The sequence below is a fragment of the Pogonomyrmex barbatus genome, unplaced genomic scaffold, assembly GCF_055798465.1.
Source record: "Pogonomyrmex barbatus isolate J1 unplaced genomic scaffold, ASM5579846v1 scaffold8, whole genome shotgun sequence".
Lineage (NCBI taxonomy): Eukaryota > Metazoa > Arthropoda > Insecta > Hymenoptera > Formicidae > Pogonomyrmex > Pogonomyrmex barbatus.
In genome coordinates this window covers 4,191,223-4,330,127 of record NW_028297182.1, presented here as the reverse complement: position 1 = coordinate 4,330,127, position 138,905 = coordinate 4,191,223, and the positions used below count along the sequence as shown (strand labels likewise).

Below are 138,905 nucleotides of genomic sequence, written 5' to 3'. Positions count from 1 at the left end.
CACACCGAACCTGAGTCAAGCGACAGTCAAACTGCATCGATGAACGCAACCTCGCAACCATAAGCCTCCGTCACCGCCATCTATTATACGGTTTCTCATCACCCTCTCCCTGTCTCCCCCTCTCCCGACGTCGCAATTTCACAGTGAGTCAGCGAACGCGATTCACACTCGATACCGATATCCGTAAATCATTGCGCAAGCTTACCAAGCCAAAGCATCCTAGGACCGGTTTTCTTTTCATGGTGTCTCGTTACACGCGACTTTTTAAATCGATATAATCGAATGACACTTACTCTCATTCGAATCGTATTTGAATGAAAAGGGGAAAAAAATGATGGAAATCATCTTTATAGGAATTACGCGCGATCGCCGACAAATCGTCGAGTGTACAAATCATCGAGATAGGTAAGTTCCACTAATTTCACACTATTTTATTAATTATTTGCTAAATTCACGCTGGTAACGTGAGGAATTTAAAAATCGCTCCGCGAAAAAAATTTCATTATATTATCATTCTTATTGCGAATGATTTATCATTCTGATTAAATCTGATAAGACTTCTCGAAACTTCGATAACTTTCTCGTTGCATATATAAGCGGTTAAGAATGCGGGATTTTTTTAAGTACACAAGTCAAGGACACGTGTATATAACAAAATCGTTATATACTTTCGAATCAATATCATTTTTGAAATTCTAGTCTTGTATCAACGTTTAATGTTGAAAATTGATTATAATAAAATGTCTGGATATTTTTCTGTAAAAATTTATATTTACATATTTATATTTACATATTTATATTTATATTATTATACTTAAATAAAAAAATTTGATTTTAATATTTCATCTGTGAGTTATTTTGTATATAAAAAAATAAAAAAAAACGGAATTTACAGTACAATATTCAAATTGTATTTCGGATAAAATTTACATTTTTTTTTCATCATGAACTTACTTGAATCGTTATTGATCACAAACCGATTTTATATAATTAAAAAAAATTTATAAGAATTTTCTGATTTTTACAATGATTCGCATTATTTTCTAAACAATGCATCGAAAAAATATTTAAAATATTTAAAACAGACGCATAAATTAATTTAAAAAAAATACAACTGGTTTTTCTGGTTATAGCGCAAAGATAAAATAACAATGACACAAACAAAATTTCAACGGATTGACTTCAACATAAAAACTCGTTATGGTGATTCAATGATCGTATTATACAGTAAGAAAAAACGTTTAGATTCTCGATTGTACGAAAATGTTAATAGCTTACTTGTATATGATGCGGAAAGAATATTCTTTTCTTCTTGCTGGTTCTCCACATTATTATTCTCGAAATTGTTTTCCTCCGTCTTGTTTTCCGCTTTATTTTCTATACTACCGTCTGTCTGGTTCTCCACTTTATTCTCCATTTCATTAACAAAATCGCCCGTTTCGTTTTCCATCTTATTTTCAGCTTTGTCTACTTGATTCTCCAATTTATTTTCCACTTCATCCTTTATATTTACCTCCGCCATGTTCCTTGTTTTGTTTTCTACGCTGCCATCTATCTGATTTTCCATTTTGTTCTCCACTTTTTTCTCAACATTGTCCTTTGCTTCGTTTTCTATTTTATTCTCAGCCTTGTTTATATGATTCTCCATTTTGCTTTTCATCTTACCCTCGATCTTACCTTCCTTTGTTTCGGTCTCCAATTTATTCTCTATTTTGTCTATTTGATTTTCCATTTTGTTCTCCACTTCAACTTCGATATTGATCTGCGTTTTATTCCCTGTTTTATTTTCTACACTGCCATCTGTCTGATTTTTTACTTTGTTCTCCATTTCTTCCTCAACATTGCTCTTTGCTTCATTCTCCGTTTTATTTTCAGCCTTGTTTATAAGGTTTTCCATCTTATCCTCGACATCGTTCTTAGTCTCCAATTTATTCTCTACCTTGTCTATTTGGTTCTCCACTTTATCCTTCGTCTTGTTCCCCGTTTCATTTTCTGTCTTGCTATCTACCTGATTCTCCATTTCATTCTGAACGCCACACTCCACTTTGCTGCACCCCGCTTCCATCTCTTTCACCTGGTTTTTCACTTTGTTTTCCACTCTATTCTCAACCTCCGAACTGCTTCCTGCTTTACTCTCTACCTTATCTTCTATTTGATTTTTCACTTTATTCTGCGCCTTGTGATCCTCGGTTTCTCGATCACTCGAATCAGAGTCAACGGTTTTCGGTTTTTCGCAGCATATCAACCACGCTTTCTTGTTCACTTTACGCGATTTCATATTCACGAGCACTGAACAAAATAAAGAATAAAGAAAATAAAAAAAAATTAAGTCTAGACGCACACGATCAAAACGTCCAGTGCGAAAGACGTCCAGTCGCGAATATTCCTATTGTAGAAAAAAAAAAAACGCGGTTTGTCGAGCCTGTATTGATCGATATGTGCTATCTGATAACATCCAACTCTAAAGTTTTTTTCTACTTGAGAAACGTTAAAGATCAATCCTTTCTTACGCGTGATAAAGAAATCAATTTTCATTCTTTATCAGTGCGGTGTGACTATTTCTTAAAATATGCGATAATAATAATTATACGCTATTCAAAAAGTTCAATTTACGCATGACGTAGAGAAAAATATTTTTACTTTACATCTCGCATATGGTAGTTTGTCGCGATCGATGTAAAGTTCTTAAATAATAATAATTATTACTATAGAAGTCATATATTTTTCGCGCTAAAATAGAAAAAGATAGAAATAATAAAAAAAGAAATCTAATTCTATAAATTTCTTTAAATTTTCTCGTGTTTTATCTGTCGGAATCTATTATTCTTAACATTGCGCCAAGGTGTCCGATTATTACAACATGACTAGCGAGTTAAAGTCTTTGAAAACTTCGTTCTGTTATTGAACTTGTTTTTCATTACTTGCTTTCCTTGTCTGTAGATATTAAAGTGGTCTATAGATAAATTAGATAAACTAAAACTGTTATTGTTTCTTAGAAGAAACTTTTATCGGCATAAATCTGCCGCAAAAATATATTAAATTTCTTAAAAAGTAAAACGACGAATTTTTTTGAAAAAAATCTTCAAGATTGTAAATCTTTATTATCTTTAAGTATGGTTTACAGATTATGGTTACAGTCTACTATTATTATTTATAATTACTTGATATTAAATTGTGCTAATATTGAATTCTAATTAGAAATAAAATAAATCTTATTTCAAATCGAGTCAATGACTACAGCCTAGTCTACAATGACATAACATAAGGCTATAAGGCTGTAAAACGTGGTTGTAAGAACCTATTTAAATGAATTATTTTCATTTCTTATGCTTAACAACCTTACGTCACAATATACAGCACAGTTGTTAAGTATAAGAAATGAAAATAATTCATTTAAGTAGGTTCTTACAACCACACCTTACAGCCTTATAATCTTATGTTATGTCATTGTAGACTAGGCTTATCTTTTATGATTATATTATAATCTATTAAAGATATGAAATAATCCTAATAAGTGAATAAAGTAAATAAAGATACAAAATTATATCTGTAAAAAAAGCACTATTGTACTCTGATGAATGTTTGTGATATAATATGAAACTAGATTTACTGTGTGTAACGAAACTTGAACTACTTTTCGCGAACGTATATAAATTTAATAAAAAATTCTGACATCAATCGTTCGCGAAATAATTTTATGCTTCCTTTCCTCAGATTTGATGAATACGGATAATTATGAAGAGCTCGTGGAAATAGTCAGCAAAAAAGTAAAAGATGATGGTCTCAACGTTCTTTTCAATAACGCCGGTGTTTCCAGCAAATTCACGCGTCTTGGTCTTGTGAAAAAGCGGCAGATTATAGACACTTTCCTCGTAAACACCGTGGCACCGATTATGTTAACAAAGGTACGCCTACAATCATTCGTTACGTTCATGAATTGTCCATTAACGAATAGAGTCGGTTCATAACTGAGGTGTTTGTAACAATTGATTCAAGGCTTTCCTGCCATTGCTGAAGACGGCTGCGAAAAAGTCCGAAGATAAAACTCTAAGCGTAAAAAGAGCAGCGGTTATCAATATGACATCTGTCCTAGGCAGCATTACTAAAAATGACGACGGCGGCTTTTATCCTTATAGATGTAGCAAGGTAGAACTTCAAAATATATATAAAAATTAATTTTAATTTTGTAAATCTTACTAAAGTCGAAATATCATCACTATCTTATTGAAATACATAATTCCCATTTAATAAAGTTTGTAGAATTCCTATTATGTATAATAAAATAATGTAAAAATTTTCAGTCTATGAAATATTTGGGATATCTTACGATATCCCAGATCTCTACATTACGCTCTGAAATTAATCGATATATATCTTGTAACATTCAACATTTGAAATAACTTCGCAAAAGTCTTATCTAATCTCGTTTATAAAACAGGCGGCACTTAACGCAGCGACAAAATCAATGAGCATCGATTTAAAAGCAGATGGGATTTTGGTGGCGTGTTTGCATCCTGGATGGGTACGCACCGATCTGGGTGGCAGTAATGCTCCGATGGACGTCGATACCAGCGTTAGTCATATTCTCGATACCCTAAACTCATTAACGGAACAGCAAACCGGTTGTTTCATACAATATGATGGTAAAATATTGCCTTGGTAATAGTGACTGAATAAAATATTTAAACGAAACTTTTTATACATAATGTGTAACATATTTATATACAGACCTAAATATTTTAAATTAATATTAAATATACATAGTGTTTGTAAACAACCATAAATATACATATATTTTTATAAAAAAGAATGCAGAATGAAAGAAAGGTTTCTTACGCGATCAAATTTTGACTTGGTGTTGCACTAAATATTTGTCTTTTTTTAAGTGGAAATACATTTATAAATTAGATATTTCCACAAATTACACGTACTTTTTTTTTACATTTTGACTGAAATATTTGCTAGAACAATTCGTAAGAATATCTTTGTACAACATGCAAAGATATTCTTATTAATTTTTATATTTTTATACAAACATACTACAAATGTATCATAACGTTTTTCATAAGCGATGTATAATATGCACTGATTAAAAGACCATTTAAAACTATTTTATTTGTATGAATCCAAGCTTATTTTGTACATGTCACGGTGCTATAACGTAACGCAGAGGAATGCAAATTGTCCTATAATGGGTGCTTTCCATTTAGTAACACAAGTCGACACAAGTATCATTTTATCCTTGTTAATCATTGAAAGCCAAAAAAGATAGAACGATACTTGTGTCGACTTGTGTCACTATTGGAAAGCACTCAATATCAGTAGATGGGAAAATGATATTTGATATATACAATGATTTTAACGACTATTAGAAGTGTGAACGTGTTTAAAAATAAAATATAAGTTTATATATGTACGTTTTTTCAGCACTTGACTTATTGCGAAACTAATTATAATACCGTTTGAGTACTTTGCAAGGATATTCCTTGATATAGCAATATATAATCATAGCAAGAAAAATATATTTTTGAAAAAACATAATACTGCAACATTACTACGCAATCGCTGCGAATCCGCCGCTTTTTTGCTATCAAATCTTTCAATTTTTGAGATCTATTCAATATTTCGTATCCTAGAATTTTTGAAGGATTATATTTATTGTTCCCGAAACATATAGAGGTTACGATTACCTCATACTTTTTCATTTATAACTTAGCTCTTTATCTCAAATCTCTTATAAACGAGGTATATAGAGTCAAGGTTAAATTTAGAACCTGTAAAATATGAATCAACTGCTCCTATAAAGAGCCATACATCACCCATGAAAGTTATATAAAAATCATGATTTAATAAACGGATTGAACATTTGCCTGATTTCTATTCAATTAGCCAATCCTTGTTACTAGTTTTTAAATCCAGTTCATTGAGGAATTCGTAATAAATTCATATGTAAAAAAATAAACTTCATTTCACATAATTATTAAATAAAACGTTTTCATAAGATACTATTTGCAGTTATATAAGTATATATATATATACATTATATACATATATATATATATATATATATATATATATATGAATATGTATATATACATATGTATAAATATATTATCTATATCTCACTAAATATTTGGATGAAATAGAAAAGAACTTTTCTAATGATTCATCCATATAGAGAGGTATAATTTAACACAAAATTATTAAGTGCAAGTTCACAAAAGAGATAGTAATTCCTATGTATCGATCCCTATATGACATTGGCAATGATGTTGATTGTGAGTCGAATATTAGTCAGTCTTTAATCTCTTAGGTGCAGGTTCACTATTTTGTGAATTGGAGTCTTCTGAAAAGCCCAAATGTGCAGAGAAATCTGTCAATCCTTGAGAATCGCTAACAGTGGAAAAACCTAACAATATAAAAAAAATACATATTTTGTTAATTGGCAAAAATAACTGTTATGAATTGTCAAAACCAAACTCACACGTATTGGAATCTTCTGTCAGTCCAAAATTAGAATTTGATGATTCTATTCCTCCTTTCCTTGGTAAACCATTTTCTTTATCAGAAACGGTCTTTCCTTTTTTCTTCTATAAAATAAAATACTTATATCAAACTCTCATAATTATCTTTTAATAGTAATAAATTGCTTTGGTAAATTTCAATAAGCACAAATTATATTCTTATATGAAATACCTGATCAAGCGTTGAGATTGGAACCCATTTATATATTTTCATAGTTGTCTCTCCTATTGTAACCCATTTCTTTTCCCTGCAATTAAAACTTTTTCAAAATTCTATCCTTTACAAATGTTCAATAATTATAACAGAAAGTAAAGGTAAAAATATTCATTGCACGATAAACAATAACAGTACAATCTATCACAGTTCTATTTCATCTTCTATTTTTGTAGCAAAACTATAAGTAACTATGCACTCATCCTTGTCACTGTGACAGGCTTTATCATTCTATTGAAAACTCAGACGCAAATTCATTAACTGAACTGATAAATGTTATTATATGAAGTTTCTCGTTTTTAGTAAATTAAATCTTTTATTGATCTGTTCTTATATAATTTTGCACTCGAAATGAGTATCCCAACTGTGAACAACGCTCTCGCGTGAATTATTTTCAGGAGCACGCCTTTCTCAAAAATTGAACAAAACGGATGCACTCGCTTCATTTTTTCCCGTATTATACTCCGTGATCACTTTCCAGAGAACGACAAACGATGACACAAGAACCGGCTGATCTTTCCGTCACCGGACTGATCTTTTTCTTCTTCGATGCGATACATCAGAAGACTTACCAATGGCGAACTTTATCAACCACTTGCATAACACGTTTAATGTCATCCTTGGCACGACTACGAGTCTCCGCGCGCACTGACCGCGACATCATATTATTGTTTATGTGCGATTAAATCACCGGTAATTGATTATTTGCACCCGTCACACGGCACCAGAGATACCGGGACATCCGAGGCGCGGGCAGCGAAGAGGTTAGAAAAGTGATAGAGAGAGAGCTGAGAAAACCAACCTGACCCAATCGCTGAGCGTTATCGAGACATTTGGGCCTTTCAGTTTTCGCAATTGCCATCTCGGCCTACAAATCTAGAGACTTTAATGTTCTCCGTACTTTTGAACTGAATGATTCGTGACAACCAATAACAAATCGAACGAAACAGTTCGACCAATTAAAATATACTTAGGATTAATATTTCATTTGTCATACAACATTTTTGAATATGTTAATTGGTCATAAAATAGTGAAGTTTTTAAATCTTCAAAAATTCTCTATCTTGTAATCGATCGATAAAACATTTATTGTATGACAAATGAAATATTAATTTTACAGTGGCGACAGTACAATTCTCGATGTACATTTTTTTTATTTGAATTGTTGAACAATATTTCGCTTTGTATTAATAAGATATACAGTCTGAAATTAAATTGAAGCAAAATTGTCGAATATCGATATATTTTTGTCTTTCTTTTTCTTTAATTTTTCGTTTTTATTTTCGAAGAAACTTTTCGAAAAATTATTTAGGACACAATTCGACAGAAATTATAAATCGTAAACAAAGTTTATTCAGGACTTCTTTTCCGAAAATTTAAATGTCATTATAATAATCGAATAACATTTTATAATGCACATTTTATAAAACTTAGGCGCAAACGCGCACGCTTAATCTAGACCTAACCTATACCTAACCTATACCTAACTTATATACGATACATAACGATACCTAGAATCGTTTCTATATTTTCGACTTTAATCTAATACTTAGCTTATGACCTACCTCGCTTCTAGTTATAATATATTTAGGCTGTGTTCATTGCCAGTACTGAAATTGTATAATAGACAATTTTATTTATATTGTAAAAATCTTATTTATATTGAAAAGTCTTATGCAATTGATATACTTTAGTGAATATGGGCGAAGCTGATAAAGAAAAAGCATCACGCCAGTATGATTGGTCGGTATGTGAGTATATCTTTACATCGTTTTTTATAGAATAATTTATTATTTGTATTTGTACCTTCATTAGATAAGACCATGTATATTATATAAGGATGAATACGATGATTGTACCAGTATAAAAGCTCGTTTCCATCAGTACTTCATATTTGGCGAAAGTATCGATTGCAATCAATGGAAGATTGATTATGATAACTGTTATCAATGGCAAAAATACAAATCGGAAGAGGCATATGTATGCAGGTTGTTAAATATTTTAATAATGTAATCTGAACATATTACAAATATCAGAATAAAATCTTTACAGGCTAAGCTCATTCAAAGTGAAAAGCAACGTAGGATAAATCGATTACAAAGTCATTATCAGAATAATGTTTGGGAGAGACGAGAGAAACCACCAGAGAATTGGAACGCTCCACTGCCTGAATGGATGGAAAAAAATTTCGAAAACTCATACTTGCAAATAAGAAGCAAAGAAATGAAAGAAGGCACAGAGCAAGTATCTCCTCTCAACTCAAAATGCACTATATTGTAACAGTGCATAGCAAATTTGTTACTGTAAGATTTAGTATAGCCTGTACATACATGAATCTATTATTTAAATTGAGTCACATGTGTACAATAATATATACGGTAAATGTATGTGGAATTTTACAGTTTGTGAATAAATGTGTGATTATAATGTGACGTTAAATGTTTTATTGCGAGATACAGCCGATCAAAAACAATTTGGAATGATCATTCACGAAATGCTTGAATAATACTGACTATAAAAAAAAGTAATACTAAATTAAATATTAAATTAAAAAATAATAAATTAAAGACCAACAATCTTATGGAAGTTTGTATAGCTGTTAAAATTTAGAATTAGTTTGTTTACATGATGTTTTATGATTTATTAGTATTTTGATTTTTAAACATAAACATATTTACTTCGAAATTTAATTTTATTTAAAACTGCGTTTTTATTATTATTTTACATCCGCGTTTACTTGTTCGTACAAATGATATATATGATAATGAAAAGAATTTCGTGGTAATATACAGGATGTTTTAGACATATAAATATAATAAATCCCTATAAATATAATCCCTATAAATATAATAAAGACTTGAGATTATTTTGAGATGAAAATTTTGATATTAAAATGTCGAATTTAATATATATAAATTGAAATTTTTAAAATTGATTAATTGAGTTTGAAATTCGAATACTGTTACACACACACACACACACACACACACACACACATTGAAATTTTTTGTTCTAATCGATTAATTATATTCAAAATATTTATAGCGCAGAATAGATCGTAGTCCCATATTAATATTTATTACATTATATGATCTTAAGTTTACACTTTTTAACTAAATTTCTTGCACTGTTCATCTTTTTTCTTTTTTTCTGTTGGAGAGAAAAAGAAGAAAGATGAACAATGCAAGAATTTATTCAAAAAGAACAAATCTATAATCATAACACAATTTAAAATCCCCGCTAAATCAGCATCTTTAATCACACACAAAGTGTACGAATTACTGCGCATACGCCTCTTTTTTTTCATCTCTCCCTCTTTTATCATAAGCTAACTGCATGAAATCTATTACACGAATTCCATTATTAATGAGTTATTTGTACCGCTATTTATAATTTCTAAGAACTTTCAACAAGAAAAGTACAAAAATCTGTCACAATAACATCTTCAAATTATACTTCATTCGAAATCGGCTGGATAATATTTTGTATAAGAAGACTGGAGCAATATACGTGGGACAATACGTATTGTTTGACTTTTTCGATAATCAAGAAAAAGAAAATACAAAAAAAAGAAAAAGATAAAACTCAGAAATTCGGAAACTTGATTTCTCTGTTGCTTCTCTCTGTCAACATTTCCCGCAGGAGAAAGCAACGTTTCTTTGTCGTATGCAGAGCGCGCTTGGCGAGCGCGCATGCGCGAGATTTGTCCTCCTTGAATTGTTGGCCGCGAACGACGGCGTAGAACCTCACGAGTGACACGTCGCAAAATCGTCGGCGAGGCCGCGGTAAGAAAACTTGCATAATCGTTGACGAATACGTTGACCGACCGTCTAGTGCATTTTCCTTGTGAAGAGTCGAAGTGCGCCGCTGAGAAAAGGAAACCGCAAAATCGCGTGAGACACGAGCGTGCGATGTACGCCTGATGTATTTCGAACGCGGCGCGCACGTCCCTTCCACCCTTCTCTCTCAAGCGTTCTCACGTCCCCTCTCCGTCTCTCTTCGTAATCGGTACGTTTGCTCCTTCCGCGTACGCTCGCGTGTATACGTGCGTGCGTGCGGGCTAGCGTGCGTACGTTACGTATGTAACCGCGCGCGTCGGAAGTTTAACCGGACCGTGTCGCGCGTCCATAGTTGACTGTCGAGTGCGCGACGGTGTGCGACGCGGGACGTTCCGCTGAATGAATGACGTAACCTATATATACAAATATCGCGTATCGGTCGCGCGCTACGTGCCGCCTCTCGCGACTCCGCAGCTCGCGGAGAATAGTGTGGTGACAGCGTGACTTACTCACGCGTCCCGCGTTACGAGCCGTGAACACACCGTCCGGTGGCGTCGAACGCGGAGCGTAGTGTAGTGCGCGCGCGACGCGCACAGGCGGAAACGGGGGCAGAGCAGAGCGAAGCGGCGTGGTACGAAGCGGGAGCAAAAGCGAAGCAAGAGCGGCGTGGCGTGGCGTGGCGTCGCGCGTTGCTCCCCGCGGCACGTGCGTTTTACGAGCGTTTACGAGCGACATGGCCGCGGACTGCGTCGCGGACGGTGACTACCTCGGCGAGTACTCGCGGTTCTTCGCCGAGTTCGTCGCCAGGGTGAACCCCGAGGATCAGCTGCCGGTGAAGGTGAGCGTCTACGACGTCAACGAGAGCGAGCTCGTCGGTGAGATCATCAGCGTGACTCTACAGTACCTCAATCGAATGTAAGCACGTTTGTTATTTGGATTAATCATCTGTGGGAGTGGTGATGCGCGCTGTCACGTATCTCGTACGAGAGAGTATATATATATATATATATATATATATATATATATATGTGTGTGTGTGTGTGTGTGTGTGTGTGTGTGTGTGTGTGTGTGTGTGTGTGTGTATATGTATGTTTACACTTGACATTTCGTCACGATGCCGAAAGTTTGCATGTTTTCGCGCATGGCGAGACGCGATGCTTTAAAAATGTTGTGCCTACAAGGTTAAGATTATTAACTTGGACAACAAATTTGGAATGTCTAAGGAAAATATTAGTGAAGGAAACTAAATCTTTAACTCAATTTCGAGTCTTTTTCATAAATATTGATTGAATCGGATCGTGACTTAGTTGGTAGTTTGTTATTTTTACAAATAGAAGTAGAAAAACGCGAAAAATAATACCTCAGTCAATTTTAACTTTTATGTAGATTCCTAAAACATACTGTTACGCATATAATCCTTTTTTGCGTGTCCATTCATTCACTCGCGACACTTCCCTCGCGACACTTCCCTCGCGACAATGCTCCATAAATAAAATGAGAATTTCATGGAAATAATTTTACATTTGATCGTTTTGCAAGAGAAATATTTGCAAAAACATGATTTTTAATTCGACAATACCGATTACGATCGTGTTATTCCCGATCAAATTTTCTTCTTTTGCTGATTTTGCTGATTGTGATGGGATTTTTTTTTTCTTCTTTTTGCTGATTTGCCGTTATCTGAGAAATCACGTTTCTTGTATTAAATGTTCTCTTCAACAAGATTGATTTTGTACTACTTTAGATAACGAACTCGTTTTAATCATAGAATTACTCAAATATTTTAACAGATATAATATTAAGAAATATGAAAAAATTAATTAAAAAGATAAAAAAGTTAAGATTGTGTATCAATAATGTTAAATTTTTTATAGAATTATTGTGACAGTATAATTAATATTTTAAGAACGATTGAAAAAATAGAAGATTAAATGGAAGATTAAAAGATTCGATGCAGAGTGTCTCAAAAAATATATCGCATGCTTTGGTTATTAAATCTTTATTTATTTTATTTATATATATTCAGTAAAATTTGATAGTTTTGTATAAATAAAGAATAGTTTGTCAAAATACGAAAATTTTCATCTAAAAAAAAAACACATAGATTATACAGACAGATAAAAAGCATATTTTTGGATGGGACACCTTATATATATATATATATAGAATTGGCACTATTGCAATAGAACCTATTTTCATACGGGAGGAAATCCGAGAAAGTTACGAAAAATATTTTCTCCTGTAGGTCTCGATAAGCGCAATTTGTACCGTAGCGCAATTTGTATCTACAAAATGGTCGAGCGCTTTTAGAGCCGTGAGAATATCGCCGTGCGCGGCGTGGAAAAAAGGCAGGCGCGCAAAAAAGTTACGTATAGCTGCATGGTGCATCGCACGAAACGGGAAACGTGCTACGGTGGGATTACGTAAGAAATTTGCCCTCTCGCATCGCGAGTTCTGCGAAGATGCGAAACGGCCGAATCGTCGCGAGATGAAAGCCACTTCCGCGCTGCCGGCGCGTTTATCTGCTTTAACTGAAACCGTCACGAGACTATCACCGCCCATCGTCGTCGTTATCACGCGCCAAACGGAAAGGATAAACTATATACGATACGCTCAAAAAATACTCATGTACGTTACGAATGTTCAAATGTTTTTTTATTACACTTTGTGCATACCTTCTTTATGATTTTTCTTTTTCCCCTTTTCTTCTCCTATGGAAAATACGAAGTATCTATTTCTTTTATTTTAAAATGTATAAAGCATTTGAAAAGACAGTAGTAAGATTTTTTTATCAAACAATAAAACATCGGAAACACGTATGCGATAAGAAGATTTAATGTTAAATTTGACATTGCATTCCCCAAACGGACTATTCAAACTTTTTGTGTATTAATTGAATATAATATGGAGATATTAAATTAGCATGATTATAACACTAATACTATGTTAATACTTTCAACATAAAATGAATGCAATCTTCTAAAATTAAATTATATTTAGCGTGTGAAACTAATTATTTATTAATTTACTATTTATTTAATATTTAACTAATTGTGTTTATTTAATATTTTTTTTTAATTTTTTCAATAGCTGTGTTTATTTAATATTTTTTTTTAATTCTTTCAGTAGCTGTGTAGCTAAAAACAGAAAAATCATAAAAAACAATTCGCAAACAGTCATGACATATATTAAATTTACACACGAATGTTGGATATTTAAATAACACAGAAATTTTAACTGACACGTTTTTTAACACAAAGGAGTCATGTTATTTTATCATATATTGCTTTTGTAAATATAAAGTTTTTTTTCTATATTTAGTCTCTTTTTATCAAAAATTCAGTTTGCAAATTTGTTTCCAATCATTTAAAAGATATAAATTATGATTATTTAAAAAATTATCACTAAAAAGACATTAATGACACATGTCTTTTTTTAATTAAACATTGATATTTAATTTTTAATTAAACATTTTTTTTTTTATTTAACATTGCATCTAAATTAATCAAATGCTTATGAATTTAATCTAGCGTTTTCGTATCACATATTTCAAATCACATGGTTTCAAATATTTATAAATCAATCAAATATTTCTCGCAATTAACAATGACAAAGGTAATAAGAGTGCGATTGGTTTCAGATACTGTCCACCAAGCTTACAGTCTTACATCGCACGTCTCGTGATACAAGCGATCAAATCAACATGCAAGAAACAGCCGGAAATCTGCGGACTGAGGCAGCAAGAAAAGAGTAAGGTTTTGCAATCTCGTACATTTTTAGATAAATATTTGCAAAAACCACAAAATAACAAGCTATTTAAATATTATGATTTTAACATGATTAATAGATATAGTATATGTAAAATTTGAAAATGCATTTACGTTTAAAGTGAATGACTCATATGATGATCAAGATAATTATTTAATAATTTCGATGAATTGTTTTTTGCAGCGTACGCGCCTTTGAAGCTTATGCAAGCCGTCACGAACGAAGTGAACGAGATCTGCAGGCGGTATCTAGATAACAGCAGGCTAGCCCTCCTGCCACCGCCTTCGTCCACGCCACAAGTGACAGTAGGTGCTATTAGGAATGCTAGAAGAAAAATGGAAGATCGCCACATGATCCTACACGACTTAAATACCATGTTTAATATTCAGGTATAAATCTGACAATCCCATTCACAAACTGATACATAAAAAGAAAAAAATTTCCTGAGAAAAAATATATTAATTTTGAATTAAAGTTCATTGGCAATTACAGTCAAAATCGATTTGACAATGTCGATGCATTAACATACGAGTTGATATGAAATATCATATTTTACAGGATGATACAATTGTGGATTACTATGCCGTGTTCGATGGCCACGGCGGACAGGATGCCGCGGCGTATTGCGCGACTCATTTGCATCAGTATTTGGTCGAAAGTGTGCACTATCCCACAGATCCCGAAAGCGCGTTGCGCGATGCCTTCTTAACTACCGATGCGCAATTTATAGCAAAGTCAAGTACACAGGTAAATGTTATTTGCGTGAAATATCGTATATCCCAACTCGCTCTCTATGTTTTACCGATACTAACGATCGCATTTTATTACAGAAATTAAACGGTGGAACCACCGCGGTTTGCGTGTTGTTGATCAATAAAAAATTATACATCGCTTGGGTCGGCGACTCCATGGCTTCGTTGGTTACATTCGGCGGCAACGTAAAACAATTGGTGAATCCTCATCGACCCGCACGAGAAGTAAGTAATCAAGATTTCTTATTTTTTTTTTTTTTTTAATAAAACAAAATGAAAACGTATAATGTAATCTCATTTTTGATATAACATTTCTATATTTAATAAGTTTAAATATGTGCTTAATTGTCTTCAAAATATCCCGTTCTTGCGATGAACGATGAATTTTATATTTATAACCGTACGTCGATAATTCTTGGAGTAAAAATAATTTAGTCCGTCAATATTGACCAGCTTACATTACAAGTCTGACTTCAGCTAAGGAATGACGAGATATGAATAAATGATCTTTTTTATAAATTACTTTAAGATTATAATTTTAACTTTTATGTTTATTAAAACGTTCTTCGTTTGTTGCTGTATGTCCTTGAATGAGGAAATACATGCGCAGATTAATTTTATATTTAAAAATCTAGTCAACGTAGTAACATATTGACGTTCTAATTTTCTTGTATAATTTTGCTTCTGATCACGTGATCGTACAATATTACATGCTCGTAATGCGGACAAGGTATTCGAACTCGTGTCGTTTGTATACCGGGTGACGCAGCAGCTGGATCAACCGTGATCATTCGTCTATCGTGAATATTTTTAAACAATAGGCCACGTCTGGGATCTACGATCGGCACATAATTACGGGTTTCATTCAAACACGTTTTCCCCGATCTCCAGTGATAGTACGCGAGATCTCGCTTAAGAGGCGACAATTTTTTTTCTCCTCGATAATACGGCAGCCAATCTTCCAATTTGAGCCGGTCTTCAAAATCAATATAAGCTGATTCCTCGAATTTTGTTACGGAACAACGAACGAATATGATGGTTGACAGAATCCTTAATCTGTTGGCTCGTTCGCGCAGGGCGAGCTCCTCCATCAACCTACCGACGGACGACACAAATTCCGATGTGAGTTCGTAAGGCCGGTGAACAGGAAACAATAAATTTTTCACGATTTGTAAGCGACGATAAAAGCATTTTTCGCTCAAAGTCTCGCCAGTGCAGCGATAACCGAGCTCGGCTAATTGACGCGCGATTTTACTGCTTCTGAGGTAATAGATATCTACAGGCGTCACCAGCGAGTCTAAATATTCCTCATAATTTCGAAAATCCAGCAATCTTCTGTCGCTATCAATCTGCGTCCCGATGACAGTCATGTTCGGAAAGAAAGAGAGATTTTATTTTTAAACTAGCAATTTTACGTTGTCATCGATGCTCGGAGTCTTCTGTATTGTGAACAATCGAGACGCGTGAAACGTAACTCCAAGCGAGAGTATCGAAGTATCGACACGTTTGACATCTATATGTTATCACGCGAATATTATTCCCGACTCTTTATTATTGACAATGCCATGTGCAAGATCTATCGAGGCCAGGTACAATGTATCCTATTTACTATACGTCTCGATCTTTTTCCTGCTAGGACGAGAGCGAGCGGATTCGCAATATGGGAGGAGTCGTCGTCCATTGTATGGGTGTTTTGCGAGTAAACGGATTTCTCAGTATATCTCGAGCCATTGGTAAGTGACTGCAATACAAATCCTCCTTTTTGCAAAGAAATATGAAAATTCATTGACAAACATGACAAAACAAAATTTTTTCCGTGCAACGAAACGTTATATTTATTTATGTTAAACAATTGAATAGATCTAAGATTAACTTTGATCAAATTATAGTTAACTTAGTCAACAATTAACTCATCAAAAAATATTTATAGTATTTTATTAATATAAATAGAATCATTGATTGTTTACTGTTTGATATATAAAAACAGACGTAGAATAGAAATTTAGATTAGAAATGATGAATTATATAATCAGAGAATTTCTGTTTTAAATAATTGTATCTTTTGAATTAATCGCCAATTAAATTAATTGAAATTTGATCAAAGTCACTAAAGGTACAATCAGATTTTTCAATAAAGCTTTCATATCGCGTTTACCAGTCGGCCTTCGTCGCGTTGAAGACACGATATTAACGTACAGATGGAGACAGCGACACTGTAGTCAATCGTGATGATAGTACAGTAAACGATACGTCGTTTAAAGTCTCACTGAGAACTCAAAGTCGTCGGAAAAGTCAATATTAATCTCGGAATTTCATATCACTTTTTAAATATACCGATAAAAGATACCGATATAAATTTTCTTCACAAGTCGCAATCTCACTAAGATCTGATTTCTAAGAAGAACTTGAAGATAACAAAAATAAAAATTAATTTTTTCTAGCTTGAGAAATTAATTAATCTAGCTTACCGCGAAAATATACTCACGATTGCATCGAATGTTTTATACGGAAATGCTTTTTCGATTTTCATTTTCCTCCGCGATTGAGGAAACATTTTCACTCTTCACGCTTTGCGAAATCTCGATTCCGCGCATGTAGACGAAAGAAGACGGAGGTTTGGATTAATCGAGGATATTGCTTTCAATGGATTCTCGAAATTATCACATCAGAAATAATACGGAAATAATACTCATTTCCCAACGTTCGCCGGAAACGTTACTTTCCGACTGACGTAATCAGCGCGAGCAGCTTTCCCTGTATTGGAGAATTAGAGTTTATTATTGGTCGATATAATCGCGTATATTTCGCTACTCGTCGCAGATATTCGAAGACGTCGAGATGTCGAAACGCGAGTCGCGTTCGCGGGTGCAGCCAAGTAAGGAACGGGCGTCCAACTACGGGCTACGAGACGCGACCTGCAAAGGTGAAGAAGGAAAGGAAAAAAAAAAAAAATTCCGACCGCGTGTCGAGTATCCTGTTGGTTCCGTTCGCCCGCTGACACAATAGTACGTGCAGTTACGCTCCGGGAGCGCTCTGCCGAGTGTGGCTCGCACAATCGCATGTCCGGAATAATTAAAAGACTGTTTCTCTCATTCCCGCTTATCTTTAGACATGAAGGGCTCGCGAGCCGACATATCGAAGGTTCATCAGCGCGTTGAACTTCCAACGCGCCCCGGGGATCAAGATGACCGTGCGCGCGTTCGGTAAAAAAAAGGGGGGGAGGGGGGTTCTTATTGCGACATTTTTTTTCTCACATTTGTTTCACTCGTTTTTATATCTCTCTATTCCCCTTCAAATTATGTCGTATAAAAGTCCGATCGTATCATCGGACGTGAATTAAACAAGCCCGATTTAATGAGACTCGTTATTCTGGTGGATTTAATTAACTGAAATTAATTCTCGCAATAATGTTGCCGCAACGAGATGCTGTGAACGAAAACTGGAGAGTCTATTACGAATTTGTAAAAATTAATTTGGATCATCGTGAATGAGATAACTCGATTGCGTGACGCAAACGTTTTCTCGTGTATATTTATATATACATATATACAATGTGTGTGTGTGTGTGTGTGTGTGTGTGTGTGTGTGTGTGTGTGTGTGTGTGTGTGTGTGTGTGTGTGCGCACATGCTATGCATATATATTTGCATCAAGTGATTTCGCGAGGAAGGCATGGAAGAAAAAGCGGCGTTCGGATTCATAATAACCGGAAGCGCGGCGTTGTTGCAGTGGCGTCGTTATTTAAATTAGCCGCTCTATTCATTAAACAGTTAATTATACTTAATTGCGCGCCGCGTGGCGTGTTTTTCACGTGTAAAATATCTGAATTACGGCTTTACCAATGGGCAAACCGTAACAGTTGCCTCCGCTCCAATCTTAATCGCATACTTTCGGGGCTGAACATTCCTTTCCGCTTTTCGCGTTCGCGCCTAAGCCTCTCCGCAAGCGCGTGCCTCTTAACAGCGGAGCGGACGTTCCTTCCTTCTTTTTCTTACAGGCGATGTCCCGTATAAACCGTACATCAGCGGCGAGCCCGAGGTTCGATGCGTAACTCTAGACGGAACCGAGGATTTTCTCATAATCGCCTGCGACGGATTATGGGATTACGTGGATCAGAGGACCGCGGCGCTCCGCGTCTACCGGCAGGTGCTGCAAAACCCTTGTGAGTACAAAATATATATTTTTTATTTACCTTAAAAATAAATAACGATCTTTAAACTGTTAACCTCGTACACAATAAAGCTCGGCAGTATATCAATTTTAAATCCGCGACTCTCGAATAGGACTCGCTCCCATTTATCACTGGTAATTCTTCTTCTCGTTTCTATCGCGCTCGCGAAATGTTATTTAGCGAGCGCTCGTTTTATTTTCCGCTTCCCGTTCAATTTTAATGTAATGTGTCAATCGGAAGAAAGCTGCTTTATGCCGTAAATTAAAGATTTAAAAGGTGCTCGGACGCCTTAGACGTAATCTAATTTTTGAACGGTCTATTTAAGATGCTGTTCAACATTCAAGACGAAGAACATTCTTCAAAGTGCAACGGATAATTCTTTTTCATAATTTATGAAGAAATAATTAATTGTTTTCGCGTGAATCGCCATAACTTTTCATGAATAAATTCTTGGGATATCGCGAAGTACGAATGAAACTTCTTATTGAGGAATAACGAGGAGAAAATCCAATATCACCGTTCGATACGTACACGACGCGCACGTATTCGACGTACATCGATCGATACGAGATTTAATTTGAATGATAAGCGAAACTCTCGCAAAAAATTCAAGCCGAAATTATTTTTATTGCCGTATCACTGACGAGAAAGTAAAGGAAACGATGTCGTTTCGTCGAGGAATTTGTGCTAGAAAAGACGAATCTCTTTGTAATCCAGTCTCTCTCTCTCTCTCTCTCTCTCTCTCTCTCTCTCTCTCTCTCTCTCTCTATCTCTCTCTATTCGTGGCCTTTACTTGTCATGCTCTGTTTCTTGGATTTCCGGGACGAACGCGACACAAAATTTGCGTAGCGTTTTCGTTTTACGCGACACATTTCTCCTGCCGATTAGTCGACCTTTTCGTCTCTATTTCTGCGCGAAATCCGCAGATAATCTGGTTAAGATGAGATAGCGTACGTCGCCGGTTTCGACAAATCCATTGTTTAATTGTTCGACGTTTGATTCTTTTCTCGTGTAAGTTGAGCTACTTTTTTTTCCAACGAGAGATGAGAAAGCAGGAAGAGATAGGAACAGCTGAAGCAGCAGGTGAACGAGAAATTACTACAATTTCGTGCAGGGACGCAGCTGACACGTGCTGTCCCTTGTTTTTGTCTTTTGCAGAGAAATAATGCCGATAGATTCAACCGTGTAAAAATGAACGACATATTTGCAGCTAGATATTTTTTTAATTATACTTTAACGTAAATAATTATGATATACGAAGAATATCTTAAAATATATACGGGAAGAACGGTTTTGCTGAAGTATCTAAAAATTTGATCAAATCTGAAAATAATTTTGTTGAACTATTAAAACTATCATGTAGGATGCTTAAGCATAATAATATTACAAACTTTTTGATATTCTAACCAACGATTTGCATCATTCTATATAAATATTTTAATAGTTCAACAAAATTATTCTCACATTTATATTTGACCAAATTTTTAGATTCAGTAAAGCTATTCTTTTCGTGTATATTTAACAAAAACTATTTTAGTAAAAATATTTTATTTAAAAAACATTTTATTTTCGGTCTCCTTTGTAGCGTTTTTAGTTTAATTTAATTTTGAAAAATATCAACGATATTATGTATAATTACGTGTGATTAAAATGTCTTGACATTTTCGAAAAATTAAACTTATTTAAAATTAATTCATGAATTTTATAGCGAAAGGAAGTAATTCAGATAGGAATACTCGGTATATTTCAGATAATCGAGAGATACGAAATCACGTGAAATTAATACTTATTCCAAACGACATTTTACCAAGTATCAACTATTTACAGCCGGATGAAAGCGATAAAGTCGATAAGCCTTTTCTTGAATCTCGTGGATTTTATTTCAAGATGCGATCTCGTTATTATCGAATCATCGTTCTGAAATGCTTAAATGCAAGGCACTGTCTCGGAGATATCGTAAGCTTCTTCTTTCTGCCATCGGCCATTCGCTGTGTCTTGTCTGGCGTTTCTTTTTTTTTTTTTTGCCTCGCGATGTCGAAGGGAGGTCTGTCGAATGTAACGCGAACTCGATGCTCGCCTTTTCCTTCGTCCTCGGCGAAGAGGCTGATCTTGGCGGCTTCTCCGATCATTCTCTCACTCGCTCGTCATCCGTCTGCACGGTCGGCCGTCTCTCTCCCGTCGCCTGTTTCCCGAGACGTTTTCCCTTCGATTGATTTTTCGCCGTGGCTAAACTCCGCGTCTCTCTCGCGTCTCTCAGTTGGTGACTCAGTGATTCACAGTGATTCATAGTGCCTCTAAGGAGGAGGACCTCGTCGAGAATATTAGGAGTCCGGTCGATTGCCTTCTCCACGGTAAGTCGAGGATCATTCGCAATCAATTGATCAAGCATAGAATAAGGTGGGAAGTAGAGAGGAAAAGGAAAAGGAGAAAATTAAAAGATTTCAAAAACTATTTAATAGCAAAAATTCTACTTTCGTAAATTTAATTGCGAAATAATTAAATAAAATAATGAAATAGGTTTCTAATCATGTTTGTAATATTAATTAAGTTACAATTTTTTAATAATTTTGTTCAATCATCAAAATTATTATGTATGACATTTAAATATAATAATAATAATACTGCAAAGATATCTTCCAACATCCAATTTGAAAGTTGTATATAATAATTTTAAAGCCCCAACAAAATTATTCATTTATAATTTTGCGAAAATTATTTCGGAAACTTATTATTCTACTCGTCATTTCTTTCAATAATTTTATGATAAATATTAATCTTACTGTCGGAAAATTATCATATTGCCAAAATTTTCAATTAGCTCCTTTATTTAATCACAAAGTCAAACATCTCTCGCATCGTTGCGTCCAATGTCCAATTCTCTCGAAATTAGTACTCACTCATGTGTGTGCGATTGCATTCGATCCGTAATGCGTATAAAAATTGTAACTAAACGATATAAGGCGATGCAATTTGGAAAGAGCAAGACAGAGCAAGAACTCATGGTAATCGACTGATCGACGTTTTCTCGGCATTGTCATCGCGCGACGTTTTCTCAGCAGCAACGGTATTCTGGCACCGTGCACATTCATCGAAAGGAGTCCGGAAATCTCTCCCCCCTCGCAAAACTACCGTATTGTCCGCCATGTCCGCGAAAATATGCCCCTCCGTTAGGAAGTGCGCGATTATCGTCGCCATCCGCCGCGCCGACGTAATCTTTTTTTCGCGCTTTTCGCGCAAGGAATTTGAAAATTACGTAAATCCTATGTCAGTCCTTGACGTGATTTCCGTAGAGACCGTATTGCACCAAACCGCAATAAAAAGCGGAATATTGCGCTTATCCTCGCTGTGATGAAATTGTCAAAGCAATTCAAGCGTCAGTTTTTTCCAATGTACACGTATTGGAAATACGACAATTTCACCACAACAGTTTTGCTGAAATATTTAAAAATCTGGCTAAATATAAAAAGAATTTTATTGAGAATTCTGTCTCCTCTTTATTAATTAAATGTAATGTAAATGACGTTTCCTTTCCTTTTATGACAAATAAAATAAACCATTTTTCTTGAAGAAATAAAATGAGCATTGAGAATATAAGATTTAGAACCTTAAATTATAAATTCAATTATAAATTATATAATGTCTCGTTTTAAAAGACTCGCTTGTCCCAGACAGCCGGAATGATAGATTAAACGATTTCGAAGTTGATTTATCTGACTCAAATTCCTAATTTATTCAAATATTCAAGTATTCATTAGTTGTTACATATATCTTAATTAACAAATAATAAGGAACCTGTAATGTATGTGCGACAACATGTGTTGGAATGCCGAATCCCTTCTCGCGGATCTCAAAAGCGTAAAGGCCAACACAGCCGTACGGCGCGGTGAAAACTTCGGAGGAGAGAACGCAACATGCGTAGCGTTAAGGATCCTCTCTATCCGTCTCACGTTCCCATAATTGTTAATTCGGGAAAGCGAGTCCGCGGATAGCGCGCGCGCGCGCGCGCACGAGCGCGAGTCGGTTTCTCATCCTTACGTCGGTAATTTGTACGTGTCGCGCGACACGTTTAAAATTGATTTCAACGACGTTTCTCGGAAAGAAGAAAAACCGCGGCCTGCGAGGGGGAACGGACAGCAGTCGTGCAGCATCCCGGAGAAATACGTCGGAGATTCCGTCACGCTCTGACGCATCGTATTGACACGACCGCGCGCGGTCCGACACACACTCCGCTCCTCCGTATTTTAAATAACGTTCTGAATCAGACGGCGGCGCATACCGCTTAAATCTACGATGACGGCACGGCCGTCGGTACGTGAGTCGCATCTGCTTGGATACTGGGACGTACTTGCGCAATTTATCTCTCGACCAATATCGTAACGCATCCTGACGGACACGGACGGGCCTGTTACGTCACGGTAATTACATTATCCAATTTAAGCTTTAAAGGTCTCGGAATGTTAATTACGTGCTCGGAAAGAACATTTTTGACAAATTTGGCACAGACTTGAATAATTTTGTTAGGCCTTTAAAATTATTATATACAACTTTCAAATTGGATGTTGGAAGATATCTTTGCAATATTATTATTATATTTAAATGTTAAATTATTATATTTAAACTGCATAATAATTTTGATGATTCAACAAAATTGTTTTTAGATCTGTATCTGGCCAAATTTTTAGATTTGCTAGTAAAACTAGTCTGTAGATCATTGATTTTGATGTCTGAAACAGAAATTTTGGGGAAAAATCAGATAAGCAAATATAGATTTGCGGAACATTAATATGGAAATTCTTATCGAGATTCAGCATGTGTTAAAAATAACATAATAATTCTAAAAATTGCTTTCGATTTGTTAAAAACTTCACGATTCTTTCGCCGTCACATTTCCACGTGACATATTGAATTTCCAATCACTTTACAATTTCTCTCTAGTCATACGAAATTGCAAGTCGTCTCGAAAAATTCTCGGATATAAATTCTAAGAATTATCGAACGATTCTGACGTTAATTGTAATTTAAGATCTTAGATAATCTTATCACGAACTTCGCTAGATGCGAATTTCGGGACTTCACTTTTATCAGCGAATTACAACGTCGGATTTACAACTTTCTGAGGTACTAAACGGTTAACGAAACCGGTTTCGTTTAATTTCGGCTAATTGAAACCTCCGGAACGGACGCAGCGCGGCTCGGGTTCCTCTCGGCGCGGCGCATGGCAACAGTGCAACGGCGTTAAAAGATCGCAATAAGGCATTAAACAAAGGAATCCGGGAGGAGCTGAACCAAGACCACGGTTACTGAAGCGAAACACCTGGAGCGTTTCTTCGTCTCGAAAGGATTCGTCGGAGAAACGAGGCTTCGGAGGAAAGGGGAAGGATAAAGAGCAGGAAGGGACGCCCAAGTGGGGAGGAAAGGGGGGGGTATTCCATTCACAAGATATCGCGCGAAAGGTGAAATTTGGGTCATGATAGGTCCTTCGCCGTCATTACCGTGCTTTATTACTTGATCCATTAGCGATACCTTCCGAGACGTATCTTATCCCCTTTTTTTCCCCTCCGCTCCATCCTTGATTATTAAAAACGGATTGTTTAAGCTTATCACGGTTCAATTAACGTCAATTGCCCCTCCCCCCGTGAGATAGCGTAGCTTTTTACATTTCTTAACTATAAGATTTGTAATCGTTATAATTTCCGTGTGTCTTCTTTCGCCTTCGATGCTGCATCTTCGCGGGACGAGATATCTTATTATTTGGAAAGAGGTAGGAGAAGAGTTAATTACGAACGCGAGAATTCGAAGAACCGACGGCGAGAGAGATCGAGCGCCGAGCGCGCGAGAATCGTTATTGCACGTCGGCGCAGCGCGGCGCGCGAGGTCGAACGAAATATCGATGGTGATTATTTTCCCCACGCACACATCGGCGTACACGATACCGGTCTGGTCAGCGGTGAGCCTCGTCCTCAAAAAGCTCGGTCGAAGGCCAGAGAACCTCGTGGTACCTCGAACCCTCCTTCCAGCCTCTCGGAGGTCCAGCGTTGACGCTGGCAGCCGCGCGGCGAGACCGATCGGCATTTCTCTTTTTTCGCGGCCGAAAAAGCGTCGATCCGCCTCGTTGTTCCCGCGGGAGAGCGTCCGGAAATAGCCGTTACTCGCGTAACGAGTTTCTCGCGTTTCGTCGTATGAGAATCGCTGATTACGCCCGCAAGCGGTCGTCCTACGATCAGGCGGAGCGGCCTAACTGCTAGACCCGGTGAATCATCCGGAGGATCGTCCGTCTTAATCCCTCGATATCGCGGCGGCTCCTCTCCGCTCCTTTCGTCGCGCGTTCGAAAGCCGGTCTTTCTCGGTATCTCTTTCGCGGCGACTCTTTATTACGTCCGTTACACCGCTGGAAACGAGATTACCGCGCGCAAGAATCCTCGCGTGCTATCTTAATTCGAACAATAAATTTATTGACGAATTGATATCGATTTTTTTTCTCAGAAGAAACTCCCTCGGCGAGGAGCCGAGTCGTGTCTCGGCATCTTTAATCTTGGATCCTCTCGAAGCGTTTTATTTAGTCCGTTTAAATTTAAATGAGCGATGATATTTGATATCTTGTTATAGATATTTTGTTGCATCTTCGAGGATGTAATTGCGGATGTAATTTACTTGTGACGAAGTCGCGACACCGAATGCAAAGATTCCCGTTTGTTATTCCGAATTAATGTCTCGACATATTGAAAATTATATTGAAAATTATATTGAAAATCGATTTAATTGAATGAGATCTAAAGGTGAAAGAGAAACTCCAAAGTTCGATACAAATTTCGGTTGGATGGCTACCGAGCCAATTCGGAACCAATTTGAATTCCATTGCTTCGAGACGAAGATCGCGATGCGTCGTTAACGTTTTCATCGCCAAGACGTTAACCGAACCGGATATAATCGCACTCAACATCACGGTCGAAAAAAACGAAACCCAACCGCAGGGAGGCGAGGCATCTTCGTGCTTTTTACGCTTATGACGCCAGCGAGTTCCAATTTTAGTGTAGCGTGCGAGCATTTTCGCTCGCGGGACATTCGTATCTGACTCATGACGACATTCCTCGCGTCGTTCGCCAGATAAATTGATTTTTTTCTCAAACGATGCGTAGAGGACGAGCGAGTTTTGTTTTCGCTCGGAAGAGGAATCAGAAGAAGATAACCAAACGAAATTGCATCGAGGTTGATTCGCCATGGGAAGATGGAAACGGAACCCGCGGCGGAGACGACGCCCATGAAAATCGTCTCCCCGCGATGTCACCGGCGGGCGCTAAAAATACGAACGGCGGCTTCTCGCGTTTGGGCATAGTCTCTCGTTTGAAGGATTTTAACAGCTGAAAGGCATTTCTCGTCCTAGGATACGCCACACCCGAGGTTGACGACCTCATCTTTTCCGAGAGGGAACGCTCCAAGTATCGTAAACTCTCGGTTCCTCGAGAGGCACTGACCTGCGCAACCTGACGACGGGGCGCGACTTCCACGAATTGATCAGATATCAGGTGATAGCGATACACAATTTCCTCGTTTCTTATCCAAAGTGTTGCCTCATAAAAGTCGATAAAACGATACGAGCCACATTTGAGTGTCGATATTCTGAAAATTTTTTTATACACTAAAAACCCGGAAAATTTTATTTTGCAACGTTGAGAGAGAGATAAATAGAACATTCGAGAGAGAATAGTCAATTAAATATGCGTCATTTGCACAGAAATTGCTATACTGAATTTCTGTGTTGCGCGCACGGGAAGAATTGGCCTAAGAATGTCGGTATTAAAATTGGAATGTCATCGTCCAGTTGCTATAACTCGTATTCTTACGTCATGTTTATCGTTATATCACTCTAACTGCCATTGCCGAGCTTTATCGAAAATACTCTATTAACGACTTCCGTCTGCGACTCGGCGGCCGCGGATGTTTATTTAGAATGCGCTCGACATCCTGAATAATAATAGCCGTGCATTCCACGAGGAAAAGAGAGAAAGGAAGACAGAGAGAGAGAGAGAGAGAGAGAGAGAGATTTTCTCTTCTAATGTTTTCACCGAAGCAATGAGTAATTCGCTCGTGGCGCGAGCTTTCGTGCTTATGGCGATAATAAACGCGGTGATGTCACCCGCGAAAGCGTCCACCGGGAGTGGTTAATCATTACGAAGCGTGTAAAAATATATATTATGCGTGTGGCCGGCATACGTGATATGTGCCATCTGGTACACTTCCTCGTCGGGAAGTATCAACCTATCACTCTATAGAACGCACCACGCCCACCGTGCGTGAAACTTTTCGCCGGCGTAATTAGAAGGTTTTAAGCGGCGTACGTTTCTAACCGTAAACACGCAATTTTGTTTTATTTCTTTAATTATTACTAATGCAAGATAGTAGATCGTGGTTATGCCTCGTTCATCATAATACGTATAATGGTCTAAATATAAATTCTTTACGTTCCTCACAAAATGCGATTGTGTGCGCGAAATTATAATTTTACTTTGTTTCCATCTTTTTTGAATCAAATATATTATTTTATTTTATATTAAAATTCATATAAAATTTCATGTAAAATTTTTTTTTTATTTTATTGTTGTGAAGTCACATGACGGGTACAATTTGAATACGTACAATACTTTAAAATTTCTATACATTAATTAGCATCTTCATTGAATATAAAATGAAAAATATATAATTATTTTCAATAACATATGTTTTAAATAGAATTTTTATGATTATATTATTTCTAAATTAAAATAATTTTCCAATTTTTTTTTTAAATATTTATAATCAATGATCAATTTTTTCGGGATAGAAGAATTCCTAAAAAATAATTAATTAAAATCTTCTTGATATAATTTGATATGAAATTTGATATGAAACACAATATATCCTTTTTCATAATATGTTTTTAATAATTATGTATTTATAAGATTTTTTGGTATAATTTTTAATAATCGATTTCTGATTCCCGTCGAACCATGCATCGCAAAAAAAAAAAAAAGATATCATCGGACCGTCATGTCTGGGCGGCTTCTCATAAATGGAGAAAGCCAGAAATTGGTGAATTAAGACACGGAGTTTCCAGTTTCTCGCTACGAAAAATGCTTTCCAAGCACATAAATGCGCACCTCAATCACGGGATAATTACGCGGCCGTCGAGTAATATAAATGAGTTTGATAAACTCGAAATAAAGAATGTTCCCTTGCGAATAAACAGCCGCGCTGTAATTGTCTAAGTAAGCGCGATTTTAACACGCCGAGGCTGATAATTATACGGTAGATTATCGTCGAGAAAGTCACTTAAAGTCGAGCGCATCGGATTCACGAGCGTTCGTTACGCTTGTACGACCCCGTTCACGATCGTTCCACGCGGAGATCGAACAAGAATGATCCATATTCATTGTGGTTTAGGTCCGGATCGTTTCTTCAGCGAAGATAATATGGTACGTGGCATGTTTAGAGCCGCGGTAGATCAAGGTGTGTGGTCACGCATTTAAAATATATCCTCTCGTAATTCTAAATGCTTTTGAAAAAATGCCCCGAAGAAAAAAACGAGAAGATAATTTTCTAACACTATTCGTTTTTATTTTTTAGTCAGACTCCAAGACTTGTTAATCATAATATTAACTACAATTATAAATATAATTCAAGCCTAAAGTCAAACACATATCTTATTGTTAATACGTTTTAAGCTTTGTTCAAATCATATCTGTTTTTCGAGTATTTATATATTTGAAAATATTTTATGTTTAAACGTACAATTGTCAATACTTTTTCTAGAAAATTGCGATATTTTTTTTATTTACATTAAGAATTTATTTTTCAATTATACGCTTGCAAATTAGATTAATAAATAAAAATTTTTATTGCAATGTAATTAGGCAGCTATTCTATTCGATTTAGTTTATAGCAGAGTAAATTTTCTCGAAGAATTGATTTCACATGAATTTCACAAATTGAGGCGTATGATTGCTTCATGTATACGGGAAGTGTGAAGAGGTCATCTCACCTCAAACGTGATGCTATCGTTCGTTTCTCGATTACCGAATTCTAAAGTTCATTATTACGTTAAACTTATTTGGTGTCGGGGGAAAAAGCTAGACGAATAATAATATTGAAGCAAACAACCAGGAGAAAGGAGGCTAAACTCAGACAAGCTTATTCACTCGGCCATGAATGTACGGTGTTCTCGAATTCCTCACTAATGCGAAAAAGAAGAAGGAATTAGAGCTAGTTTTATAGACTCTTTAGTCGAAGCAGGGCCGTGAATAACGCATTAATATCTTGCTTGGTTAAATATCCAAGTACGCCAACAAATACTTTACTTGTTTCTTTCCTTCCTACTCTCATGAAAACCATTTTGTAAAACTTAAATTTGCGTTTAAAAAGAAAACGTTTGGATTATTTTTAAATATATAAAAATAGAGACGTATCGGAAACAAAGATGTATATGAAAAATTACAATAAACTTCGTTCGCTATAAGAATACAAATAATAAATAAACACTAGTGCATCTTTTATTAAATAAATTAATTTAAATATGTTATATAAAATATTTGTTGTCTTATTATTGTTTATTTTTGCTAAACAAATTTATTACATCAGTATTATATATTTATATGACATTGATTGCTGAAAGATAAAAGGAGAAAGTTAAATACAGACTTCATATGATATGAAAAAATATTTGAAAAAAAAGAAGAAAAAGTGAATAAATATTTTTCGATTTTCTTCTCTGCTTTCGCTTATATTCTATAAATAAATATTATATTGTTATTATGTATTATATAAATATTATATAAAGTTTTGTTTTTTTCTTTATCAACTATGACGTATAAATATCACAAAAGAAAGAAAATTTAATAAAAATTTTATAGTTCAGGAATGTTAGTGTTTTAATTTTTGCATAATAATAAGCTTTATTTTGTGCATGAATTCTATATGTGTATTCTTCTCTGCACAATGGATTGATTCATAAACAGTTATAATAATCTAGAGTTAAATATTTATCTTCATTAATTATCTCTAATCATTAATTCATGCGTGTCAAGGTAAGCGATCTATGAGAAAAGTTACATCTACGCAATATATTTACATGAATTCATTATCTCAGATTAAAATAAAAAAGGAGTTAGTATTCACCGATATAACATCTGATATTTCAAAGAGTAATAATAAGAAATATAATAACAAGAATAATTCTTATAAAATTAAATTCGCATAAAATTAAATTTATTCATTTTTTTTCCAATGTTAATTTTGTTATAATTACATTTATTTTAAAATTTTATAAAATTTCGTAAATGATATGTTTTTTTTCTCTAATTTTTATTTTATTGAAATGAAAATAGACGTAATTCGACAAATAAATAAATAAATAATAAATTACTTACCTCATGATTATCCTATCGTTATTCGATATTTTCGCTTCCATTTCGAGCTATTCCTCCTCACTTGTTCTGTTGTTTATTCGTGACAATTACACAATGCTTACTCGTAAAAACACTGTTAATTACATGTTCACACTAATCACTAAAATACGATAATAGCAAGGCACTTAGCACGGCACACTCGACGTTAGTCACACGCGACGTGCAGTTTCTATCTCGCGATAGAAAAAAATGCGAAAAAAAATACGATTATATCGAGCGATACATTCAACATTTTCAGAATCTCGCAAATTAGCAGACATACATCAAATGACGAAGAAAGCTTTAATTAACGATGTACAAATATCGAATTTATGCTACATGATTGAGTAATACAGATTTAATTATAGCAGCAATTAAACGCATCACGATGCCGTTCAATGCAAAATCAGTAATTTCGATTCAAATATTTGCGACGTAAATAATGAAAAATTCAGAAACTTTATCTTGATGTAATAAAATCAAGTAATGGCTAATTAAAGTGTGATGAATCGTTTAAAAATATACACTCGAATACACATGAATCACATGAGTGAAATATACACATCATTAATAAATGATCAGGATGTATTGCCTTCTATAACTTTTATTATTTAATTTAGCAATTTATATAATCGTGTTATACCGTTAATTTATAATACCGCGCTCTTACGTGAAAATACAAAAATGGTAGGCAAATTATATGTCAGTCTAAATTAGCGAGCTTCAATGTAATGCGAGAAATAATTGCACTCGAATGTCGCTAAGAAAACAATTATTAATATTGATAAAACAGTAATAATTTTTAATTTAGTATTGTCTGGATTTTTAAAACGAATAAATCATGAGAAAAGGTTTTTTGATAAATAGCCACCACGTACACTTGCAAATCGCTAACCACGCAGAGTAATTAATCATACGAAGTAATTCGAATAAATAATTAGATAAAAATTATAAGTTGTAATTGTTCGGAAGGAATGATCAAGTAAAAAAATACGACATATACAGCGCTTCACAGCATTGCTTGCCGATTAAGTATTTTGTCATGCAGATGGCCGTCTGTAAACGATATGTACACGGCGAAGAACGCGCTAAGTAATTTTACGAAATATTAATAGCAAATAATGGAATAAAGGTATTTCAAATATTCCTTCTTTCGTCAAGCCGTGAAATTTTTTATTGAAAATTACGCGAATGTCTCCAATCCAGGTTGCTCTTGCGCCATTTGTGCAACGCACTCGAATCAAACAAGTCGCTCCGTGTCTTGTAGTATTCTTATTCTTTGAAATGATCTGATGATATTCCTTTTGAACAATTCAACAAACAACAATTGCCTCGCGTGATTAATTAATTTTTATTATTACTAATTCGTTGAAGCAACGGCTATTTAATTGTATCGAAGTTCTCTCTCGCGATTTATTTGTTCGAAGAATCAAGAATTATTATTGTTTTATTGCGATATTTATGGATAATTATTTTCTTAGAAACATTTGGCTCCAATTATTTCATGCTGATGCTTATCGATTCAAATAGAAACGTAATTTTCCAACATTTTTGTATTGTTTGCAAATTAATGATATTACGCAATTATACGAACGGCTGGATCAAGTAATAAAACTCACTGAAAACAATACAAAATAGATTACTTAGTAATAATAAGTATATATTACGCAGAATTTACGTATTCGAAACATATTGGCCGGTGATATTAAATTTCTATAAAATATTTTAAATAATCCGTTGCATTTAAATTAGCGATTAACTTGATTTTATTGTATAATATCAGATTAAGGTTATTATTTATTATAAATCTCTTAATCACTTATGTAGCAAATGCGAAACTGATAAACTTCGAGCGGCGCTCCGATGTATTTAATTGATAAATACAGCTGTAGTTAAGCGTATTATTTTATATTTCTCCTCTCTCATTGCATGGCATATATATATATATGTCGGCGATCAAAACTCTTTGATGTTCGTCCGCTAATTTGCGACACCTTGCGTGCACGGGATATGTCGTAGCTCGATGCAATCGTGATGTTTTCGCGTCTTTCCTCTGTTGCCAGGTAGTAAAGTGCACATCGAGTGTGATTAACGTCGGGAATGCCGTGTAAAGTGCTCTGCAATTATTATATTTTGGTGATTGGAGTGTGAACAAGTAATTAATTAGTATTTTCCCGAATACTGCGTGAGAAAAAAAGAGCAATCGAAAGAGAGAATAAGAGAGAAGGAAGCCCTGAAAACGAATGACGATCGAGCAATTGCAGGTGAGTAATTCGTTATTTATGTAATTTTTTTTTCATCATTTGCTGAATTAATCGTCTATTTCTCTACATTTAAATAATTTAAATAAAAATTTGAGATATGAGTTTATATTTAGAGTCTTATGAAAGTCTATATTTAAAACAGACGTTTTCTTTAAAAATTACATAATTATTTTAGTGAATATTTGCGCTTGAAAATGAGAAAAAGATTTAGTAAAATTATATTACAATATATATAATTATCCCTTTAAATATTAGATATTTTTAACGTTATTATAATTTGTAGATTTAAATCTACCTTTGTAAACTTATCTATTACAAATCAATGGAATGTTGTGATAACTTTGCTATGATCTGTGAATTGTATCACGGATATCTCTCACGTAGATCTAAATTAGTCATTAGCTAATTTTGCTCGTTTGATCATAATTATTAGGATCTCAATGTTTTCATAAATTTTTAAAAAGTCTTTTCATCCCGATTAATTTCTAAAATACAATCTTAAATATTGCACAGAGATTATGACGCAATCCATATCAACGCGGTGTTTTTAGATTTGTACGTGCTGTGAAAGAAAATTACCTTGCTACTGTGCATGGATTTCTAAAGAGAAATTAGAGGGCCGAACCCAATGCGAACGATAGATTGCGATAAAGCGCATTGCAACCCGGTGTTGTCGAGTCGCAAAATTAAATGGTTTCCGTGCAACGCTGCAGCCAATTGCAGCTGCCATTAAATCACGCGAAAATTTAGAATTCCACGCTTCGATTCCGAAGCCCAATTCGCGTTTGCAGCTTGTCGCCTAATTAAGATTCGATTCGATCTCTCGTTAACGGGCTAATAATGTTTGCGGTCGCGTTCCGAGTACGAACCGCAATTTTTGCGATCGAAAACTACTGCAACCGATGCCCTGCATGCCCAGAACAAAGTTTGCAGCTGGCATACCGGTATTGACGTGCACCCATAATTCGCCAATTATGCCCGACTGCGTGAGTCATTCGCACCGATCGATCGGTTGGCGCTTGAAATATTTTTAAAACGAACGTTGCTAAAAATACAACTTTACCGCTTTAAATTGTTCTATTATCTTCGATTAAAAAATTATAAGTATCACGTTATTGTTTGATAAAAATATATTTTTTAATAAGAAGAAATTTTCTCTATTGTTAAACCATTAAGTTTAAAATTTATTAGTAAAAGTGCAGATGTTCATTATACATCTCGATTTGCCATAATGATCAAATTCGTAATATTTAAGAAATTAGATATCTCGACGATTATAAATATTTAATTGGTTCTTTACAATGTAAATTACGTGCACATTTGCATAGCAAGATCATCGCGTTTAATCGGCATGCGAAGACTCCGCTCGCGAAGTTTTCCGATGAGTTGCAACTCGGTGCTCTTCGATCGAGAAGAAAAGAAAAAAAAAACATCGGCTCCGAGTCAAAGAGTGTCTCTTGCGAAACTTCACGGTAGACGGTTCCAGGACACCCAGTACATTTTGGCGTTACGATTAAAAGCGACGGGCTTCTGCGACGAGAACGGCGAGAGGACGGAGTCCGCTAGACGGACAGGTAACTAATGCATCCAGGATACGCGCCGTTTTACTTCGTCGCGGTAATATCGCGATTATGCGAGATCGGCCGGCGCTGATCGGCCGGGTTATCGTCGCGTGGCGACGTGTACCGTACGCGGCGTATCGCGCATTTTCATGTACGGACCACGTTAGGTACTTAGGTGATTCATGCCGGCCGGAATGCCGCGATGTGGCAACGCTCACGCTCCGTACGGGCGAACAGTTTTAAGGTGAATCCAGACCGAGCTAGCGAGAACGAACGAGGGGATCACGAGGGGAGCAGTTTTGCGAGCGAGTTTCAGGGAACGCTTCTCCTTTCGACGTGCCGACAGGAAGCGAAGCGTACGCGTCGACTTAAATCTGGACTCGTTCCCACGCGAAAATCTGCACGTTTGCTGGCAAATCTGAAAAAGTTTCACCGGACGCGGAACTGAAAATAATAATTTCGTTGAGCTTCCAAAATTCATCATACATGACATTCAAAATGATTGCAAGATCGAAAATTTTTACAGGATTATTATTATAACTTAAACGTCCTAATTTTGATGGTGCAACAAAATTATTTTTAGATCTGTATTTGGTCAAATTTTTTTTTAGATTTTTTTCCAGCAAAACTGTTCTCTCCGTGCGCATCCTCGAGTCCGGGCTTGTTCATTCGTGTTCTAGTTCGCTCTCCTCGGCCCGTTTTGGATCCACCTTTACACCACTCGCGACGGTGCGAGCTCCTTCGTGCTTCGCTTCGTGGTAAGGTAAGGGCGCGCGGGGCGACGCCGTGGCACGTCCGCAGCACCACGCTTCGCTGGTTTTCTCTCTCTCTCTCTCTCTCTCTCTCTCTCTCTCTCTCTCTCTCTCTCCTTCCTTCCATTCTCTTCTTCCTTCCATCCGTCGTTTCCACCTCCTTGGAAGTCGCCCGGATGCGTGCCGCGCGCGACGTGCGGTTGCGTCACGTTCGATTCCCGGTGCGATCCGCCAGGACCGAAATGGAACCTCCAATTGACAATGTGTTTTTCCTCTCATTTTCTTAAAATCTTCAACGCATCCATCAATCGATCGTCTACATTGTCTTTTCAAGCATTTGTCTTTTCGAGTATTTTTCTTCCAGTTTTATGATTAGCTCCAAGTGTAAGTATCATTATCAGTGTACTTTCTACGGAAATCTTCGAGAATTTATTTTATACACGTAAACGTGCTTTTCCACTGCGATGGGAATTAAGGAAATTTTTTACGAGGAAACATTCGAACTCGTTCTTTTTTTTTAAAGGCATTGCAAAAGTCGTTGCAAGATCGTTGCAAGACATCTGTAAGATAAGATTTTTACGACAGTTAGGAAATGCGCCTCGGAACACCGTGTCGCCTTGTGCTCAATCTTGTGTGAAAACTTATTGCTTCCTGTTTTGAATTCGCCCGTAAAAAAGTGCTGCCGTGAACGGCGGTCGCGACGTTACGCAATATAAGAACGTGAAGAGGGAGTTCCCGTCTGGTGGGAGTGTTGGAGCTATGATTCATCACGTCACGTAGAAAATATTAAAATCCATGCAAACGCTTTTAATACGCGGCCTTGGTCCGACTATTTGCCAGCGGTCCGTGATCCTCTTGTCCATTAGACTCGAACGACCCCGTTCTACGTCTCGCGGCTAATTCTCCAAAATAGCATATCGCGTTTATTACGCTAATTAACGCTGTCGTTACTCCCGGCGATATAGCCCAACCCAGGAAGGGAAAGATTGTAAAATCGGGTACCATTTAAAACACATCCTTTGCAGCGACATCGGTGGGACGAATACTTCCTATTCTCGTACCACACAGATAAATGCACGATGGATATTTTTAGATATCTGAGCATGTCTTTCTCACTCGATATATCATATATAAAATAATCTCTCTCTCTCTCTCTCTCTCTCTCTCTCTCTCTCTCTCTCTCTCTCTCTCTCTCTCTCTTCCATCCTCCCCCTTTCTCTATTTCTATCTCTTCCTTTCGATATCTTCGCGGAAAGAACAGTTTTGCTGGATATAGATCTGAAAAATAATGTTGTTAGATCATTGAAATAATAATATGTAACATTAAAATTAATTGCTAGAATATAAAAAGATTTTGCAGTATCATCTTGTTTAAACGTCCTACATAATAATTTTGATATCTCAACAAAATAATTAATGCATTCGTTGCATCGTGTTTATTACATGCTTGAAATTCTTGAAATCTGACGGACTTATCTTATCTTATCAATCTTATCAATCATATAATTCCGAAGAGAAGAAGAAGACTGTTTACCATACACAATTATAAACAAAATTGAGACGTTTGAATATTTCACACCCCTCACGTTTCTCCGTGTGCTTGCACTAAATAAACTGCTCTCTCGTCGATGTAAAAGCGATCGCGCTCGTTAAAAAGGAAACTTTCTACATTGGTGAAAGCAAGAATAATCTCGATGTGTTCAATCTTCGAAGCCGCAGATATAGAAAAATGTACCGATCGGTCACGATAAACGTAGCGATCATTTGCATATACGTGCGTCGCGAACTAAGCTGTCTGAAATTTTCTTCGATATCCAAACGAAACTATAATGCCAATGGCTTTTTTCTCGTTATAAACATACAAGACAGGGATTGCGAACGTAGGCGAGGGTGGCGTGAGTCATATTGCGCGTCCTCAATAATATTCCACGACGGAAAAATTTTCACATAAACGTGCATATTCCGACTTCGCGCGGAGAGAGGAAGAGAGGGGGAAGGCAATTGTGTGGGAGAGTTTAGAGAGTGCAGACGCGGAGATAAAACGAATCTCATGTAAGAGATAATCAAATCTATCTCTTTCGGGCAAGAAAGAAAAAGGAAAAAAAAAATCCGTTTCCGAAGGAGTCGTTTATTGAGAGTTTAAGCAACATGCGTATATACGCTAAAGTAAAATCATCGAATCCTCGAAGGATAAAACGAGACCGAGATATATTTTTCATCAAAAAAACCACTTCGGAGAGTTTGAAAATTTCGCACGCGATCGCGGTTTACCGGATCGGACACTCCGTATAGATAAAGAGAAGGAGGACGGAGCGGCGGGGAGGAGGGAGGGAGGGAGGGAGGAACCGGCTGGCCGGCGCACGAGGGTGGCGTGAGTCATCGCCTCGGTGTTGGCCGGCCGGCCGGTCGGCAGTGGCGACATCCGGCGGATCGCGACGCGCGGGGTGACGCGAGCGAGAGGGAGCAGCGTGCGTCCGGTGAAAATCCAGTCGTGATCCGCCACGCCCGGTGTAACGTTGGGACGAGTAGCTCGTGTACGTAAACTTCGTCCGCGTGCGACGTCCGCGGTCAAGGGAGCAGAACGCATCGGGACACTCGTACCGCGTCGATTATACCGAGAGAAAGATCGCCCCGTTTGCGTTTCGTGCGTTTCGATAGCGTTTACGTGCCTCGCGAGAGGAAAGCCGGTCCCGAGTCTGCGCGCCCGCTAACGCCGGTGAGAGAGATAGAGAGATAGAGAGAGAGAGTGAGATCTCGCCGCCAGCGAAGCAGTCTCTCTCGCGACAGGCCCGTCGGCCGATCGAGTCACCGGCGATTCCAAGTGGTGTTTGCAGATTCTGCTTGTCCGCGATCGGCCTGAGTCGGCCGGGATCGCTCGTCGCTACTACGGCAGAGTGAGTCATTGCCTTTATTGCAACTTTTCTTTCGCACGCTCTCCCTTCTCGTCGCTCGGGTTCTCGGCCGTTCGCGTTCCGTTCGTTTCGTCTCTCTGTCTCCTGAGAGTCTTCGAATTATTTTTATTTTTCTCCCTTGCGAGAACGGAGAGGAGCGGCGAGAGGATATTTAAGACGAGATTTTTAGAGATGTATTCGCAAAAAGGACGAGTATTGGAAGATAGAATATATTAAAGATTTGAGTCAACAGTTCAGGCTATATTCTCTCATATTTAGGATTAAGATTGAAATGACCTTTGTTATGTGAATAGGATCTTTGTGTTTGAAGTATAACGAACGTTCCGTTAAACTGTTTGAATTTTGTGACAATATTTATTTTGGAGATTGTGCCTTGATATTCACATTATCTGTATATATATGTATATATGTATGCATACAGAGACGTTTTAAATTGTTATTTCATGTGCCATACGATAATTATGTTGTATTTATTAGTTAAAGAATAATGAAATTTTCAAGTCTCCAATATAAATATGAAAAGAACATTTTTCAATGAAGTATCTAAAAATTTAGTCAAAGTTAGAAAATAATTTTGTTCGATAACATTCAAGTTGTTATTGAAATATTCAAAATTTTTATAATATTATCATTAAGCGTCCTGCATAATTATTTCAATGGTTCAACAAAAATAATTTTTAGATCTGAACCAGATCAAATTTTTAAATATTTCAGTAAAACCATTCTTTCCAAGGACCCGAAAACGTTATTATCTTTTAACTAACCGTTCGATAAATTTATCGTGCAAAACTAGTTTTAAGTCTAAAAAATGTAAATCATTCTCGTTTTTGCTCGCTTGAGGAAATCCTACTTGAAAAAAGATTTTATTATATGCTATCGAGATATTTTGCGACGATAATCAACGATGTTAACATTTGTCTCGTATATTCATGAAACGACCATTTCGATGTAATCGAGACATCTCGGACATTTCGGAGAAGTGAGCAATTTGGTCGCCGAGCTCGATGAAAAGTAGAAACGCGCAGCAAACGAGAATATTTTCTCCCTTGGTAACAGCGCAAGATGGATAAACTAGGGATCCTCCTTTCACGATTGAAACTCGTGAAACAATCGAAAGCACGATGCAAAAGAAAAAAGAAATGGAAAATCCTCTTCGCTCTCGCCGACGATAAATTTCTTATTTTTTCGTATATTTATCTAATTTATTTTAATTTAGCGCAGTACTTTTTGAAAACTTACATTACGAAATCGAAATCGGGAATTGAGATCGCTTACACACAGAATTTGAAAGTTGTATTTTGTACTATTTGTACTTTTTGTACTATTTTTTTATACTATTTTCAAAAACTACATTACATTATAAACCCGGTTATATTTTAGAATATATTGTATATTCGCCAAACACGCGCGAGGTGAAAAAAACTGGAAAAGAAGTGAAAAAACGCAGGAGGGGGAGGAGGGGGTCCGTCTGTCCTCGTTCACATACCATCTTCAGATTATGGATTCGATTCCGATCGGAATTATTCTGGTTTTCCTAGAAAAGAATAGAAATCAATAGAAATCTAGGAAATAAAACAATTTCGATCGGAATCCATTCCGAAGAATTCCATAATGCATATTCGATGGCAAACAAATAATGCACATAAATTCCTTGGAATGGATTCTCCGATCTCGCGTCGCGGCGTACATTCTTAAGACTCTCTTCTCTCCTGGATGTGGCGCCGTTACGAAAATAATTCGCAGAGATTTATTCACATTCGCCGCGAGCATTCGGCTTCGAGTGTTGGTGAATCGAAGCATTAGATCGACACGGGAGGCCCGAAACGCGCGCGCGGGCGAGCGGGCGGACGGGCGCCGCGAGGCCGACGAGAGTTAGAAATATGCGAGTCGTCGGAGTCGCAGTCGCGCCTCGCCGCATGCCGAGATTCCCCGCGATCGTTTTTAAATCACCGGATACGTGATAACGGGGCAAAATGTTGATTTACTCCGTACTTGCGCGAGGCAGACCTTAGACAGGCGCAGGCAGGCAGACAGGCAGTCGGCTCCGATGAACATTGGTTCAACGATCGTTCCGCGAGCGAACCTGGATACCTATGTGTGTGCCACCTACATAATTCATATCGGTGTGGAGCAACCGTTTTGACGGAGGAGAGAAGAGAAGAGCGGAGGAGAGAGAGAAAGAGAGGGGAAAAAAAAAAGGAAACTGCGGACGGTGTTTTGCGGAGAATTCGTGACCGAGACGAGGGAATCGTCGTGCGAATTCCTATCGGTCGGCCGAACGAGACAGGCCCGACGATGTAAGGGAAATAGCCGCGAGTCTCCCTTCTTCCCTCCTCGCGGTCGCATGAATTACAGACACGCGTAATTCAATATTTCCGTGTAATTCATATCGCCGTCGGCTGCAAAGAGTCCGCACGCGTCGGATCCCGGCTTCGCAGGCTTCGTGACCGATCATATGAAAGGCACTTTGTGCCTCCGGTAACGTGAAACGTAACGTGGATGCCACCATGATGTCTTGAAATCACTCGTCTCAAATCGTCGACGTCGTGCGATTCCCCCGCGGCCATTTCGATCCTCGAACTTGAGACCTGCGGTATTGGTAGGCTATTAATTCAAGATTCAAACGGCGTATAACACTTAGCATTGAAGCCAATTGCGCCTTCGGACCGTTATGGTCGTGGGTTCGTACGGCTGAATTATAATCGCGGAGAGAAACGTCGAATCGACGAGTGACGTTATGATTTTAGAAATTATTTTAGGATTTGCTCGACGTTCGACTTTTCAGTTCTACATTATCGTCGCTGTTTTATGTCGCTACATACTTGACACGGAGTATTACAGATTCGTCACACTTTCTTTTATTCATGGATTTTTTAATCTGTGAAATCGACTTTGCTTCAGCAGAAAATTGTGCGAAGGCTTTATTTTCTTCCAAGAATCGTTAACATTAATTGTTACTTGTCTCTGTATTTTTAAATAATACAATTAATCTAATATAACTTCCATAATTATATTTTCAACTCTTACATTAAAATTCTGTTCCATTATCAGCATATATCCCTCTATAACTACGCCATGTAATTTTGAAAAGTTACATACGTGTATCTACATTTCCAAATCTAAATTTCATCTTCATCATAATTTAGTAATATTTTACTATTTCGTTTTTTAGTGAGCAATCTAATTTTATAACAAAAGAAATCAGAAGTTTGATTTTTATAAAATATTTCATATAAAAAAATTATTATATATATTATATAAAAATTGAAATGTTTATATTCCAAGATTATGTTTGCACGTTATGTAAATTTTTTTCAATCACGAAAAAAGTGAGTCGTAGACAATTAATAAAAAAAATCACTGTTTTAAGGATAGATACTTTCGGTATTGTTTCGGGGGTAACTTTATTTAATCGTTAACGTGATATAAAATATAAACATCCGCGATTTAATTATCGCATTGCGTGTTAATGATATCCGTACAAATTGCTTAGGGCTATGAGGACTATTCTTCAATTCACCACCATGTGGGATCTCTGCGATATGTTACGTGTTCGAGCACAGCCCATCGAGCTGGGGGCACGAAGTGGCGTGCCGCTATCTCCGCACGAGACTTTCATTCATGGTGTTATCGTAGCTTCGCTATCAATGTGGTGGATTGCTATAAGTAACCTTGGATAGCCACAACTGTCGTCACGTCGTCACTGCGTTGAATGCACGGGAAAAAAGACACGATTAGACTTCATTAACTCTCTAACAGCGAGATTATTTGACGTTCAAAGGACATTCAGGCTCGTTCATAGTAATTCCTTTCTTCCTCTGTCAGAATAAGCTGTCTTTATTAAACTTTGATTTTATCGTAGTCACGTGTTTTTTTTTTTTTTCTCGAAACATTTACATAAAAAAATGATAAAAGTGAAAAAATAAAAATGAATACATAGAACCTACCGAATGGCAAGGGTAAAGAAGGGGATAAAGATGTATTTTAACATGCAAACGAGCAGTATTTATCTTGTTTCTTTGCGATTTATGTAGGAACATTGAAAACCTGTGTTCATAAGGACTCGGTCGCTCTTCGCCAAGGCGAGGGTTAAACAGGATAATCATTATCCCGCGGCGATAACAGACATTATTTGCGCGCGTTCCCGCCTACGTTTTTCTCTCTCGCTTACCCTCCCTCCCTTTTCGCGTTAATGATGTGACACGCGCTCGTTGAATCCTCGAGTACGAACAATCGATCGGCGCGTAATTGAGTTCCCCCCCTCTCCCCTCGCTCCTTTTCCCAATGATACCCTCTTGCCCGAAAATCGCAACTCTCGTAGAAATATCGCGGGCCGCAATGATTTGATGATGAACACGTGGGCTCGTTGAGAGTAGATACCTGCCAATTATCGCACCTGCCATTATCGGCTCGTATATATTCATTGTGGATACATCCGATTATCGATCGATGCGACGTCGGCCTCCATGATCGACGAATGCGTCACCCAGCGTATCCCATATCCGGATGTCTCCGATGACCTCTGGCCCCAATGTTCGCCCCATTGGTTGCTAACGTTCGTGAATTTTCCAGTCGAGTCTCATGGGATTCTCATGGGACCCCTCCCTCAACTTGTATCTGTTTTTCGCCCCTTGTTTCTCGTCGCTCGAAAAAATCTTACCTTTTCGGATAAGGGATTTTCCTCGCGATGGAATATTACATTTCAAGGATATATCATCCATGAGGAAAGGATAACAGCGAGTACGTGGAAAAACGAAAATGGAAAATTAATATTTCTCTCCCCCGCCCAGATGGGGAGCAAATGCTCCTGGGACGTAATAAAGTCACTAGAGCGCGAATCCAAGAGAATGAAAGAGAAGACGAGAGGTGAGCGCGCGCAGTGAGCGGTAAACGAGACAAGGGGAGAAACAAAATGAGTGAGAGAGAGAGAGAGGGGAGGGCGGAGGACGAGGGAGGGATGGATGAGAGGGAGGACTACGCAGGCGTCGATAGGCGGCGTAGCGCGTAGGTCAACGTACTTTCCACCAGGGCCGCACGATATATTACCGCAATGGTACCTTCCCTGATTCGGCAAATCTGTCGCGAAATTTCCAATATACATCGCATGCAATATCGCGCGATATTTCCTTCACTCTGCAAATCGCTGTCGCGTATGAGACTCGATATACAATGCTCTCTATTGATGTTTGAACATACGCGGAATTTTGAATATTTTCTGGTATTCGAGACAAAAAGCCTCGAGCATACAATCGACAATAATTCATAAGAAGAAAAATGATTTAATCTCTGCTCTAAAATGGAAAAAAAAATAGATTTGGTTGTCGTGATTGATAGATTGCAGGAATGCATTTTTTTGTTTTTAAACAAAAATTTGGACCGCTTCTCATCCGGAACGAAAATGTTTGAAAGATGAAAAATAAATATGGAAATCAAATATGGAAATTGAATCAAATATAGACCAAGCAAACGAGCACGAATAAATAAATGGATAGTTAATATGTGGCCATTAAAATTTTTGTTGTAAACTGAATTGTTTTTTTTTTGTGATTTCAACGTTTAACTAATTTAAAATGTAAAGTCATTAAAACAATTCTAACAAAATTTTAAATTAATAATTGATTAATTTAAATTACATTAATATTTTAATTTTACACAAGAACTTAATTTTATGATGAAAATTGCATTTATTTTGTGTTGAAATATTAATATGGCATAATTATGTTAATTTAACGTATTAACCCAGAAATTTGAACCGTTTAAGAATATTAAATTTAACACATTTTTTTTATCATGTAGTCATGGCGTCGTTCGCAGTCATTGCAACTTGTTCATTTAAGTTTGTTCGTGTTCGCTTGCCTGGAATTCCGATCTACGGCATTCTACTACTCTTCCTAGACTTCCTCCTTAATGATAATAAAAATAAGGGAAAATAAAAACAATAAAAGATATATAATTTATTCGTGACGGTACTGTATAAAACACATCTGTTTTCTAACAACAATAACAATGTACAGCAAAATCCGGATATTACGGTACATTCAAATGTACCTATTCAATGTACCTGTGAACACCCGCTTATAGAAACAGGAAGTGGTTATTCTCACTTGGAGGGTAAATGCAGTACTCGGCAAGAGTACCGTAAAATGAATATCGCCAGACATTTAAATATCCCTAGAGATATCCAAACACATTATGCTGCAAAAGCATTAATGCTGCAAAAGCATTTAATTTTCACATCGACTTATATCGAAAATGAAAATTACGACATTAATGACTCTTTACAGCCGTCTTCGTGGCAATCCTGGTGAATCATACGGCTATTCGTAATTGCATTTTGTAGGAAAATACTCGTGATAGTTACGCGACGCTACGGAGGTCTTGAGCGTGATCGCGTGATGATCTTCGAGCGTGATTTATTCACGAGCCATTGACTCCGCCGACTATAAACCGTATAGCCGCACTTTTATTGCGATGACTCATGCCGATAAGTTAATTGACAACGCATTAAAAAATACTTTTGCCGTATTTTTATCTCCTTCTATATTAAGTCTTTCCAATCCAGAGTGTTTTTCGCGAAATTTTGATAATGAAAAACTGAACGAGTCCATATGTAACAATTTCAAAATTAATATTGTAGCGAGAGACATCTACTAATTACAATTGACAAAATATCGTTAGAGAATTTTAACAAATGTTATTTTATTTTTACAGACGATCTCAAACACGTGCATCAAGCTCTGCTACAAAGTGCTAAACGCGCAGGATCTTTGGACAATATCACCATAATTGTAGTGTTCCTGAGGTCACCGTCCGAGATCGCTTCGCGGAATCAGCTCCTAACGCATCAAGCATCGAATGGTCTATTACTGAACAACATGGATCCGAATAATCCGCTCCCGTTGAATCACTTCGATGTAAAATCGAGCTATATCAAGCAACTGATCGACAACAATGCGGATGAACGTGATTATGATATGGATTTGCTTTTTGAAAATTCTGTCTGCGGAATGGCCAGAAATGGCAAACATCAGGATGACGACGATGACGAATATGATTACACGGATGTAGGTCCGGAGACCGACGTCGACGCCGGCGAGGACGTGCATGACAACAATTATCAGCCCCTCGCCGCATCGTCGTCGCCCGATCCATCCCCCGATCCATCCCCCGAGAGCGAGAAGTCGCCGATGGAGGCCGAGAAGCACAACGACGACGACAGGAACGACAACAACGATTATTCTAACCGCGAGAATGCGAACGTCTGTCCGGTGGACTCGGTAGTAGACGACGGTGACGTAGACAATCGTGTCCGACCGAGTGACAAAGACGTTCGCGACGCGGACAACGAAACGCCGCGCGATAACGGTGACGACGACAACGACGATGCGCGTGTCGAGACTGCTGGCACGCATACCGTCGTGGACGATGACGAGTCGCCACCCTCGCCGCGAGCTGCTAGTAAGTGTAACTTGTCCGTTGTAAGGACTCGATTGTGCGCCGCGCTGGTATACGGTTACGCTTATCACACGGTGAGCAATCTGTTCGTGTCGTTGGCTAACTACATCTCGAATTCGTTCGCCGCTCACATCTTCGGTCTACGCAAGAAGTGAAACTCTCCTCGTGCCGATCGACCTTTTTTTTTTTCGTGAGACGATTCGAAGATTTGAAGATTTTTTTCTCGTTTACTGAAATGAACGAATATACCATGGAGGACCGAAATGAACGAAGTCGAGAAATGTATGTGCCAGCGACATGTCAACAGATTACCCGGCGCACATCGCGATGTAAAAACGGAGTTTTGTCGCCCCGGTACACGGCCTCTCTGCGATAAAATCTTGCGCTAATTACTATGCGTACTGCAGTATGAAGTATTTTATAATTCCTCGAGGAAAAAGATGCAAAATATTTTGCGTAATTGTTTTGAACGTTGAGATCGTTGTGTCTCTAGCATTAGAAATTCCCTGTCAAGCAACAGAGACAATATCTTATTTTAAGAGTACGAAACGAGTTGTAGGATATGATGCTATGACATATTATAATATATTGAATCTCGCGTCATATTTCCTACATATCTTAACGCATAAAAGTAAAATTAACATACATACGAATGCACAATGCATTCTAGGTGATTTATATCATTGAAAATAGAGTAATGACTCGTTCTTCGTACTCGTGATCCATAAATGGGACTTACTCATTATTATTTTTCTTGATAACGGAAATACGATGATTTTTCTTATAGCATCGATCAGCCGTTATATTCATGATTTATTTAGATAACAGAGATGTTTTGAGATTGATGAAAATTAGTTTTTTCTCATTAGAGTATCACCGCGTTATATTAAAAGGTTATCGCGTTTTCTTTTTTTTCGCCTTACACAGACACGTTATCAATATTAATGGCCTATAAGTCGCCGTGTCAAACGTATAATCGATTACAGCTTTGAGAATGTTAATGGCACCAGCAGAATCATCATTTTTCTTAAAAAAATTTTGTTGACGTCACTTCAGCCTCGCTAAATGTGGGAAGTATTTGATTGGTGTGACTCATGTGCAATCTAATGGGTAATGAAATTCGAAAGATTGCAACTTGATGGTAATAGCAAATGTGTTAGCGAAGATACCGTACGAGAAAACCTGTTTCTCTAATTGACTTTGAAATTGATTCTATTTGACCCGCATCAGTAGTATCGCAAAAACGGAAATTGAAGCTCAATAAGGGTAAAGCAACATTTGCGACGTAAATTTATCATGCACTTTCTCGATAAGCGGAAATATCGGATGTCAAGTAAATGAGTCTCGTTAGCTGGGTGTCGTAAATTTTCATATTATTAGATATGTAAATTTGTAAAAGTTCATTATGTTCAGATATAACAAAAGTTATATTACAAGTTACATTAAGTACATTACAAGTATATTACATTGTGAAAAAATGGATAGACAATACTGTTTCAGAGCAGTAATTAATCATCTATATTTGAATAATCTATATTACAAATTATTAAAAAATAAATATAGAATTTTTACATTTAATTAATAAAAAGTAGCCAAATGATTGTGATATAATGATTGTAATATATCAGAAAATTATACTGTTCCAAATTTTATAAAATTGAAAAAAATCAAATTGGTAAAGATGTTAGTTCAGATTTGAATCTTGACTAAGATGATATTTTTTGCCATAAATTTCTTAGGAGGAATTAATATAATAGTATCACAAGAAACAGAAAAATTATTATTATATGAAAAAATATTTTTATTTGACAATCATGTGAATCCATTGTAATATTACAATATCATGTGACATGTGATATGATTATTAATTTCTGTTTTGTATATTATTATCTTTGTTAAAATAAACATTTTTGAAGCATCATTTTTCAAAAATGTTTATATTTATCAAAGTGAAAATATTTTTATGACGCCTGTTTTTAATATCTTAATCTTTTTTCTTGTGTTTATCTTTTCTATTACATTCGTATCAGTTTCATGTGCAAAAATGAATTTTCTTTAAAGATCTATTTTTATACGAAAAATTACTCTATTCTATCATTGAAATATGAAGAAATTCTTCAGAAATAATGCTTTCACGCGACAAAAACAATTTGATAATTTAGGATTCATTTTGAACAACTACGAGAGATAGCAGTACAGTAATTTGCCATTATCGTTATCGCCAACAATTTCAGATAATTAACGAGTTTCATCATGTGTCTCCGGCATGTCACGAAATACCGTTACGAATGTTCGAATCGAGCGCGCGACGGTCGAGATCGCGCCGCGGTATCGCGATTGGCCGTCGTGTCGCGTACGCGTCGCTGATTCGCCGTGGGACGGCCAATCGGGCAGCGTGCCGCCAATTGTTGCCGGTCATGTGGAAGGGGGCTCGTGGCAGTTCCTCTCGAGTCTCATACGGTTGTGAGTGCGCGTCTTTAAGGCTCTCTTGGGTGAATTTTCGCTTTATATCGCGGTGCTTGGCGACGAGTTTTTCCATCGGTACACTATTGCTTCGGGTGTCCTGTTACTGCCGGCGTTTCTCACGAGGACACACGATCCAGACGAAGAACATTCCGAGGTATGTTGCATGTGGCGCGCGCGCGAACGGCGGGCGGGCGGGCGAGCGGGCGAGCGCGCTCGTCCATCATCGGTTATTGCCGGGATCCCGGGGACCCTGAATTGCGTATTTAAATTTGGACATGACGCCGCATGCGGCGTCGTTTGCTACGTTTCGGAGTAGCCGATGACAACCGACCGGGCGTTGTTGCCGGCCGGCGGGCGAGCGGCGGTCGAGACCGGCGTGATCTTTCGCCGCGGCTCGAGTCTCGACGCAATAGGCACGAGAAGGGGAAAAAAAAAAGAAAAATGTATCCTACGCCGCGATAGACCGGCGCTGCCGTTATCACGAATAGGCGTAGAGCTCGTTTCCGTTTCTATAGCGAGGGGAAACCCGAACCTGATAATCGATTTCGAGGCCTGGATCACGCCAATGTTCTCCTTTCCGCTTATTCCTTTCTTTTTCAACGGATCTCGTAGATGAAACTTTATTCGATATTCTTTTCTCTCTTTCTCTCTCGTGATAAATCAATAGAGTCGATACTAAATCGGGGTCTGTTCTCCGATCTTTCTAAAACACTCTATAATCTTTCTTTGATTTCCGCCTTTCGTGCGAGAGAAAAAGGAAGCAACGGGCACGGCGAAGGGGGCGGAGAGAGAGAGAGAGAGAGAGAGAGAGGGAGGGAAGGAGAGGGAGAAAAAGATAGTGCGTCATGCGAAGCGTGTACAAAAATACCGTGTTGTGAAATCGCTGCATTGTGTATTATCCTGTCGTCATCGACTGCTGTCACTATCGCATTGAGAACGAAGTCGCGATTTATCAGATGTGATTCGTAACTTTCTGTCTCGTAATCAATTCATACATAATCCTGACGGTTTCAATGATTTTACATTGCTAATACGCAAAAATGTAATCTCTGCTCCCCTCCCCCCTCCCCAATTGTTTACTAGGCGAACTTTATGAATTTCGCAAAAATTCCAATATCAAAATTCAAAATATTGTACTTAAATTTAAGATTTTTAACGAGTTGTGTGTATATACACACACACACACACACACACACACACACAAAACTCGTTAAAAATCTTAAATTTAAGTACAATATTTTGAATTTTGATATTGGAATTATTGCGAAATTCATATATATATATATATATATATATTTCTCTATTTCATGAGAAAGAAAAGTGAAAGAATTTTGAAATTGAATTCTGAGAATAAAAATATTTTACGTGCAATTTTTCAGAAATTAAAAATGTTTTGATATTTAATTTTTTAGTTTTATGAGAAAAAACGCAAGAAAATTCGCAGAAAATAGAAGCTTGTATTAACTAAAATGAAGATTTTTAGTTTTATGTAAAAAATATATATATTCGTATATTTTTATTAATTGGATTTTAAATTCTTTGAGACAATGCCAATTGACAAGTCGTTTTGAATTAATTTTATTATCTTTGACTCTATATATTCTTGCATGCAAACAATGAATTAGTTTCGCAGACCATTTTAATTACGGACAACAGTTTTATGTTTTTTACAATTATTTTTTTAAAAATAACATTTTATATAATCGACTATTTTTTCGATTTTGTTTTTTTTTATTTACTTTTTTTTTATTTTATTTTTATCATCTCTATTATATTTAACCTTCAATATAATTTCTTCTGGATCTTACATTCTGTATTTTTATTTCAATTTTTTAATTCTATTATTTATATTTTTTTATATTATTTATATTTATATTTATATTATTTATATTTTTTATTTTTACATTTTCTTTATATTTTTTATTTAACAATTAACTTATTTAACAATTTCTTCACAATTGTTATGTAGACATTAATTGACATTTGCTGTACTTTACCGCAATAAGATCAGCTTAAAATTCTTTACATTCAATAAGAAGATAATAAATACTTTTACACTTTGAAATCGTTTTTATCAAGCGAGCGTATCAAAACAGGGGGAGTCGAGGCTCACGAAATTCGCTGACCAGAGAGATTATAATTCCGGCGCTTCTTTTGATCTCGGCTTGCGACACGGATGCAAGCGTAGGACCCTGTTGAGAAACAGTGGCGAGAAATTAATTGCGGAAAACGTGATGCGGATAGTGCGAAACGTGGCCGGCGACGCTCCCGCGAGAGACGTTCCTCGGCGGTCTTGTGATGTAATTAATTCGCCGATCGCGTGTCCCTCTTGTGTCGCGTATGTCGCCTCTACGTATTTATAGACTCGAAAATCCGCGTCCCTCTCGGCGTTCGTAACTAAACGTTAAGATGATCCCTGAACACGCCGCGAAGTAATCGGATCTATCGCTACGCTTGGAAGCATCGTTACCGATCTCATCTTACGCTGAATTTAAACGAATTATCGTTACACACGGACTACGTACGTACAGTATTCGTATGGTGATCATATTTTTTGAGGAAATAAAGGAGAAATCTGAAAATTTTAGAGCTTTGTTCCCACACGTTTGTCAACCAGTTTGTGGTTGACTGTTGGCGCTCAAACGTAGATGTATTCAAATATTAAACGACTTTTAACTACTACTAAACTTTACTTTAAAGTTGCATTTAAGAAGAATCAAAGTTTACCTGGAATTTTTTGAACAAAAAATATTTGGAAAATTCGAGAATATTCAAGGAACTTTTTTGCAAGATTTCAGTTTTTACAATTTTCCGCTTTTCGACGAGTGTTTGCATGATAAAACTTTGCGAACGCAGTTTGCGAGATGCTGGAAAAAATGCGCGGTTTTAAGATCGAAATGAGAGAGCTCAAATTCTGGCAAATGAAAAGATGACATAAAATAAGTATGATTGGTGGACCAAAAGAAAGAACAGACTTGCGATCAAATCTTATCGGGAAGTATCTGTGCATTTTTTTTTTTTCCTCAGATTCTTCCTTAGCGGCGAGAATTAGCGCCGCAAAAAGCATCACGAAGACGTGGGTTTTCAAGAAATAACGCTTATGTGGCGGATGCTGCGACGTTAATCCCGGCAACTGGTGCGATAATATTAATAAATCCTTAGGCGCAGCTGCACGGTTTTCTTGTAACTCGAAAGAACACGAGTAAATTTATATCGTAAGCACGTAACAGCGTCGGCGAGTTTCTGTACATAGAATTATAATAAGACAAGCGTGGCTTTCCGCAGGAATATTTTACCCGAGACTTTTAAATTAATTTTAACTATTTTCGATAAAAATTTAACGTAAGCGAAAGATTTCCGCAAGATTTCTATATATAGAGTTAAAATAAGGACGAGTGGCAATTTCTTCCAAGAATATTTTTTTCGAGATGATATTTTTTTAAAATTATTTTTTGCTACTTTAGAAGATACAGATTAAGATGAAGGTTGTAAAGATTTTAGATAGTTTCCGGCGCGCACTTTACGCAGGTTTGAAAAGCGACTGTGTAAAGTAGAAGTTGCCGCGCAGGAAACCACGCGGAAATGATGTTCAAAAAGGACATCTGAAGCGGCGGGTTTATCGCGATATTAGTTGCGGCAATCGCAGCAGCAACAACGTTAAAGCAGATAATAGACGTTTTTCTGGCTCCTAATAACCATAATTTAGCGCTATCCAAACGTCATATGCCATATGTTTGCGCCACGAGTTTCCGATGCGCTGCCCGTATCTAAGGAACGCTTTCCGCGTTTCTTTCTGCTCTTCTTTCTCCCGTCGAAGAGCGAGAGTAAAATCGCTTCACTAAGCACTGCAAAAGCACGCGCGGAGGAGCGCGATAGAGAGTAGGCTAGAGAAGATACTATTTGTAAGAGTAGTCGGCGGGCCGCGTACGTTTGCAAAAATGCGTCGCGACGAGGATGAAAAGGCACCTTGTGACTTCCGGGCGCCTAGACGGACGCGCCGAATGGCCCGATGAATTCGCGTACCCGTATGCATCGTTTGTTCTTAAATAACGCTCCGTCATTACGCGAGATAACTATTTACGTAACGAGCAACGTGTGTCGGCGGCTCTCTGTTGTCGAGGCGAACGAACGAACGAACAACCGCACCACCGGCATGACGCGTCCCGTGCCGGCCAGTTAAACTTGCCATTTATTATACTTACGGAATAACTACGAGGCACCTATCGCTCTTTTTAGCACAGTTGGGAATGTTCTCTTTCTGCCTTTCTCTCCTTCACTCTCTTTTTCTATGTTTTCTTGTCCCCTGTCTGTCTGTCGTGTCATTCCCTGGCGAGCTCGCGATATGCGAGTGCCATTTCGCGACTTAAAATAGAAAACTTCTCACGTGTCTCTCAAGCAACTTATCCGTCTTCCATATTCACGCGAATCCCAAGGTTAAGCTTCGGCTGCCTCGGCCCGAGATGGAGGATTGGAGAGAAGCCTTTGAACAAATTTTTGTGACACTTTTTGGATATAAAGTGACATGTAAAGCTTCTCTTTTTTAGAGAAGGAAACGTTTGTGAAGAATTATCCGTTCGAAAATTTTCTCATCTTTTGCATTTTTGCGAATATTAAGAATAATTATCGAAGGACTGTTCGTTGAAAAACAATTGTCAAGTTGACACTTGATTAAAATTCAGATTTTATCTTCTTGAAAGAATTCTCGTCAGAATTTCTTTTTTGGAAAGTATCAGAAATTTATGAATTGTATGAACATTCTAAATATATATATATATAAGGGATAATGTTTTGGAAGTGTTTCTAAAGGTCTTTTGCATAAGAGTTCTCTTAAATCGCAACAGAGATTTATTCTGTCGACGAACAACCGTCGATCGAGCGCAAGTATCCCATTTACTTTTCGCGATCGAAATTTCATTTATGCACTCGCGACTCGTGCAATTCCTTTTTAGGCTGCGTCTGGTTTCGCGGGCGTGAAATATGCGCCGTTGCGCCCCGACATTTTCGTATGTAAATCAGTAGGCCATTACGAGCAATCATTTCGTCGTCGATGTGCGATGCGAGTAAGGCATTGATAATTAAAGTTCACCCCTCCCCCATCCTTTCAGAGAAAGAAGAGTGCGCGAAGAGCGAAGAGCGAATAGCGAATTTACTATCACACCATTTCGTCTCCACGTTGTACTCGTTCTTGAATCGAATTCAAAATTCTTTACGATTTTCGTGCATTTTTAGTATATTTTATCTGCACTTTTTTTTCTCCGATCGAGAACTTTAAGCTCTCTGATATTCATTGTTATTATTGGTTAACTTTAACTTTCATTTAATTTATTTTGTCTTTTCTTTTTTAATTCGAAGAAAAAGAGGAAGAACAAATTGAATCAAGATTGAATAATCTGGTAAAAATAGAGATAGCAAGTCTAGTTTTCCCGGAACATTTTCCGTTCGCCGCTCTCTTAAACCTGTAGATTTTGCGATATGTCTAATCTACAAATATCTCTTCGTTCTATACTCTCGAATTCTGTATCCATATCTTTTGGAGCGTAATATTCCATCGGTTCCGTAATATATCCGAATCTCTTACATCTCGGGGATATAATCGAGAGAAACTGTGCTCTTTCTCTCTCTCTCTCTCTCTCTCTCTCTCTCTCCTTTCGTTTCATCTGCACGCGGTTCTCGTGTGTGACTTTGGTTTAAAATTAACTCTCCCTCTTACTCTTCGCGGCTCTCGCGCTGAGACGCAGCACTCGTGAAAATGAAAAAGAAAAACACCAGCGAAAGGAGGAAGAGGGGGGGGGGCGAGGGCGAGGGCGACACACGCACATGCATGCCCTTTTTTTCTCCTTTTCGTCCTCTCTCAGTTCTCAGGGCATGCCACGAGAATTCCATCGTGCTTTCCGACGAGAGTTGAAATTGCGCGACGCGACGGGCGACCAACGCCCGTCGCGACGTCTTTTCAATGGAAAACGTATATGCCTCGCGAAACGAAGCAATCGCATTTCCGAAGGTACTACTACAAATTCATTCACTTGGACTTTGAGATTTGATACGCCAACGTTGAAACGACATTGTAATATAACCGTTGTACTTTGTATTAAAATCTCCATGCGGAGATATTTTTTTACACGCAAACTTGTATTCGCAGAGGAAACGATAACCTTATCATTTTTTAAATAACACGCTTTTGTAAAATGTATAACTCGATTATCGAAGGCTTCTTTTCTGAGTTTGGAGATTTTAAGGCTTTTTTTAGTAATTTGTGTGAGGAGAGTTTAATTTCTTGCGACGATGGGCAGGAGGAGGATTTAGAGTAGTTTACAAGAATTCTACAGCTACTTTTCCAAAGCATAGAAGCATCCGAGAAAGAACTGTAGTTTGTAAGCTATATTTTTCTATTGTTCTGTATCGATAGATGGTTTCAATATAGCAGTCTAATAAAAAAAGAATTAATCTCTACGCGTATTCTTCGAAATTCATCAAAGCCAATATGTAGTTAGAACCGTAGGGGGTGGGGGAGAGGAGAGGAGGGGGAAGTGCACGATATCGACGAAAGCTGTCGGAAGAGGTGAATCCGCCTCTCGTGCGGATTTTACATATCGAGAATATCTCGCGCAAGGTCAACGTCCCGACAGACTCGGGGACACATGTCGGCGGGATATTATTACCCGAAATCGGGTGCAATATCGCCGGGTTATGAATCCGCACGGATCCGAAGAGCGTTTCGAAGCGGATCGAGCGCGTGGGAGAGAACCTCGCGAGTTGACACGAATTCGCGTTGGTGGGCAAAGGAAACTCGGGGACGAAATTAAGAACGGGTTGTTAAGAGAACGACCGTTCTCCGCGTGGGTTGCGTCTTTTTTTTTTTTTTTTTGTCCCTTAATCGGTTTCCACGTCAACATTTTCCCGGCTAGGTGGGTCGACATTTCTATTAGTCGTTCTTTATGATTTTTTTTCTTCTTGTTTTTGTTTTCTCTTGTTCTCATTTTTGTCTCAGTCCCCGCGGGAGTGGCACGCCAATGCTTTCGTGCGAGCGTCTCTCCAAACAACTTACCTTACCTTCGTAGTTTGAGGAAATATCTTTGCAAGATAGTTTTATTTATTTATTTTTTTATAGTGTTGGTCAACTTTCATTGTATCTTTTTTATAACTTTGCGATGGTCTAAATAATCTTTAACAAGTGGCCCTAACAAATCCAGACATTAATATATTGCTAAATGATATTAAATGTAATGTAAAAATAATTGAATCGTCAGTATCAATTAAAGAAAATTATACTTTGGCAACTCGTTTAAATTCACGACGAATTTATATGAATTCATTACGCATATTTCATTAGCTCAAATTACATTATATTAATTAATTAATCATTCTTTGGTTAAATTCATATTAATTTACTGTCTTTCATTGAACAATAATAATAATAATTATAAAAATATTCAAAATTAATATATGTTGCATGTTCGTCGGTTTCATCATGAAGATTCGTAAATTTAGCACAAAATTATTGAGATTCTTTTTGTAAAGCAAAAATACAATAAAAATGAAATTAGAACTTTTCTCACGTAACATTTATCGAATAGATACATCGAGCATAACAAACGGATTGTTTTCTAAGGTCCATTTTATCTAATGAGATAAACGATATCTCACATTACCTTCCGAGAAAATTTTCAATGTCAACAAAAGTATTGAAGCTTTTTTTATTTTGCCTTCGTCAGCTTTATCACTTTAGTATAGAAATGCGAGAAGTGAAAAGAAAACACATTTATCAGTCTTAAAAGACGGACTTGTCACGCAAGTACTCCCCCGATTATTGAATAGGTCAATCGTCAATTCAACGATTCCCGAGGTCCATCCAATCGGATGGGGGTGATTCGCCTCCAACTGTCGCGGTGGGCACAGGTGGGTAGTGGCGGTGGTGGTGGCGAGTGCGTTAGACGGGGCGGGGAGGAGGAAGCGGAAGAGGAGGAGTGCGCTCCGGGGGCTCTCTGGACTAGATCGATAATGCATCTCTTGGCGGGCGTAGTTCCTCTTAGTCACCGGAGGGCGATCGCACTTGCGAAGAGATATTCCTCGTTTTAAAGACACACCGACCGTTGCGGGAGAAGACGCTCTCGCCAGTGTCGGCGGTCCATCTGGCGTCTATCAAATCGCGTTACGTATGTGTAAAGTGAGATCTGGGGAAATACAATCACGTGGAGATAACTATTCAATCTTTTCTAGTCTGTTCTATATTCGAATGCGATCTCGTGCCCCCTTTTGAACGACGCTCTCCCTCCCGAAAATTCACGTTGTTTGACACGATTTTCATCGCGCCTCTCGGAACATCCTACAGGTACGTACCGTGTCGTCTCGCTTTGTGAACGGTGCGAATGTTCGAGAGTGATACGTGAAATTCCCTGAGTTATCGAACGAATTATACTGGAACGAAACTATTATCTTATCTTAACGTCGCATGCAATTATTGCCGGTATCTTCTGTGATATAAATCCTGGAAACGTGTCTTTGAACATTGTAAGTTGATAATGGGAATATTATTTCTCTTACATCATTTCTAAATAAGATTTTAAATGTTGTATTGAAATTGGTCTAGCGATTTTTATCGCTCTTCCGTTGTTAATTTCTGTTTAATTTTGAGAATTTCGCGATTTATTTTCGAAAGTTATAATGTAATTCGTGCAATAATCGAAATGTGTTTGATGTAAGAAGGAAAATTATAATACTATAATTCGCAAGATCCATTTTAAATATGACTTTGTATTTAAATCTTATGGATTGTGAAGTTGAGCTCGGTGTTATTCGTTTCCGAGATTTGAAATGGTAATATCAGCGAATGCGATTCATTTCGTGACAAATAAAAATAATACGAGACATGAGAGACATAACGTAACGAATTTATTCGCGAATATCACCTCTAATTTTTCTTGCACTTATTCCAGAACCTCCTCAGGATGCGGAGATCGTAGCGGATAATGTAGCAGACAGTGAGGATTCCGAGGACGAGTGGGATTATTACCGTATTGATCCGAAGAAAGAGGAATCATCAGCGACAACAATTGTATTAGACGAATCGTGCAAAAGTGTTGAGGAGCAAAGTGCGGAGAATCCAGAATTTGTTGCGAAAGATAGCTCAGAAGTTCAAATTTCGGAAGTAGAGAAAGATATTAAATGCGAAGAACAATTAGTGAAAGATAATTCTTCATCTGAGCTTATAAACATCGATGTAAGTATCTATTTTATCTTCATTGTTTTATAAAAAAAAAAAACCTGTGGTTAGTGGCATTTTGAATAATGTTGCTATTTTCAGATAAGTGACGAAACAAAATCAACCGAATCCCAACAGAGTCAAAATCTACAAAAAGAGCAGAAACAAGAAGATATGGATTTCCAATTGAATCCGGAGGCAGCTGAGTTCGTACCGTTATCACCACCATTACGAAACACTCACTTCGAGGATCGTCCCATCAGCGGTTCTCCCTTGAAACAAACTCAAGCAATGGATGATATTCATGTACCAAGCCAGAGCGAATTCGAAAAAGAAGTTTCTTATCGACCAAAGGACGTTGGTGAAGATTTCTTACATGAGGAACAGTTACCTACAGGAGCAGACATACAGAATACTAGCTCGCAGAGTATGGATATATCCGAGATTTCATCGACCAAGGCCGAAATGGGTGACGACGAATCCATGATGGCGCAAATGTCTATCTCACAAACAGGCTGGCAGCCAGATATCTCTCATTGGAATGACGAATCGGAGATGGATCATTTCGTTTCGGACGATGCCGAAATGAAACATGATCCTATGGCTATGTCGTTCGCTCCAATTAATTTCGAGACGGAGCAGAAAAGTATCGATCTGAATGCCGTGCACCCATTGGACGACAGTTCAGATGGAGCTGAACATGGAAGCACGCCGCCGCGTTCACTCGAATTATACGTGAACGAGGATCGAGTGCGCACACCTCCGCTCTCGGACGAGGATAGGAGTGCAACCAATATTTTGTGCGCGTCAACGCCACAACTCCCACAATATTCCGACAGTAATTCTGAAGACAAGCCGGAGAGTTCAATAAATGAGAGTGAAAAGATTAATCTAAGTTCAGATATAAGCGATGATACAAGCCAAGATACAAACAGAGAAAGACATGTAGAAGCACACATATATACAGCCTTCGATTCATCTGCGAATAAAGTATTTAATGATATGTCAGACAGGCTTACTGTAGCGTATACTTCCTCCTCTTCTGAAAATAATACCAATTTATCAGTATCCTCTGAGAAACTTTCTGAGACGATATTGGCAGAAGAAGACGTGAACAAACAAAAAGAGGAAGAAGACGTGAACAAACAAAAAGAGGAAGAAGACGTGAACAAACAAAAAGAGGAAGAAAACGTGAACAAACAAAAAGAGGAAGAAGACATGAACAAACAAAAAGAGGAAGAAGATTTATGTAAAAACGAGGATGCTATAGACACGCAGTCTCCATCAGCAAAAATGACATTTGAAGAATGTAAACAACTGACAAATCTAGAAAGGTTGCAGCATAGAGAAGAATCTCCAGATTTTTCAGATTCTTCAGACGCCCTTGTACCACATCATCCAGTTTTTGATTACGAGTCACCTGATTATCCTCCACGTATACCATGTCCAAAACCATTATTACCAGAACACGTAGGCATGCAAACAGCAGATATAAAAGAAATGTACGTGATCAATGATGATGTTCCTTCTAAAAGTATTCCTGAAAAAGATCTTTTTAATGAACCATCAATCAAAATCAATCAGGAAGAGCAGTCAAAGCAATCTACTGATTGGACAGATTTCTATAAACCAGATAAAGTGATGTTGCACTTTGAAAGTCCTCAGACTCAAGAGTGTAATTTTTTATATGAAGATGGTCTTAAAATGATGAAAAAAATCGAAACAGAAAGTAAAGATGAGAAATTGCGTGATAAAGACGAAGATAACAACAATGAAGATGATAACAACGATCAATTCAAATCAACGGACAATATAATCGAATCAAATCCGCCTGATTTTATAGAAAAATTTACTTTTATGTCGGAACAGTTGCAACATGAAAATCAGACGACTGAAGAAAACAAGCCGATGGAAACTTTAATGATTGATACACAAACTGAACAAGAGCAAACGGAAAACAAAGCTGCGGAAGTTGCATTTACAGATGTCAGTAAAATAACCGAGCAAAAAATTGAGCTTGTTTCTGAAGATATCCCTCCGAAACAAGAAGAGTCTGTGGAAATATTATCAGATATTACGGTAATAACAGATCAACCTAAAGAAGTCACGGGAATTGCGGAAGAGACAATAGGAGCTGCCGTTGCTGCAACGGCAGTGGCAGCTGTTGCCGATGCCACAAGCTCTGCTAAGGCGAAAACCACTACGACAACCGCGAAATGTCAAACAAAAAATACAACAACAAAAAGAACAAAGATGACAACAAAACCGCCCACAAAATCTACTACACCGACTTCGCCCTCCAAAACGATCACGCGAACAACAGCATCATTACCTGCACAATCAATTGCGAAGAAACCCATTACGAATACTGCATCTCGGCCCAAACAACTGGACGGATCAGCAAAAACAACGCTCTCAAGCACCACTGCTAAAACTATCGCCACGAAGGTAACGACAATACCTGCAAAGCCTGCAACGACAACAGCGACAAAGACCAGCACCTCTCCTCGTTTGAGCTCCGGTACAACGAGACCAAAAACTACAACCACCACCTCATCGAAAGTGAGCACCAGAACAGTCGAAAAAAAGACAACGATAAGTGGTGACACGAAACCCGCTAATAAATCTACCACCGCGAAACCAGCAAGTACGAGTCTCAGAACAACGACCACTAACGCGACTACGAAAACTACATTGGTCAAAACGTCGACAACCGCGAAAACATCGACATCCAATGTAACGTCGAAACCAAGACCCTCGTCTGCGACTTCAACTGTTAAGACCACATCGACATCGAAAGAGGCAGCCGGTGTCAACGGCGTGTCGAGGCCCAAAACCGCTCCGTCTTCTGGCAATACACCTAAGTCGCGTGAAAGTGCTGGTAAAACGGCCACGACAGCCACGACCGTTAAATCACCATTGATCGACAAACAAAGTAAAGAAACAGTCAACAAGCAAATTTCCCGTTCTGGAATATCGACGACACCCAGGGTCGGTCGCGCCTCCATGCCTGCTAGTACGACCGGCGTCACGAAGTCACGCACATCGATCGGGAAGTCAACCGGGAATGCTTCCGCAATCTCGCCAACGAAGAAGTCCTCTCCGACATCGAAGGCTGCATCGAAGACTCCTGAAACGAAGCGTATGGTCTTGCCTTTGAATAACACGCACAAGACGCTGCAGAATGGAATTTTACAAGCGGTCGTTGCTTCCAAGGAGAATGCGATAACAGCCGCCGTCATATCGACGAGCGACAAGCCCGAGGATGACGTACCGCGGAAGGACGCGTCACCGGTGAACGTGCCGACCGATAATCAGCTGATTGCCGATTGAACGGTCGATCGGTAAGCTGCGAACGATCCGCCGCTTTGCGACGACATATGTTGGCCTAGGGATTACACGTCGTCGCGGATTTTACGTGAACGGACAAATAGGTTTCTTCTTATTATTGTTTAACGGACAGAACACGACCGCTCGTCCGGACATTCACTGGAGTAGTGTTTAGGGGGATATACATGTATGTCGAATTGAAAAAATTTTTTATTGTTCTTATGTGAATCGCGTACATATGTAAGAGATATTTACCTATCAACGAGAACGAGGCGTGCCCTAAACATTGCTTTCGACAGCTGCTGCCTTATCGTAATAAGGATCGATAGTCTTGTTATGTAAATATAATTCGGATGCGTTTTCATGCGTCATTATTTTCAACTGATCCGCGGGCTTGAGATTGTCTGAGATCAATCTCAGACGGTGCTCGAGATGGCCTGAAAAATAGACTTTCAACTCTGATACGGCAGTACAGTTAATCTTTTAACCTTTAACGAAACTCGATAAAATATATGAATTTTTTACAATTTTTACAATTTTTAATTTTGTATGCGCATTATAATTGATAACGATTACTCGCGACACAATTTTATCCGAATGATGAGAGAAAGAAAGAAAGGGAGGAGAGGGAAGCGTATATTTATTCTTGTTTGTTCCTATTTTTGAAGTTGAATTCATTGCGAGATATATATCGACTCGTAATATCATGATAATATAATGCTATCTAATCTATGTGTACAGCACCCTGATGGTTTAATGTGATACCCTACAGTACTATTAAATAAATTCGAATAATACAAGAGAAGCTAGAGGTTTATATATGTATATGAACAGAGAACAAGAAAACGAGTGGTATCCAAATGTTCGATGAGAAAGAGAATATTAAAATGGGGGAAAAAAAAATGTCCTGCGAATGTAGTATTTCTTCATTGTTCTTTTTCAATTTTCTCTTACCAAATGTTTGGATCTCACTTTTCGTGTTTCTCGACGCAATCGACGTCGATTATCGTTGTGCGCGTTCAAAGCTTTTACACACCGCACAAATCTCAATTCTCTTACGTTCGACGCTTCCACTGTTAGAGCACATGCTCGGACTGGCGATGTTCGATACAAAAGCTTCAGTCATAAATGGTTCTTTCTTCTTTTTTTTTTTTTTTTTTTATTTTTATTCCGCTTGACCTCCGATCATGGAATATTATCTTTTTCGTCTAATTTTATCGAAACTGAGGCGTGCCCGCAGCACGCTACGAGCGTAAGATGAGCGCAGAAGAGATCGAGAATGCGATTCATTTCTTTTTTAAGACGAATGCGTTTGATACGAGAGGATAGGATACGGCGAGTCCTTTGCGTAGGTACGCGAGGGCACATAACACAATATGCGATATGATATGTATTCAAGTGCGGCTTTGTATCAACGAGAGAGAGCATAGCTTAGCGTCTCACGCGCGCGTTTCATATGCGTGTTATTCCGATTTCCTTGTGTACGCGTATTTGTCACTATTTTATTCCTTTTTTTCTCAGAATTTATAAGTGAATAAATAAATATTACGTTTGAACAGTGTTACATTCAACATTACGCTCCGTCGCCCCGTCGTCACTTCGTCACGATTCATTCCGCCTCTGGAATATCTCTGGGAAAGTGAAAGAAGTAGTGGACGAAGAAAAAAAGAGAAGAGAAACATTGTTACATTTCAATCTCTTTAATAAAATGCGATGTTATATAGATTGCTATTTAAATTAGGAACCGGCTTTACAGTCTCTTGTATGTACGCTTGGCTTTGACGTCGCTTTTGTTGGAGGATAGATGCTGAAATGGAAAAGAAGAAACGCGTGAACGCACTTTGTCACGTTACGTCATTGCTATTCGCACGTAATTGTTTCTATCACACTTACCACGACCATTCCGGTGTCGGTGAATTCATAAACTCGAATCGCTTTGAGGTCCGCGGATAAAGTGGTCTCCGTTTTGAAGCCGTTGCCCTCCTTCGTGGTCACGCTCTGGAATAGATATGTAACGATTGTAATCATCGGTCTTATTGTAAAAAAATAACGACGAACGTACGACGGTATTCGGTCCTGAGAATGATGGTAGAACGCAAGATAGATAATTTTCGCATCGCGCGAAGCCCATTGACCTTTGCACCCTTTTAACCATCGTCGCCAGTTACTACCATCATGGACTTTTGTGCGAGAGGAGCGAAAAGAGAAGATTCACTTCCGTCATTTAGCAGACAATCCACGTGGGACTTTCGTAAGACGCGAAAAATTAATACACATGAAAGAAGTTTTATCTAATCATTTCCTACATGGGGGGAGGGAAGAGCACCCTGTCCCGATATATCAAATCTTTTTCTCTATCTAAAAGTGGTAAGTTTCGATGGGAATTCCAACTTTAATATCGAAGAGTAATTGTAAACTATCTATTAATCTTAATTTGTTGTTTGTATTTTACGACGTGACCTCTCTCACGGCCGCACTATCTAATCTCTCCGAGTCTCACCTTGAAGACGAGGCCTTGAGATGGAAGCTGCTCGTCGTAGACCTCTCCGGGCGTGAAGGTAGCGGTGACGGTCTTGCCCTGGCTGGTGACCACGACGACCCACTGCTCGCCGTTCTGTTGAATCTCCACGACCGGCGTGGCCTGCAGGAACGTGTCGGCGAGGTCGGCCTTGCCGAGGCTCTTGATGTAATCCTCGAAGTTCTCGCCCGACACGTATTGATACTTGCCGACTATCTGCACCATGATGGCTCGTGAGGATTATATTGACTGGTCGTGTCACAAGTCAGAACTTGAATCGCCACCGAAGAAAGACGAACGGCGTGCCGGAGCGCGCCGGCTTTTATAACGACATCCGGGGGGGATTTCGTTAAGGGATCTCGCTGGTCCCGCGAGGGAGAGAAAGAGAGAGGGAGAGAGCCGCCGGCCAATCTGCGATGATTCCAGACAAAGTATTCGACAGATTATCGTCGACGGGCGGATAGAGACCGGCCGGTCCGTCTGCCCTGTCGTTTCATCATCGCTGCTGTGACGTACCCCTCGCGCACGGTGGTGGTGCGCGCGAGGGGCGGAAGAGAGGCTCCATTTATTTGCGTCCGCTTGCGGCCACTTGTACGCTGCTTGCCCGCGACTTACATCCTGCACTGACTCAGTAAATTTTAATGTCTTAAATGTTTTATTAGGAATGTTCCTGCTGCGACGGCACGACGCAGAATTATTTTTCTCGTTATCCTCCTTCATTCTGTGAAAATTTGAGAAATATGTTTCACTTCTGAAAATTAAATACTTTAAACCTTGACCTTGATCGAATCTTCCGGAATCTTTTTGTATTATAAATTATTTACGTTAATATTGTTGATGTTTTTTTAGTTTGTCTATTATTTAACATTTAATATTGTTCCTATAAAAATACGAGTTAATATTAACGCACATTTTTATTACGTTAAATATCTTCCATTTCCTTAGAAAGCAACGAGTAGAAAAAAAAAATGCATAATGCAATATTATTCCAATAATGTCGATAATTTCCTTGTTAATTAAATATTAAATTCTCGAATCAATCGATAAAACGATCGTTAAAAGTACATAACAGCCATCCACGTTCCAAACAGTGTCCAAGTGTCACGTTGACACATTGACTTAATTTAATATAATAAAATATTAAAAAAAATTAACATTGTACAAACAGGATAATGAGTTTCACCGGAACGAACGGTCAATATTTGCGATCGTGTTCGCAAGACGAGTCGGTGATCTTTGAACTGACAGCCGTCATAATCGAATCGAGGAAGCAGTCACGATTTACTCAGCTTTACACATCAGTCTGATTATCAAAAATCCTTTATCGCCCGTATCTATCTCTCGAGACTCTTTTCATAGAAGTGCAAACAGAATTCGCTTATCACGGGCGGGCAAAGTTAAACGAACAGGTGGACTTATCGCGATTGCACGGACCGGAGCTAATAATTTGAATAACACTTGAGACGGAGCACGTTGCGCGTTAGCGATGCGCGGATGCGAAAAGCAAAAATACGTGCCGTATGTTCGTGCTCGAGCGTTAAGCTGCGCCGATGATGATGTGTCATCTGTTTGTTAACGAGCGTTTCTTTTTCTAAGATCCGATTAGGAGGGAACGAAGATTCCTGCTAACAGCCTACGTGACACGCGCAGGGAGTGAATGTCGATTGGAGACGCCTCCGTTTGCTCCGAAGGCTCTTATCCAATTTTACCGGATAGATGCAGATAATCGAGGCACACATAACGTGTACATATGTATTTATATCTCGGCCGAGGGTCAAGAGAACGGTTCCAGCGAGCGATGTCTTCGCGTTTCACGATCGCTAGATGAAGGCCAATGTTTATAGCTTGTTAATCACTGTGTGTAATGTCGTTTCCATTTAATCAAAGAAAAATGCGTCATTCTCGTGCAATTATTAATAACGGGAGAATCATATCACAATCACGCAGGAGCGAAAACGTTCGAAAAGATTCTGTGCGGAGCGTCTCTAAGATTTCTCCATCCTCCAATATCGGCGATCGAAATTTTAGGAAATGTTTATGGTCTTTCGGGGTCTTTTTTTGATCGTGATTTTTGTGAATTTCGAGAGAAATTCTTTTCTTAATGATAAGGCTACGATTTATATAAAAAATGCTGTTATTTTTTTATATAAATTTGCAGATGACACTTTTAAGCTGTTGATCGAAATCAAAGATTCTGGAATATTCTACATATATTCTAATATACAAAAAAATGTTAGTATATTTAAAATGAATAAGTATAATTTAAATTCATTTTTAACGCTCTATTTACCAATTAATAACAAACATTTGTGATTGTTTTTCAATTATGTCGTCTTCTGCTTTTACTATTAATTTACGGCTTATTTTAAAATTTTCGCGGCATGCACGCCTGTGGCATCTGATCTTGAATTTTTTGAATAACACTTTTAAATTGCTTCAAGTATTTATAATATTTTCTTGATATAACATAAACATAAAGTATGGAAAATCAACAACTATAAATTCGCACGGAGCACGCTGTAAAGTTCCTAAGAGCACCTATAAATTTTGGAAATATTCAAAGAGTATTGCAAAAGTAGATTATATACGTTCCCTTCATATTCGAAATATATAATGTAAAAAAGATATACGGAATTTATTTTTATGATATCCTCCGAACATTTTCTACATGTACTATTAAGAACGATATATTTATGCCGTATGCAAAGATTTAAAACAAGCCTTCTATTGAAGACAATATAATTAAAAAATAATGGGATCTAATATATTTATTAATAAACAAAGCGCAAATCGAATTTCAATTATATTTATTCATTCTATTCACTGAATTCTCTCATAAATTCGTTTCTTTGGCAACAATTTTGTCTTAAAAAAAAATTACATATAGGCACAATGTGTGTTATATATCACGATCCCCTAAAAAAAAAAAAAAATATATGTACACATATATTTCAGAATAAAAATTAGTTTTATCAACGTGATAAATGTTCCAAGAAAAGTAGTCTCACGAGGGAGAAAGAGCGACAAGACGGATTTCTTCGAGTACACTCCCACCACGCCCAGCGAGAGTTATCATTTTACTGTTATTCAATATCTGTCGGCGGCCGAAAGAGGCTTGTTGCACTACGTACGAATGTTTGATCTCCGATGCATCGCGTTGCTCGCTGATACGGATAAGAGGCATTATAAGTAAGCACTTGGCGCGTTCTTCAAGGGTAAGAAGGGAGGGGACCGGCGCGAGAAAGGGGAGGGAACTCCTCTCTTCTCCAAATCTCGTCCGTCTGGTCCCGCCGTTCCGAAACCACAAGTATAATATAGTCAACAGTACAAGTATAATATAGTAGCCTGAATTGACAGTTAATTGCCGGTGATGAGCATACATCAAAGACTTCGACGGCGCGAGGACGCGCTCCGGCGCGCCCCGGCGCGCCCCGGCGCGCCCACCGCGGGTCACGTGACGTCCCGTCGTCTCAGGCGGGATGAATGAGCTGATTCCCATTAAAGAACATATACGATTCTTTTACGTTGCGGGACGCTCAATTGAATTTATTGTACCTACATGTACACTCTCCCGTTTGCCGGTACGACGAACGATAATCGCGCGATCGATAACCGGCGACGCTCCTCCACTCGTTTAAGCTAACGATTCCTCTTCTTCGTTCTTTTCCTTCTCGACTGTAAAATAGAAGGAGCTGTACTTATCGGCGATGTACGCGAAGTACATCGAATTCTTCAATCGGCAAGAATTTCATTAAAGACAAATATTACGCCGGCTTAGAAAAGATGCAGCTATTGTAGCATCACTCTATACATTCTATATGCAACATCAGAATCCTGAAGGCAAAACGTTTGCTTTTGGAGAATAGCAAAAATACAGATAATATAACACGTAATCGCTCTTTTTCAAATGTGAATCGATGACGAGATAAGATTTGCGCTTGGTCGAATTATCTTGTCAGTATAGACAATTTCATCAAAATCCGTTTGTATTACATAACGTTCGTGACATAGGAGAGCAATTTGGCTCGATAATTTCGCTCTCGTTTTTGTATATGAAAATATCCAAAAGAATAATGCGGAGGATTTTATGTAATAATAGATTTATTTATTCCAACGTGCAAAAGATTGATATATTATACATATATTGGCATTTAACTTTGGCATATAAAGACTCTGTTTGGATTATAAAGACTCTGTTTTATGAAATTCATTTTCAATAATGACATCTAGAAATAAAATTATATCATCCATGCCATATTTATCCAATTTATTCCATATCCAAGATTTTTCGAAATCAAATTGTGTAATGAGAGATAGCCTGTACAGAATGTTGCATAATATATAATAAACTACAAAATAAAGTTTGGGATAAATATGGAAATTATGAGAGAATTCTACACATCGCCTTCTTGAAAATTTTATATATTTATTTCTGGAGCAATTGCACGGTGTATATATATTAAACTCTTTTATGTATGTTTGATATATCAGGACAACCGGATAGATTATTCAACATACAAAAATAATTGAATTGTAGAATAAAATTTTTTTCGTCTGGTTCATTTTCGAGATAACCGTATTTGAAAATTCGTCAGATACATGTATACCTTTGCATGCGTAGATTAGCGTAACTCCTGATTTAATAAATTTTATTCTATGCAAGTGTATGAATAGTTTTGAATAATTTATTATATATTTATAAAATATTTTAGCAATTATAATAATTGCATAATTAATCTATTAGCGAATTCCATTCACTACACTACACTACCAGGTTAGTGCATATTAAAGACTGCTACATATGAAATATCTAAATGTAATAGCATAATATTACTTCCTTAATAATGAAATTATTAATTCATATTCAGCTAAATAATAACAAATTCATTATTGACTATTTATATAATCATTTTGAAGTGTTTATGTATTTTTACATTTCAATAATTTCATGTATATCAGCATTTAGTATGCATTAATCTGGTGTAGTACAATGGAATTCGCTATATTACATTCAATAATTCGACTATTTCGAAATAAAATTTATTATATAAAAATATTTTATTGTATGTTTTTAACTTATATATTTTTGTATATTAAATAATCATCCGTTCGGTTGCACCAACGTCCTGATCTACTCAGGTATTTGGTATAGAATATATATATATATCCAGATTATTTCAAAATCTCCAAACTTAACTTCACAGAGACAGATTGCTTAATCAAACAGATTGATTAATTGAATTAAAAGCCAATTTAATTAGAATCAACTCACTCAATTTTCAAATTGAAAACTCGATTAAGTTGAAACTAAACTAGCAAATGTTATATTTAATCATTGCAAATGATAATATTTTATTCTCTTATATAAGTTGATCGATACAATTTTTTCGGAAGTGATATTTGAAAAAAATTTAAAGTTGTTAAAAAGCTATAATAAATAATGTTAAAATTCATCGAAATATTCATCAACAATCAATACAAATTTATTAGAAATCTGTTATTGTAATTAAGGTTGAAAATTTTGAAGCACTTTTTACACCAAGTATCTCAAATTTTTCACATTATCATTTATTTTTGGAGCAATTATTAATATTCATATATATCGATAATTTTTTTTTAATTTATATAAAATAAAAATTTAAAGATTTTTATTTACTACTAAAAGTTAGCTTAGAATTTAGTAATCTTAAATTAAGGTTTAGACCTAATTACAAAATTGCTTTATAATCAGAAATCAAAATCTCAGAGAGATTCTCAGAGAGAAGGATAATATCAATTTTTTTTATCGAAATGATAATTCTCCTCCAATATGCTCCAATATTCAAATAAAAGTGCAAAAAGATAATATTTTTTATATAATATCTACATTTATAAATTAATAATAAATATTGTCACATAAATCTGGCAATGCAACGGAGGAGCGTAAATAAACGTTTATCTATTTACACTATTTAGACATCTTCTCATAAGTCGAGCGAGCCTAAATAATCGGGAACACTGTTACCGTTAAGTACAAGGCATTTTTATGCACATGTGCGTGTGTTCGTTTATAATTTACATAAACAGAACAATAGTGGGATAAAAGCGCCGATGGCTACGAAAACAGGTAACATTACAGAGGAATCGTCTATCAAGTACGGGTCAGGTGTTCTGGGCCCGCTCGTATGTCTACTACGCACGGTAGTTTCCTCCTCTTCCTCTTGCAAACTGTGATAATCCTCTGGATCAGGTGGTATCGGTCCTAATTGTGGTACATCTAAATAGCAATATAGTATTTGTGAGTATTTTGACCATGAAGAGGTTCAATCAGAATTCATGCATATTAAAATAAAAATATACGAACCATCCAAGGTGCCTTTCACAACTGCTATGGCATTTATTTTTGGATTATCTCTGTAACCCTATAAAATTGTAATGTTAACACAATCATGTTCTGCTATATATATATAAAGAAAGATGGTAAGTATATGCATATATGTCTATGTATATATGTCTAACTTGCAGTACCAATATTCTATAATGGAATATTTTTTAAAGGAAGTATTGTTAATGATTGCAGAATAAATTTTTACAATATATTAATTAACTACCTTTATAAACTCCACTCTTATCTTTCCTGCCAGAATGTCCGACTCCTCATCATTATATATCAACTTTCCACCTTGTACCCTGAATGGAACATATTCATCATGAGCAACACCTCGACCGACTCTTTCAAAGATATCCAAATCAGTGACCACGGTATGATCACCATTCAGCACGACGTCAAAGACCTAGGCAGAATTATATATTACAAATCTGGCAACAATTATCAAGACTAAAATTCATTTAATAAGAAAGTTCACCTTCATGTTTGGCGAGTTAAAGTACACCTCGCAGAACTTGAGTATCATAACGTAATTTCCATCTTGGCTGATCGGGATATCATAGCCGAACGTATTGTGATGATAGCGCTCGGTTTGATACAGGATCTGGTCCATGTTGCCGATGCGTCCTATGATCAGTTGCTTACCATAATCGGAAGCCGTGCCGACTTTCCCCATGAGGGGATCCCTGGCGTAGTGTATCCCATAGCTGTCCGTGTGCGATTCGCCGCCCGCGTTGATCGCGTATATCACCTCGAGGCAATGCGACCCGGTGGCGAACACACCGAGCAGGCACAGTAGGAAAATCGGGAGGCCATTGTTTCCCATTGGTAACCACATTCTTAATGCAGGCGTGTCACATTCGCGGCTCTAAGATAAGACTCGTCTCGTTCCCCGGCCGATGCACAGCGCGCTCATTACTCAATTCGTGAGATCCGCTGTTATTATTATTATTGTTATTGTTGTTGTTGTTATCCGACACGCTTCGTGTCCGGGATCGCTTGGACTCGCATCGAATTCGCATCGAATCGCGAATTCCCGTCGAGCTTACGTCGCACGCGACCGAACCCACATGGCAGGTCGCGCTATCGAGCCGACGGGAAAACACCGCCGTCCAGCTGTGCGGCCATATGTGGCCACGGTGCCGCAATGTTATCCTTATTGACTAGATCGCTGACTTACCGACGGGGCCGCGACACGAGGTAACGGTTCGCGCGATGTCAAAAACGTGTCGCCGAACGTCGCCACTTTTCCGTATTTTCATTTCGGAGAAACAATGGAATGAGCAGGAGAGGGCAAAGAGAAAAAGACGGAGGGAGAAAGAAGCGGAAGAGAGAGAGAAAAATTCATAAAAAAGGATTTGGGAAGCTCTTAGAGGACACTTACAAAAATATTTTGATATTAACATATCATTCATTTTCTACGATAACAATATATTTTTAATCTTTTTCTCGAATTTTTAAATAAATTACAATATTTGCTTTTGCCACTAACTATATACGTGTCTTTATTTTTAATTTTGAAATGTAATGAAGCACGAATCAATTTATGATTATATTCCCTCTTCTCCTCAAAATTAATTTAGTTGATTGGAATTGTAACTTCGGTACAAAACCATCAATTTGGCGGAAGCGCACGATCCAATAACAAGAATCAAAACCGATACAATTTCGCTGAGCTTGTATATTACAAACGCGATGAATTGATGCTAAATTCTTTTTTGTACATTAACGACATCAAAAATTAAATTAACTGAAATTGTATCGTTGTCAATTTTCATCTCAATCTTTTTGTTTTACACATTTTATATTTACTAACTAAATGCAATAATAAAAACAATAATATCAGAAGTTATTAGATTTGATTATTTTACTTTTATTTAATTGTAATATTATTTATTTAATAAACGACGCTCTCTGATAATGAATAATAAAAAGATGTGATTTCACGTTGCACTTGTCTTATGCTCAAACGAGAGTTTGAAAAAAAGATGAATTCCGTTACATATTTTTTTTTTTTTACAATTTGTCAACTCGATGATCGAACCCTTTTCGTGATTTACAAGCGACACTGGCAACGAATCCGTTGCTCGAAATAAATTCACGATCTTATTATATCATTACTATATTTATTCGAGGTTTCCGTTTATTTTTAGTAATAAGAAGTCTCAATGAAAATTGAGAATATCGCTCACGTAGGATATATTTATAACGTCTTGCTCTGTGCACAAAGAATTCACAGCAATTGTTGTACAAAGAACTTGTAATTGCAATTTGTCAAAAAATATGACATATAAACATCCTGTTTACAAATGCATTGCTGAATTAATGTTTTAATACGTATATTTTAATATGTACGCTTATAAACAAAATATTCCATGACGTATTCAATAAATTGCAGTTACAAATTTTTCAATATAAGATCAATTTTCACTTAGCAAGAAGAAATATATTTTTCCAAGACAATATCGATTGAAAATGAGCAACATTTTTTATAAAGCTTTAAAAATACAAAGGGATGAAGTTTTGCTTCTCACTTTTCAATGTAATTAATTTCTTTAAAATCTTAATTTAGATTCGAGATATTTAATATTAAACATGGAAATAATTAAGAAAGAGATGGTATAGAATTGAATTTTAACGAAAGAAATGACATCGAAATTATGAAGGAAAAACCGGTTATAAACTTTTAAATGGCAATCCTTCCATTTTTTGTATTCCAAATTAAGGAACTCGTCCCCGGCTTTCAATGAAACGAGAAGGTTTAAGATTCCGGAACACCCTATATATCACTGAAAAAAAGAACGAGGTCGTCTAAACGTGGGCAATGAGAGAGTGAGAGAGAAAGAAAGACCGAGGTTAAGATGATGTTTCTTTGTGCTAAAATAAACGAGAGATTTTAATACAAAGGAGCAATAAAAATAACTATACAAAGAACGTCAAATCATATCAATAAATCAAAATAATCGAAGATATCAGTGAATTCTCTTGACTTTTCATATTGAGATTTTAATATTTTAAACAAATCTTTCGTTAACGACGAAGAATGTTGATAAAATTCATTAAATAGTTTTGATAAGAATCATAAAATAGATGAAATGATACAATAGTATTATAATGATACAATAGTATTTAGTTTGAGAAAGTTTAGTCATTTAGATAAGATAACAGGAAAATGTTAAAAGAATGACGTAATATTAGGTTGAAAAATTTTCGAAGTCCAAAATTATCATAAATAAAAGAAACAAAGAGGGGGGAAAAAGAAAAAAAGGATAAAAAGAGAAAACGAAAAAAAAATAAGAAATAAAAAAGAATTTAGAATATTTCAAATACTGTGGAAAGTTCGTTCAAATTCTGACATAAATATTGATGAAAGCTGCTTTGAGAAGCTCGCGTCTGAACTTACGTACGAAGAGCGCGATAAATAAACCATTTAATCGATTTTTCGTTTCGAAGAATAACAATTTTCGATTGAAATCAGCCAATGCGGAAATCGATGATCGAATTCTTTCTCTCTCACTCGCTTAGATTTCGCATGCTGCGCTGAAACATGTTGGAAGAGAACGTAAGCTACTCTCCCATTACTTTTGAACCATGCTCCGAGGGGAGACACGGGTCGCATTGTTATATCCCAGCTTCCTCTCGAGCCGACTTGATGACCGTTATTGCGATGCCCGACGCACCTGGCTCAGCCTGGGCAGCAACGCTTCGACGGCAACGATGCACGATGTATACAGAAAAAAAACATTAATCTTGAATCAAGATTATATATTCTTATATATAAAAACAAATAAAAATGGATAATAAAGGCAATGGGAGTCAAGCGCAGTAAATGAGGCGCAAATAATTACCCGTTAAATCCTATCTGTATTTAAGGTTCTTCTTACATTCCAGACGTTTCGATCCATTTTCGGATCATCTTCAGTAGATACATGTAGATGATAAGAATGGTTTGAGACCGTATTAGTTCATGACTTTTCCGATTCGCATCGATAAATGCAATAGTGCAATATCTCGAGGGCCTCTGTCCAAACAGTTCCACAACTGATGTAGAAGACACTCGATGATATCGCCGATTATGACAATAACTTATACACAAAAGGAAATAAATACTGTATATTGCAATAGCAAATGGTCACAATTAAAAGAATATAAGAAATATAAGAAAGAAATAAAAAAAAAATTTTAACAGAGATATAAGATAATAGTCGGTTAGTAAAAAAGAAAAGAAGTAAACACATCTTAACTGTTTCGAGTCAATTATTAAAATGATTATTAAAAATATGAGATTATTAAAAGAGATTGAGAATGAGATTATTAAAAATAATCTCATATATAAATAAGAATATTATAATTTTCTTAAAAAAAAATTTAATATTGAGATAAGTATAGATATTCTCATAAACAAGAATATTATAATCTTCTTAAAAAAATTTTAGTATTGACGTAAATATAAATAGTCTCATATATAAACAAGAATATTGTAATCTTTATATAAAAGTTTAATTTTTAATTGAGCAAAAATAATACAATACTTTAATCAGATTGAGATTAAAGTTTTTAAGAAGAATTATAATATTTTTGTGTGTGAGAATATTTTTCTTGATTTAAAACTAATTTTTGTTTATGAGAGAACACATTGTAAACGCTTATCAAGGCGAAGGCCTCCTAAAATATTTAAGTTTCAGCCAATTTCACAAATGCAGCAAAAACGCGATGAGTTGCATCGACTGTTTAAATAACAATGACTTGATAATTCTTTCATTATTATAGTTTCCTTCTCTTATAGTCCTATACGTAACTTCGAGAGTTCGAATAGAAAACGAATATTTTTTTTATCTTTCTTGAACGTATATCATTTCCTTCTTTTTTAATTTTTTTTTTTTTAAATACGGGAAGAGAATTAAAAAAAGAAATATTTCTTTGTTCTTTTTGCGTTCTTCATTTTTTTTTTGAACGTTTTTTTCAGTGTAGTTAAACGACGTAACATTAAAAATAATGTCAGATAAATGTCGATAAGTAGACTTTTCGAGATAAGTATATGCTTGGAGTAAACGTTTCTACCTTTGAAACCAGTGCAGGTTAATGGATAAAACAGAATAACAATCATTACGGTCATTACAAGCATTACGGCATTTATAATTAAGCAATTTCGTAATTATCATTAATGATTACTTCTCGCAGTGATTAAGCCAAATGGAAGTTCTATTTTTCTGCTTTGCTGTGTTTCTGTTTCTCATTTGTTTACAGAAAGTATGCGATCTCACGCGTTCCTTCCTCGTTCACTTTTTTTCTAGTAATATTTCTGACGAGAACTCTACGGCTTCGGTTCAACAACGTTCGGTTCTTCGAAAGTTATATAAAGTAGTACGGCAGGCGTCGACAATACCTCCTCACTTGAAGACATTTATTTCCGAGTCATTATTCTTACATCGTGACATGTTAAATCCATTGTTGAAATTTAAAATAAAAGAATAAAATATGATTTTAAACGTTCTTATAGAAATATTTAATATTGAAAGATGGTAATCATTTATTTTGAATAGGTTAAAAGCATTGTTGTTACTTTTAATAATAACTCGAAATAAGTAATTTCCAGTATTAAATTGAATTTAATTATAATTAAATTGGATTTAATTAAATACTGTTATGAAGTGTTTTTAATTCAAAAATAAATAATTTCCAGAATGGATTTCTGTAAGAGCATAGGTTTTATTTTGAAAGTTCTTTTAGGTCTTGCCATGAATTTTTAGGAATCTATCGTATGAATATCTAGATACAATGTATAGCTAGGAAGAAATTATATATCTAAGTGAGAAGGCATTATTGATGCCTTCCGACGTATATATATATATATATATATGCTCAGAGTTAAATCGGTATCGATCGCACGAATCGCGCTTCCTCCGTAATTTTCTCTACGTGGACATAAACTCGACACGCGTATTATTGACATTGGGCCACGCAATTTTGCCGCATGTGCGAACGTCAAAGGCGGCTTCCTTCACGATTACTTTATGAGGAAATACATGTGACTCAACGTATAATTTAAAGCTTTCCCTGTCACATCATTTAAGATCGGAAAATCTTGAGATATAATCCATTTTTAATCGTAATAATATATAATTTAAAATGGTGTTAACAAAAAAATCGCTTGTTGTATAATAAACATAAAAAAATATAAATTCTACAAATACGTAATGAGAATCCGTGGAAAATCGAAGGCGTTTCATCGTACCGGAACTTGCGATTTCTCGGAGCCACGTGTTTTACGACGCGTCATGCAAGTACTCGGCGAAATTTTCCACTTGTAACCGCGATAAAAACGACAATTACAAGCCTAACGAATAGTCGTGAGTCATGCGGAATCGAGCTGGTGATCGTATGAGACTCGATCGCACAGCGAGAGTTGCAGCGAGAGGTGAGGTCCCGTTTTCGCCTGTCACGGCCGACATGTTCGAACGATCCGCAGGTGTTCCGCAGAACGATATAATCCGTAAAAACACACGAATCTGTTTCGTGGGAAATCGAGGATAATTAATTCGTGGTTCCGCACCGCGCGCGATCAATTCATTGACGTCATTGGCACACGCGCGAATTTCGCGGGACCTTGAACACGTGGCGACGCTTTGCTTGGACCTTCACCTCTCAGTCCACGCATGCGCGCGCGCGTCGCATGATGCTTTCTAGAACTTCTCGTATTCGCGAGAACGTTCCCCGCGTCTCGGTCAATCCCGGCTTCCGCTGCTCCAACCGGAAGCCGGAACCTCAAGCATGAGTAGTTAATCTCTCGCTCGCCCTCGTCCTCTCCCTCTCCTTCTCGTCGGTCGATCGAGCGACACACGGTCGCAAAGGAAATTTTTCGGTTGGTCACACACGTGTAATTCCAGAGGATGTAACTTTGAGATGTCGCGCGATCAATAACGCGACGCGTTGCAGTCACTTAATTGACTCTCTTGGTGTTGCCCGGGTCGAAGATTCTCGGCCAATCGCGTGCCTACCAGAACGGAATGCAACGCAGTGGTTCGTGAACTTGTGATTTTGCGCGGAAGGAATGTTCTAGAAGCCACGCAGGTATATAACAAGCCTCAGGGGCGATGGCTCGTCACTAACGTTGCGAATCGTGACACGAGGAACTTCTTCGCTTGTCCTAATACATACACAAGTTTTTACGAAGCTTCGAGCAATTTCCTAGAGGTACATACGCCCCTTTTGTCAATTCGAATTGTTTCGCGAGTGATCAACGAATAACAGCGATTCCTCTCATTCGTGATAATCGTTCGTTCTCACGGAGTTCGTCCACGCTTACTTTGCAGAATCCGAAAAGATGGCGAAGGCACCCGCAGTCGGTATCGATCTTGGTACAACCTACTCCTGCGTTGGCGTTTTCCAGCACGGCAAAGTTGAGATTATTGCCAACGATCAGGGCAACCGTACGACACCCAGTTATGTGGCCTTCACAGAAACTGAACGGCTCATCGGGGACGCCGCCAAAAACCAAGTCGCCATGAACCCCAACAACACCATTTTCGGTAAGTCCATTTACTTTTCGCCCACTATAAAAACTTTAATCATTTAGCTGAGTTAGATCGTGACTCGGCGAGTTTCTCGAAAATCTGCTTTCATCGCGTTATATATTATCTGCGGCGATATCTGATCTTCTCAATATTTCGCGAGTGTGTATAAGGCTTATCTCGCCTGTAATCGATTTTGCATCATTTATTTATCGAAGTTTAGAGTTACATAAAATGAGATTTTACTTTTTGAAAATCGCGTGCGCGTTTATAATTTGCGCAATTTTTATGGCGTGATATTCAATAAAAAAGCGTGAATATTTAATGAACCGTTAACGATTCATTATTGATTAAAATAAGCAAAAAATAAATTAAAATTATTTTCTAATTTAATATAATAATATAACAAATTCATCATGTTATTAAATGTTTTTAACATTCATCTAATAAAATAACTATATTATTAGTTGAAACTAGTATAAAAGAAAAAATTGTATTTTTTGCAAAAAATATTAATTTAAAAGAATCCAATATCGCTAACTTATTTTTTTTCTATTTTGATTAATTAGATGCCAAGAGATTGATCGGACGTCGCTTTGAGGATCCGACCATTCAGGCTGACATGAAACACTGGCCCTTCACTGTGGTAAATGATAGTGGCAAGCCAAAGATCCAAGTACAATACAAAGGAGAGACGAAGACTTTCTTCCCTGAAGAAGTGAGTTCGATGGTCTTGGTAAAGATGAAGGAGACCGCAGAGGCATACCTAGGCAAGACTGTCACCAATGCTGTGATCACCGTCCCCGCTTACTTCAACGACTCGCAGCGTCAGGCAACCAAGGACGCTGGTACCATCTCGGGCTTGAATGTATTACGTATCATCAACGAGCCCACCGCTGCCGCGATCGCGTACGGTCTCGACAAGAAGGCCACCGGTGAGCGGAACGTCCTGATCTTCGATCTTGGTGGTGGCACCTTTGATGTATCCATCCTGACCATCGAGGATGGTATTTTCGAGGTCAAGTCCACGGCCGGTGATACCCACTTGGGTGGTGAGGACTTCGATAACCGCATGGTCAACCACTTCGTGCAGGAATTCAAGCGCAAATACAAGAAGGACCTGACTTCGAACAAGCGTGCCCTCCGTCGTCTGCGCACGGCCTGCGAGCGCGCCAAGCGTACTCTGTCATCTTCCACGCAGGCCAGCATCGAGATCGATTCCTTATACGAGGGAATAGATTTCTATACCTCCATCACCAGGGCTCGTTTCGAGGAGCTCTGTGCTGATCTCTTCCGCGGTACTCTCGAACCTGTCGAGAAGTCGCTGCGCGATGCAAAGATGGATAAGGCTCAAATCCATGATATCGTCTTGGTTGGTGGCTCAACGCGCATTCCTAAGATACAAAAGCTTCTACAAGACTTCTTTAACGGCAAGGAGCTTAACAAATCCATCAATCCTGATGAGGCTGTGGCGTATGGTGCGGCCGTACAAGCGGCTATTCTGCATGGCGACAAGTCCGAAGAGGTGCAAGATCTGCTTCTGCTCGATGTTACCCCACTTTCTTTGGGCATCGAGACTGCTGGTGGTGTCATGACCGCACTCATCAAGAGGAACACCACCATCCCGACGAAGCAGACTCAAACCTTTACAACTTATGCCGACAATCAGCCTGGCGTATTGATTCAAGTATACGAGGGTGAACGCGCTATGACTAAAGATAACAACTTGTTGGGCAAATTTGAGCTTAGCGGTATTCCGCCAGCACCTCGTGGAGTTCCTCAGATCGAAGTTACCTTCGATATTGACGCGAACGGTATTCTTAATGTCTCCGCCGTGGATAAGTCTACTGGTAAAGAGAACAAGATCACCATCACTAATGACAAAGGTCGTCTCAGCAAGGAGGATATCGAGAGGATGGTAAACGAAGCTGAGAAATACCGTAGCGAGGATGAAAAACAAAAGGAGACGATTGCTGCCAAAAATGGACTTGAGTCCTATTGTTTCAACATGAAGAGTACAGTCGAGGATGAAAAGTTGAAGGACAAAATCAGTGCGACAGACAAGCAAACGATTCTGGATAAATGCAACGACATTATCAAGTGGCTCGACGCAAATCAACTGGCCGACAAGGAAGAATATGAACATAAACAAAAGGAGCTTGAGGCCATTTGCAACCCCATCGTCACGAAGCTGTACCAGGGCGCAGGTGGAATGCCCGGTGGCATGCCAGGTGGCTTCCCTGGAGCTGGCGGAGCCGCTCCTGGAGGAACACCTAGTGGTGGCGGCGGTGCGTCTGGACCCACCATTGAGGAAGTCGACTAAAAAGAATCGTTCCTGTTTTTGTCCCGCCACTGCCCTTCATCATGGTCCTTTACCAGTGAAGAATTACTTGCAACTATGTGCCCTTCTTAAGGCGCGCTAAAAAAAAAAAGAAATTAGAAAAAGTTCAAAAAAAAAAAAAACAGAATCGACCATTAAACAACTGTGGTTTTTGCTCTAATCATTCCTTTCGTATGTACATTTCTTTAGCGTCATTTTTTAATAAGTTCCTCTTTCGTCATTTTCTATTTTGAAATATATGTATGCTTTATTTACTTATTTATTTCATTACTGTATATTGTACTTACGATTGATTCTCAACTAGATCCATTGTTAATTTTCTATGTTCCAGATTTCGTAAATATAGAGCGATTACCAAAATAAAACGTTGCATTCTTTTTGATCCTGATAATTTTTAAAATAAGTAATTTGATTTTTAAACTGCGATACATAGACTAAGTATTACAATTGTACTTTAATTATTACAAAATGTCATTTTCTGTTAGTAATATTTGTAGCAGTATTAAAATGAGAACATAAATATTAAAGTTACAGGACTAAAATAACAGAAATTTTTTTTTTCCGCTTTATGTAGATAATTCATGCTTATTTTATGAGTAAAAACATAAATGAACTTCATTTTATCTACATTTATAACAACATAAATAATCAAAGACATATGGATAGGAAAAAAAAGAGGTTTCTATAAAACAACAACGACATAAATGAAGTAAAATTTTATTCATAAGCGCAATATGCGAGAACCCTGTTGCAAATAATTCATTTCACAGTAAACAAATCCAGAATAGAAAAATTGAGACATTTAATACGTAATACCGTACGTATTTTTTTTTTTTTTTTTAGTACGATGTCAAATAATGATAACAAGTTCGAAATCACAACGAAATCACAAATTTCCTACGCTGATCCAATAAAATCACCGATTATTTTAATAGCGCGCAAAGAATTAGCGTAAAACATTATGCGATAATATACATAATTATATAGAATAACCAGATGTCATACCAGTTGTAAGCAGTACTGTTCCTTTCCCTTTCTTTTTCTTCTTCTTGCCTAATGCATTACTTTCATCTTTTGCTTCTAAAAATGATAATTTAATTAATTCAAGTCATTTAAACAGTCAGACACTTGCATACATATAACTAATATTAAGTATTGCATTTGGTTACATTATGTGATTGAGGGCAATGCAATTTACCTTCAGAAACGCATGATTTCTTTTCATCTTCGTTGGATGAAGTACCCGGTGTACCAGTGCATGTACTTGATTTAACAGGCGGCCAAGCATTAGTAGACTTGTGCGCCTTTGTCGATAATGCTTTTTCTTCATCTTTGCCGGACCATGCACTCGTTGTACCGGAGTGCATTTTCGATGTTACAGCGGGCCATGCATTGATGGATTTATTAGACATTTTTGTGGACATTGATGATAATTTCATTATGTCCGCGAATGTCCGGGTTTGTTCCCGCGAATGATCTATTTCTTGTTTTGGAGCAATTTCATCAAATGCACTCAAAGCTGGACTGCTAGCAATACTTGATGTACCCGATTCTGAAGGTGATAGCACGTTCTCACTATGTTAAAACGTGATAATTAGGATAATTATTTCTGTATTTTATTAAATATGTATAAAATTTAAATAAAATAGCATTTATGTAGATATCAACACTGAAGATAACAATTAATTTCTGCTTACTTCGACAATTGTGACTGCAATTCTGACTGCAATTGAGGAAAATGTTGATAAGATTCGATATCTATGTTGGGCGTCGGATATATCCCAATTTGTCTATTTTCTTCTTCTATTATCTTTTTCTCTCTTTTTCTTTCCTCGCGTTCTTTCTGTTCTCTGTATTTCTGTCTTGAATTTAATTGTTCTGACGATTTAAAAAATAAATAATATAATCACACAATAAATAATTTCGCATGTCTAGAATAAATTATTTTATAAAAACAGAAAACATTTTATAAAAAACAATAAATGATCACCGTGGAAAGCATGAAGAACTTCCTCCGATACCAGTGGTGGTTTTAATTCGATTTCAGCTAATTCTAATGGACAAGTAAGTGGTAGATGACAAAGATATCGTAATCTGCGTCTTAATTCTTCTGTGCAAATGCTTGCTTCTTTTTCAAGAAGTTTGCCCGTTATTACTGGGGGACAGTACTCTAAACTACCATACTGCATTTCCAGCATTTTCACATTTGCTGCATGTAGATACATGTGTTGTCCGTCCTCGGCTAAAAATTTAATTAATATGTATAATACATTCTTATTTCTGAGATATACTTAGTATCATATAGTTCAAAAGAATATTAAATTGTTGATAATTATATGTCGAGTAATTATTTACCTTGATAAAAGTAAGAGAATTTAGAAGGGCTTGAAACAGTCTGGCTATCACTGGAAACACTGTCTGTCGAAGATTGTTTTGCTAAAATCTTATCATCTTCGTAATATGTATCAACATTTACTTCATTTCCTTGCGATGTTTCTTCGATAACTTCTTTTTCCATTGTATTTTCCATCGATGGAGCATCTTTAGATTCTGCGATCTTACATAACAATTTTTCATATTATATTCTATATTATATTGATGCATAATATTATACAGTACACATACATTAACACATATATATATATATATATATATATATATATATAAAAACACATTACCTTCCACAATAATTTTTCCTTTCGCTTTGACAATTCAGTGAGCGCTTGCTTGATGTCAGAAGACATATCTGGATCATTCTTAAGCTCAAATTCTAATTCTGAACGTTCGCTTTCTATGATGTTGACAATCTAGAAATAAGAATGATAATGGCGACTGATACTTCAAAATAATCTTTTCCATGAACTTACATCTTTTATATTCGCAATAAGAAGCTTTGAATATATCTGATTATCAGCATTTTCTGAAACAGATAAAAATGTTGTTGGCGGTTGAATCGCAGATTTCACAGGAGTTGCGAATAAGGAATTTTTTTCACGACGCATCAGACACAAATTGACTGTTTCACCCAAATTGAATGTACTTCGCGTAATTTCGACCACACTAAAAACAACACATGTAATATAATTAGAATATTTTTATGATCATTTTTCTTCACTTAATATATTTATTATGATCTCACACAAAAATTACCTTTTTAAGTCATTTTTGTGAAGATATTCATCACAAATCGGACATTTGTAGTTGCCTGTTTCTTGACAATAACGTAGGTAACGAAGAATACAAGGCCAGCAATAAACATGACCACAGCGAGTCATTTTTCCTGCGACTGGTGGATGTAAACAAATGGGACAGGAAAGATTTTCTGAATTGTGTAATATCTGCAAACAAATTAAATATTAAGTTAAAAGTTTAAAGTTAGTTAAATTAAATTTAATTTATATTCGCCAATGTATATAAGAAAATCTTGCGAGAAAGTCAATGCAACAAGAAAATTGGTGATTTACAATAAAAGAATACATACAACTTGCTCAATCAGCTTCCAATCCACAAGAATATCAGGATTAGTCAGATGTAAGGAATAATCCCTGCTTGCAGTCACAACAAATTGGCAGCTACCAATATACATAAAAATATATAAATAATGTTTAACATAAATAGTAATCTCAATATTATTTTTCTAAACAATATATAAACAATATATTATCCAATAACATTAATACTAAATAATTTTAATTATTACTCAAGTATTTAATTTATATCGAAATAATATTAAGAAATTAAGCACTTGAATTTTGTTCGAAAAATGTTAAATAATATAACACATTATTTCATCCGAAATGATTTCAATGAGCAATATTACTCCCAAGGTATCTTTGATTCATATAAGCCAGCAAATAGATTTATATAAAAACTCATATAATTTTTATGTATTAACTGATTAATCTATTAATTACATTTGAAGCAATAAATATATTATTTCAGATACCTTCAAATAATATTCTGAATAAACAGTTATTTCAGTTGAGATTTATAAATTGATATAAATAATTAATGGACAATAGAATATGAAAATTGCCCAGTTATATCATGGCATCATTACCTAGCTTGTACAAATTGCTCCTTGTTATATTTATGTCGCTGAACTGGTGGCAGCAATCTATTGCTGTTGGAACTATGTCTCCTTATATCTCTGTTTTGTGCATCTCTCATCATATATCGCTCGTAATGGAAATTCAGCAAGTGATTGCCATTCTTTTTGCTTCTTTGGACCAATACTGAGCCATACTCAGGTAATTTCTCCTCCACTACCTATAGATATATGCATAATACATATAAGACCAATGGAAATAAATTTGAAAGGAAATGAAAGCATAATTGTATGCAGAATTTGAATTCGTCTCAACCTTGGAATTCGTCTCTGCACTGCCATGATATTGTCCTTTAGGTCTCTGTCTCTTAACAAGATCTTTTGTTTTCTGTACATTGTACTTTGTTGGTTGTACATTGTTAGGGAAATTATTGGCGCCAGTAGGTTCTCTTCTGCGCAAAGATCCCAGATGGTGCTTGTTACTGACATCTAAAAGGACATATGACGTAAGGAAACATACGCATAGCATGAAGAAGCGCGCATGACAGTCTGTTTGTTTGCACAGGACGGGATTCTAGCGAGTGACCTTGAGGACGCACCTTTGTTCTTTCTCGCATCAGCAACAGTCCCCTTCGCAGGGGACAGCGTGAATTTTGACCTTATGTCCATTTGTGGATTGACTGTAGTCAGTCTGATTCGCCTTGTCGCAGTTGCGGTCTCCTCCGTCTCCTCTCCTCGGAGAAATAATATCTTTTTGCGCACCCTTCATCTTCTTCAATAAGCCATGTTTCGTCAATGCCAAAGTAGTAAAAAGCGTGTCTCGATGTGACGACGGTCGGCAGTCGATGCGGTGCTGCACAGGGGTGAAGCGAACAGCGATGAGCGAAACGCTCGTTTTCCAGGGAGCAGTCGGCCTCCCCTTTCGTCGCGGACGACGATCTCAGGCCCTTAACCTTAATGACGGTCACGACCCAAATGGCGAACCCAACCGTCTGCGGAAGCGGAAGCGCTGGCGTACGTGCCACGACCGCTCGATACTCACGTGACTCGAACACCGCTTGTCCATCGCTACCCATTGTTCAAATCCGTCGCAAATTGACGGCAAACGATATTTTCGATTTTTCGAATTATTCCGATTTCTCGGTCGTAGACGTTTCTTCTGGGATTGACGGTGTCGATCTTGATTTTTGGAGTTGATTTGACTTCAGTCCAGTCAGTCTCAAGATAGAGATACGTAACTTAAAAAAAGAATTATCGGATGATTAAGTATAAAATCGAAAATCGAAATACGTTTATTTATGTATAATGTAAATCATCCTTTAAATAAACACCATTTTTTATGATATATTTCGTTTTATTAAATAATATTAATAAATCCAATTTGCGTGTATACTGAACAATTCTAAGTGCCATTCGATCGGTCGATTATTAGTCATCGAATAAAATGATGTTCAGAATGTTTATGAATTTCTTAAGAAAAACTCAGCCTGGAGCTTCCGTATTCTAAACACATCAGTATCGAACAACGTCTTTAGTTTGTCTATTTTTCCTTCAGCTTTTCTTTGGAAAAAAGTTTGATCGTCATATAACTAAATATAACCTACATAATGCAGGATTCACACTGCATCGACATCCAATAGAAGAATTCACTTTTTAATGTCTTTTTAATTCATTTTTAGCGTCAAAATAAATCGCGTAATCAAAATTGAAAAATTTTGCATAGTAAATAGTGCAAAATAGTAAAATTTGAATGGTCACTTTCCATCTTAGTCACGTGATCTATTTTGACCCTAGAAATAAGCGTCAATGAAAAGCACCTTTACATAACACGTGGTTAGAAAAATAAATAGAAATCCAGAAATTCATCGAATGATATCAAGGAGGAAAGTACAAGTGCTTCATATCAGGTTTATTTAAATATTTAAAAAAATGCCTGCCAAAGTGAAAAATAATATACTCAAATACGAGGGCAGCAATTATCTTAGATATCGCTTATTATTGTCTACGTTATCTATGAAACCAATAAAAATTATAAATATTAGAACGAAAAATGATGAACCTGGTCTTAAAGGTTAGCGTTATTTATTAAATATGATGTTTTTATTGATTATATCTATATTATTTTATACAGCTTTTAATAACATGTTTTAACATGTCAATCGTTTTTTGACAGAATATGAAGTTAACTTTATTCATCTTTTGGATAAGCTCACTAATGGTACAAGAATTGTGTTAAATGAAACTGGTACCGCTGTATATTATAATCCCGGCTTATTAAGAGGTGGTGAATTGGAACATGATTGCAGCTTGCAGAGAGGTATCGGGTATTACTTGGAACCTATTATGATACTTGCACCATTTTGTAAAGAACGTATTGATTTGAAACTCAAAGGAGTGACCAATAATACTATAGGTATGATATATAATGTGCTGATATATACTTATTATTAAAGGTTGTTAAAATAATTAATATAATTTACAAGATCCATCAGTGGACAAAATCCAGACTGCTGCTATACCAATATTGAAAAGATTTCTAGTAGGTGACAATGAAGTTGTGTTAACCATTCACAAAAGAGGGGTACAACCTTTGGGAGGTGGAGAAGTACAATTTAAGTGTCCTGTTAGTCGTTATCTTAAAACAATTCAGGTATTTAAATATTCTATACTTACCCATATATAATTATATGTAATAGAATTTTATAATATCCTTTTTACTTCTTTTTGTTACGTTAGTTAGAAGATAGTGGACAGGTAAAACGTATTAGAGGTGTTGCATGTAGTTTACGAGTTTCTCCAGCAATTGCTAATCGTATTGTGGAATCAGCGAAAAGTGTTCTCCTTAAGTTTTTACCAGATGTATATATTTATACAGATCATTGTAAAAAGTCAGCTAGTGGGAAATCCCCAGGTATGAATTACATGCACACATATAGAAAATAGCCATTCATGTATACTATTATAATTTAATAATTATGATATAATGTATATACCATTTATATTAAATTAATTCGTGTTATTCCTAATTTGTTATGTCTTGTTATGTCTGTTATGGTTCAGGTTTTGGTGTCACGCTGACAGCAGAAACTACAAAAGAAGTATTCTTTAGTGGACAAGCGTTCTCTCCATTAATGACGACAGGTTCGTTACCATGTGTACCCGAAGATCTTGGCAAAGAAGCTGCAATGAAACTTCTGGATGAAATTCACAGGTAAAAAAATATTTTTTTCTTTAAGCACATATATATCTAATTTTATAATTTTATCGTTGATTTAGGAATGGATGTGTAGATTCTTGTTTTCAATGTATGATTGCTGCATTCATGACGCTTGGCAAACACAACGTTTCTAAAATTACAGTAGGACCATTAACTCCAGCAATGTAAATATTATAAAATTTCTTTTTACATGCATGCAATAGAAAAAAAAATTACTGTCACACTTGATAATTTTCAGGATACAGTTTTTACGCGACTTACGGGACTTCTTTGGAATTACTTTTAAGATTGACCATGTCAAAGAAGAAGATGAAGTATTACCACAAGTGCGTTTAACTTGTTTAGGTATAGGTTATACTAATATGAATAAACCCATGCTATAACATTGTAAATATTGTTATTAAAAATTAGATTTTATTTATTTTTAATGAATAATTTAAATTATAATTTATAATAAATAAGGAAGAGAAGTTTATAATATATTATTTTGAACTTTAAACAAAATATTAAATAATTAAAACACGTTTTTAAAAAAAAGTTTTATAAGCACAATGTAATTATAATGATAAACGGTTAAATTGAAAATTTAAACGGTTAAATAAAAAATATAAAGATCACATTATAAAATTAATAGACTAAAATCATGATCAATATTTTTAATTAGCGAAAATTCGATAATTTCATATGCAACAACTTAATTTACGTATGTTGTACAATGAAGGGTACATCTTCTCTTCTTTTGTATGTACGTAGAAAAAAAAGAAATGATAAATTGTGCAAAGAATTCAGCTAAAAAGATCAGACCTATTTAGTAATGGCTCTTTTTTTACCTTCAAAATAATATTCTGAATCTTCTTTTATTGCTAAAAATGCTTTTAAAATTGACTTACAACCAATCAGAAGATTTATAAATTATTTTTAAAGGCATTTTTATCGGTAAAAGAGAAATTCTGAATATAAGTCAATATTACTGCAAAAATAACAATTTAGTTTGTAGAAATCTACATTTTCTTCTATTTTCATCTTTCTCGCATTTCCTGTTTTTCTCAATTCTTCCCTTTTTAGCGAAACAGTTCAGCTTGAATTTCATTTCATAAGGGCCACGTTCTAAAATTCTACTCGACAGAGTAGAATTTAATTGACCAATCAGAACAAAAAGGACAAAGATTTCTTGATTCTGATTGGTCAATTACATGCTACTCTCTTCGAGTAGAATTTTGGAATATGAGGTTACATCCAGAAATATTACCGAAGTATTCTTGTGTCATTTTATCCTTGTTTAACATTCGGCGAATAACAAAGATAAAACGATGGGGAATTTGGGTGATGTTTCTGGACGTAGCCTAGGGTGACGCTTGTGCGGGTGTGCACACACGTGGCCGGCTACGCCGTTTCGTTCTATTCAGTCCTATTCCATGAGCAGTCTGGGACAGTCGTAAAAAGGTGACAAAGAATATTGTTCGTGTTCGTTGAAACTTATGTTGGTCTGAAATCGTTTGGGGGCACCATACGTTTGTTTCCATTGACTAGCTCCAACGATCACGTGTTACGTTCAGATCTACCGGTGAAAATTCGTTTTGGACGAAGTACAAACTTAACATCTGCGTGCTCGACGATGGCAGATATAACAGTGAACGTAGGCATCACACGGAAGATGTCTTTCGGCATCAACGGCAAGCTCAACGGTGTCGAGAGCAAGACGCCCTTCCTCATAGGCGTCTCCGGTGGAACTGCGAGCGGAAAGGTATCTACATTAATGCGTGGAATACAGTTTTACAATATATAATAAGAACAACTGAATTAGTTTTGTTAAAAGAAACACGTGCTGATCAAATTTCTAGTTTACAGAAAGTTCTCGCATTCTGCTTTTTTATTCCACATATATTATTTTAGAATCACGATAGATTACGATTCATTATAATATTAATAGATATTTATTATGAAAGTAAATTAGTCAGTTTTCTCTCTATGTAAATGTATATCATGTTTGGAATACAATTTACAATATATCATAAAAATAGCTAATTTAATTGTTAAAAGAGATATGAGTTGTGCTGACCAAATTTTTGAAAAAAATTTATAAAGAGCTCTCAGATTCTACTTTTATTTCATGTATTATTTTTGGACTATGATTATAATCATTATAATGTTAATAGTTTCTATTGTGAAAAAAAATTGATCAGTTTTTATTTTATATTAAAACATAAAGCATTATTTAATATAATTAACAATTATTATAAAGATTACTAGATTGTATATATTAATATGCTATATTTATTTTAGTCTACAGTATGTAAACGTATAATGGAAAAACTAGGGCAAGTTGATATGGATCATCAACAGCGTCGTGTGGTTTGCATATCGCAAGACAGTTTTTATCGAGATCTAACATCTGCTGAGAAACTAAAAGCTGAAAAAGGACAGTACAATTTTGATCATCCCGATGCCTTTGATGATGATCTAATTTTACAAACACTACAGGATATACTTGCAGGTGTCAAGTGTGAAATACCAGCTTATGATTACAGGACAAATAGTTTGTATGTACTATGCTATTTATTTAAAAATTATTTTTATATTGTAAAATATGGATAAATATCTCTGAAAAGCTAATTACAATAGAACTGCTAAAATCAAATTTAAAAGGAGAATTTATGAACTTGTTTTAGAATGAAAGATCAGATTACCACGATATACCCTGCTGATGTTGTATTGTTTGAAGGAATACTGGTATTCTATTTTCCTAAAATCCGAGATTTATTTCACATGAAATTGTTTGTGGATACTGACTCTGATACCAGACTTGCAAGAAGAGGTAATTGCCTAAATAATTTTATTAAATAACATTTATTACATTTCTGTTCATTTCTTTAGTGCCAAGAGATATAAAAGAACGTGGAAGAGATTTGGATTACGTTCTGAATCAGTACATGAACTTTGTAAAACCAGCTTTTGAGGAGTTTTGCTTACCAACAAAAAAGTTTGCGGATGTCATAATACCACGGGGAGCAGATAATACAGGTAATATATTATTACTTAACACTATTTTTATTATAATTATTATAATTATTTTGTCCTTTTGCAACTTAATATTCATTAATGGATTTATTGTTTGGGTTTAGTGTGTTTGTCAGATACATTAAAAAAAATCTTTTGGCTTCTAATGCATTCTATTATAATATTATTTTGTACATTCATATTTTATTTTAATGTTACTCAAAATTAATTTTTTCAAGTTTTCTTTTTGTAATTAATTCATAATTTTTAAATATATTTTTAATAATATGTTTTATTATTATGATTACTTATTATATTATTTGTGATATTCAGAATATATATGAATGTTCCAGAACTGTTCTCTCTCTTCTCAACTGTAGAATCTAAAAAATAAAAGAATGAAATAATAGTAAAAATGAAAACAAATTTGATTTTACAAGTATTAATAAAAAAATATCAATTATTGATAAAAATAATGGTTTGAGTTAAAAGTAATTAAGTATTTTTTTGCAAAGATATTTGTAATAAAAAAATTATATTGAATAACAAAATATATTTAGTAACTATAATAATACATATTTTAACTTAAAGAAAACTTGAAATTTTAAATCAGGTAACAATAGAGATATATGATAATTTAACACAGAAATGCTTTCATGTTTGCAGTTATCTATATGTAGGAAACTATTATGCAATAATTATACAGTTGTTATAATTGTAAAAATATGCAATTGTACTATATAAAACTTAAATGTATACGTCAATTAATTATTTACTAATAATTGATTGGTATATATTTCGAAATTTTATAAGTGTAATATGAAATAATTTACACGGTTCTTTTTATTTTCTTATTTGTACATTTAAATCACATCCGTTCAACTTGTTCATACCTGATGGGTGCTGCCTGGTATGCCGTGATTGTGGATGTCAGAGCTACACCTACTTAAACTAAGCGAAAGTTTAAGAGAAGGAGAGAGCATATCTCACGGGAAACCTATATGGTCTGGTTGTTGTATGTTTGCAGTGGCAATAGATCTAATAGTGCACCACATCTGGGATATTATGCGTTTGAAAAAGGCCGAAAACTCAGCCGGGCAGCATCCATTCCTCTACCAGCGTAGGCGTACCTCGGCCTCATCCGACACGCTCAGCAGATGACTTAAGCATGATAAGCTCACTTTATCAAACACTGCATTTTTCTTACATCATGCTCTTATGTATGACTGAACTCTGTGCGACATTTCCAATCCTTCTTCTAATAGATTACGGAGAAGTAATGTCCGTTTTTGAACGCAGGATTATTCATATCTAGATCACCAATTAGATAACAAATAGATTGATAGATCTATTAATATGAATAAAATGATTAAGAAAAGAAAAAATCAATACAATAAATACTTTTGCTATATAATATTTATCATTAGATTGGATTTTTATCTCTGTTGAGATTGATCAAATAATTGTGACAAGTATTACATTTTTATAAGAGACTTAATATTTGTATCAACTAATGTCTAAGACATTAATTTTATTTCATTTTTGCTGTGGTATTTTCAAACGCTAGATTATATATCAATTAAATACGAAATTTCTTTGATAATTCAAATTTTACATAATAGAAACGGACATTGTTTACTCATTTGTTATATATAATTTTTGAGGGATTATATCTTGCACTTATATGGCGAAAGAATGGTGCTTTTTATACATATTTTATTCTGAATGAATATATTACCATGAATTAAACTTCAAGTCTTAAATATCGAAAAATGCATGAAATTTATAAATCTATTAAGAAATAAGCAAGTTTGACAACAAAAGGGTTGACAACAATATAGTCAACACAACTGAATTTTTAATTTTTCAACTTCGGATTTGATTTTAATATTTTTTATTTGAACTTTTTTTTAATTTCTTATATTATCAAAGAGTATATTAGCATCAGCTTAGCTTCTTCATGTCTACTTATTGAAAAATATCATGTTTTTAGATTTTTTATATGGAAACTATAGTAAATAAAACTAAAGTAATTTACTATAGTCATAATAAATCATTTAGATATTGAAAAAAAGGATAGAAATCACTTCCTTGTTAAATTTTTTAATGTGTTGATTCATATTTTTCAGAAATTAAGGTTGGTTTTTTGTGAGAAATATAAGGATTAAAATAAAAGCAAAAATTTAGAAATATTCACTGATCTCTTGAGAAAATTGAAAATTCAGTATTTATAAGATAAATTTTCCTATTAATTTGTATGTTTGTACGTTTAACCCGGTAATCGTTGCAAGTTATTATTACTCAAAACCACATCATCTAACTGTGTGTAGTCACTCCATTTTCTTGACAAACATCTCAAGTATTACACGACAAAAACAAGTAATATATGTATGTGGGATATTGTATCTGTGATATGTATGCTCATGTGTATATGTTTGTATGTTATGTATAAATGTATCTCGAATATCACATACATTTCAGACTTCTTTATAAGACATTCGATTTCTGACGACATATATATATGTTTTGCATTTGCATTTGCATTTGCATTTTGCATAATATTTTACGATATAAGCATACAAGTATCCACTAGCATAATTATCTAAAATGCAATTTGTGTAATTTAGATGTATTAATATCTCGAAATATTTGTCTATTACACTCTATGTTATTAATTCTCATACTTCCATACATGAAAGCACACCGAATATGCTCGAATTGTTAGTTCCTTTCTTTATAGCAATAATTTTTTTGAGAAATTTAAAACTAGTTTTATTAGATAACACGATTTTTTTTTAATTAGCATAATTTGCATCTTCTTATTTTTAATAACAAATAATTAAGCTTTTACTGAAGTTAAAATCCTTCAGTTCCTTGATTTCTGAATTTACAATTTTTTAATTTATTATATATAGTTTAAGTTCTTGTAAATTTTCTCAAATTCTCGAATTTGAGGTATTGATTCTTCCTAATCTATACCAATGAATATTTGTAATAGAGACAGAAAGTGTGTGTATGTGTGTGTGTGTGTGTGTAAGAGAGAGAGAGAGAGAGATAGAGTACAAGTTCTGGAACTTTATATTGCATATTGTTAGAGAAGAAAAACTTCTTGTATTTACAAAATGGTATATGACACAGATGTCTTATGCATAATAAAATCATATAATCATAATGTGATCGCAATTATTATTTACAAAAATAACAATTTCAGAAATCTATTAGCAATTTGACATCTCAAGATGTATGCAACGCAAATAAAACAATTTATATCCCTAATGTATCCCGCATATTTGCGATTGCACATTGACATTTCGTGATCTGTTGCAGTGGCGATAGATCTGATAGTGCAGCACATAAGAGACTTCTTAAGCAACCGAGGTAGGCAAATGGCAGAACCTGAAAGTCCAATAAGCAGGATAGAAGGATTATTCAAGAGACCGCATTAATCTTTAAAACTTTTAATACATTTTAGAGTGATTTAACCGAATCATGTTTTATCTCCTTTCAATATTCGGATACATATTTTTTTTAATTAATTTTAAAGAATCTTTTCTAATCAATGTTTTAACAATATTTCTTTTCATTTGCACTTTAATAGTATTATTTAAATGAAAAATTATTAAATAATGGTAAAACTAAAAGTTTATATTTAGATATTTACATAGAATACACAAGGATGTGATCAAAATATGTAGCAAAGCTGCAAAAAAAAACAGGCAGTAAAATAGACATGCCCAATAAGGACTAATTTCCCTTTCGTCTTTTAGTGTGATCTATAATTCACTTTTCTTTTGACACTATACTTTTGATCTCCTATATATGCGAGTTGCAAAAGGCACTAATATCAAATGGTATATATCACTGTATGTGATACAGCCAAAACTATCATTAATTTGTAGAATTTAGAAATTGTTAAAATATAGTGATATTTATGAGGCTTGTATGACATGAAAATAGAAATTATTTTCCTTGTTGACATTTGTGATCGTTTAATATTTTATATTTAATCTTTTATTCTTATATATGTACACATTATATTTAAACATAGAAAAGAAAGTGACGTTTAATAATCATGGCATTACAATATTAAAAGCGCTTATGTGTAATGTTATTTTGTCTATATTTATTGATAGTATAGCTCTAAGTTCATGCCGTCATGTATCTCATCTAAGACAGTGCATTAAGGAAAAAGTATTCCTTAAGAAAATAAAAGATATGTTATTATATGTTAAATAAAGATATGTTATTTTAATAAAGTATTTTGTCTCAACTTCTCAGTAGTAAAGGATACAGTCTTGCAACTTTATGTGATCCTTGAAAATAGTGTACCACTTCTTCAACACGATCTTCTCCCAGTGCGTTCCCGTCTGAGCGGCTATTAATTTTTTCAGATCTCCTATAGTGTCGTCAGGGTTGCACTTCACTCTAACCTTCTTGCCGAGTCGATCGTTGCATGTGATCTCTAACATTTTTTTTATTATACCTGAAGATAATTACTTTAATATTATAAGGATAACAATATTAGCGTCCGAAATTTGTCTACCTTTAATTGACTCGTTATGTTTTGAAAATTAAGAAATTATGGGCATGTTTACAGAAAATCGTATAATCCAAATATCGTGAAAAAAAAATCTCGCACTTACCGTTGCTAAGAAAATCGCGTTGTCAAAAACCCTCGCGATTTTTCGTGAAAGTACAAATGACGGAAACAAGTTCAAGTTTTTTCCTCTCAAGAAAAATCGAAGCAAACAGGTCGCGTGTTTTTGAGGTTAGAGAAAACACCGATTAAAGCAGAGAATGATCAAATTGAAAGGATTGCTCGACCGATAACAATGTCACTGACTTTACTCGCGGCCAGCAAAGATGATCTAGGGTCAATTGACGTCAGGGAGCTACGTTCTAAAATTCTACTCGATAAGTAGAGTAGCATTTAATTAACTGATCAAAAATCTTTGTTTTTTTTTATCCTAATTAGTCAACTAATAACTATTGCTCTATCCATCGAGTAAAATTTTGGAACGTAACCGGGGATGATTTACCGCCATGTCGCATTCTGTCAGATAGGCTAGCTATGTTATGCGCTGCACGGGACGATATCTATCCTCGACAATGCCATGTTGCTATGTTATTACGAGGAAGATAGAGCGTTCGCGCTTTTCACCACAACAAGGGCCATTGTACGACGAGTAACGCTCGCGCGCCACCAAATCCGATGGCAAAACCGGAGCGGCTTCGCTTTACGATTCTGGATGACTTGATACTTTTGCGCGAGGTCTCGAAGCAGAATCCGTACGAGGAGAGCGACAGATGGAAAACCGTTGCCGAGCGCGTCGTGACCGCGACGCAAAAGAACTTTAGCTTGCGCTGCGTGAAGGAGCATGTTGACCATTTACTGAAAATCTGGGCCAGAGAAGGTCGCGCGCACTTGAGAAAGTAAGCAAGATTCGCTGTTTTATTATATAAAATGTATTGTGATACACACTAGACATGTCATTAAAATAATCTTGTTAGTTGTAGCTTCTCTATCAAAAGATAACTTTTTATTCTTTATTCACTTGTTGAAAAGATATTTATTGAAATCCTTTATTACGCTTATATTTTCTACAGATCGGGAACTGAAGAACAGTATAATGAAAAGGAGGGACTCCTGCAACAGGTACAAGACTTACAAAGAGAATTCAGGCGTTCTGGCAAAAACACTGGTTTTAATGTACACAAATCAAGAACACAAAGGGATGTGACTTTAGAAAATATTTCTGATACTTTAGAAGTGATAATAGAAGAACCAACAGTGATAACATCTATACCCTCCTCCTTCCCGTCCTCCACATTGCTACCGATTGCTTTGCCATCGCCAACTTCATCATCTTCGTCATCGTCATCAACTCCATTAACCTCAGGAAGCCCGCTGCAATCACCACCCACGTCACCATCAAGAACAGGTGGCCCAATAAGGAACAAAGTGCGTCACGATGCATTGAAAAAATCGACATTGCAATTTCTGCAAGAAAGACATAAAAAAGAGATGGAATTTCAAGAAAAGCAATTCAGATTAGAAGAGAGAAGGATTCAGCTTGAGGAAGAAAAATTCAGAATAGAAAAAAAGGAACGTGAAGCAAGACTTGAATTGGAAATTGAAGAGAGAAGACAAAAAATCGCTGTATCTAAACAGAAACAAGAGATTTTGGAAATATTGTTACAATTAATACATAAACCTTGATTATTTTTATAAGTGATAGCTTTTTTGTTTTATTGATTTATAAATAAAATATTGTTAAAACAAGTGACTATTTTACTTTACAATATATAATAAGAACTAGATAATATACAATAAGAAGAGAAATTTTGATTGAGTAAAACATTTGCTTCAAGTTTAGTAACGTTACAAACAAGATTAAATGGTTTGTTTACTGCGAAAAGACGGCGATAACTAAAAAATAATATATTAGAATAAATTAAATATGATTATATACTGCTTTTTAACATGGAATCTACAGCGGATGGAGGACACTAAAATAATGAAAAATGTTCATAAACATATCCTATTCAATTTGTTTCAGAATTATAATTTTATTTTTGTATTTCAGTAATATATAGTTGTTTACTTTTACAAGAGATATTCGAAACAGCCATCTTCGCTCTACAAGTTTGTAGTCGTCGTGTTTCAAAGTCTCATTCTTTCAAAAATTCCAGGTATATATCTGATCTGTTGACAACCTTGTTGTATGCGTTTACGAAGTATTTCAACATTGGCAATGGGTGTTGAATAAACAATTATTTTTAAGTGGCTCCATAAGTAAAAATGTAACGGATTTAAATCTGGGAAATGAGCAGGCCAGGCGATAGGCCCCGCAGGACCTATCCATTTGTTAAGAAATCGTTCGTTTAGGAACTATCTAATAACTTGGTTAAAATGTGGCGATGCACCATATATAAACTACACGTTATTATATAATATCAAGTGAAACTTCTTCTAATAGTTTGTTCAAATGATTTTTCAAGAAATTAACGTAAAATTCATCTGTTAATTTCTCATAAAAAAAAAAAAAATAAAATAAAAACAGGTCCGATCGCCAATTATTCCTGTCCATACATTTACACTGAATAGGTTTTTTTCAGTCCAATGATGAACATTATGAAAATTAATTATTTCTTCAGTGAATATAGTTTTATTAGTAAATAATACAGCAGATAAAAAATATTGATTAGCGATAGACTTCCGCAGGAACGAGATACAAAAATGAACTCTTAAAGGAAAATCTTAAAGGAAAATCATCTTCTTTAATAATGCCTGAACACGTTGGACATAATACGAAAATTGTTGATCTCGTAAAATTTTCCACGTTGTAATGTGTCCGACATCTTGTATTATTATTAATCTTCGGTTATCGTTGCCATCATTCTCTTCACTGTGATTCAAAATTTGTTCTTCAAGATTAACAGTTCTGATGCTAACTGATTTACCATTATTTGATATTCGCTTTTTAAACGAACCTGTATCTCGTAGACGTTCATGTAATTCTTGAAATATTTTCTTATCTGATAGATGTCTATTAGGAAAACGATTTGCGTATAAATACCGTGCTACGGCTGGATTACATTCGGCAAGTCCATACATTAAATGCATGTCTGTTATTTCCTGATTTGAATACTCATCCATTATTATTTCTGCAGAACAGCAAATTAAATGCTCCTATCAAGAGAGCGAATTGAATTAAATTCAATGAACAAAATGGGCTTGCTCTTTTTAACTGAACTTTTTGCACAATTCATCTTTTGTCTTTTTCTTTCTATTTATCTTTCTTATTAGAAAAAAAGGAGAAAAACTGATCGATGCAACAAGTTCAGCTAGAAGAACAGATCTAATGTGTGAAATCAATAAATGAAATATTTGGATGATAAATATCAAATATTGTTTACAGATCGAAAATAGTCATTTCGAACATTTCTTATGAAAGTAAGCAGCTATACATTACTGAAAACATAGTAAAAGTAATATATTCTGAAACATGATCGAATAGAACATATATATGTTTATATAAACTTTTTTATTAGTACTTCCCATTCGCTACTAAAGTAAATCTCAGAAATATATTAAGAAATATTCTGTATATGTAAATTTAATTATTAAGAATTGAATTTAATTATATCGAATTAAATTTAATTTAAATATACATATTTGTTATATAAACCTATTTATCCTATTAGACCATAATTTTGACAGAAGCTCCACAGAAGTCCTCGATAGTATAGTGGTTAGTATCCCCGCCTGTCACGCGGGAGACCGGGGTTCGATTCCCCGTCGGGGAGGTTTTTTTTTATTTTTTATTCATTATCGAAGAATAAAAGATTTATTAATCTATTATCATTTGCATTGTTAAGAAATAATAAAAAAAATTTCTATTAAATTAATTATTGTAATTTTATAGAAAGTTTCAAATGAGCGTAGCATAAACGTAAAGGTATCTTTTCATATCAACATTCAATGTTCATTTTCAACAAAATAAATTGAGAACGTCTTGTTTAACCATGAATTGGACACATCCATTCACTTCAACCGATATTTAAAAATTGTTTATTGGACTACCTATCAAAGGGTCTAATATTTAATCGACAACGTGACAATCGGGCGTCATTCATTAAATTATTAATGAATTTTAATCGAGAAGGATTATCTCAGTTTACTTCACGTTTCATTTCATTTCTTTTTAACTTTTGAAAGAAAAATAAAAAGTAAATTAAAATTTATCTGATAAGAAAATAGATATGAGAAATCATCAAATGTTGAGCTGGTACTATATATTTTCAGTACTGGCAGTGATTCAGAACGCAGCCTAGAAGTAGAGCAATTGATATGATATTCGTTACGTTCATGATTTGAACATAGGTCGAAGCTCATCAGGACGTTCCGGAAGATGGCGTGGATTATGCGCGCGCAACGCCAGCTATATCCCGTGCGGTTGAGCAAGCGTGGCTAATCAAAGCACCAAAAGGTAAGCCGTGAGGGCTGTTTATTTTTGGTTTTTCGTCGGGTAGCTGTGCTCCGCGTCGGCAATTTGCACGAGTAATGCGCTTCCTGGCCGCGTCGGACCGTGCATCGTGCTCGAAAAACAGCTGACGAAGCAGCAATGACCACGGAAACGTAGGTGTGAACGCGCCGGACGGGCCGTAACTTGTCGGGCATCTTGCCTAGTAAAGCGAGCTCCATTGCACACCCCCCGCGCTACTCGTCCCCCCTCCCGTTTATACGTCCATCCGTCCGTACGTCTGTACCGTCCGTACGTCCGCTGCTCTTTCGCCCTCTCTCTTACCCCCCTCCCCTTCCTTTCGTTTCTCCGAATATCCTGCCGTTCGCGCCGCTCTAACCAATTCTGCTGGTTCGCGCAATGTGGACGCTGATAGTCGCCGGCGTCGCCGATGTCGACGATGACGCGTTCGCGCACCGTGTGTAGAAGTCAACGAGCGAACGGGAAAGCGTGACGTCCACGAGTACACGAGCAACCTCTTCTCATCGGCCATCGCCTTTCTCCTCGCCCACTACGCCTACCGCGCGAACACTTAATAACGGGATTCTCCCTACGGTTTCTTCTGCCGCAGGAAAATGAGCAGCTCCGAGGAGGTGTCCTGGATCTCGTGGTTTTGCGGTTTACGCGGGAACGAGTTCTTTTGCGAGGTGAGTGATTTGACCGCGCCTCAGCGTTGAAGGAAACCCGACGTTATGTTTTTTTCTTTGTCTTTTTTTTTTTCCAAATGGAATCAAATTTTATTCTGACATCTCGTTAACACAAGTCGGCTTTGGTTCAATAAATGGGAATAAGAAATCAGATATAAAGAATTAGGAATAGGAAATTACTACTGAGTCCAATAAAAAAATACTTATTTTTTGATTCTGCATTTTATAAAATGTTGTTTCTTATATATTGTATACAATTTAATTTTCTATTTCTGATTTTGTATGTTTAATTTCTTATCTCTCTTCTTTTTTATCTCTTTTGTTATGTCTGAATATTTGTTTATAAAATAAAACTAAAGACAAAATAGAATTTATGAGAGTGTAAAGAATACAAAGAACATTATTCTATTTTTCCATGATATATATGATATATATATATTTTATATATCTTATTGCATGATTTGATGTAATATCATAGTATATTACTAATTTTTTCCAGTGATAATATTATTGTCTTAAGAATTGATAAGATTTCATTGTATTTATTTATTTCATTTATGTCACATATAGGTGGATGAGGACTATATTCAAGATAAATTTAATTTAACGGGACTGAATGAACAGGTACCACATTATCGTCAAGCATTAGATATGATTCTTGATCTTGAACCTGGTAAGTTGATAAGTTGATAAGATGTAGTAAACTGAAAGTCTATTTTTTTATTGTTATATTGGATTGCACTAAAATTTTCTTTCATTAATCCTTAGATATATATCTATTTTTTATTTAGAGTATAACCAATGTAATTCAGCTATAAAAAATAGACTTTGAATTACCAATTACATATATATTATAAATAAATTGAAAATAAGAAGAGACATACATGAAATATGATTACTTTTCCTGATGCTCATTGTTTAATTTATTATATGTTTATTAGATGATGATCTGGATGATAACCCAAATCAATCAGACTTGATCGAGCAAGCCGCAGAGATGCTCTATGGTCTCATTCATGCACGTTACATACTTACCAATCGTGGCATTGCTCAGATGATTGAGAAATATCAAGCAGGCGATTTTGGTCATTGTCCACGAGTTTATTGTGAATCCCAGCCAATGTTGCCACTGGGTCTTAGTGACGTTCCTGGTGAAGCAATGGTCAAGAGTTATTGTCCCAAATGCATGGACGTGTATACACCGAAAAGCTCGAGACATCATCACACTGACGGAGCATATTTTGGGACAGGATTTCCACATATGCTATTTATGGTTCATCCCGAATATAGACCAAAACGTGCAGCAAATCAATTTGTACCTAGGTAAGTATCAATTAATGTGTAATAATAATAAATTAGTACAATAATCAATTGTATGACAAGAAAGGAATAAAGTTTAAAAAACTATCTTTGTAAAAATTATAGATTAAACAAAAACATTTTTATAATAAATGGATTATTTAAATGTGCAAATAAATTAAAGAAACACACACTTGTATTATTAGAAATATAATATTAAAATTTTTAATTTTTCTATAAATTTTCTGTAGATGAATCTAATATCTTTCGAATCATCTATTTTCAATTCTCAATATTTCATATTCTTCTAATGATTTATCTCAAATATTTGTCGGTATTGTTATAGAAAAAAAAACCGTAATCGTTAAATAGGAAACATAGATGTATCATATTTAATGTTTAACGTTAATCACTATTTTTAACGATAGTAGTATATTTCTACATTATATTTAATCAAACATTTATTATCGTAGTATTAAAATAAAAATATTAAATCTTTAATTTGAAAACTTAATTTTTTTGCATATATGGAATAAAATCTAAAAATTAAAAGATGATTTCTATTTTGCAGATTATATGGCTTTAAAATTCATCCTGTAGCATATCAGATCCAACAACAATCTGCGTCCACGTTTAAAGCACCGTTACGAGCTCTCAACTACAATAACGGAAAACGTTAAAATTATTTTCGGGATAGCCTAGAATACTTCCTTTCATTATTCGCAATTCCTATGTTCGTCCTTGAAGATTTAAATAAAATATTTTTTATATCTCTGTTTCCTCAATTGCCGCGCGAAGGAGACATATTCTGAGATCGTTCATAATTTTTTTGATTCATTCATTGTCTCGTCCGCTCTTAAATTCGTTCTTGACATTGTACGAAAAGACAAAAGGAAAAAAAGAAAGGGAAAAAAGCGAGCGTTTAGTTTCCTCGTGTAAAATCGTTTTCGTAAAGATCCAATATGTTTGTATAGAAATTTTGAGCATTATTCATTAAAGGATAAAAGAAAGGAAAAGGAAAACACGCTTAGAATAATTGCTAGATCATAAATAAGAAAAGAGGACGATTATAAATAGAACACACACCCATTTTGTACGAATCGCTTGCGTCACCATATTTGCTGCCAAGTAGTTCCTAAACATGTGCAGGAGCGGACTTCCTAAGGAAGTCAAGAAGCGAATAGTACTGGGATTTACATTGGTTCTTTTCAAGACGAGAAATAATGTATAAAGAAGTATAGCTGTTAAGTATAACTTAATTTAATCGCCGAATAATTTGTGCGCGAACTGTGACAGAAACGATTCATTAATATATAATTACATATAGATAATGAATTTACAATTTACTTTAATAAAAATTTTCAAGCTTAAGACGCACGAATTTCAGAAACGAAGACTGCAGTTTTCTCTGGTAGGAAGAAAGAGAGAAAAAAGAAGGAGAAAAGTAAATTAATTTCGGTTTCTATCACAGTTCTCAAAACATTTTTATGGATATTTAGCGTTGATGGGAAGACAATTAGATTGGGAAGGCGACTAGAAGATAAAATTCTGTGTACGACTTTTAGCATACAGCAGTGAAATTAACAGGTAATGTTCTCTTCATTTCGTATTTAGTGCAATCACTTGCGACAAAGTCAAATAGATTTCATATCTCCGAATCAGTTGGCATTAAGGAAAACTGTTGTATTGCATTTTTATTTTAAATTAAAATATGATTTATTTACACTTTTTCTTTTTCTTCCATACAACTACGATCGAATTAAAAACATTTATATAAATATATAATTATATAAATATATAATTATATAAATATATAATTATATAAATATATAATTCAATTAATTTCCATTGCTGTACATTGTTAATTACATTTATATACACAAATTATTAAATTATATTTGTCCATAATTAATATCTCATAAATACATAAATTTTTATGAAGATTTGATAGTTATTGTAATTGTTTGATTCACTTTTTAGTTATTACATGTTTTATTACATCTGGTTGATAACATTTTCATATTTGTATGGTCTCCATTATGTTAATTTAGAGCGAGATGAATTTATTTTAAAGGGAAGCTTTTTGAAAGAATATTTTCAATACATTTACAACATAGATATAAGTACAAAAATTCTTTGGAAAATTAGCCAATTAATCTCGAACTTTCATTACACAAAATATTTTAAATTAAAATTTTTATTAAAAATAAATCATCAAAAAAACAACTGTTGATCTCAAATTTATATATAAATAATAATAATAATTAATAATTTAAGATAACATAAGAGCGTATAAATAACGCATTTGATTGTCCCGCACGGCGTTCGTAAAACATTCTTGTTGTTGCCTATGACGCCCTATTGTTCAGTTGTCCCTAGGCACTAAACCAATCGGCATTTGCAAATTCAAATACGTGCGGTCGCCGACCGGTAGAATCGAAAGCGTTCAAGTTTAAAAAGCAATGTGCAGAAATGGTGATGTCGTATAACGCAGCTTAAGTAAAATCATCGTACGTATAGTGTAAATGGCATTCTCGACATGACGTGCCGACGGGCTCGCAATGTGTGTGCATAGCCTGCCTTCCTTCGATCGATAATTCGCATGGATCTACGGAGACTGCTCAGTTTGACAGGTGCTTCGTTTATCACCAGCGAGAACATTCAGATTCTCGTGCTCGCATCGCTAGATCGATTATTAAAGAAATATAAGTCTGACATTGAACATGTCGACAGACTTGTGAGACGCTGCGAATGCCTTTTCAGGTAATTATTTACTTCGAAGATTTGCGTTGATCACAGAGATTTTATGTATGTAGACAAAGAACGGAAGAGGGAAAGAGAGAGAGGATGTGAGAGAAAAATAAGATTTGGAATTAGAAATTGGTTTCCATTACTAATTTGTTTATAAGAGAACCATGACTAAATAATATTTTAATAATTAATATTTTCCAATTAATATTTTATCAAGTTCACTTTGTATTCCAAGTTTTTCTAATGATATAACTTTTTATATAAATATATTAAAGTAGTCACAATTGCAGGAATCTTTGATTTTTTTTGTAATTGTCCTTTTCTATATAGTTATAATTTATTGTAAATTGATATTGCATTGCTAAAATATACTGCTTTTTCTTTATAGATCGGTGAAAATTATCTTAAAAGTTCCTTGATAATGTCACATCTTACGACAAACAATAGTTTTGATAATATGAGTTCTGGTAGATTGCCAATACAGAACATCCCAAAGTTTCAGCCAGTTCGTGTTAAAGCACTTTTACATTTATATGAAAATAATGAAGATGATGATAATGATGAGAGTGAGGAAAAAACTCAAGAATCTGAAGATGAATTAGATTTTGACGAGCCATATCTTCTGCCACAAGATGATTCAGCTGAAGATGTTCTATGCGAGAAAACACTCGCATCTAAAACAAATATTAATTCCTCGTCATTTGAGTCAACAGATGGAGTCTCTAATATGAAATGCTTATCGTCAAAAGAGAATTGTATAGTAACTGATACTCCTTCTATACAAAGAGGAACAAGTTTTACAGCTAATAGAGATGAATACAGTGTAAATTCTGACAGACGAATAAACAGTCTAAATTCTGAAAGCCATTTACCAATTAGCGATTCGAATAAACTAGAGATTCACAGCTCAAAACATGAAGAGAAGACACAGGAATATCACAATGGTACATTTACTTCAAGGAGTCAATCTGATGTTGCTCATAATCGCTCGACAGAAGTGACCTTACCTCCATCATCTCTGTTAGTTTATAAAGGAGATTATAACAAATTTGATACAAATAAGAATCTGCAACTATTGAATAGCAGTCAGTTGCATCATGAAAATGCTTATATGTCAGATATATCACATAAAAGAAAAGAAGGTTCTATATATAGCTCATTAGCAGAGAATAAGACATTATTAACAAGAAATAGTGAGTCAAATTTAAGCAAAGATAATCAACGATATAAAAGCAAACACAGTTTTATCGAGCAGATGAATAAGGATTGTGAAGGGGAATCTCATAAGATTCCAAGCACTCTATCAGAATCTGCCACCTGCATACAAACATCCGAAAACATGATGCATCCTGTAAGATGTAATTTGCAGAAAAGTATCGCGAAATACGAAACAAATGAAAAATATACACCTGCGAAAAATACATACACGGAATTTGATACACCTTCGTTGAGTGAAATAGGCAAGCCGTTAACCATGATTAATTGTTTAATATCGGAAACTCCAATGAAGCATGCACCGATTAGTATGCACCCTAATCCCTGCACATCACATAAACAACTATTTCAAACCCCACAAAACAAACTGTCTGGTGGTTTGAACAAGAGTCATGTTCAAACACCTTCTACGATATTATCCAGTTGGCATCATAACATGAGACAAACTCCAATGGAAGGAAAAAATCTTACAAAAGATCATATGCAAATGTCTAGAAACGCAATTTGTACACCCATTATAGAAAAAGATTCGAGGTTTGTTACATTGTAATATTTTTGTATTATAAATAAATATATTTAACTTATTTAACAATAGGACTGTCCCTGTTTATTTTTACAAAATTTATATTATATTATAAATATTGAGACATATTTTGATAAAAAATAAGATTTTTGTTTGGAATTTGATTTTTATTACTCTTTACATCCAAAACGAAATGTTATTCTCTCGTACAGATTTAAATAATAGTAGATAATATTAATCTTAGATTATATTATTTAGACACTTTGGAGTAGATGCCAAGAATGTGAGACGACCTTTATCAGATGCTACATTTTCACATGGTGAATCCTTGGACTCAAAACCGCTTCTGTTGCATGCACAAGCAAAGAACGTCACATCTGAATCACAACAGGAGGATAGAAGTAAGAAAATGATTGGATTGTCGGATGCGAAATTAATGCAAACAGAAATAAATTACAACAATGGTAAACACTATAGTATGGATAAAATTATATTTAATTAAATTTAAATTATATGATTGTATTTTGTTATGTGTTAAGTTGTCATTGCATTCAGATTTGAAACCGGCGAAATCTATCGAGGAAACAAAGGAGAACAAACAGTACGATATATCCGATACATTACTAGGAAGTGGTAAAAAAATTATGCAGAATAAAAATGAAAGCAAGCAGACGATAATCGGTTCCAATACAAACATAAAGTTAGTACAGGATTCACAAAAGTATAGCGGGGAGCATAACGTTGCATCGAATGCAGACTGCAAGGATCCACATTATTCAATCCGTGAGAAACAACGCAAGGAACAGCTACAAATCATTAATGAAATGGCAAATGTACAGTTCACGATATCGTCGAGCATTCCCTCGCAACGACAAGGCAAAACTTTGATTGTAAAGGACAAAGAGTACTTGATCCTAGGCTCTCTTGGCCGAGGAATGAGTGGTGAGGTTCTGCGAGTGCAGGATATATCCTCCGGCGAGTTACGCGCCATTAAATGCGTTAACTTGAGCAAAATGGACAAGGAATCGGCTCAGGGCTGTTTGGATGAGATTTGCATGTTGCATAAATTACAAGCGCCATGTGTTGTCAGAATGTTCGATTAGTGAGTATATATCGAACACAACATCAATATTTATCTAAAAATATATTATGCTATAAAAACATTTTTGAAAGATCTTAATGAAATTTTATAAGTGATATTAATAAAATATCTACTTTAATAAATTTCTTCTCGTTGATTTTATTTTGTTTCAGTCAAATTAAAGACTCTATGGTCTATGTAGTGATGGAAATGGGTGACACTGATCTCAGTCGACTTCTGAAAACTATGTCCCAAGAGAAACAAATTCCTCTCACAATGATTTTGTATTATTGGACTGAAATGCTCACGGCGGTGAAACATATACACGATAATGGTAAAAATAACGTATATAATTATGCTTATGTTTCGTTTTGTATAAAATATATTTTCGTATTTAGGAGTTATCCATTCAGATTTGAAACCAGGAAATTTTTTATTGGTACGAGGCCGTCTTAAATTAATTGATTTCGGGATTGCCTCTAGTGTAAATTCGGACATGACGTCCGTTGTAAAAAATAATCCAATTGGAACGTTGAATTATATTAGTCCTGAAGCCTTAATGGACATTGGTGGAAACGCGGATTCGCCTACGCACAACGTTAAATACAAAGTAAGACTAAACTAAATAATAATTCAAAGATGATTTTTTTCATAATTCATTTTTTCATAATCATTTAAAAAGACATTTCGAGATGATTAAATATATTAAAATATCATTTTAATTAATATCGATCTTAATCTAAAGTGCATAATCTGAATACTTAACTGAATAATATTTTTAATAATGATATTACGTTAAAATTGACTAGATTGAGATCCATGTTTTTCCCTTTCAACAGATAAGTTTCAAATCAGACGTATGGTCGTTGGGATGTATCTTATACAGTTTGGTATATGGATATACGCCTTTCCAACACATACGTTCTCAGTGGGCAAAGGTAAACGCTATAACTAATCCAAAGCCAAACATTTCGTTTCCGTCCACGAGCGACGAAAACCACCAGGGTTGCGAGCGCGCGCCACCCATTCTGATCGACGTAATGCGGAAATGTCTTCAGCATGACCCGAAAGCGAGACCCACAGTATCGCAACTGTTACAGGTGCAATATGTACCCATTACGCCGAATACTGCAGTAATTTCGGTATCACCTAATATTCCAGGAAATGTCCTCATAAAAATAAGGAATGCTCTGAGCGAAGACGAATGGCGACTATTGATCCAGGTGAGAGCTTCTTGATCCCACCTTTGGATAGATTTTTTTTTTTAATGCAACAAACTATGAAATATATATAGAAACATATTTGTAAAGAATGTCTTTTTAGTAGAAATAATCTCCATTTGAAGTTTAATATAATAATTATAAATTAAGCTTTAACTTTTAAATAACCTTGCTACTAAAGAAAATTTCAAAAAATTATGAATGTTAATTTTATGTTAATTTTATATGTTGTTATATTTTTGTTATTAAAAGCTATATATGACTTTAGTTTTATAATAAAATGTTACAGTTTATTATACTGAACATAGAGATTGCTGTCTTCATTTTTGTCTGTCCTGATTTTAAGTTTCGTGCGAACTATATACAATATTTAAAAAATGATTAGTTCTAATCTAATTTAAAAGAATAATTTCGTTATATAGCACAACTAACTGAACAATAATTAAATTAAAATTAATAACCTATTTTATTATGTTTTCCAGGTATTGGACACAAAGTAGCATCATACATGATGACATTGTAATAATAATAACTTATCGATTAATTGATGTGTACATAAAAGTGTTTGTATATACATGTAAGAGACAATATGCAATGATGCGCAAATATACAGAATCATGAGATATGAAAAAAGGCTAATGATAAGAGTAATATACATATATATATTTAGAAAAAGAGAAATGTAAAAGAGCCTAAATAGATTACAAGTAAACTTGCAATTGATTTATGCTTACCTATACGTTGCGAACGTGAAGTTTGTACATCAATAGTATAGCATGAAAGTAAATTAAAAAATTATTAAATTAAATATTTTTCAATTTATTATTTCATGTCCGCGTATACAAATAAATCATTATTCGAAAGCGTTATGCTCAGTAAACGACAGAATTGCGAATTTTGCAAATTATATATAATAATATATATAATAATTATCAATTATCACGATCTCATTATATTTTATAATATTAAAAGAATCAGTAGCTTCAACTCTTTCGCTGCGCTGTCCAGAAATTAATTCATTTTAGAAAAATCAAGATTGATATATAAATTATGTTTTTATGTATGGCAAATATGAATTGGCCTACCGATGAATTTCAGTTTTGGCTGCATAATCATCATCATCATCAAACAGTTTGTTTTATCCACTGTTGAACATAAATCTCTCTTAATAATTTCCATAATTTATTATTTATTATTTTCCATTTATTATTTTCGGCCCTGGTGCTCTTAAATCCAGTTTATAGTGATTTGTTTTATATCGTTTTATACTGTCCAACGAGTTAGTGGACGTTCTTTGCTTCTGAAAACATCTTGCCTGGGTCGTCATTTCATAATCCTTTTAGTTATATTATCTTTCATTAGGCATCCTCGCGATATGTTCGGTCCAATTCTATTTGAAGCATGTTATCCTCTTCACTGCGTCTGTGACTCTAATCCTTCTACGGATTTGTTCATTTGGGACTTTATCTCTTAATGTGATTCCTAGAATGGAGCGTTCCATACCCCGTTGGGCCACTTCAATCTTGTAAATAGATTTTCGTGTTAAAGTTAAAATTTCCGAACCATAAGTCTAGACCGGCAAGATGACCGGCACACTGATCAAACACTTTACGCTTGAAGCATATGAGAAATTTAGATTTGAAGACATGCCTCAACTTCCCAAAAGCTGCTCACGCCAATTCAATATGTTTTCCGATCTCGCAAGTCTATCTCTGCTAATTCTGATCTCGCGGCCTAGATACTTGCAAGATGTGACCTGAACAATTTCCTTATCTTTTACCAAGATATTTTGGCTAGGGATCAGATTCGTCATAAATTGTCTTGTATTTATTTTGAGCCCAACTTTATGTGAGGCTGTTAATCTTACAAGTAATGTCTCTGCCTTTTCTAAGGCTATCCGAAATCAGCACAATATCATTAGCAAAGCGTAGATGATTTAGTTTTTCTCCATCTATATTTATCCCCATGTTAATCTTTCTTGAACATGTACTCTAAAAGGGTGATAAACAATTTAGGGGAGACCTTGACAAATACCACATTCTATTTTGAATTTATCTGTTTCTTCGTGTACCCTTACACATGCTGTTGCTCTCCTGTAAATGTGTTACAATATTGTAAAGTACCTATGGTCTACATTCGGCTAGCGCTTTGAACAATTCGTTGTATTTAATGGAATCGAATCCTTCTCATAATCCACAAATATTAATGAGTGGTTTGTTATATTCAATGAATTTTTCGATTAATATTTTGACTGCATAATGATTAAAAAAATATTTCAATGTAAATATTTATTTTTTTCCATTATAGATAAATAATTGTCGATTAATATTGATAAATATACAGGATATTTTATTTTAAATAATAAAAAAAATTAATAATTTAAAAAAATGGTGATTACAAAAAATCTCGACAATGATGCTCTCTACGAATAAATCAATATCGTAACCATATATTTTCTCGAAACTCATATAACTTTCATGTTTTTTTTTTTAAGATGCATTGTTCAAAAGATATTAAAATACATTATTTAAAATGAGATACTTTATAACGACTTATATACTATTATGTTTATAATTTAAATGCTTCATGGCAAAAAATAGCTAAATCATGCATATTACACATCATAGAGAATGAAACGAGATTTTTTGTTTATGTACAGATTTGATCACATGTTAATTTTAAACATGTTAAATAAAAATAAAATATGAACAATTACATATTTTTTTGCAAATCATCTACTGATACATAATAAATGTTAAAAAAAAACTGTCAAAAAAGAATTAGATAATTAAAAACTAATATTTCGTTAAATTAATACACACACATTTATATATATATATATATATATATATATATATATATATATATATATATAAATGATATGTTAACTTCTTATTTGAATTGTTAGCCTATTAAGCAAATTCCAAAAATATGTTATAAAATAATTTCTAACAATTTACACAAAGCGTAGCGAAAGAGTTAATACCAGTCAGCGTTGCGCGTTATATACACAATTTATGAATAACGTACATAGGCTATTTTAATTTATATGTAACAGATAGGTAAATGATAAAAAGCAAATATCCAGTTTTTCTTGGTTGTATGTATGATAAATTATACATAAAGCGATTTAAATATTTTTAAGCGTAGATGCTCAACGCCGCAGAAAAATATGCTGTCATCTTTCGCATTGTAGATATGCCATATAAAACACAAAAAGTCTTTATTCTTCACCCGAAACTCTAACGTCATCCTTGGCTCATACCTCATCGATGACGCTGACAATAACAGACCTTTTCTTACGATATATTGCACTCTCGGCATCGTAATCACACTATGTATAGGATCAATGTGTAATCTGCCAATATTGCAATAATTTCTCTCCCTTCGGTAGTGCCATAGAGGTCGGCCTCTCGAATGTCAGCATGATATCTTTGACTTTGGTCTTTAATTCGTTTTCGAAGAGATGACCACCAGTGCGCTCTAATGCTGATGCCATGTCGTACTCGACCGAGGGCAATGGTTCATGAATGAAACGCGCTGCGGTGGCGATGCTGGGTAAAATATGTGACTGCAATACTCGAATCTCCCAAAGACTACTGAGCAACGCATTGCTCAGCAATGGGTCGCGCTCTTCCATCAAAAATGGATCACCTGCTCCAGTACTCGATGGTGGGGCCTCGCCGCCTTGTGGATGATCAATTAGCCTCTTTAGCCCTGGATGTCGGAGCAACAGATTGCCCACAAAAAGCAGAATTATCAAAATATCCTCCGGTGGCGCGACTAATGTTAAACGCGCAAGTCGCTTCGCAAACGCTGCTACTAACGCTTCCGGCAGATGTCTGAATAATGGAAAAAATATCGAGTTTTTAAATTCCATCATATACCGACTTTTATTCTCTACATTCTTGGATCTTATATTCTCTTAATTTTTGTAGTATGCACAATTCTACTGAAAATCTAAAATACTTACGTTGAGCTAAGAAATAGATCTGACAAGTAGAACAAACGGGCCTTGTACTTCGTATGAAAAATTTCAGGCTCGAACATCGAATACAACTTAGTGAAAATATTCGGATATTCTAAGTTGTGTTTGGTGACGAGTATGAATACGCCTTGCAATGCGAGTACACCGATGGGACCATTCACATCTAACGAGTCCATCAGAAAGTCAGTTAACAATACTGGTTTTTCTAAATGTGACATGACTCGTTCCAATAATACTATTAACAACTGTTTATGTAAGTGTGGCGTTAATTCCCAGTGCATAACACAGGCCCAGACCTTATTTAACGCGCGTTTAACGTTTGATTGATCCCATGTAAATGCAGCATCTAAAAAATTTAAGATGTACATCAATAATGTAAAAATATAACTAATGATAATATTTGGACTATTTTATTACCTTGTTGCGGTCCACATAAAAGTTCTTTATTATCCGACATTTTAGATGCTGAAATATATAAAAATCACTTAGAATTGTATTATTTGTTCTTATAAAAAAATTATTCATTATATTAATTTTAAATTATACATTTGCATTTATGAAAATTTTATATTAAGTACTTAAATAGAGTATCTGAAGATAGAGAATGGAATAGAGAATGTTAAGAATTAAGAAGATATGATATTCAAAAGGTTACACATAGTAAATATTAATTAACTATCTCATATCTATAATTTTTAATCAATTTTCAACATCAAGTAGTGAAATAATTCAATATAGTTGTATAAAACGCATATAATTATATTTTCTAGCTTCAGCTCAGAGGCAGTGTGAATCTTAGAAATGTACCTTCTTCCTCTTTTGGCAGTGGTATTTTATCTATAAGCTCCAACAGATTTTTAATATAAACTTCTTTTGGTTGTCTTTTTGGAGTGAGAGAAGGCAGGCATCGCCATGTGTAATATAAAGCATCAGGATAATAGGTGATTTCTTGAAATCTCGATATTAAATTAATATTGTCCTTTTCGGGAGACAATAGAGTCATGAGAATAGGTTTCAAACGATGCAGGGGAAAATGATATCCCGAATTATCACGCGGTTCTAATGGTGCTTTGCCTTCTTCCGCCATCAGTTTCATTGCAGTCGTAAGGGCTTGTACTTGAATAGCTAATCGACTTTTTTCCATAGTTGCTAATATTTTCTTCCAAACTTCCTCATAGCAATTTTTTAACCAAGTAGTATAACGAGATTCTGGACTAGGTTCTATAATGTTAATATTAAAATATATACCTTTAAATATAATCTATAGATACTTTGCATATAATATAGAATATAAATACTTGCACATGCATAATAAATCTGTTCTTTGTAACTGATTATACTTTCTATATTTAAAATAGAATAGACATATACCTAAACATCAAAAAGAAACAAAAATTAAAATTCTAACTATAAGGAACAATCTTAATTACTCTTCCTCTCTATTTGCAAATAATATAAAAATTTAAGCCAGCAAGCTGCTATTCAGGCTTACCTGAAATGGTAAGGGCTACTGCATGTTCGACATACATGTCGCCGCGCTTCAGCACTTCCACAAATATCGTCTCTACTGTAAGCAGGCATGGACAAGTGGACTCCTGCAAATAAAAGATTTGTTATTAGAGGCTTGTTCTCGAACAATCAGGAAATATAAAGTCGACTTGCCACATAAGTTTAGGCGTTCAGAAATATCACCCGAGTGATTTCGTGTTGTTCATCGAATGGTAACAGATTTAAACAAGGATAAGACGATACACGGAGTCACTCGGGTGGTGGTTCCGAACGTAGTCCTACTTACATCCCAGTGGCTGATTATGTCCACCAGGTTGTTCGCGTGTTTCCGCGAGGCAAGGAACTCCTGTGCACGTTGCCTCAGCATCCTCGATATCGCTCTCTGGCTCGTGGAGGCACCCGGTAAATTCGACGCGTCGGTCATCGCTACCGATCTTATCACGTAGCTCTCGGAATACTTTGTAGGATTACGCTAATGGCAGCAGGTAGCCGAGGGTGGCCGACGATGTGAACAGCTGTTCCGGTGCCGCTACCCTTCACGGAATATCACACGTCTTCTACTTAGATGCGACTGGAAAAAATCACCATGTCTGGCCCCGTCGTCTAAGTTAGGTTAGGTTAGGTTACTCGCACTAAGGTTGGGCTAAGTAAGGTTGAAATATGCGCTGCGTTGGCTTTTAAGCCTGTATCGGACTGAAAATTATAGGAAGTCGATTACAAATAAGAGCTATATTCCAAAATTTACTACTAACGTTAAATGTATAATATACATCACACGTTATTAATATATAATGTATATTATGTGTTAATGTATAATGTATGTTATTGGCGATTTTTTATTTCTCATCTTGTATCACTCACCTTGCGTGGTGTGATACGTGCTTAAAGCTCATGAAAAATTTCAAACCTGCCGCTCTCAATCACGGAAATAAGGAGTAATAATTATCTCGGATGTTCAACATGATTATTTCGTAATCGTCTGAACTACAACTGTTCAAAAGAAATAATAATACTTTATTTCATAGTAATAATTGTCGGTAAGCATTAGAACAAAGAATGTATATTCATATTTATACTTTTTATCATATGTTCTTCACGTTAGCTCCGTTACATCACGTTTGCGCGACATGAAATAGCATTTTTAACGTGTCACCCTTATTATGCATTAATCTTGCGACTATAGATCAATAAATCTGTTACCAGCATTCTGCCATTGCCTATACCAATGTTATTCACAGAGCTTATTTTAATAACACTTGTGTACACAATTATAAATCCAGATGGCCAAATCTAGATCAGATTTTGCAAAATGCTTGCTACAATTTTATTGGCAGAAAGATTACAAAGGATATAAAATTTGACATATAACAACGCTGCCAGCATGCTGGCAAGAATATAGCATAATTTATAAATTGATGACAGAGATCGAGGAGGTTTTTATTACATAATTTGATATAGATAGGGATAGAGATAGAATAAAACTAACTACAAATATATAGAACAAAATCTATGTTTGACGTATCTGTTTGCTGTTCAGTTTTTCTCACTAATTTGTTGTCTATATATAATTATATATATATATATATATATATAAAACAAGTTTTGTAATGAAACAACAAGTTTAATCTAGATGATTTGGTCTGTTATATATTATAAACAAGTTTGCTATTAATTTGTCTTATTTTAGAGAAATTGCTTATTTTAATGACTAATAGTTAACTGAGCTATTTCAAAATAAGCATATGAATAATGATTAAAAACAATATAAATAGGAAACATTTAAAGATACTGGCAAACAAAATGTCTATAGATTGGCAACAGATACATTTAAAATATTGCAACAAATCAAATATTATTTATATTTGCAATAAACTTATATTTTGACAGAGAGAGAAATTAAAAAACAATGAAGATGACAACAGTTCCAGCTAAGCATACTCTTCACAGTGGAATTTTTCATCCTGTCCTACGACAGTGGCAGTCACCAAATATTGAAATCACTGTTAACAATCTTATGTATCCAATATTTGTTTCGTAAGTATAATTTGATTACTATAACATGATATATAATTGTGCATATATTTTTGTTAAATATTCATGTGTATATATTTTACAAATATATAATTATAAATATATAAGAAAAAATTTATTAATCCAAAAAAAAAAATATATATATTGTTATATAAGACTTGCTTTATATGTGATTATAGAGACGAAGAAAATGCTAAAGATGTTATTAACAGCATGCCTGGTGTATATCGCTATGGAATTAATCAGTTAGAAAAAATGTTGCAACCTTTAGTGGCCAAAGGTTTACAATCTGTTTTATTATTTGGTGTATCACAACATCTTGAAAAGGTAACTTTTATTAAATGCAATTTCACAATATAATGGGAGAATTTATTTTATATATATATATATATATATATATATATATATATATATATATCTTACTCAGTTTTTTATTTTAGGATCAGATTGGAAGTAATGCAGATAGTGCAAGGAATCCTATTATTCAAGCTGTACCATTATTACGAGAAAAATTCCCTAATTTGTTAATAGCGTGTGATGTTTGTTTATGCCCGTATACAAGTCATGGGCACTGTGGTATTCTCAACAATGATGGTAGTATAAATAACACAAGTAGTATTCAACGAATCGCTGAAGTTGCCGTATCATACGCAAAAGCTGGTAAGAAATTACGTGCTTTTGAAAATTATTTTTAAAGTATTAATTTTTTCTCTTTGTAAATATTTGTAATGCATTACAGGTGCGCAAATCGTTGCACCATCTGATATGATGGATGGTAGAATAAGCGCAATAAAGCACGGCTTAGCTGCTGCTGGATACTCAAATAAAGTAGCAGTTTTATCATATGCTGTAAAGTTTGCATCAGGACTTTATGGGCCTTTTCGGGACGCGTCGCAGTCTGCACCACAATTTGGTGATCGCAAGTGCTATCAATTACCTCCTGGTAGCAATGGTTTAGCAGCTAGAGCTGCTGTAAGTTTTGTTCCACTTATAATAAATCCTTTATTTATTAGGATTAGCATTTTTATAATTATGAAGAATATTAAACAATAATCTGCAGACAGTAATAATATGATTAATATTTTATTCTATAAAATCATGTTCATTAAAATTTCATGAGAATTGAATTCAACATACAAATATTCAACATACAAATTATATATATGTGTTCCAAATATAAATATAAATATATTCCAAATATAAATATATGAAACATTTTATTTTTTCAAAGACAAGAGATGTGGATGAAGGAGCGGACATGTTAATGGTGAAGCCAGGATTACCTTACTTGGACGTAGTGCGGCATACAAAGGATGCACATCCGGAATATCCTTTATTTGTATATCAAGTGTCTGGAGAATATGCTATGCTGTATCACGGAGCACAAAACGGTGCGATCAATTTAGAAAATGTATTGAACGAGATATTGCTTTCTATGAGAAGGGCGGGCGCCGATTGTATTATAACGTATTTCACGCCATTAATTCTGGATATGCTGCAACCAAAAAGCAAGTTATAAAAATTAGAATTCTAAATCTAATTTGAAAAATTAGAATAAAATTGAGAAAATACAATATTCAGTACAATAGTCAGTAGATATATACACCGAAATTTTATATAAGTTTTTTTACATTTAAAATATAAATTTACTTTTTAAATATGCAGAAATAATAATACAGGAAACTGTATTTTGCCTATTGTAATTTTACAAGATTCTTAGACATAAATGTAAGTTAATTACAGTTAAGTTAATTACATGAAATGTAAAAGAAATTATAGGAAGTATATATTTTAAAAGTTAAGTGCAAATTTTACAAATTTTGTCATTTATTTTGCGGTTTGGATTATCGAGAATGATATCACATTTCGTGATTTATACTTTATCTGTGTGTTGAAATACCAACAAAAATGACAGAGTAATGCGTAACAAACGTTCCGCTTAACCCACTACTTGAGGTAACGGGCAAATACCGTTAGACTAAATGGTGCCACGATGTGTGCAAACTCGAATAGGAACATGGGATAAGACCGTTTTCCACATCTATATAATATTGTATGAAACTTCCATTTTGCACAACAAATTGTAAAAAAAGGTTTTATTATTTCGAGATATGATTAAAAGATACATTAAATTCTAATAACTACATATACAATATCATACATATACATTACATATATGTATATATAATTTTAATATGTGCCAGTACAAAAGCTCCACAATGTAAAAGATAATATTAAGATGATTTTTTTATAATTATTTTTAATGATTTTACAATTAACTGATATATTTCTCTTTTTTCAATTCAAGGGAAAAAGTGATAAAAATATTTTTATCCAATGACAATTTAAATGAAAATTTAACATCACATTGCGATATTTATATATACATAATTTTATAAATTAAAAGCTTTTAATGTATAGTTATATATTTAAATATTTTTGAGATATTCGATATTTTATATAATAATTTATTCATGTCATATATATTTAAAATTATTCCATCAGAATTTACAATCTTTGTGCAAAAATTAGGAAAACAAAAAGTTTCATTGAAATCGTGCAATATTCCAATTATAATGTGTTCAATTTTAAACTTTGGAATGTGTTCAATCTTGTATTTTCTTCAATAAATAAAGCATCTATTCTATTAGAATAAAAGTTTATTTTGTCTTTATATTATAATGAATTACATCTAAATGCGAATTACGTCTAAGTGCGTAATCTTGTAAAAATATGTATATAATATGTATATAATTTATAAGAAAATTAAAATCTTTGGATATATCTATACATTTCTATGTTCTTTATATTTATTAAAATAATATTGAAAATATATTTTATATTGCTGATAAATATTAACTAATAATAATATAAACTTGTTTTTAAACATGTGAATGTTTGAAAAAGCAAGTTGCATAATGCACAGTTTTATTACATGTTTTTTACACCGGGGTTCTCAGCGATCTTTCACGCCCCTGTGAAGGTGATGCAATTTATCAAACACAGCTGTATCTACTATTGATGCTCCGATTCAGCTCGTGGGCAAGCTGAATCCTGATGCAATTCTTCTTAAATTAAAAATGAACTAAAAATGGACTAAAAATGAAACTAATAGAATTCTTTTATTTGCTTAATTCGATGTTCTCGATTCGTTCAAATCATAATTTTCCTTTATCGAGATGTACAATAAATAATATTTCATCGAAAATGCATAATGAACGATTATTTCATCGAAAATATTCTTTCATTGAATGAAATTTTTCAATAAGAATTTCATATTTTTATCTCGAAGAGAAATAAAGATATATCTTTTTCTTAAAACAAACCGTTAATCAGGAATAATATATAACATGCAACTGATAGATTAATGCAATACATGCTGCACTTTCCGTAAAAAGTTACATTCTCTACTAAACAAGAATTGCTACCTTATAGACATCTAAAATTCACATTTATAAAAATATGGTTCACTCGAAAATAGTCACATGAGGCAGCGAAAAAAATAAACCTCACATAAATCTGATCAACTTTGCTCGTTTTTGAATATTTTTATTTATTTTTTTCAAAAAAATCTCTATATATCCTTAAATAGTAAATTAGAAAAACAGAGTAACAATAATATACAATATGTTATTAACAGTAGTAACTTTTTATCGGGATGAAAAGAACACCCCCATATGATCGTTTACATAAAAAAAAAAATCACATGATTATTCCCTAGCTATAAACGCCAAAAATATCGACGATTTCTCTTAGACAAAACGACGTGACAGCAGTTGACAACTTGTCAACGTGCATCGGCATAAACATAAGCTTCTCAGCGACACAAAAACACATGTTAACACATTTCTTTCGAGATGTCCCGCGGTTATGGGCGAGCATCATGGGCGCGATAATTATGTGGTTCCGCCCCTGGCGCATCCCTCGACGTCCACTGGTACGGCGTCCACGTGTTCCACCTGCCGTATCTAATCGGCCGGTCGCGAATCCCGGTGGCGCGTAAAGGCTCTGGAAGTAGACGGTCATGACGTGGGCCAACGAGCCGCGGCCAACTGTATGCTCGCACGGCCAATCGGCGCCGCCGTCTTCCTACGTGGCCGCCTACGTCCCGCCAATCCGCGCCGGCCACGATGTAACACTCCCGTTAATATCCCGGGTCCGAGTCCAGTGTCGATGTCAGTCGTCGTTTTACCGTTCGTCTCGATTGGGAGAGCCAGGAATAGCGTCAGGACACATTCGTGAGAAGCGCGTGCGAGAGAGAAAGAAGGAAACGTTCCGTGGGAGCCGAGACACATCCAGCTGGTGAGTGAACAACCCGCCCGTTGTATGATATCCCGGGTGTGTGCCGGACAACGCCGACGTTCCGCACCGTCGAGGCGCCGCCGTGCTCCGAATTCTGTCGCACTGGAATTCGATCGTTCCCGCGAGAGACTTCCCGTTCTCCCCGGGGACTCTAACTCTCCGTTCCACGTCATCCTCGCTGTCAATCCCAGGCCTGTCAGTCGCAGTCGATCTGGATTAACGGCGATCTTCTCGTTATTATCCTCACGTCCATCCCGCCGCGCGTTCAGTTCGCTAACGGACGGTGCGATATACTCTTTTTTTTTTATCCTTTTAAATTCGTATCTGCCGACGAGGGCGGCTCTCTGCCACGTCTGATCGCCTCGGTTCGTCCGTTACGAGTCAGATGAGGTCGTGTCTCGCGGAAATTCCCGCGTGTTTCGCGTGATGCATTGGCTTCTGATATTCGCGGCGAATTGATTGATTTCGAGCGTCTCCGGCTCAACGTCGGATTTCTAGAATCATCTCTTCGATGACGTGTGACTCGCTTATCGAGCACGGAACTCACTCGGCTCGCGAATCTAATTGTGCTCATAGAAATTGAAGTCTTTCGTAATTTATCGTTATTTTTCTAGAACGATTCGAGGCGCATCATGCATCATAAAAAACGTTGTAAAAATTCGCGGACCGTCCTCTCGGTCAGATTGAACGTACCGATTCGTATGTAAAGACATACAATTTAAATATACGATATAACGATCGTACAAGAAAGTATATTTCCATCTTGCAAGCAGCACTTTATTCTACAACTTATCTTCGTGACTGATTTAGTCTCTTATATATACGGAGTGTCCCAGACTTTGCACATAGAATGCACAGGCACGATTCTCTGTGGCAGAAGTGACTTTTGCGCTTGGAAAAATTTTGTCCGTTTTTTTTTTTTTTTTTTAAATAAGAACAATCTAAAGTGAGCAGTCTAGAACGAGCAAGCGATCTTTTTTTAAAATGATAAATGTCACGCATGGTTGCTATGAAGCTTTTAGAGAAGTAATAGAGCGGTGCACAGCACACGTCGCTCTTAATTCATGCGCTCGTTCGTTGGCTTTAAATTGTTCTCATTTGAAAATTATTACGCAATTTTGTCGGAGGAAAAAGTTGTTTTTTCTGGCGAAGAAAATTGCATCATGCATTTCATGTCACGAAATTTTGGACATTCTGTATTTTTCTATTGAGAAAATGAAAAAGATTATTATATGCGAATTATAAATGTACGTTGATTTAAAATTCATGCATGATTAATTTGATATTATATTTACTAATTAATAATTGATATCTGAACATAGATAGACGTTAATTGAATTACATATAAATATAAAAAAAAATCATAAAAAATTAATAAAAATATTCATAATTAATATACATATTACATTTACATATTACATTTATAAAAAAAAGCATTTATAATGTAAATTATTTTATGAAAATCTTATTTCGATGCATTAATTTTGTTATTATTGATAATTGATTAGGTGGAATTCTTACAAAGTATACGCAAACATGAAGGGAGTTATAGCTCTACTATTAGTGGGACTGCTCTCAGTCGCCACGATTGCGAAGGAAGACAAGGAGAAGGAAGATATTGGTACAGTGATAGGAATTGATCTGGGTACAACTTATTCTTGGTTAGTACATATGACATTATAGTATATATGATGATAATGCATTATAAAGAATGGCAGCAGACAATGATTCAACTTTTTTTATAAGCAAATAACTAAATGATACTTATTTTTCAGTGTTGGTGTTTATAAGAACGGTCGCGTAGAAATCATCGCCAACGATCAGGGTAACCGAATCACGCCATCATATGTGGCGTTCACCAATGACGGCGAGCGTTTGATTGGTGACGCCGCCAAGAATCAACTGACGACAAATCCAGAGAATACCGTGTTTGACGCCAAGCGGCTCATCGGCCGCGAGTGGTCGGATCCTACTGTGCAACATGATGTGAAATTCTTCCCGTTCCCTGTTATCGAGAAAAACAACAAGCCGCATATCAAGGTCGAGACTAGCCAGGGTGAGAAAATCTTCGCACCTGAAGAGATCTCGGCTATGGTGTTGGGCAAGATGAAGGAAACTGCCGAGGCATATCTCGGCAAGAAGGTCACTCATGCGGTGGTTACCGTGCCAGCTTACTTCAACGACGCACAGAGACAGGTAAGATTCGTGATAAGTTTGACATTTTATCTTTTGTCCAAAAAGATTGCATTTTCAAAGTGCAAAAGTATTGAATGACACAACATGAATATTGGAGTCTCAAATTAATATTCCGTTTGATGAATCTTTTATATCGTTAAAAAAATCGTTATACTAAATTAATTTTATTACGTTCTCAATTGTAATATTTTTTTATATAGGCGACCAAAGATGCTGGAACAATTTCTGGTCTGGTTGTAATGAGAATTATCAATGAGCCGACTGCCGCTGCGATCGCTTACGGTTTAGATAAAAAAGATGGCGAGAAGAACGTGCTAGTGTTTGACCTGGGCGGCGGCACTTTCGATGTCAGTTTGCTTACCATTGACAACGGTGTGTTTGAGGTTGTCGCTACTAACGGTGACACTCATTTGGGAGGTGAAGATTTTGATCAGCGTGTGATGGATCACTTTATCAAACTGTATAAGAAGAAGAAGGGCAAGGATATCCGCAAAGACAACCGAGCTGTGCAGAAATTGCGTCGTGAAGTAGAAAAAGCCAAGCGAGCGCTCAGTGCTAGTCATCAAGTATGTATACTTTTTTTTGCATATTTTATTTTGGTCTTTAAAATATTTTGTCTTTTTTATATTATATATTTATAGTTTTTCATCAATCTAATCTGTTAAAATATTTCAGGTCAGGATCGAAATTGAATCGTTCTTCGAAGGTGAAGACTTCTCCGAGACCTTGACTCGTGCCAAATTCGAGGAGCTGAATATGGATCTCTTCCGTAGTACTTTAAAGCCTGTGCAAAAGGTCTTGGAGGATTCTGATATGAGCAAGAAAGATGTAGACGAGATCGTTTTAGTCGGTGGCTCAACCAGAATCCCGAAAGTTCAACAATTGGTTAAGGAATTCTTTGGCGGCAAGGAACCGTCACGAGGCATCAATCCTGATGAAGCTGTTGCTTATGGTGCTGCTGTACAAGCTGGTGTACTTTCTGGAGAACAAGACACTGATGCTATTGTACTTCTCGATGTTAATCCTCTCACTATGGGTATCGAAACTGTCGGAGGTGTGATGACCAAACTCATTCCAAGGTAAATACGAAAAATATTTTTTAAGATTATTATTAAATCTATGAATCATTTAATTAAATCATCAAATTTATGGGAATCTTTGCAATAAATTTTTTATTTATCTGCGTAGGAACACAGTTATTCCCACGAAGAAATCTCAGATCTTCTCCACGGCATCTGACAGCCAACACACCGTGACTATTCAGGTGTACGAGGGCGAGCGTCCAATGACCAAAGATAACCATCTGCTTGGAAAGTTTGATCTGACTGGCATCCCACCGGCGCCACGTGGCATACCGCAAATTGAAGTAACCTTTGAAATCGATGCCAACGGTATTCTACAGGTATCGGCCGAAGACAAAGGCACCGGTAATCGCGAGAAGATCGTTATTACAAACGATCAGAATCGTTTGACACCTGACGACATCGAGCGAATGATTAAGGACGCAGAGAAGTTTGCTGATGATGACAAGAAGCTCAAGGAACGTGTGGAGGCGCGCAATGATCTCGAATCGTACGCCTACTCGTTAAAGAACCAGTTGGCAGATAAGGAGAAACTTGGCTCGAAAGTGAGCGACGCGGACAAGGCTACGATGGAGGAGGCTATCGAGGAAAAGATCAAATGGCTGGAGGACAATCAGGACACTGAACCGGAGGAATACAAGAAACAGAAGAAGGAGCTCACCGACATTGTTCAGCCGATCATCGCTAAGCTTTACCAAGGCGCGGGTGGTGGTGTTCCACCCACCGGTGGCGAGGAAGAAGACATCAGAGATGAACTTTAACTGCAAATTAGCGACCCGCTCGCTTCGGTTCGCGGTTTAGACTGATTACTCGCCTTCCGAGCAAATACTTTACAGAAGTGTTGAAATACATTTTACGAAGCTGAGCGAGGTATACTCGTGAGATCAACCATGTTCTCGCCGTACGTTTAGCTGAAAGTGGCTGTCTGGTTCTAAGTTTTACTTAGATAATATGTAGTATATACTATCTATTAATTTTAAGGCTTAGGTTAAGGAAAGCGTTTGAAGCTAAATGTGCAGTGGGAATACAAGTCTTCATCATAAATCTTACGTACATTAAGAAAAGTATGAGAAAATACTAATATCGAATTTTTAAAGAGATCGTAGATGTTTCAACGTAGATGCGTGGATAATAGTCGTTTGAAAACTTCGTTTTATCGTAGTTTATTCGATCACCAGACTTGTTCAACAAGTCTTGTATTATGACGTTGCCAATATAGTAAAGAAATCGCACTACAATTGTCAATCGCAATTCTGTATCGTGTTTGCCGAGAAGGAAATTTTCTTGACCTCGATGGAGGAGCTGGCGAGAGAAAAAAAGGCCGGGAGAGTGACATTTCCGACACTATGCTCGTTTCTCTTCCCGCGACACACACATACTGACTCCACTGCGTCGTTAATTTATTTTGAATTGTTTTGTATGTTTTCCCACTAAGTGTAATAATCGGTTAATCGCGGGGCTAAGCGCGTTAAAGGTTTATTCGTGAGTATACGCATGTATGACTGAATGAGAGAGTGAATGGGATGCGCGAACACGCGTCGGACTTGTGTAACTCGTATACTGCCAGCGAGTTGCCTCGTACTGTGTACAATGTAGCTGTGTCTACGTGTGTGAGTGCAACATGTATATCAATACCGCAAGAATAAAGATTTTTTCAGTAAACCGTAACTTCTATCGGGATATCTTGTGAGATTTTCGATCTTCCGCATCCCAAAATCGATCTACCTATAGATCCTGAGACTCGATACATAAGTAAACAACACGAATATGAGGAAGAAACGTCGTAAAAACTTCCAAATAACGCCCAAATAATGCCTTTACATGCCTTTGAAACGTTCTTTAAAAACTTGATATCGCTTGGCTACGCAAGTGTTTACAATTTTTTTTTAAAACATATACACAGAGTCTTCTAGATAGAAACTAGTGTCCAAATCGAGTAAGAACGAGATCAAATCTGTTAAATGATATCAATTTGAAATTAATCGAGATTTATAATTCTAATTTATATATTAATTAATAATCTCTTCTATACGTTGACAGTCATGACAGGAGATTGTTTCGAGAAAATTTATTTAAGGATTCAGTTAATATCGTAACAAAAACAGCACGGAATTTGTAGACATAATCAATTCCCTATATCTTAATTCGCCTATTGTGTACCGAAATACAACTGTTAACAGACACGATGACAATAACATAATTCGCTCTTTCATGAAACGTTAATTTGTTCAGAGCAATTTGATCGCTGGGCTTACGCAATGGGCTTCACAAATTTACTTAGGTATAAAAATAATATCGAAATCGCGCGATAGGTGTTTCCCGCGCGTATATAGGATGAGAAATTTATAGGCTGCGTTAGAAAAGTTTCACGATGTCGAATTACAATAAAATAAAACTTCGAAAGAATTATTGTTAATTTATAGTCTATATCTTATTTCTTTTTGGTGAATATTGAGAGATAACACTTTTCTTTCGAGTAGTATCTGATATCGAAGAATTATCGTTCCAGATATTTCACACCGCAAAAAGCGAATGCTTCTGATTATTAATAAAATTATAATCAATTATAAACGTGTAATTAATAATTAAAGATAATTATTATAACATTATTTGGCCACGTTTTGTTACATATTTTCATTTCTGCTCTGAAAACTCGTAAAATGGAAGATTTTAAGAGCTAGACTGACTTTTATACAGTTTAAAATAAAAATTTTGTAATTTATGTAAAAATGAAGGACGGTAAGTAATTTTTCCAATTTCGCTCCGTTTCGAAACTTCCCTCACGCAGCTCGTACGCGATAAATTTTTTTTACTTTCCGCAGATTCCGATGTACCATAAGTTACTGAGTAATATATCGCTTTACGAATGTAGTCTATGTGTAATAATACTATTCTTAAAAGAAAAACGCTGAGAAATCAATTCGCAGCGGCAATAATTTCGAGCGCTGCGATTGGCACGTAGGAATCTAGAGAAGAAGAGTATTGAGATTTTCGAAAGATTTATCCCCTGTGTCGTACCGATCCCCTTCACAGCGCGAGAAGGAACGCGTGTTGGTCACAACATCAATTTTGACTAAAAAAATGCTTACGTTAAAGGCATAAGATTTCGAGGGGATCGCAATGCACACCGAGATGCTCTTAAAAATCTCGAGACTCTCCCAGATGCCTACGTACAAAACGTAAAAGAAAACCATCGAACAGGTAGCAGCGAGTGAACGGTATTATTTGCCTGTGAATCGATCCATCTCGTTTTTGCAGGATTTCCGTATGTAAAAAGATAAGGCCAAAAGATAGGCATTCAGTGCGTGAATCACGAACCAGAAGGACAACTTTTGTTTTCGTCGTAACTCGCAGAGTTAGTACAATTCGCTTTTGCTATTTTACACTGAGAATAAGTAACGAGGTATTTCATTGCGGTTTGTACATGTAGAATTGAATATCGTTCCGTTCTTCGATTTCCCTTTTTTCTTCTTTCTTTCTTTTTTTTTTTTTTTGTATTTTTGGCATTTGCATCGAAAAACTTCGAACAACGGGCATTGAGCATTTTCCTTTTTGTCTAGTTTCTTATTAGATCGTTGAAGCGACAATGTACTAATTATGGAATTATAAGTTTTGTTTCGTGTATATAATCCTAAGGAATATGGCGCTATTTCGTACTTATGTATACATAGTCAAGCGTAAGTCTGCATACGACTGAGATAAAAATGCGGAAAAAAGAACGTTAAAAATAATGGAAGTCCTTCGGTTGACTGTATAATATCGTCCGTATCGTATCAAATTATTATTTTTCTCCCAGAAGAAAAAAAGATCCGTGTGTACACGTAATGAGGCAATCGAGACGAGACGAATGGCTCCCGAATGTCGGAAGTACACAAGGAATACATCGATCTTATAATTAATCGCAAATGACACTTCTTTTTTTTTTCTTTTTTTTCCTTTTTTTTCCTTCAGTAATCAAGACACGAATGCTGGCGGAAATGCCACTAATAGAAACAAAGTATCTATACGATCCTTAGTCCTATACAGATTTGCGATTAACCGACATTTGCTCCGAGACGGTCAATAATGCGTGTCCAGCGGCGCGTAAAATACTATAAGTATCGGATAGATATCGTTCGTGCTTCCTGGTCGAAATCAACAGGTCAGTCCGGAACCTCGGAGAATCGTCTTCGGCAAGGAAGCTAATTTGTCCCCCTCCCCCCTCCCTCTCTCGATATCGCGAAGTGCAAGAATGTAGCGCGACCGAGACGCGGCACTTGGTGTCTCTCGATTCCCCGTTACATCCCTTTTGTTTTCCATTTTTAATAACTACATAATGCGGAATTTTCTATTTTTTTCCTCTCTTCCTTACGCGGTAAATATCGTCATCTTCTTCTTTTTTTTTTTTTTCTTCTAGCATGAACACATTCAACATATTGTTTCTTTCCTCTTGTTTAACTATACAGCACATCCTGAAATCAATGGACTGCGAAATAACAGCGTGGAGAAGTGATTCTCTTCAGATTCTAGCTATACTGTTTTTCTCTTTCTCTCTCTCTCTCTTTTTTTTTTTGCTTTTCTTTTCCATTTTCTCCCTCGTGTGCCAGTCTATATCATATTTCGGACGTATATATTCTTATGATATAATAGTATTAATGAATACATATATATCTGCGTGCACCACGAGCGGAAAGGATTCCGATTTTAGATTTACCTCTCGAATCTCGTGATCCTCGATCCTATTTATAACACACATTACAGCTAAATTTATTATAATTAATATAATTTTCGCGTAATACTATGCGATTAAACTGGAGGTCTGCTTGTACTATAATAAGATGTGATTGCTATCAGAGATTGAGATTTTAGAATTAAATTGGTCGACTCTCTTGTAAACGTCTGTAAAAAAGAGCTCTTAGACGAAGTGCGGGAATCCTCCCCGGTCGCAATGCGCTTTCATACATATACAAATATGTTGTAATGCCTACTTGCTAATGCCAATGAGTACATTGAGCTACTATGTATATGATAGTATATATATACTCTTAAATTCTCGTTTAGTAATTAGACATTTCGTTTCTGAAAGAAATTTTTCGCTTTCACATCAAAAGTTTTTTTTTTTCTTCGTAAAAAATTGCGCTAGAAACTTCTTTTCCCCCTAAGACTGAATGATTTAGACACGAGATGTGTGCAGTAAGTGTATACATAATTTTTCTAAACGCGCGAATGCTCGCCAAAACACAAAGTACGAATAGGAATACAATTCAGCGTAAAAGATACTGACTACTCCCGATAAATTATATAAATTTATACAAAACTCTCTGCGGGACGTTGCGCAACCAAGATTAACAACAATTCGTGTGGATTTCCACTTGAAACATCACCTTTAAAGATAAACTTATGCATAATACGTATTACAGTTTCTTGCCAAATCACAAGCGTAATTTTGCTTGAAATTTCTATATGGAAAATTAAAATATATTTTGATCACTATATACAACAAGGTTTTCTGAAATATATATGCCTTTTGATAAATACAGAACCAATCTCTCTCATCTTTTTTTTTTCAAAAATTTTAATTTTAATTTAATTAACTCTCTTAATGATTTACTGGATAAACCTTCCTTGATAACTAATAATAAGGTTGAACTTTCTTTTTTTCTAATTTGTTAAAAGCCTGACTTTAATTTGTAATATTAACTAGTTTGACTTTATTTTCATCAGGAGCGAAATGCAGATTGCTTAAAGAATAATCTATTTATATACCCTTTTCGGAACACTGTCTATTGAAATAGAATTCACATTGGCAACTTTCGATCCGCAGATTATCAAGAGATAGCTGCAAAGAACAGGTGAATAGTTAAGCACTTAGTTCAAATTTGTTTCGAAGACCTGAGAATTCATCCACGCTGTACTTTTTAGCAAATTTGTGTATGAAGAAGGTATTTGCTTCCGTGGTCTCATAGGCGAAACGAGGGAAAAACCCGAGAACGATAATCCGCAAATCGAAAGCTTACATTTCTTTTTTCTCGAGATATGATACAAAATTTTTAACAAAAAAATTTACGCGCTAACTCGCGCAGAGACTAATTCAACAAATATCAATTGCGGTGCGCTTCTGGCCGCGTCACTTAAATACCATTTTCCTAGTTTGAACAACAACAATGTATCTCGTATCACAGTATTATTCAGTAGTGTATTTAGTATTTGTCTCACGTTCACTTTGGATATGGCAAATATGAGATAGTAACAGTAAAATTATACTAATGTAAGTCTATAACTCTTTGGGGCTAAATGCATATCACAGTGGGAAAATTTTCAACGTTCCTATGTTCACCGTCTTCTACAACTTCCGCTTTCTTCTTTCTTTTTTTGTCTTTTTTTTTTACTTATTTTAGATTATTTAACCGTCCAGAAGCGCACCGGTTCCAGAAGCGTGTCACTTTTTTCAATAAGGTCACGTTATCTATACGCGTTTTAGTTTAGAGTTTACGAAGAAGCATCACCGCCAACCAGAAACAAGCAAGCAATATAATATTAGAGTAAGATTTCTTTTTTTAGCATTAATCAAAAAATGCACCGTATGTTACTTGAGATACGCATTTCCGTATCCGCTATGCAGTCTTATCCTAACTTTTCGCTGCGTAATGCTACTGAAACGCTGCTACTGAAACATAGGACTATTGAATTGTACTTCTTTTTTCCTAGTTTTCAAAACAAGATCGTCACAGTTGCATATAAAACTTTGAATTTTCAAGCTTTTGTAAAAACAATTATTTTGGAAACTAAGTGATTTATTACAGGTTGTTCCCATAAATATAAAAAATTAAGTAGTGTTTAACTTGGAGCTATCTAAAATTTAAACGATTTTCTGCATCTTTTTATATAAACTAGAGAACGTTAATTTTAATATTTATAACAGAGGCTTAATTAATTCTTTGCAAATCACACTTTTATTGCAAAGACGCAGCTACAAGAGTTTCATAACTTTTCAGTAGATTACGATAACGAGTTAAGAACTCGTATGCAATCTGCATAAGCCTGAAACAATTGATTTATAGGAACAACCTCTAATCCATATTATTTATTTATATTTATATAGATCTCAAATAAAAAATTTCTCTTTTGAAACTTTAAAGCACTAATCAAACATCCAATAACTTTAAATATTTTAACCAAATCATGCTTAAATATGATATATAAAATTTTAAAATTTTTGTATATTATTAGAATAAAAATTTAAAGATAGAAAAGAGAGATTGTAATTAAATATATATCTAAGAAATTAACATAAAATTGAGATTTTATGTGCAACAGTAATAAAAAATAATTCATAACTAATAATGATATTGTTTAAATAATCGGATCGCCACGATACTGTGATAATGTTTGCTAAAAATAAAATTGCCAAGTTTCAAAAATTGCATCGTTAAAAATCCGAATAGCAGTAAAGGGATACCTGATCCTTACGCCGTTTAACAAAAAAGAAAATAAAATAAAAATAAAAGAGGGAAATGCTCTTTCCTAATGCTAAGAACATGTAGTAAATCAATATTACTATTGACCAATTACAGTGCACGTCCATTTTTCTCGAACGTTTCGTTTTTTCCCTATCGTTTTATCCCTATTCGCAGTATATTTTAAAAAGTATACTATCTCTGTCCTTAAAAAAATTAATGGATAGCAAAATTAAATAATTTGATTCAGTCATGGATGTGCAAACAAGTCGACGTTCAAAACTGATGAAAGAGGCTATAAAGTCTGAACTCCGAAATTCGGCACTTTTAAGTAATCTCTGAAAACTCTTTTCGTAACTTTCCTCTTCAAAACTTCACTTATGACTTATGTCGTTAGTTCGCTGGCTAGTCAAACTCAATTTTGAAGAAAAATTCATATTCTTCGCTTTCTAAACTGCTTTTTCACTTTCATATATGGAAATATATTTCAAGACGATAAATTTTTTTCTTGATCAATCGTTTGTGACTTCTTAAAGAAACAGATTTTGAAGAGTCTCCTGCAAAAATACAATATAAGTGTTAGATGATTATATCACACACATGCACACGCCATACATACAACACAACATATACAATCATGTGTAATTATCTTTTAAATTAATACTATTTACCAATAGAAATCCAACTCATGTTCATATCTAAAATAAACCTTGAACGAATGCCTGGATGACTTTCGGTACAGTAGCATCGAAACCATTGATCGTCAAGAAATACCGGTCATAAAATTTTCGATATGGTGAGGAACAGCATAGAGCGCAAGTGATTAATCTATAAAAAAACAAAAAAAAACCAATTTTATACTTTCCAGGTATATTAATTTTGTAAAATTAGAGCAATCATAATATATAACAATTATTTCTTTCCCTTCAAAAACATGCTTTTTTAATTTATAAAATTTAGTAATAAATAAAAACGTACCTTGCATGTGGAATTTTCAGTTCTGTTTTATATGATATCAGATTTTCCTGGCATTCAATATATTTTGGATATATTTGATCTATTACATTGATTAAGACATCGTATTTTTCCGACTGCTTTTTGGCCCATAAGATTGGCTTATTCATATTGATGGTTCTTTCTAAAGGTATTGCCTTTAAAACTTTTAAAATATCTTCGAAGGAATTCGTTTTATTGACCTCCAGTTTAATAATTTCATTGTTTTCAAATGTCACTACATCAACGTTCTCCTCAGAACGTAAAAGTAACATTATAATTAAACTGGCCGTCTCGATGCCGGTCATATTACCATTCTGCCAAGTGCGTCCTTCCATGTTCTTGTGGGTGCTGATTGTCACTAAGTAGCGCAAATTCGTGGATTGTACATTCTGTAAATAATCACGATAATGAAAACAAATAAATTGAATATCTATTTCTTTAAAACAATGTACTCGTTAGTTTTATTAATTTTTATATTACTATAAAATGTTTTAACAGGTTGCAAAATCATAACTAAATAAACCAAACATTTATTTTAATCATAAAAGAATTTTAACAAATTTTTTAATATAGAACTAGTAAAACTTTATAATCATTAAGATAATATAAAAAATTAGCTTACCTTAAATGACAGAAGGAATGCCGTATTTAAAGCATCTATTATTTTGTCATTTGGTTTATATGGTGGTGGCAGAGTTTTTTTTGCTAGCTCTCGAACTTTTCGTTTTTCATAGGTCAGAGATCTTAAAAATGCACATTTATTAATAATAATCTAAAGTAATTTAAATCATACAGAACACTATTGAAAATTGTAATTTGCATACTTACTTTCCGGAACACTGATAATTTTTCAGAGTAATAAAAACTAACGCCGGATGAACCTCACTGCACACTATATTTTCCTCATTAGTAAGTTGGTCCTTTACTTTTTCAACTGCTGGTTCATCCGAAACGAGAAAACCAAGATTGTGAATCCTTTGTAGATTGTTTAGAAGCATAATAACATCCATTGACGATATCAATGAATTCCAAATCTAATTACAAATAATAAAATGTTCTATCAGTCCATTTGAATTAATTCTTAATCTATTTTTTTAATGCTATTCATAATAAGAAAAATGCTTTTTAGCTGTAATTAATTTTTTAAAAAATTTTTCAAATTTTTTATTTGAAAAATTAATGAGAGATATTGCATTTTTAATAATTTTAAAATTTACTAGTTATTATGCAATTTTTAAAGAAAAATTAACAAAAAATTGTGTGTTTGCATTTTACCTCCTTGGATCTCAGCAAATGCCCAGGTACATGATCTAGTGATAATTCATACATTTCCAACATGCTGGCAGCTTGACATTCATCTTCGCAATGTTTGAAGCTTTCAACGTTTTCTATGTATTTCAATATTAACTTAATATCAGAATCTTCAGTTAGATGATTCTCTTCCAATTCTGCTTTGGTTTTTTCCATGCCGTGTATTATATATTTCAGTATTATTTTACTCGCTATTAAATAATTAATAGTCTAAGTAACATTTCAACTAATAGTTACAGTTATTAAATAACGAATCCTACTATGTAATAATAAAGATTATTTTATTATTACTATGTCTATTAAATTCTCTGAAAGTTATGTAATTATTAATTTTAAATTATTTTTAAATTATTTTAAAAATAATTTTCATATATACATATTCATTAGTATTATTCTGGACTCTATTTTAATCACATCAATTATAAATATATATAACAATATAAGTAAAGAAATCAACATTAGATTTAATAAAAAAAAAATAAAAAAATAAAAAAGTAAATTTGTACTTTCTTCATAAATCATGGGTTTATCTGATCACCTGGAGAATTGCCTAGAGGATGAGCCAATTTGAGAATATCTTTATGCTTCCAACCATATCTGCTTCTATATCTCATAACACATTTTACAAAATCCAACGGTTCCTTAGAAAGGTACCAATTATTAATAGCTTTTCTCAGGCCCTGGCCCCATCCTTGCGTAACGAAATTTAATTCATTCTCACGGCATAATTTAGAGGCAAATTTAACAAATAGAATGAAATTTGGGGTAGATGCACAGATTGTTTTTACACTTTTGTATGCTGCCTGGCGCAATACCTCACTTTTATTTTGTCTGCAGCAAACAGCAAGAGCAAATACTAAAGCCTCTGGATGTGTAATCAATTTGCCCTCAAATGCCTACAAACAGCCCCATTTTAAGATATTTTAAAAATAGACATTATGGCAAACAAACTTTTATATAATTTATCAGTGGTATAGATGTATATTTACCTTTGTGATCAATTCAAGGGGTACCAATTCTTTCTCTTTTTCTTCAGCAAGTTCTTCTATGGATCGAACATTTCTGACAATGAAATAATCATGGGCAAACCAATATCCAGGCTGATAATTGGGATATTCTTTTCCAATATATAGATATCGTAACAAACGTAACTCAGGGTCATTGCAATTGCCTACTGTTGCCATTTCCTAATAACAATATGCCTAAAATAATTGAGGCTATAAGTTACAAAGAATATAAATATTAAGAAAAAAATTCAATCAGCAGTCAGTTGATAATTTCAAAAACAATTAGAATATGAAATAGCTATTGACTGATGCTTTTATTCTTTATGATATTTTTTCAGTAAACAAAAGTCTATTATTTGTGAGTCTTCAATTTAATTGTTTTAAAAATAACAGCTGTTGTTTTGTTTATCTATAATGTATTATCTATAAGTGTTTATTGAATTTTCCAAATATAATTGCATCTCATAAAAATATAAAATATTTGATAAAAATTATAAATAAATATGAAATATATATTTCAGACATAAGATACATGTACAAGATAAATACAAAACATATAGTATAAATCAAATCACGTGGCAAGGTGAGCTTAAAAATAGACCGGATTGAATATAATATAAGTTCGAAAGGAGAGAGATAAAAGTAACAGAAGAGTCCGCCTATATTGAACAATAGCTACAGAAATTTTATTGAGAGATATATCAAGTGTCATTATCAATCATACGAGGCAACAAGATGTTTTCCGCTTAACGAAAGTTTGAACCTTTTGATTTGGACCACAACAAACAATCGTTTTTCATACGTTTTTTTATCTGACAATGTACGTTTAATTCCGTTTAAATATCTCCTCTAAAAACGCGCATTATTCCGCATTATTTACACGAGCCGTTAACTAGATCACGAATTGCAGATGCATCTCGCTCATATACACGCAACGCGACACACATACAAAGCGTATATGCAACCAGGCATCGTGCACCATGCCACCATGCACGCGCATGAGCGCGGATTCCTTCGCGAGGATCGCGCATATCACCTGACTACCGCATAAGGTAACGTGGAAATGCACACGGGAGGCGATGCGACCGCACGCATCTCGCGTTGCACACGCACATACGTACGCATGCACACACGTACGTATGCACACACGTCGTACGTACGCATACACATACGGACGCGCATACGTCGCAAAGTTAGCACAGAGTCAAAGGGTGCCCTTCGCGAGGGACGCGAGGACGCGATTGTCTCTTCTCACCCATTTCTCGTCCAGCAATTTACCTTGCGTTAACGTGGACCGACGTGCGAAACGATCATGCACCAGCGAAACGGGGTCTGACGGCGACGACGTTCGCGCGACGTTCAACGACGTGCGAGAGCGCATTGACGCACGAAGCGACGCTTAGCGGCGACAGCCCGCGTCATGTCTGTCACGTAGTTCAAACTCGACGACGCTAGGTGGCGCCACGCGGACAATTCAGCAGGCCGGAGAGAGAACAAAGGAAATATATATTTATCTATTACGAGTTAAATCAAGGCTATAGGGGGCATTTATATATCAAAAAAACGTAAGATGTAAAAGTTAAACAGGAAGCAGATTTACATTACAATCGGCCGGGAATTTTAAAATGATTTTACGTTTTCGATAATTTTCAATTCGCTTGGCCATTTCGCTCGCTGTGAGAATTGTGCCGTTTCTCCGTGTGTGCTACTAGCTTGAGTTTAAAGAATCAATGTAAGCAATAAATTTGTAACACATAGGCGGGACTTGTTTCTAGTGTCATTTTCATGCTCCAATAGCACGTATTATTCTGAAAATGTTCAGAGGATATCTAAAAAAAAAAATTCTGCATTCTTTACATATTTGAGATATATATTGTTATATAAAAATACTGAAAATGTATTTGTACGTTGAAGATTTTTATTATTTAAAGAATACGAATACATATATGAATCTGTATATATATATATATATATATATATATTTTTTTTTTCAGATATATTTATTATTATGTTAAAATAACAATCGCAGTACAAATTAAATTAAGGCTAGGAATACATAAAAAAAATAGGCAATAAAAGAAAAAAAATATTTATTAGAAAAAAAATATTTATTAGGAAAAAGGAAATACTACATATTTAGTATATTTTTCGTATCATGTGGTTCAGAGAGAATATACGTAATCTACTTTTACAATACTCCTTCGACACTTAAAATCTACCATCAGTGTTGTATCAGAGTATATATCTGTTCGATAAAAAAACGAGGGCCGAAAAAGAAGATTCTCTTCCTTCTTTTTTTCTTCTTCCCCCTTTTGCTCTCTCTTTCCCTTCCTTTCATAGCCCTTTTTTTCCTCTCAACTTTTCTCTTTCTCTCTCTTTCCCAATCTTTTCCTCCCTTTCTCTCTCACTTGTCCCTCTCTTTTTCTCTTTCTAGCTAGAACTAAAGAAAACATTTTCTTTCAAAGCATTAAGGATGCAGTTATATGACGTGATTATGCGAGTCTCATATTAATCGAAACGAATATAACAAAGTCGTAAATTAACAATTAAAGAAAATGCTGTCAAGCAATTTAGTCGATTAAGAATACAAAGCTATTTCTTACTTTGTCGAACGATTACGTCATGTTGCATTGACGAAACTATCGCAAAGGTTCTTCATCGGTTCTTCACTCTATTCGTTTTATGTTGGCCTTTAAATGCGCGAAGCGTGAAAACGAGCAAAACAATTTTCCCCTTACATATGCTTCCCCTTTATCATTATGACTAAGATCAATTGCATAAAGATCGAGATAAGTTTAATGAATATAGATAGACGATTCCGACGGTCGATCGATCAGAATTATCATGTCGCTATATATATATAAACCGGTATCATTATATTTATATACCTTCTAATCTCGTATTCAGCACGCAAGAAAATGTGTTATCTCCAATCAATTAATTCTAATATTTCGGAATTTAATTGAACGCGCCTCGATCACTTTTAGCGAGACAAGGTCGTGTACGTGCGATCTCCAGAATGTGTTTTTTAACTCCTTCATCCCCAATCTCACGCGCCGATAACACAATCAAGGATGACGTAAATTCTTGCAGAGTTGCTTTCCGACAGGAATTAATTGTTATGCACGAAAGAAATCGATTAAATTATTAAAAGCAATATCACAAAACTACGTCATTCTCTTCGCATATACAGATCACTCGCGTGTCTCGAATGCCAGGCAGCGACAATTACAAATCTATAAAATGCATGGATCAGTTCCATAAAAGGATTGATTCTCAATCATGTTGCATTGTTGTGTTATAGAATGCTGGGCGTGCAAAGCAGATTAAAAATAAATTTGTAGGACGCGAATTTATTTAGGTCAGTTAATAGGTCAATATAAAATGGCCGTGAAACATATATTAACAGTACGGATTTTTTCTCCTGTTAAATCGCGCTAAATTGTCCGTCGTTCCTCTCATTGTTTTTCTTTCTGCCATCGGATGATTCGATGATAGAGTCCAACGCGCGCGCGCGCGCGCGCACGCGCACGGTACGTAAAAAGAATCTATAAAAGTACAAACGTATAGTCATATATACGCGGCGAACCACTTTATCGCTGAAAAAAATCTCGCGTGACGCATGCGTATGCTTGTGTGCGCGCGTGTGTGTATGTCGAACGGTTGTGTGTACGCGTGAGATTTTACGAGCGCATATATTTGTGGACAATATTTTTCTCGCTGCAGCGCAGCGATTCTTTGCGCTTCTCTTGATCTTTTCGTCTTTTTTCCCGATTGCATTTTTCCTCCCTCACTTCTTTCCATTAATATCGCGGGTTTCTCGAGCCGCGAATGATTTATCGCGATGACATTCGGATCATCGTGGATTATATAAATAATTTTGTAGTTTCATTTTGTAGTTTGATGTTTGTATGCATTCTCTATTCATTCTTCTCTGCTCCCGTTCGCTTCGTTCTTCACCCCCGACGATCATCATTCCATTCTGATCCCATTGGTTCTGAATTCGAACAGTCTATCAGGCTATCATTTATCTTTTATCTGAGTAATACACTTTTTTTCATATCTCTCGAAGCGAATAAAAAGTAAACAAGCTGAAGTAAAAATAGAAATTTCTACTTGAATTAATTCGCAAAATCGTAAAATTCGTCAGCCGACGTGCTTGAAAATCGCGTAAATTTAATAACTCGTGTAACCATCGGAAGCTCATAAATGATTTTCTACTGAATCTCGATCCGAATGTATTTTTTATCCTCTATAAAATGCATTTTTTTTATTTTTGATATTTTATTTTTTAACCATGTTATATGAAGAATTTTAATATAGAGTTTTGCTAAGATAACACGAATTTTTGCTCTAACATATCAAAATTAAAAAAATTTATAGATGAATTCATGATTTCTAATCAGAATTTCAATTAATCCGCTTAGTAAAAAATCTTAAAATATCACAAAAAAGCTATTTTTTGTATATTAAATCTCAATTATTTTGAAAATCTGACATGCTGAAAAAATTTGGCTTGTAGCATCGTTTTCGGCAAAAATCTATAAGAAGCATCTTGTCTGATTCGAAATAATTAAAAAAAATATTTTTTTTGTAAATTAGTGTTATTCAACGCGAATCGTCATATGTACATTATCATTTACAAATTTCCCAACACTGTACAAAATAAAACACACATTCCTGCGTATTTTTTCTCTTTTTTTATCTTGGCAACATAACTAGAATGATTTGCCCTTTTTTAATTGCAAAATAAGAAAAATATCTGTCACGAAGTGATATGCTGCTGAAAAAAACTTGCAATTTTATTTCATTTTGCTTCGAAGGCTGTTCGGATATTTATGTATTGCAGCATTGCGCGCGTAGATGTATATGTTTCTTAAAAACCGAGCCAGTCGCTTTTGCATTCGCGTGATCACGTGTGCGTGCGCACGCGCGCACCTAAAAGCGCTAAACTAGAGAGCCGGTTTTGCATTATTCGCGCTTCCGCACACAGCTGAAAGTTTCTCGTAATTGTTACCATTGAGAGGCGAGGCACGGAGGGGACAGCCCCTTCGTCGCTCCCCTCGTTGTCAACCGAGATAGAACCGGTGGAGATGGGGAGGGAGGACAGAGGGGGAACTCGGTACACGCATACGTACATACGTATTGTACTACGGACGAGCGTCTTTCGGCTCGCGTGGCCATGCGTGAAGTCAGCCCCAAACGTGAGTTTCACTCCGCTCGTTACGCGTATTTATAACTTCGCCGGTCACACGCGTTACAAACGGCGCGGCGGTTCGCGCGCGCGATATTATCGATTTTTCTAGATCTCTCCGAGCACTGGAACACGATTACGCCGCGATTATGCACACACGTACGCGCGGGCGTGCGTTGTGTATATGCGCGCGCGCACGCTCGCGAGTTATGTAACGCGCGGCCGCGTTCACGTCGCGCGTTTCTATTAATGTCACTAATCGGCCGAGTATTAATCACCGCTACTCGCATATATCGGACGGTTCGCCCGTGACGGATATCCAGGCCCGGAGTGTCCATCTCCTTTGTGCGCGCGAGCGCTCATTTGGTCGTACATATTAGATCACGCTACCGTGTACGCGCGTTTCCTATGGTTTTGAAGATGGTCGAGAGGCTCCATAAGGCCCAAATGCGAAGGTCGTATCTTTTAAGCTTTTAAATAGGCATGAACTTGCATCGACACGCACCCTGCGGTGAAGTCAGAGCCGCAA

General features: G+C 35.5%; 20 protein-coding genes, 2 long non-coding RNA genes and 1 other non-coding gene across 32 annotated transcripts in view; 12 read left to right on the top strand and 11 right to left on the bottom strand.

The window, feature by feature from the left end:
- Trxr1 (Thioredoxin reductase 1) overlaps window positions 1-2,401 on the bottom strand; it is a 6,154-nt gene extending 3,753 nt beyond the window's left edge. The window contains exon 1 of one of the 2 annotated variants that reach the window (XM_011634258.3): window positions 1,279-2,401. In XM_011634258.3, coding sequence (XP_011632560.2) covers window positions 1,279-2,278 — 1,000 coding nt within the window. In that variant the 5' untranslated portion in view covers window positions 2,279-2,401. Of the gene's footprint in view, window positions 240-1,278 lie in introns of those variants that run through there. The other variant, XM_089083820.1, reaches the window with a different exon arrangement.
- Window positions 1-5,110, top strand: part of sni (SDR family oxidoreductase sniffer) — a 5,655-nt gene extending 545 nt beyond the window's left edge. For both annotated transcript variants that reach the window (XM_089083842.1, XM_011634261.2), the window contains exons 2-5: window positions 354-405; window positions 3,715-3,905; window positions 3,997-4,146; window positions 4,439-5,110. In XM_089083842.1, coding sequence (XP_088939968.1) covers window positions 354-405; window positions 3,715-3,905; window positions 3,997-4,146; window positions 4,439-4,663 — 618 coding nt within the window. In that variant the 3' untranslated portion in view covers window positions 4,664-5,110. The remainder of the gene's footprint in view (window positions 1-353; window positions 406-3,714; window positions 3,906-3,996; window positions 4,147-4,438) is intronic.
- Window positions 4,694-7,548, bottom strand: BCL7-like (chromatin remodeling complex subunit BCL7B-like protein). Its single transcript, XM_011634256.2, has 4 exons — window positions 7,311-7,548; window positions 6,697-6,772; window positions 6,485-6,590; window positions 4,694-6,409 (listed from the first exon to the last, which is right to left on the bottom strand). Exons 1-4 carry the CDS (start codon window positions 7,400-7,402, stop codon window positions 6,291-6,293), a joined length of 393 nt encoding a protein of 130 aa, XP_011632558.2. The 5' UTR covers window positions 7,403-7,548; the 3' UTR covers window positions 4,694-6,290.
- A 236-nt stretch (window positions 7,549-7,784) lies between these two features.
- On the top strand, window positions 7,785-9,170 carry LOC105424165 (synaptic plasticity regulator PANTS). 4 transcript variants are annotated; one of them, XM_089083844.1, is made up of 4 exons: window positions 7,785-7,880; window positions 8,433-8,485; window positions 8,554-8,718; window positions 8,791-9,170. In XM_089083844.1, the coding sequence occupies exons 1-4, from the start codon at window positions 7,832-7,834 to the stop codon at window positions 9,016-9,018; spliced, it is 495 nt and encodes a 164-aa protein (XP_088939970.1). In that variant the 5' UTR covers window positions 7,785-7,831; the 3' UTR covers window positions 9,019-9,170. The 4 variants fall into 4 exon arrangements, 3 of the variants coding, with proteins under 3 accessions (XP_088939970.1, XP_088939971.1, XP_011632557.1); XM_089083845.1 differs by lacking the exon at window positions 7,785-7,880 and adding an exon at window positions 8,115-8,356; XR_016141086.1 differs by lacking the exon at window positions 7,785-7,880 and having other exon boundaries at window positions 8,097-8,481; window positions 8,554-8,726; window positions 8,791-8,928.
- Window positions 9,171-10,529: 1,359 nt separating this feature from the next.
- On the top strand, window positions 10,530-62,119 carry LOC105424180 (uncharacterized). The gene is made up of 10 exons (XM_011634273.3): window positions 10,530-11,432; window positions 14,158-14,267; window positions 14,469-14,674; window positions 14,844-15,032; window positions 15,116-15,262; window positions 16,674-16,770; window positions 19,033-19,197; window positions 44,825-45,571; window positions 56,968-57,251; window positions 57,336-62,119. Exons 1-10 carry the CDS (start codon window positions 11,251-11,253, stop codon window positions 60,564-60,566), a joined length of 5,358 nt encoding a protein of 1,785 aa, XP_011632575.3. The 5' UTR covers window positions 10,530-11,250; the 3' UTR covers window positions 60,567-62,119.
- On the bottom strand, window positions 15,277-16,667 carry LOC105424164 (cilia- and flagella-associated protein 299-like). The gene has a single exon (XM_011634253.2). The coding sequence runs from the start codon at window positions 16,405-16,407 to the stop codon at window positions 15,697-15,699; it is 711 nt and encodes a 236-aa protein (XP_011632555.2). The 5' UTR covers window positions 16,408-16,667; the 3' UTR covers window positions 15,277-15,696.
- A 125-nt stretch (window positions 62,120-62,244) lies between the features above and the next one.
- Window positions 62,245-63,461, bottom strand: LOC105424162 (fatty acid-binding protein homolog 5-like). Its single transcript, XM_011634252.2, has 3 exons — window positions 63,064-63,461; window positions 62,457-62,561; window positions 62,245-62,370 (listed from the first exon to the last, which is right to left on the bottom strand). The coding sequence occupies exons 1-3, from the start codon at window positions 63,304-63,306 to the stop codon at window positions 62,314-62,316; spliced, it is 405 nt and encodes a 134-aa protein (XP_011632554.2). The 5' UTR covers window positions 63,307-63,461; the 3' UTR covers window positions 62,245-62,313.
- Window positions 63,462-65,950: 2,489 nt separating this feature from the next.
- On the bottom strand, window positions 65,951-66,507 carry LOC148934715 (uncharacterized). Its single transcript, XR_016141089.1, has 2 exons — window positions 66,090-66,507; window positions 65,951-65,997 (listed from the first exon to the last, which is right to left on the bottom strand). It is a non-coding gene; the product is annotated as an uncharacterized LOC148934715 (long non-coding RNA).
- A 657-nt stretch (window positions 66,508-67,164) lies between these two features.
- Window positions 67,165-70,604, bottom strand: LOC105424161 (malectin-A). The gene is made up of 4 exons (XM_011634251.3): window positions 69,927-70,604; window positions 69,672-69,854; window positions 69,425-69,482; window positions 67,165-69,337 (listed from the first exon to the last, which is right to left on the bottom strand). The coding sequence occupies exons 1-4, from the start codon at window positions 70,284-70,286 to the stop codon at window positions 69,129-69,131; spliced, it is 810 nt and encodes a 269-aa protein (XP_011632553.2). The 5' UTR covers window positions 70,287-70,604; the 3' UTR covers window positions 67,165-69,128.
- Window positions 70,605-76,480: 5,876 nt separating this feature from the next.
- Window positions 76,481-79,665, top strand: Hsc70-4 (heat shock protein cognate 4). Its single transcript, XM_011634250.2, has 3 exons — window positions 76,481-76,642; window positions 76,762-76,977; window positions 77,529-79,665. The coding sequence occupies exons 2-3, from the start codon at window positions 76,773-76,775 to the stop codon at window positions 79,280-79,282; spliced, it is 1,959 nt and encodes a 652-aa protein (XP_011632552.1). The 5' UTR covers window positions 76,481-76,642; window positions 76,762-76,772; the 3' UTR covers window positions 79,283-79,665.
- Window positions 79,666-80,001: 336 nt separating this feature from the next.
- LOC105424159 (E3 ubiquitin-protein ligase RNF10) lies at window positions 80,002-84,361 on the bottom strand. Its single transcript, XM_011634249.3, has 12 exons — window positions 83,948-84,361; window positions 83,665-83,837; window positions 83,361-83,569; window positions 82,782-82,872; window positions 82,451-82,638; window positions 82,168-82,360; window positions 81,979-82,107; window positions 81,656-81,857; window positions 81,291-81,542; window positions 80,998-81,178; window positions 80,499-80,875; window positions 80,002-80,380 (listed from the first exon to the last, which is right to left on the bottom strand). The coding sequence occupies exons 1-12, from the start codon at window positions 84,015-84,017 to the stop codon at window positions 80,280-80,282; spliced, it is 2,166 nt and encodes a 721-aa protein (XP_011632551.2). The 5' UTR covers window positions 84,018-84,361; the 3' UTR covers window positions 80,002-80,279.
- Window positions 84,362-85,159: 798 nt separating this feature from the next.
- Rtc1 (RNA terminal phosphate cyclase 1) lies at window positions 85,160-87,035 on the top strand. Its single transcript, XM_011634248.3, has 7 exons — window positions 85,160-85,419; window positions 85,522-85,761; window positions 85,832-85,998; window positions 86,085-86,259; window positions 86,409-86,559; window positions 86,625-86,729; window positions 86,804-87,035. Exons 1-7 carry the CDS (start codon window positions 85,278-85,280, stop codon window positions 86,946-86,948), a joined length of 1,125 nt encoding a protein of 374 aa, XP_011632550.1. The 5' UTR covers window positions 85,160-85,277; the 3' UTR covers window positions 86,949-87,035.
- A 782-nt stretch (window positions 87,036-87,817) lies between these two features.
- On the top strand, window positions 87,818-93,832 carry Uck (Uridine-cytidine kinase). 2 transcript variants are annotated; one of them, XM_011634244.3, is made up of 5 exons: window positions 87,818-88,309; window positions 88,849-89,105; window positions 89,235-89,380; window positions 89,440-89,586; window positions 92,890-93,832. In XM_011634244.3, exons 1-5 carry the CDS (start codon window positions 88,181-88,183, stop codon window positions 93,006-93,008), a joined length of 798 nt encoding a protein of 265 aa, XP_011632546.1. In that variant the 5' UTR covers window positions 87,818-88,180; the 3' UTR covers window positions 93,009-93,832. The 2 variants fall into 2 exon arrangements, with proteins under 2 accessions (XP_011632546.1, XP_011632545.1); XM_011634243.3 differs by lacking the exon at window positions 92,890-93,832 and adding an exon at window positions 90,590-92,734.
- On the bottom strand, window positions 93,541-94,357 carry ubl (Ubiquitin-like protein 5). The gene is made up of 3 exons (XM_011634245.2): window positions 94,206-94,357; window positions 93,854-94,045; window positions 93,541-93,729 (listed from the first exon to the last, which is right to left on the bottom strand). The coding sequence occupies exons 2-3, from the start codon at window positions 94,029-94,031 to the stop codon at window positions 93,686-93,688; spliced, it is 222 nt and encodes a 73-aa protein (XP_011632547.1). The 5' UTR covers window positions 94,032-94,045; window positions 94,206-94,357; the 3' UTR covers window positions 93,541-93,685.
- Window positions 94,358-94,596: 239 nt separating this feature from the next.
- Window positions 94,597-95,845, top strand: LOC105424156 (uncharacterized). The gene is made up of 2 exons (XM_011634247.2): window positions 94,597-94,995; window positions 95,170-95,845. The coding sequence occupies exons 1-2, from the start codon at window positions 94,775-94,777 to the stop codon at window positions 95,780-95,782; spliced, it is 834 nt and encodes a 277-aa protein (XP_011632549.2). The 5' UTR covers window positions 94,597-94,774; the 3' UTR covers window positions 95,783-95,845.
- A 1,955-nt stretch (window positions 95,846-97,800) lies between these two features.
- TRNAD-GUC (transfer RNA aspartic acid (anticodon GUC)) lies at window positions 97,801-97,872 on the top strand. Its single transcript has one exon. It is a non-coding gene; the product is annotated as a tRNA-Asp (tRNA).
- Window positions 97,873-98,405: 533 nt separating this feature from the next.
- Window positions 98,406-102,259, top strand: CkIIbeta (casein kinase II subunit beta). 2 transcript variants are annotated; one of them, XM_011634241.3, is made up of 5 exons: window positions 98,406-98,555; window positions 99,160-99,235; window positions 99,806-99,908; window positions 100,177-100,558; window positions 101,106-102,259. In XM_011634241.3, the coding sequence occupies exons 2-5, from the start codon at window positions 99,164-99,166 to the stop codon at window positions 101,212-101,214; spliced, it is 666 nt and encodes a 221-aa protein (XP_011632543.1). In that variant the 5' UTR covers window positions 98,406-98,555; window positions 99,160-99,163; the 3' UTR covers window positions 101,215-102,259. The 2 variants fall into 2 exon arrangements, with proteins under 2 accessions (XP_011632543.1, XP_088939969.1); XM_089083843.1 differs by lacking the exon at window positions 98,406-98,555 and adding an exon at window positions 98,569-98,704.
- A 137-nt stretch (window positions 102,260-102,396) lies between these two features.
- Mps1 (dual specificity protein kinase monopolar spindle 1) lies at window positions 102,397-108,043 on the top strand. The gene is made up of 8 exons (XM_011634240.3): window positions 102,397-103,297; window positions 103,674-105,034; window positions 105,282-105,487; window positions 105,579-106,125; window positions 106,278-106,438; window positions 106,503-106,714; window positions 106,944-107,327; window positions 107,807-108,043. The coding sequence occupies exons 1-8, from the start codon at window positions 103,286-103,288 to the stop codon at window positions 107,822-107,824; spliced, it is 2,901 nt and encodes a 966-aa protein (XP_011632542.2). The 5' UTR covers window positions 102,397-103,285; the 3' UTR covers window positions 107,825-108,043.
- Window positions 108,044-110,407: 2,364 nt separating this feature from the next.
- LOC105424150 (nucleolar complex protein 4 homolog B) lies at window positions 110,408-113,428 on the bottom strand. The gene is made up of 6 exons (XM_011634239.3): window positions 113,108-113,428; window positions 112,805-112,907; window positions 112,120-112,533; window positions 111,730-111,777; window positions 111,298-111,658; window positions 110,408-111,166 (listed from the first exon to the last, which is right to left on the bottom strand). The coding sequence occupies exons 1-6, from the start codon at window positions 113,243-113,245 to the stop codon at window positions 110,671-110,673; spliced, it is 1,560 nt and encodes a 519-aa protein (XP_011632541.2). The 5' UTR covers window positions 113,246-113,428; the 3' UTR covers window positions 110,408-110,670.
- A 273-nt stretch (window positions 113,429-113,701) lies between these two features.
- Window positions 113,702-117,510, top strand: Pbgs (Porphobilinogen synthase). Of its 2 annotated transcripts, none has more exons than XM_025217561.2 (6): window positions 113,702-113,858; window positions 114,709-114,855; window positions 115,032-115,179; window positions 115,293-115,512; window positions 115,592-115,824; window positions 116,084-117,510. In XM_025217561.2, the coding sequence occupies exons 2-6, from the start codon at window positions 114,728-114,730 to the stop codon at window positions 116,369-116,371; spliced, it is 1,017 nt and encodes a 338-aa protein (XP_025073346.2). In that variant the 5' UTR covers window positions 113,702-113,858; window positions 114,709-114,727; the 3' UTR covers window positions 116,372-117,510. The 2 variants fall into 2 exon arrangements, with proteins under 2 accessions (XP_025073346.2, XP_088939965.1); XM_089083839.1 differs by lacking the exon at window positions 113,702-113,858 and adding an exon at window positions 113,930-114,254.
- A 1,352-nt stretch (window positions 117,511-118,862) lies between these two features.
- Hsc70-3 (heat shock protein 70 cognate 3) lies at window positions 118,863-124,100 on the top strand. Its single transcript, XM_089083827.1, has 6 exons — window positions 118,863-119,154; window positions 120,663-120,815; window positions 120,930-121,350; window positions 121,551-121,916; window positions 122,026-122,429; window positions 122,539-124,100. Exons 1-6 carry the CDS (start codon window positions 118,877-118,879, stop codon window positions 123,191-123,193), a joined length of 2,277 nt encoding a protein of 758 aa, XP_088939953.1. The 5' UTR covers window positions 118,863-118,876; the 3' UTR covers window positions 123,194-124,100.
- A 385-nt stretch (window positions 124,101-124,485) lies between these two features.
- Window positions 124,486-134,589, bottom strand: LOC105424149 (RNA-binding protein RO60). 2 transcript variants are annotated; one of them, XM_011634237.3, is made up of 9 exons: window positions 134,461-134,589; window positions 133,165-133,377; window positions 132,714-133,071; window positions 132,140-132,366; window positions 131,693-131,898; window positions 131,487-131,607; window positions 130,847-131,253; window positions 130,540-130,696; window positions 124,486-130,425 (listed from the first exon to the last, which is right to left on the bottom strand). In XM_011634237.3, exons 2-8 carry the CDS (start codon window positions 133,357-133,359, stop codon window positions 130,567-130,569), a joined length of 1,644 nt encoding a protein of 547 aa, XP_011632539.2. In that variant the 5' UTR covers window positions 133,360-133,377; window positions 134,461-134,589; the 3' UTR covers window positions 124,486-130,425; window positions 130,540-130,566. The 2 variants fall into 2 exon arrangements, with proteins under 2 accessions (XP_011632539.2, XP_011632540.2); XM_011634238.3 differs by having other exon boundaries at window positions 133,165-133,362; window positions 134,461-134,586.
- A 682-nt stretch (window positions 134,590-135,271) lies between these two features.
- Window positions 135,272-138,618, bottom strand: LOC112552401 (uncharacterized). The gene is made up of 2 exons (XR_016141024.1): window positions 135,786-138,618; window positions 135,272-135,622 (listed from the first exon to the last, which is right to left on the bottom strand). It is a non-coding gene; the product is annotated as an uncharacterized LOC112552401 (long non-coding RNA).
- Window positions 138,619-138,905: the final 287 nt, after the last annotated feature.

What these genes read in the sequence shown, in the direction of transcription:
- LOC105424159 (XM_011634249.3), bottom strand. Translation starts at nt 84,017, where the DNA reads ATGGACATAAGGTCAAAATTCACGCTGTCCCCTGCGAAGGGGACTGTT. An exon ending in GAGCAATTTGTACAAGCTAG is followed by an intron (nt 82,873 to 83,360) that starts GTAATGATGCCA and finishes GTATATTGGTAG; the next exon opens with CTGCCAATTTGTTGTGACTG. An exon ending in AGTTCTTCATGCTTTCCACG is followed by an intron (nt 81,179 to 81,290) that starts GTGATCATTTAT and finishes TTAAATCGTCAG; the next exon opens with AACAATTAAATTCAAGACAG.
- CkIIbeta (XM_089083843.1), top strand. An exon ending in GATTCTTGATCTTGAACCTG is followed by an intron (nt 99,909 to 100,176) that starts GTAAGTTGATAA and finishes TATGTTTATTAG; the next exon opens with ATGATGATCTGGATGATAAC. An exon ending in GCAAATCAATTTGTACCTAG is followed by an intron (nt 100,559 to 101,105) that starts GTAAGTATCAAT and finishes TCTATTTTGCAG; the next exon opens with ATTATATGGCTTTAAAATTC.
- LOC105424149 (XM_011634237.3), bottom strand. Translation starts at nt 133,359, where the DNA reads ATGGCAACAGTAGGCAATTGCAATGACCCTGAGTTACGTTTGTTACGA. An exon ending in CCCTTGAATTGATCACAAAG is followed by an intron (nt 133,072 to 133,164) that starts GTAAATATACAT and finishes GGCTGTTTGTAG; the next exon opens with GCATTTGAGGGCAAATTGAT. An exon ending in ATTTGCTGAGATCCAAGGAG is followed by an intron (nt 131,899 to 132,139) that starts GTAAAATGCAAA and finishes ATTTGTAATTAG; the next exon opens with ATTTGGAATTCATTGATATC.
- LOC105424156 (XM_011634247.2), top strand. Translation starts at nt 94,775, where the DNA reads ATGGCAAAACCGGAGCGGCTTCGCTTTACGATTCTGGATGACTTGATA. An exon ending in GGTCGCGCGCACTTGAGAAA is followed by an intron (nt 94,996 to 95,169) that starts GTAAGCAAGATT and finishes TATTTTCTACAG; the next exon opens with ATCGGGAACTGAAGAACAGT.
- Rtc1 (XM_011634248.3), top strand. Translation starts at nt 85,278, where the DNA reads ATGCCTGCCAAAGTGAAAAATAATATACTCAAATACGAGGGCAGCAAT. An exon ending in AGTGACCAATAATACTATAG is followed by an intron (nt 85,762 to 85,831) that starts GTATGATATATA and finishes ATAATTTACAAG; the next exon opens with ATCCATCAGTGGACAAAATC. An exon ending in AGCTAGTGGGAAATCCCCAG is followed by an intron (nt 86,260 to 86,408) that starts GTATGAATTACA and finishes GTTATGGTTCAG; the next exon opens with GTTTTGGTGTCACGCTGACA.
- LOC105424150 (XM_011634239.3), bottom strand. Translation starts at nt 113,245, where the DNA reads ATGACCGACGCGTCGAATTTACCGGGTGCCTCCACGAGCCAGAGAGCG. An exon ending in TTTATGTGGACCGCAACAAG is followed by an intron (nt 111,659 to 111,729) that starts GTAATAAAATAG and finishes TAAATTTTTTAG; the next exon opens with ATGCTGCATTTACATGGGAT. An exon ending in GATCTATTTCTTAGCTCAAC is followed by an intron (nt 111,167 to 111,297) that starts GTAAGTATTTTA and finishes TCCATTATTCAG; the next exon opens with ACATCTGCCGGAAGCGTTAG.
- Uck (XM_011634243.3), top strand. Translation starts at nt 88,181, where the DNA reads ATGGCAGATATAACAGTGAACGTAGGCATCACACGGAAGATGTCTTTC. An exon ending in GATTACAGGACAAATAGTTT is followed by an intron (nt 89,106 to 89,234) that starts GTATGTACTATG and finishes AACTTGTTTTAG; the next exon opens with AATGAAAGATCAGATTACCA. An exon ending in ACGGGGAGCAGATAATACAG is followed by an intron (nt 89,587 to 90,589) that starts GTAATATATTAT and finishes GTATGTTTGCAG; the next exon opens with TGGCAATAGATCTAATAGTG.
- BCL7-like (XM_011634256.2), bottom strand. Translation starts at nt 7,402, where the DNA reads ATGATGTCGCGGTCAGTGCGCGCGGAGACTCGTAGTCGTGCCAAGGAT. An exon ending in GTTGATAAAGTTCGCCATTG is followed by an intron (nt 6,773 to 7,310) that starts GTAAGTCTTCTG and finishes TTTTAATTGCAG; the next exon opens with GGAAAAGAAATGGGTTACAA. An exon ending in CAATCTCAACGCTTGATCAG is followed by an intron (nt 6,591 to 6,696) that starts GTATTTCATATA and finishes TTTATTTTATAG; the next exon opens with AAGAAAAAAGGAAAGACCGT.
- Pbgs (XM_025217561.2), top strand. Translation starts at nt 114,728, where the DNA reads ATGAAGATGACAACAGTTCCAGCTAAGCATACTCTTCACAGTGGAATT. An exon ending in ATGTATCCAATATTTGTTTC is followed by an intron (nt 114,856 to 115,031) that starts GTAAGTATAATT and finishes ATGTGATTATAG; the next exon opens with AGACGAAGAAAATGCTAAAG. An exon ending in TATCACAACATCTTGAAAAG is followed by an intron (nt 115,180 to 115,292) that starts GTAACTTTTATT and finishes TTTTTATTTTAG; the next exon opens with GATCAGATTGGAAGTAATGC.
- LOC105424162 (XM_011634252.2), bottom strand. Translation starts at nt 63,306, where the DNA reads ATGGTGCAGATAGTCGGCAAGTATCAATACGTGTCGGGCGAGAACTTC. An exon ending in CTCAAGGCCTCGTCTTCAAG is followed by an intron (nt 62,562 to 63,063) that starts GTGAGACTCGGA and finishes TATCTATTCCAG; the next exon opens with AGCGTGACCACGAAGGAGGG. An exon ending in CCGACACCGGAATGGTCGTG is followed by an intron (nt 62,371 to 62,456) that starts GTAAGTGTGATA and finishes TTTCCATTTCAG; the next exon opens with CATCTATCCTCCAACAAAAG.
- Hsc70-3 (XM_089083827.1), top strand. Translation starts at nt 118,877, where the DNA reads ATGACGTGGGCCAACGAGCCGCGGCCAACTGTATGCTCGCACGGCCAA. An exon ending in CTGGGTACAACTTATTCTTG is followed by an intron (nt 120,816 to 120,929) that starts GTTAGTACATAT and finishes CTTATTTTTCAG; the next exon opens with TGTTGGTGTTTATAAGAACG. An exon ending in CGCTCAGTGCTAGTCATCAA is followed by an intron (nt 121,917 to 122,025) that starts GTATGTATACTT and finishes AAAATATTTCAG; the next exon opens with GTCAGGATCGAAATTGAATC.
- LOC105424165 (XM_089083844.1), top strand. Translation starts at nt 7,832, where the DNA reads ATGACAAATGAAATATTAATTTTACAGTGGCGACAGTACAATTCTCGA. An exon ending in GCGACAGTACAATTCTCGAT is followed by an intron (nt 7,881 to 8,432) that starts GTACATTTTTTT and finishes GATATACTTTAG; the next exon opens with TGAATATGGGCGAAGCTGAT. An exon ending in ACAAATCGGAAGAGGCATAT is followed by an intron (nt 8,719 to 8,790) that starts GTATGCAGGTTG and finishes AAATCTTTACAG; the next exon opens with GCTAAGCTCATTCAAAGTGA.
- Mps1 (XM_011634240.3), top strand. An exon ending in GAAACATATACACGATAATG is followed by an intron (nt 106,439 to 106,502) that starts GTAAAAATAACG and finishes TTTCGTATTTAG; the next exon opens with GAGTTATCCATTCAGATTTG. An exon ending in CGCACAACGTTAAATACAAA is followed by an intron (nt 106,715 to 106,943) that starts GTAAGACTAAAC and finishes CCCTTTCAACAG; the next exon opens with ATAAGTTTCAAATCAGACGT.
- LOC105424161 (XM_011634251.3), bottom strand. Translation starts at nt 70,286, where the DNA reads ATGTGGTTACCAATGGGAAACAATGGCCTCCCGATTTTCCTACTGTGC. An exon ending in TAAGAGTGGAGTTTATAAAG is followed by an intron (nt 69,483 to 69,671) that starts GTAGTTAATTAA and finishes ACAATTTTATAG; the next exon opens with GGTTACAGAGATAATCCAAA. An exon ending in TGTGAAAGGCACCTTGGATG is followed by an intron (nt 69,338 to 69,424) that starts GTTCGTATATTT and finishes ATTGCTATTTAG; the next exon opens with ATGTACCACAATTAGGACCG.
- ubl (XM_011634245.2), bottom strand. Translation starts at nt 94,031, where the DNA reads ATGTTAGAGATCACATGCAACGATCGACTCGGCAAGAAGGTTAGAGTG. An exon ending in TCACATAAAGTTGCAAGACT is followed by an intron (nt 93,730 to 93,853) that starts GTATCCTTTACT and finishes GCACTGTCTTAG; the next exon opens with ATGAGATACATGACGGCATG.
- Hsc70-4 (XM_011634250.2), top strand. Translation starts at nt 76,773, where the DNA reads ATGGCGAAGGCACCCGCAGTCGGTATCGATCTTGGTACAACCTACTCC. An exon ending in CCCCAACAACACCATTTTCG is followed by an intron (nt 76,978 to 77,528) that starts GTAAGTCCATTT and finishes TTGATTAATTAG; the next exon opens with ATGCCAAGAGATTGATCGGA.
- LOC105424180 (XM_011634273.3), top strand. Translation starts at nt 11,251, where the DNA reads ATGGCCGCGGACTGCGTCGCGGACGGTGACTACCTCGGCGAGTACTCG. An exon ending in ATACCATGTTTAATATTCAG is followed by an intron (nt 14,675 to 14,843) that starts GTATAAATCTGA and finishes CATATTTTACAG; the next exon opens with GATGATACAATTGTGGATTA. An exon ending in ACCCTCGCCGCGAGCTGCTA is followed by an intron (nt 45,572 to 56,967) that starts GTAAGTGTAACT and finishes CACTTATTCCAG; the next exon opens with AACCTCCTCAGGATGCGGAG.
- LOC105424164 (XM_011634253.2), bottom strand. Translation starts at nt 16,407, where the DNA reads ATGACTGTCATCGGGACGCAGATTGATAGCGACAGAAGATTGCTGGAT.